General features: G+C 44.8%; 1 protein-coding gene and 1 long non-coding RNA gene across 2 annotated transcripts; one reads left to right on the forward strand and one right to left on the reverse strand.

The window, feature by feature from the left end:
- Window positions 1–13,754: 13,754 nt before the first annotated feature.
- Window positions 13,755–93,157, reverse strand: LOC121001904 (trans-1,2-dihydrobenzene-1,2-diol dehydrogenase-like). Its single transcript, XM_040433146.1, has 7 exons — window positions 93,020–93,157; window positions 49,587–49,698; window positions 48,383–48,546; window positions 47,943–48,195; window positions 18,450–18,574; window positions 15,592–15,742; window positions 13,755–14,074 (listed from the first exon to the last, which is right to left on the reverse strand). The coding sequence occupies exons 1-7, from the start codon at window positions 93,107–93,109 to the stop codon at window positions 13,986–13,988; spliced, it is 984 nt and encodes a 327-aa protein (XP_040289080.1). The 5' UTR covers window positions 93,110–93,157; the 3' UTR covers window positions 13,755–13,985.
- LOC121001913 lies at window positions 43,602–44,153 on the forward strand. The gene is made up of 3 exons (XR_005779182.1): window positions 43,602–43,629; window positions 43,708–43,924; window positions 44,015–44,153. It is a non-coding gene; the product is annotated as an uncharacterized LOC121001913 (long non-coding RNA).
- Window positions 93,158–122,318: the final 29,161 nt, after the last annotated feature.

The following is a 122,318-nucleotide window of genomic DNA, read 5'->3' on the forward strand; positions in this document are numbered from 1 at the left end:
CTTGGTCCTTATGGTGAAAACTAGCTTGGTCTTGAAAGGGGTTAAAACCCACATGGTAAATGCCTTTGTACTAGATCTTTAGTCAATCAATGTTGCAGTTTATTTCAATCTCCGTAGGTTTTTCAGCAGTTTAATTTTTGTAAAAGGGGCTGTCCAGCCTGCTGGATCCATAAACTGAGATGTGAACAATGCCAAAGATTTTAATATTGTTACCTGAAAGGAGTCTCTACAGTTGGATACATTCATGCAGCAGTGCTAAATCGCTGAGATGGTGGCTTCAGAACCATTTAGTCCATGGGGCTATTCACTTTTTCTGGGTCTGTATGTATTTCACAGTAGAAGCCATGTTTTTTCATAGCAGAAATTACTTTTATTTTCCAAATAACACATACACCATCATGTATAGAATTACCCCTTCATACATATATTTGCAAAAGACCTTTCTGTACAATTTAAATAAATCGCATGAAAAACGCAATGGTCAAGCTACACTGTGAAAATCCATATAGCAATTAATTTGGTATGATTACAATATGGACACATGGATACATATGTATTCATATACTAATCTTACAGGTTTATACTAATAATATTACTATATATTATTATATCACCATATATGTAATGTTGTTTAGTATCTGAAAAATAATATTTAACTATTTGGAAAAATCGGGAGGACTGTTAACCATTCCAAAAGATCTGTAGTATTAATCACCATTTGGAAAAGACGCATGAAAAACGCAAGGTGTTTCCGTTATATTAATACCAATGAAGATCGATGGAACACTGATTCCATGCCAGTTTTTCCATTAAACTGAAGACATCAATTGAATAAGACTATATAAGGTCTGTTATATTTGGGGGTCTCCTAACCACTGAGTAAGGAGACAGAGATCTCTGAAACGCGTATGGTGAGGACCCCCAGACGCTATTCATAATTTTGAGGTTTTCTGTTAGAGCGCTCTAACTTCTATCATTCAAGCGGTATCCAACACCACGAGCATTTGGACCCTGCAACTCTGGTAACTACTCCTAACCAGAAGGAGACGCCGGAAGACCAGGACATCGTCAGCGCTGTAGGCACGTGGGATGCCACGGCCACAGGCATAAACAGCACTAACTTACTGCTCCAAACTCCGGGACTACAAAAATATCACCTGCGGCAGACACGTAGTATATCGGCTGACCCTCCGCTGTACTGCGATACTGCCAGGCTGTGCTCCAGTCGAGTCATCAAACTGTGAGTAAGGACATTGCCTCTTAGCCCAATTACTTACAATTGCAGTAACCGCTGAAAGTTGCAACAACTATTAATGTATTCCAGGGTATGATACCTCATTTCAACACTGTGGTGATACCTTGTTACACAATTGGAATCATTTAAAGCCATTTACTGCAATAGCTATTGCTGTTTTTTCATAGTGGATGAACTCCCTTACTTTTTATTATATTTCAACCAGTGCAATTTCACTGTGGATGAAGGATCTTTACACAGTTTTCCATCATATAGAGGTGGAATCCTCCCTCTCTTTTTCCTTTTACCCTACAGGTGGAACTCTCCATATATAGGTGGAAATATCCTATATTTAAATGAATGTTTTATTTTTCTAGGTGGACTCACTTTATTTATTATCATTTTTAAAGGTGGACTCACGTTATAATTCTTTAAAGGTGGACTCACGATATGAATTGATTATAATATTTAGGTTCTCACGATTTACTATATTTTTCACGTTTGCATTCTAATTTTATTATTTTTATTTTGTGGTCCCATTGTGGATACTGTTCTCACTTGGCCGAATTGTGGATGAATTTCGATCACTATATTGATTAATTCTGATTAATGATCATACCCGTTTGAAGAGAATTGCCATATTTTACATTTTTATTTCACATATTTACATTATCAATTATAATACTCTCTCTGAACGGTTAGAGGTTTATAATGGGGGGACTATCTGAGACATCCATTGGCTTCCCTGACCCTGGTCCGCCCTTGAGTGTCTCTGAGACTCCTTATATATTCCCATATAACTATTGGATTAAAATTTTAATCAATATACTTTTCTATGCGTTAGTTGTATTCTTCCAAATGAGGTGTGCACAACTACTCTATACTCTACATCGCCAGGTATGAGATTGGTAATTAGAGTAAAGCAAGCTTTCCATTAGCCTGATTAGTGTCTCGGGGGGCCTTGATTTCAGCCATTGTTCTCCCAGCCACTATTCCCATTATGTGGATTGTGATAGGTAGACCCAGTGGTGCCGTCCCCACAAAGGCACTCGCATGTAGTCTAAGGTGAGGGGCTTGGCCTCAGGGAAATATAGCCACCAATGCAAAGTTAGCATTGGGTGGGGGTGTTCCCAAACAAGGCGCCTGCTCACACGTGCAGTGAGTGTCATGACTAGCAGGTTTCTGCTGTTAACAACAGCAGAGACCTGCAGCTAATTACCACAACCGTCAATAATTCCAATCTGGCTTCTTACCGGTATCCTCTGCAGCCAATGAGGATGCCGGTAATTGATTTAAATGCATTGGGTCTTGCTGAATAAACCAAGGGCATTTAAGCTGCAGTTCTTATTTTGGCCTGCAGGTGGCAGGCCAACATAAGAAATGAGCAGTTCTCACATTGAAATGGACGTAAATAAAGCCATGAATGTTCAGAATAAAAAAAAAAATGGATTGTGTAGGCTCAAATACGAGCTTCAAAATCATAACAAAAAGGTAAATACATTTTTTTAAAATAAATAAGTCTAAATCACCTGACTTTCCGTAGAATAAATAAAAAAAAAATTATTTATGGATATCACCACGACTGAAAACACCCATACTATTAAAATATTAAAATCGGGCTGACCCAGAGAATGAAGGGCACAGGTCAGTTTTGCAGCAAACGGAACGCTGTGGAAACAACACGTAAAACGGCGGTGTGAACGGGAAAATAAGTTATGGCTCAAGGAATATAGGATACCGGAGGTTTTAAAAGTCTTTTTGCATTTTCATTTTTCTTCCCTAAGAGTTAGAGGACCTTTCACCACTTGACATGTCTGTTTTAATAGCTACATGCATTCCCCATGTAATAACAATTCTGGAGCATCTATTCTTATGGCTTTATGCTGTACCATTCCCTTTATTTCTACTAGAAGTTATATATGAAATGCTATTCGCCTTCAGTAAGGGTAAAGAGGGGTGGTACCTGTCACAGACTCACTCTATCTTCAGATCTTTACAAGCATCAATCTCAAATCCTTAGACATCAGGTACAAAAAGTTAAAAATAGAAATGGTAAAATCCACAATCAACCTCCTTTCCAGAAATTGCTTTATGGTAACAGTACATCTGATTGACTCATATTATCATGATCCAACCCATATGGAATATTAAAAATTCATAAGAATTGCAATTAGTTTTTTAAAGGAAGAGCATGTAATTTCCAATTCCAGGTTCTTCAGTTCGGGCTCTGCCCCAAGGATCTTTATGATGGTAATGACAGAGGCGTCAGGGTTTCTTTATCAGTCCAGGTATTTTCCTATTCCCTAGTCGTCTCCATGACACCAAGTCCTGAGATGGTGTTTTTCCTGTCCAATCAAAAGAAAGTCAGAGAGGTTAAAAACCCCACCCCCTCCCTTCATCGCCAGTGTTTTTCCTGTCCCATCAGGATAGGAAGCCGGAGAGGTGCTTGGAGCTCTAGCGGGCTCTCCTGGATTTTTCCTTCAGGCCGAGGTTGGATCTGCAGGGCAGCTCTCCCTCCTCCTCTCGGTTAGGCCTGGGCTCGGGCGCATCACAGTATGCCCCCCTGCGAAGATCCCCTCTGCGGCGGCCCAGGGGGACTTAATGCTGAGGGGAAAAGGAGACATGGCGGATCGGCACTGAGATGTGTCCCTTCCGGCCGGCAGGCGGGTGACGTCAGACGCGGGGGCGGAGCTAAGCGGCCTGACGTCATCAACATGCGCCGCAGGTCCTGGAAGGGAAAAGGAAACTATAAAAACCCACAGGACCTGCAGAATGGCGCCCTGCACAGCGCGGCTTCTTCTTCCTAAAGCGGTCGGGAGTCAAGATGAGTACCCCCCTCACGCCGAGCTCTGGAACCGAGCCTGCATCAAACCCAGGGACTGTGAGTAGCCTGCTCTCAGGCACATGCTTATGTAATGCTGGTTTGGTCTGCTCATCCTTTCCTCCCTTACCTTTCAGGGAGAAAAGGATTCAGCTACTACCACAAAAAAAAAAAAGGAAATGTGGTATCTGCTGCAAACGCCAGTCTAATACAGGGTCTAAACCCCTTTGTAAAGAATGTACATCCAGTATCGTCAAATCCGAATCTTCCAGTTTGCTTCAAGACATTAGGAAAGTATACAAACGGAAAATACAAATGTGATAGCACACTACATCCAGCACTCTGCCCTCCATGCTGGATGAGGCATTGGTGTACATTTTGGCCAAAGCGTAATAAGCCACTCACCACGTCAAGGTCGCCTCTATGGAGTGGTCCCTAACACTAGTTCCTACCTGTTTATGGGCCATGACAGCCACACAAAGTCCAGGGAATGCAGGTCAGCGTGCACGCCAAGCACACTCTGCTTTTAACCCCGTCCGGTGCCATTACAGCTTTCATCGGATCCAGGGATGCAAGTACCAACATGCACGCTGAGCCCACCATATACTTTTCCTGGAGCCAAATGGCTACTGGTAGGTTCTATATAAGCAGACTCAGTTTTATACTGACTTTAAAACCAGCCTCCAGGACAGATTGACTGGTCAGGTGTGCATGACTCCAAGGAGATCGCCACGCCTCCAATATATACTACAAAGAATCTCCCAATCTCCCACATTAGGAAAGAAGTTAAAGAGGAGCTTCATCTGGCCTTAACATCTAAGGAACCAACACCCCCAAAAATTACTCCCCCTCAAGACATCCGCAGTAATCGGTCACTTATCTCTGACTCAGATTCTGAGGGGCTGGCAGTTTCGGACTCCGAGTCAGTACAAAAACAAGTTGCATCCTCAGACGAAGATAGTGAATACAAATTATTTCTGTTCAATTCAGAAGATTTTGACGAGCTTATCAGGGCCATTAGAGCTACCATTCAGATGGAAATGCCATAAACACCTAGATCAACCCAACAAGAATTTTTCGGGGACTAGGAGAAAGGAAAAAGGCGGTTTTCCCAGTTCCAGATAGTATCCAAAAATTGATACGTTCGGAGTGGGAGAAACCAGACAAAGGGTCCTTTATTCCAAGGGGAATTAAAAGGCTCTACCCGTTTAGCCCAGAGGACTGCACTGACTGGGAAACTATCCCTAAAGTAGACGCACCAGTAGCTAAGGGGGCGAAACATACAGCTCTACCATTTGAGGATTCAGCACAACTAAAAGATCCTCTAGATAGAAAAGCGGAGAGTCTCTTTAGAAAGACCTGGGAGACAACAGTAGCCTCAACTTGTGTAGCCAGAACAACTAGAGATACATCTAGTCAATAAGACACCACGTGACCAAATATTGGAGAGCTTGCCCCTGTTAAAGATGGCAACCTCTTTTCTAGCAGACGCAGCAGCAGAATCTGTTAAACTGTCCGCCCGAACAGCCGTTCTATCCAATACAGCAAGACGGGCGTTATGGCTTAAAGCTTGGTCAACCAAGGGCACCTCAACCACCATCTGGCAGGAATCCCTGGACAAACAGAGTGTGCCCCAAAGGAACTGGTGCTGTCCTTACCTTCACTGCAGGCCAGCCCAGGGAGCGATGCTAACCGCGAGTAAAACTACTACTACCCTCATCGGCCCACCATAACACTCACACTGCCCCTGCGGTCCAGTCGCTGCACCTGCATGGCTTCTCTGTGCACAGAGAGTGCATCTATCGCACTGTAAAGTAAAAAAGCTGTCAGGACAGTGCTCTTCTTGATGTGAGGGTGCCCTCTGCTGGCTGTAAAATAAACTGTGAGCCTGCAGTCTGTGAATCAACCCCTTGTTACTCTGGCTGTGGCAGGAGCGGGTTAATTCACTTTTCTCATTTAAAAAATAAATAAATAAAAAGTAAAATAAATTAATTAATTAAATCAATAAAAACAGATTTTTAACCCCACTTTTTAATTTATAAAAAAAATAAGAAAAAGTATATTTATTAGTTTTATCAACAATATAGCAGACTTTGTGTGCGTAAAACATACAAACGTACACATTTTTTTTCCTTTTTGCATTTTTTAAAAAATTGAAAAATTTGGAAATGTTTTGTCTTGAAATCTTTTGTAGCAGTTAGAAAAAAACATTTTAAGAAAATAAAAATTTAAATTTTCATAATTTTTACAGCTTTTCCTAAAATATCTATCTATCATCTAATGGCACAAAAGAAAGGTCTAAGGTGTCCTCAGATCAAATACATGTAGTTTGGCTCAGAAATGAATTAGCTTTTTGCAGTTAGGCTACTTTCACACCTGCGTTCGGTGCGAATCAGTCTTGTATCTGCACAGACGGATCCGCATCGATAATGCAAACAATTGTATCCGTTAAACGGATCAGTTTGCATTATTCATTAAAAAAAAAGTCTAAGTCAAAACGTTTTCAAGTGCACCATATTGTGTCAGTGAAAACGGATTCGTCCCCCATTGACTTACATTGTAAGTCAGGACGGATCCGTTTGGCTCTGCATCGTCAGGCGGACACCAAAACGCTGCAAGCTGAGTTTTAGTGTCCACCTCAAAAGCGGAACGGAGACCAAACGCAGCCAAACTGATGCATTCTGAACGGATCCTTATCCATTCAGAATGCATTGGGGCTGAACTGATCCGTTTTGGGCCGCTTGTGAGAGCCCTGAAACCGATCTCACAAGCGGACCCAGAAACGCCAGTGTGAAAGTAGCCATAAAAGAAGACTTGTATTTTCTATTCTGCGAGTGCCAAAGCTTACACTTTCAAGATTACAAGTGGCCAAGCCGACAACTTTCTTCAGAGCACCATTAATCAATATATCAGTGGAGTGCACACAGGGTGAGCTACACAATTTAGCCTCAATTTGTTTTGCGTTTTTGTATACTTCTTAGCACTAGTCCACACCACCGTTTGTTTTTCCTCTCTTCTGATCCATTAGAAGAACAGAAAAAGAAAAAAACAGACCCTGGGAAAATGCGGTTCCTGAGCATTAGTTATGCAAATTTGTCATCCTTTTAGCCATTTCCGTCTGAGATCTGTTATTTAAGATGGAAAAAATAAAAAAATCTAAAATAACGGATCTCAGATGTAAATGGCTAGAACTGAATGTGATCTCATCTCACCTTTGCCTGACTGCAGAAGACAGCAGGAGGTGACATGAGCTAGCAGCTAACAGCTCTGGGAGCCCAGTGAGATGTAAGGGTGGTTCTCACCACCAGGAGCCATGCTTAACGGCTGTCATTGGGGCTGCTGCCATTTGCCTCATTGTTAATCCGTAGAGGACGCCGCCGTACATGTACGGCACTAGGATCCTTGACTTAAGGACCAGCTCAGTACATGTACTGCAGGATAAATCGGGCGGGTATAGGAGCTGTGCCCGCCCGATCAGTGGCATGGACCTGGCAGCCACTGACAGCCAGGCCCCTGCTGCATACACCGGCTTCGATGAAAACAACGATGCCGACGTATTAACCCCTTGTATGCCGTGGTCAAAGCTGACCATAGCATGCAGGGGGTTTGCGGAGGGTACGGGTTCCCTCCGTGTCCCCATCTGGTCCCTGCACTGCAGTGGTGGAGACCCGATGGCATCGGGACTTGCCTTCTACAGAAGCCTGTGAGATCCAGCCTCTTAGGCTAGGTCTCACAGGCAGGCTGTCAGTGTAAAAGCTGACAGCAAATCCATTACAATACAGGATGTATTGTAATGCATTGCAGAGGCGATCAGACCAGGCATGGGATTCAGCCGCTTCCCTCCGGTTCTCGAGATCCAGTTGTTAAAATTACAGCTGGATCGGAGAACTGTGTTAGCAGCTGAATCCTGGTCTGGCGGCGGCAGCTGGGGATGAGAGCTTCCAGCGTGGAAGTGCTCATCTCGCTACATTCATCTGTATCACCGTCCTCAGGACAGCGATGCAGATGAATGCTGCAGCAGGGCAAGGGAGAGGAGTCTCCCTTCCCTGCTCCTTGATAGGCTGCAGGCACTAGGCCTGCAGCCTATCAGAGGCCGGCGCAGGCAGCGCGATGTCGCATCCGCCAGAGCTGGGCTTAGAACTGCGCTGGACACAGGCCGGAAGAGGCCTGCATCGCTGCCAGCATATTAGTGTTAGTATTAGTGTTTTTTTTTTTTTTCTGTGGTGCACCGGGGGCATTGCTGGCACATCATGGGGGACACTAGGAGAGGTATATACTGGGGGCATTGCTGGCACATCATAGGGGAACACTATGGGGCATCTACTGGGTCATTGCGTGCACATCCTGGGGGCATTACTGGCACATCATGGGGGGACACTATGCAGGGCCGTCTTTAATATTGATTGGACCCTGGGCAAGAATTTACTTGGGCCCCCTGGATCCCTCCTTCCCACACAATAAAAAAAAGCTAAAATCTTATACTCACCTGTGTCCTTTCACTGGCGCTCACTAGCTGCTGGTACGGCGAGGGATGGTGCAACGCAAACGCGCACACCTCACCCCATCCTGGCACAGGCGGGCGTGATGACATCATCACGCCTGCCTGCGCTGGGATTTCACTACCAAATAGACCTCAGGCCTGTAGCCTATGACAAGTCTTGTTTCCTTCTGCAAATTTAAAGGCGCATTGGCGACCATTTTGGTCGCCATCTGGAGCGCTGTATTGCATCAATGACATGACCACTCTCCACATATAGGCTATATATTACATCAGTGACATCACCACTCTCCACATATAAGTGATATATTACATCAGTGACATCACCGCTCTCCACATATAATGATATATTACATCAGTGACATCACCGCTCTCCACATATGTGGAGAGCAGTTATGTCACTGATATAATATATTACTTACCGGTATATGTGGACAGCAGTGATGCCACTGATGTAATATATTACTTATGTGGACAGCGGTGATGTCACTGATGTAATATATTACTTATAAGTGATATATTACATCACTGACATCACCGCTGTCCACATATAGGTGGTATATTACATCTGTGACATCACCGCTCTCCACATATAAGAGGCATATTACATCAGTGACGTCATCCCTCTATATGACGCTACAGATTACAGTTCGTTCTATTGTATGACACAGGAGATTATAAAGCTGCAGGGTGAGACATCAGACATGTGCCTGACACACACAAACTGTTTAGAGGGCGGAGCCCCGGGAAATGAGCGGGCGGCGGGGTTGGTCTCCATACAGTATATATATCTATATGTACACGGGATGAGGCACCTGCTCCGCCGCTGACGCCATCTTCCTTCTCTTCTAGCCGTTGCTCTGCACACCGGAAGCTCTGACAGTCACATGACTTTCGGTCTCGCTCCTGCAGTCATATTGAGGGAAAGCGCCGGATGTGGGGGGGTGCGCAGCGCACAGCTCCCATGCCCCGCCGCAATATTCAGCTACAGTGCGGCAGCTAAGGCTAAAAAGTCTTGTTGGTCACAGAGTGCTGCTTGGGCCCCCCAGGAGCAACTGGGCCCGGGGCAGCTGCCCCTTTTGCCCCGCGGTAAAGACGGCCCTGACACTATGGGGTGCATCTACTGGGGCCTTGCTGGGACATCATGGAGGGATCTACTGGGGGCATTACTGGCACATCATGGGGGGGATTTTACTGGGGATATTACTGGCACATCATGGGAAACACTGGGGGCATTACTGGCAAATCATGGGGCACACTATGGGGCATTTACTGGCACATCATTGGGGACTATGGGGGCATTTATAGTTGCATATCAGGCAATGTTGTGGAATGCCATTCTGCCTTTGCAGCTCAAGGAGGGCGTGTTTTGCAGTGTAAGTCCCCTTTCAGATAAATATAATACTGTCAGTGTTACACAATACATTCCAGAACTGTAAGTAATATTACTGAAATGTTAGTAAAAGTACTGTCCCAAAGGTAATCAATGTTAGATGTTAGCTGCCAGTTAATAGCACCTGCCGACCATGGCATCCCATGTACCGATCGCCACGTGGGACTCCACGGTCGGCAGGTGCTATTAACTGGCAGTTAACATCTAACATTGATTACCTTTGAGACAGTACTTTTACTAAGGGTACTTTCACACTAGCGTAATGGCTCTTTCACACTTGCGTTGTCCGGATCCGGCGTGTACTCCACTTGCCGGAATTACACTCCGGATCCGGAAAAACGCAAGTGTACTGAAAGCATTTGAAGACGGAACCGTCTTCCAAATGCTTTCAGTGTTACTATGGCACCCAGGACGCTATTAAAGTCCTGGTTGCCATAGTAGGAGCGGGGAGCGGTATACTTACAGTCCGTGCGGCTCCCGGGGCGCTCCAGAATGACGTCAGAGCGCCCCATGCGCATGGATGACGTGATCCATGCGATCCATGCGCTTGGGGCGCCCTGACGTCACTCTGGAGCGCCCCGGGAGCCGCACGGACGGTAAGTATGCCGCTCCCCCGCTCCCCGCTACACTTTACCATGGCTGCCAGGACTTTAGCGTCCCGGCAGCCATGGTAACCATACAGAAAAAGCTAAATGTCGGCTCCGGAAATGCGCCGAAACAACGTTTAGCTTAAGGCCGGATCCGGATCAATGCCTTCCAATGGGCATTAATTCCGGATCCGGCCTTGCGGCAAGTGTTCCGGATTTTTGGCCGGAGCAAAAAGCGCAGCATGCTGCGGTATTTTCTCCGGCCAAAAAACGTTCCGTTCCGGAACTGAAGACATCCTGATGCATTCTGAACGGATTTCTCTCCATTCAGAATGCATTAGGATAATCCTGATCAGGATTCTTCCGGCATAGAGCCCCGACGACGGAACTCTATGCCGGAAGACAAGAACGCAAGTGTGAAAGAGCCCTTAGTCTTTTCCGGCATAGAGTTCCGTCACAGGGGCTCTATACGGGAAAAGAACTGATCAGTTTTATCCCCATGTATTCTGAATGGAGAGCAATCCGTTCAGGATGTCTTCAGTTCAGTCATTTTGACTGATCAGGCAAAAGAGAAAACCGTAGCATGCTACGGTTTTATCTCCGGTGAAAAACACTGAAGACTTGCCTGAATGCCGGATCCGGCATTTTTCCCCATATGAATGTATTAGTTCAAAATACCGGAATGCCGGATCCGTCCTTCCGGCCTGCGCATGCGCAGACCGGTAAAAATGTGAAAAGAAGATACAAGACGTTCTTGCATCCGGATGCGTCTCACAAATGCTTTCAGTCACATGCAGATCGGCGGATCCGGCGGACAGTTCCGACGACGGAACTGCCTGCCGGATCACACTGCCGCAAGTGTGAAAGTAGCATAACATGGCTGAGTGATGTAAAATGGAGACATAGTTATATAATGGACACAATATAGAAACAAGAGACACTCAAATGTATCATCTGTGCATCTAACATTACGAATTAACCAACAGACTTACAAGTACTATTAATAGTGAATTATTCCTAAAGGAGATATTACCTCTAAAAGAGAAAGAAGTCCTATGGGTTCAATTTAATGCAAAATGTGTCATTACTTTTAACTGATATCAGCATATGCAAATGTGATATCATCTATAATCTATATATAATTGGGTATATATTGTGGCAATTTTCTGTAACTGTGTGGATGATAGTTACTAATGACTTCAACCAACCATAGATAGTTAATATATAATATTTTAAACGCTAATAGCAGATATTAACAGATAATCATCCCCCAGTATTATTGGAGGGTCTATCAGACATACAGCTTCTAGTGCAATATTGCCGCCATATGTGACACTTTTAATTTTACTTTTTGTTTATCATTTTTATAATTTTAATTATGTTCTAGAATGGGTTTTATCTATTGTGTATGTAGATTTGAATATTTTTCTATTGCGAATGTAATTATATAATATTAAATACCTATTTAAAGGATAACTGACATATTTTCACTCAAAATTCAAGTTTCATATATGTTGTTGCTGCTGTGGTGATAATCCATAATCACTAACTATTGTGTTCACATACCACTTGTTTAATAAGATTCAGTCTATAGCAACCGCTCCTCACAAGACTTTTTCTATCTTCTCAAGATGGTCGCCGATGCCCTTACCTTGAGGCTAAGACCTCCCTCCCTAACTACCCAGAATTCATTCGGCTCATCTCGGGAACTCTCAGCCTCACCCCAACCAATCGGCTTTCTCCAGACTTAAACACGCTCTCTTCCTCCTGAGTAGTTGATCGCGAAAATTCTAATCGCTAATTTTTATTGTGAATATCGGCACTATCCTGGTCCGACAGGAGCGCTCATGCAGCGTTCGGGACTGCCCACTACTACATCCTCCGTCTTCTGTGTGTAGAAGATAGAAGACGGCGGACACCTAGCAACGCTGTTTTTAGCCGCACCACTGAAATGCCTGGGGGAGGAAAGAACATGCTGCAATTGCTAGGTAATTCAATACCTATGCAAAAGTATTAACTAGGGAACTAAGGTAAACTTAGTCAGACCTATCCAATTACATAAAAAATATGACAGTTACCCTTTAAGGGAATACTCTCCCTGGATGGTTTCAGGTGTAGAGTGCCTGTCTTAAATACACTTCATTTTCAGGATGTCTTGCAGCTGGATGGAAGACTTCAGGAACCACTTTACAAGCGCATGGGTCAGCCCTCCTTGACACAGTGCCAACATGATGTTCTTCCCGTTGTCAGTTCCAATTTTCAGTTGACAAGGAGACAGTCAAGATTTAATTTCCTCTTGAAGGACGAGGAGCAGTTCCTCCCCAGTGTGACTCAGTTTGCCCAGGCAAACGAGGTGCAGAACAGCGTGACACCGCCTTGCTCTGCATAGGTGGTATGCTGGAGGAGGACAACACGACCACCACTGATGGATTGCACGGTGGTCTGTAACCATGGAATCGAGCAGAGTATAATGTGATGGAAAAATTAATCCAGCCAGCAAAGGAAGCAATATGGATAATAACAATATATTATTAAGTGCCTTGTATTGACATTCTGTACATGATAAATAACACTTACTGAAGTGAGACAACCCCTTTTACAGCCTTTCGGAGGTTAAGATAAAAAAAAACAATCACCACCACTTGCAAGCAAGGGAGCCCTTGCTCTTCATTGGAGCCACAGGACCTGATGGTCCCAGTGTTATAACGCAGAGTCAGGTCCTGCTGCCAACAGTGTGAAGCGAGTGTCCCCATGGCTGCCTGTGGAGAGTTTTTTTTTTTCCTTTGCTGGTACCATCATGGATATTGGGGTCTGAGTACTCTCCTCATTGATTCTCCCCCTGCTCTCTTCTTGTTGGTCCAGCATTGGTATTTTGGCTGCAACATTCACATGTCTTGTGATATGTCATCTCTAGACCAGAGAAATACGAAGCAGTGGGCATCTATGAGGCGAGTACTGAGGTTTTTCTTTTTTTTCATATTTTTTTTTACACAGTCCCCTCCACATTATAGAACTTTTTTTTGTCTCAAAGAGAATCCCTGTAAATTAAACATATCTATGTAGTTAAAGGGATGGTGGATAGTTCAGTCTCTGTCAGTAAGACCTTAGAGGAGGAAGACCATTTGAGTAACTCAAGAGGTATTATTATCATAGCAATGGATATCAGACTGTCCTAAATGCAGATGTATGGTGCAAATCATATAAGAGACTTCATTGAATGCACACAGTTATTACCCATAGGACTCAGAAGCATGGTTGACTTCATTGGTGACTGGAGGTAAACTTTATTAATGTTTTCCATGAATTAGTCTTTAGTTTTTTCAGCATCTTGTATGTTTGAGAAAGCTTTACCTATATTGATGGTCACATTTGTCAAAGTAGTGTTTGGTATCTTCTGAAAAGAACATGTATTGATGCAATTAAGACTGGCCAGTCTTTCATTCTTTCATCTTCTAGAGACCAAGCTGAATGTGGACCTCCTCTATGATGCTGGCCAACAGCTCACTCTCAGCTAAGCTCATTATTGGGCTTTCTTTCAAACCTGAAATAAACCATAGACCAGAAACACATTTATGTGGTTCTAACAAGCTTTCTAAGCAGCACAGTGGTTTGCCTTGCATCACTGGGTTCCTAAGTTCAAATCTGACCAATAACAACATCTGCATGGGCTTTGTATGTTCTCAGTGTTTGCTTGGGATTCTTCTGGGTGCTCTGGTTTCTTCCCAGACTCTAAAGACATACTGATAGGAAATTTGGGAGCTCCACTGGGGTACAGCAAGTGATGATGATGTTTGTATAGTGCTGTGGAATATGTCAGTGCTATATAAGTGAGTGTAATAAAAGGAACCACATTGATAATGCTAATAAACAAATGGGGTACTTCTGGTGGTGATTATGGACCGGAGGCCACGAGGTGACCCATAAAATACACCTTTTAGGTACAGTCATAACCATACTGGACATCTTCGTAGGCATTTCATTCGGGCAATGCTACGAAGTGCACATTTCATCAGTCTCCCTCCTGTTATAAACCTTTGGGGGTCTTGTATATAAGCATGTTAGGATTCTGTACAGCACAGCGCTCTCAGGCTCACTGCATGTGGCGGCATTAAGTACTATAGTGCCTCATGATACCAAGGATGATATAACATTACTTAAAATGATACTAGGGTAAAAACTGACTTTTTGGGTTAAAAGCCATTGTCACTAGACACATAGGGTTTTCCCTTTTATTAAGTGAACTCACTAAAAGAGTTCAAGAGGGGCCTGGATGTATTTCTGGAGTGTAATAATATTACAGGTTGCAGATACTAGAATTCTAGGGTCGTTGATGGTCATGTGGACGATCAACCCACAATCGCTCTGTGTGGTCGTACTTTTATTCTGACGGTGTCCCCTAAAATGAAGAACATTGGCTTCTACCTCATGAGGGTTTTTTGCCTCCCTCTGGATTAACTTTGCAGGATAACAGACTGAACTGGATGGACAGATGTCTTTTCAGGCTTACAAACTGTGGGGGAGATTTATCAAAACTGGTGTAAAGGAAAACTGACTTAGTTGCCCATAGCAACCAATCAGATTCCACCTTTCATTTTTCAGGGCTCCTTTGGAAAATAAAAGGCGGGGTCTGATTGGTTGCTATGGGCAACTAAACTAGTTTTCCATTACACCAGGTTTTATACATCTCCCCCATGTTACTATTACCTAATGTGGCCCATAATTTGCAAATGGTTCACATGGTTGGAGACTGCTGTACCAAACTCATATTTAGAGCCAAGATTGGGAATATGCATGGAGCTCTTATAACATTATAATAATCTTATAATACCTCTTATCTTATTCTTTTTTGTTTTTGTTGTTTCAATGTACATACCCTCAATCTATTTGCTAATCTGATGGGAATAATACTGTATAGGGATATTTCAGGCAGATTTCAATGGTGGGGCAAGACCTTGTAATACCTTAGTAACCCCTATGAGAGTTCTTAGTTGGTCCATTGTATGTTCATATTTAGGCTGGCCAATAAGTAATGGTCTACAAAAGTCCCCATTCCATTACCTTTCAGCAGACACTGCCGCACATGTTCCGCTTCATAGCTCAGTCCTGTGCTGTTAATGAAGTACATGTGTTTTGTAGTAGGGGGTGGAGGGTATTTAGTTTCCTTTCCATTAACTATTAGGGATGTAGGTGTCCACATAAAGGAAGGTATCTGGAGAAAAATAAACTATGGTTAGATCAGGTTTTTAAAAATCTAGCCAATCAATTGTGTATGAGAAACCGGATACACATGTGTCAATTACATGACTGTCCATTTTAGACAACACTTTGTTAAAATGGTCTTTAAACAATAAGTTGATCCTGGGGTTTCCTACTGCTGAGGATACCAGCAATTAACTGTAATCTGTGGATGAACCTTCCAGCAAGTGCTTAATTCCTCTGCAGCACTATTACAGGTCTGATTAGGTATTACACAATTCCTATGTGAAAAATGTGGCGCACAGGAATGACACACCAATCAGGGTAGAGGTGCTCTCAGTAAAGAGGAATCACCCTTCCTCTCAATGAATAGTGTAATTGGATAAGAAATACTGGGCACTCTTAATATATTGGGACCATACGAATTTATTAATAAGTAAAATATACACAGTGAGTGACAATATATAAAATAGCCTAAATGCCAAATAAAAGGTTCAAATAAAAAGTTGATAGCATAAAATATCAAATTGCATACAATATCCTAAATACCAAGTAAGATCCACCTAGGTTCAGATTAATAATACATGTACGAATATGTAAAGCTGGATGGTACAGTATTTGTGGCTCAACTATAAGTGTGCCTATATTATTGGTAAAGTCTGCAAAATTGAACCGCAATAGTCTTTAATAGTAAAACTTTGCCTCCATTTATGTCTTATGGAGGCTATCTGTTCAATTGCAGTATTTAAATATCCTCCAAGTGTGATTGTGGCACAATATCAATGTGTTAGATAGTGACACAATGTCAATGTGTTGGTTAATTAGTAATTGTTTAGCGGCGTCCCGCTATACTCACAGATCAGCGGCGTCCTGCTGAGCTGTTCCAGTTGTATTGGAATATTATCTGCTAAAGAAATTGATGCCAAACCAACCCTGAAAATCAAACCCAACGCGCGACGAATTGAAAAATCACTGCACTGCCATAAACCAGGCGAACACGTGCAAACAAACATCAGCGCGGGAGAAGGAAGGTCTGAGCTCGTAAGACACCGGCTCTTTGCTACACCGGAGCGGTTTCCAGAGCTACTGAGGGATACGGAGAAGGCATACAAGAATATTTCTAGCAGCATACTAACCAAAGTGTGAACTATTGGAAATAGAACAACTGGAACAGCTCAGCGGGACGCCGCTGATCTGTGAGTATAGCGGGATGCCGCTAAACAATTACTAATTATCCAACACATTGATATTGTGCCACGATCTCACTTGGAGGATATTTAAATACTGCAATTGAACAGAGAGCCTCCATAAGACACAAATGGAGGCAAAGTATTACTATTAAAGACTATTGCGGTTCAATTTTGCAGCCTTTACCAATAATATAGGCACACTTATAGTTGAGCCACAAATACTGTACCATCCAGCTTTACATATTCGTACATGTATTATTAATCGGAACCTAGGTGGATCTTACTTGGTATTTAGGATATTGTATGCAATTCGATATTTTATGCTATCAACTTTTTATTTGAACCTTTTATTTGGCATTTAGGCTATTTTATCTATTGTCACTCAGTGTATATTTTACTCATTAATAAATTCGTATGGTCCCAATATATTGAGATTACACAATTACTATTTAAAGGCTATGTATACCCTCAGAGGCAATTCTTTTTTATGATTGCATTTTACTAATTTTTGGCTAAAAATCTTTTTTTCAATTGACCTTTATTAAAAATATTGAGCTGTTCTGTCACAAAGGGTTAACTGTTTTCAAACTGTGTGATTAGTACTTTCATTTTCACTTTTGTGCCAGTCATCTAATAAACCTTATCGCTAAACTAATAAGAGGTCTGAGAACTGAGTTAGGAGTGTTTAAGAGGTCAGGGAGCAGAGATAAGGAGTCCATCAGCTCCTGGTCTGACAGAAAAGATAGCAAATCCAAAGGGTGCTACTAGATCATGTCAGCTCTGTACAGAAAAAAGAATGCCATATTTTTAAATAAAAAGATCGATTTAAAAAATGCTTTTTAGCTCAAAATGAGTACGATGCAATAAAAAAAAAAAAAAACTGCCCCCAAAAGGTGTACATAGCCTTTAAATCAGTGTGCCTTTTATGTAATGCTTGGACATGTTGGGTCCCCCAGAATTAGGGATGCTCTTTGTAGGCATTTGCTGCTTTGGCTAATATATTTGGACCCGGAACAGGAATCATCATCTAGTACATTTCAAAAGTAGAAAATAATTTTCATTTGAAATCAGACAGTTAGCGCTAGTTCACATGGTGACTTGTCTTTGGCAAAATCTGGCATATATTTCTTAGCAAAAAACCCTGTTTCTAACAATTTTCAATTTGAATGCGATGGACTCATTTGCAGTTTAGCTTCACTGAATGCGAATGGACACCGTGCCAGGAAAGGACATGTTATTTCTTGGCACAGTGGTGGAAGATAAATCACAGACACATCAGCACAGATCCGATTGAAAACAATGGAGGGGGTTAGTGTGGTCATGTGCTAGATTCCTCAGTCAAAGAACTCTGAGGTGTCCTCTAGTGTTGCTGGCTCCCCTTGACCACCAGTCCAAAACACAATGTAATGCAGGTTCACAAGAACAATCTACTCCCAAGCCATTTTGTTACAGAATGAGCCGATTTGAGTTTTTAGAAGAAGCAATAATTTACATTTACCCATTTTTCCCTTCCGTAATACCATTTCATACCTGAATGATTCCTTTGGTACCACAGATAGCGGCTTGATTTGGCAGTTCAGTCAGAATAATACAGGTGGCGATGGCCTGGCGTTTCCCAGAGTACTGCAGAATAACACTCACTGTCTCAACAACACCTAATTTATAAAAAAAAAAATGTGTTGGTTATATTTATATTTGTGGATGGAGTCGCCTTGTAAATGGATGCTCCAAATGAACTGTGTTATGCTTAGGGGCTAGTGCATTAGTATGTGCGATTTATCATCAGCCATTTTGTCTTAGAACACTGGGGGGGGGGGGTATCAAAATTGATGTAAAGGAAAACTGGTTTAGTTGCCCCTAGCAACCAGAGTGATCTTTCAATTTTCCAAAAGAGCTCTGATAAATGTAAGGTGGAATCTGATTTGTTGCTATGGGCAACAAAGCCAGTTTTCCTTAAAAGGGTTCTCCGGGAATTAAGAAAATGAAAATACTACTTTATCAAAAATATATTCTCAAATACCTTTCATTATTTATAATGGCTCGTTTTGTCTTGGGAGCAATCAGGAGAAACAAAATGGCCGCTATCTCATTAGTTCACACAAAACCTGTCCTGATCACACATGAGGACAAGTTACCTTACAACACTGAGGTAAAGGGCTGCAACCTCCTCCTCTACTTGTCAGGGATTATGATCCTGAATACAGATAAGAACTTTAGCTGAATCTCTGGGGAATTTAGTTCATGAGGAGACATGAAGTACAGAGGGGACAGGACAGGCTCTGGTAATGTGTTGTTGTGGTAATGTAGACTGCATACAAATGCTGCTGCTCATTAGCCACACCTCACCCTCCTCTCATGTCTACTCATCTCCATTCCCACAGAGATTCACTTGTATTCAGGATTCCTGACAAGCAGAGCAGAGAGGAGGATGAGGCAGCACTATGGCTGATTATGGTGAAGTAACTTGTCCTCCTGTGCGATTAGTACAGGTTTTGTGTGTACTAATAGGACGGCCACCATTTTATTTCTCCTAATGATTGCTTCCTAGACAAAACAAGCCATTCTAAGTAATGAAAGGTATTTGTGAATATATATATTATAAAATAATATTTAAGTCTTTTCATTTTTTTAATTCCTGGAGAACCCCTTAAGGACTTATGACGTACCGGTACGGCATGTTTCCCGAGTCCTTAAAGGGATTCTGTCACCAGGTTTCACCCCTGTCAGCTAAACATATGCTGATGTTCAGGGCCTCATCAGGATTCCTAATGTGGGCTTCTAAATGTGATCCGTAGCCTTATTTTGCTAACAGGTTTTACTAACCTGTCACTCAAAGAAATAAGGTGCCCAAGGGGATGTCAATGGATGCAAGGTGCCGGCCGCACCCACCGCCGTTCGTGCCCAGCGCCGCCTTTCCAGACTTCTGCACCGCCTCCTAATCCTCTGTGCCGCCTCTCGCTCTCCCTCCCCCCTCCTCCTGCTGTAAGATATTGTGCGTGCGAACAGGGCTCTGAGAGGCTGGCGCCAAAGTGCAGGTCATACCTGGGTTGAGCGAAGTGACGGCGCATGCGCACTTCGCTTTAAGAAGCCAAATCGAGAAGTCCGCACGGGCGCTTCAGGCAGAGCCCTGTGCGCATGCGCGAGATCTTACAGCAGGAGGAGGGAGGGAGAGCGAGAGGCGGCACAGAGGATTAGGAGGCGGTGCAGAAGTCTGGAAAAGCGGTGCTGGGCACGAACGGCGGTGGGTGCGGCCGGCACATTGCATCCCTTGACATCCCCTTGGGCACCTTATTTCTTTGAGTGACAGGTTAGTAAAACCTGTTTTTTAGCAAAATAAGGCTACAGATCACATTTAGAAGCCCACATTAGGAATCCTGATGAGGCCCTGAACATCAGCATATGTTTAGCTGACAGGGGTGAAACCTGGTGACAGAATCCCTTTAAGGACCCATGACGTACCGGTATGTCATAACTTTAAAACTAGATTGCGGCGCGTCGGGGGTTAATAGGAACAGGATGTCCGCTAAAATCATTCAGCGGGCATCCTGTCACAACGCCGGGCTGGTCAGACCTGCGGTTTGCTGCGGCGGCGATGCCATCGGGTCCCCATGCGGCTGTAGGGGGGACCCGATGGCATGGAGGGCAGCGCGATGCCTTCCTGAGGCATCACCGCTGCCTTCCTGTGACGTGCCTGTGAGATCCTGGATCTCACAAGCCGGAAGCTGTATGAGTAATACACACAGTATTACTCATACAGCCAATGCATTCCAATACAGAAGTATTGGAATTCATTGTAAAGGGGATTAGACCCCCAAAAGTTCAAGTCCCAAAGTGGGACAAAAAATAAAGTGAAAAAAAAAGTTGAAAAAATAAAGTTTTCCCCCCCAAAAATTAAGTTTTAAGTAAAAATAAACAAAAACTTTAAAAAATAGGGAAAAAAAAAAAAAGTATACATATTAGGCATCGCCGTGTCGACACCGACCGGCTCTATAAACATATCACATGACCTAACCCCTCAGATGAACACCGTAAAAAATAAAAACTGTGCTAAATAAACCATTTTTTTGTCACCTTACATCACAAAAAGTACAACAGCAAGCGATCAAAAAGGCGTTTGCCCACCAAAATAGTACCAATCTAACCGTCACCACATTCCGCAAAAAATGAGCCCCTACCTGAGACAATTGCCCAAAAAATAAAAAAAAATATGGCTCAGAATATGGAGACAGTAAAACATCATCATTTTTGTTTTAAAGGGATTCTGTCACCTCCTTTTACTATTTTAAGCTGGCACCATCGCTATGTTGACTAAAGTAGCTTATTTCCAGGACTCTTCTTTTTACTTTATTTCGTTTAGTAGTTTTGATGTAAAAGCGATTTTTATGTTATGCTAATTAGGGTCCAAGGTGCCCAGAGGGGCGTTTTTCTCACTCTCCGGTGCCCAGTGACGCCCCCCTGCAGTGCCCAAGAACGCCTCCTGATAATCAAAACACCTCCCACAGCCCGGCAAACGGTTCCGCCCCCTCCCCACATCATAATCTACCTTATAGATATGCCCCGTCCTCCTTCCTGTCTGCGGCCAGAAAACTCGCGCAGGCTCAGTACCGCCTGCGCGATCATCAACCTCCTGAGGGCAACAGCCTCAAAAGTCTCACTGGGCATGCGCCGAGCCCAGTGATGTGACCTGAGCGCTGTTGCCCTCAGGACGTTGATGATCCCGCAGGCGGTACTGCGCCTGCGCGAGTTTTCTGGCTGCAGACAGGAAGGAGGACGGGGCATATCTATAATGTAGATTATGACGTGCGGAGGGGGCGGAACCGTTTGCCGGGCTGTGGGAGGTGTTTTGACTATCAGGAGGCTGTCTTGGGCACTGCAGGGGGGCGTCACTGGGAACCGGAGAGTGAGAAAAATGCCCCTCTGGGCACCTTGGACCCTAATTAGCATAACATAAAAATGGCTTTTACATCAAAACTACTAAACGAAATAAAGTAAAAAGAAGAGTCCTGGAAATAATCTACTTTAGTCAACATAGCGATGGTGCCAGCTTAAAATCGTAAAAGGAGGTGACAGAATCCCTTTAAAAAAGCTGTTATTGTGTAAAACTTACATAAATAAAAAAAGTATACATATTAGGTATTGCCGGGTCCGTATCGACCGCCTCTATAAAAATATCACATGACCTAACCCCTGACATGAACACCGTAAAAAATGTAAAATAAAAACGGTGCTAAATAAACCATTTTTTGTCACCTTACATCACAAAAAGTGAAATAGCAAGCGATCAAAAAGTCACACGCACCCCAAAATAGTGCCAATAAAACTCATCTCATCCCGCAAAAATCATACCCTACCCAAGGTAATCGCCCAAAAACTGAAAAAATTATGGCTCTCAGACTATGGAGACACTAAAACATGTTTTGTTTTGCTTCAAAAATGAAATCATTGTGTAAAACTTACATAAATAAAAAGAAAGTATACATATTAGGTATCGCAGCGTCCTTGACAACCTGTTCTATAAAAATATCACATGATCTAACCTGTCAGATGAATGTTGTGAATAACAAAAAATAAAAACTGTGCCAAACAGCTATTTCTTGTTACCTTGCCTCACAAAAAGTGTAATATAGAGCAACCAAAAATGTACCCTAAACTAGTACCAACAATACTGCCACCCTATCCCGTAGTTTCTAAAATGGGGTCACTTTTTTGGAGTTTCTACTCTAGGGGTGCATCAGGGGGGCTTCAAATGGGACATGGTGTCAAAAAAAAACTGTCCAGCAAAACCTGCCTTCCAAAAACCGTATGGCATTCCTTTCCTTCTGCGCCCTGCCGTGTGCCCGTACAGCGGTTTACGACCACATATGGGGTGTTTCTGTAAACTACAGAATCAGAGCCATAAATATTGAGTTTGGTTTGGCTGTTAACCCTTGCTTTGTAACTGGAAAAAAATTATTAAAATGGAAAATCTGCCAAAAAAGAGAAATTTTGAAATTGTATCTCTATTCTCCATTAATTCTTGTGGAACACCTAAAGGGTTAACAACGTTTGTAAAAATCAGTTTTGAAATCCTTGAGGGGTGTAGTTTATATAATGGGGTCATTTTTGGGTGGTTTCTATTATGTAAGCCTTGCAAAGTGACTTCAGACCTGAACTGGTCCCTAAAAATTGGGTTTTTTAACATTTCTGAAAAATTTCAAGATTTGCTTCTAAACTTCTAAGCCTTGTAACATCCCCAAAAAATAAAATATCATTCCCAAAATGATCCAAACATGAAGTAGACATATGGGGAATGTAAAGTAATAACTATTTTTGGAGGTATTACTATGTATTATAGAAGTAGAGAAATTGAAACTTGGAAAATTGCAATTTTTTCCAAATTTTTTCCAAATTTTGTATTTTTTTTATAAATAAAAATGTATTTTTTTTATAAATAAAAATGTATTTTTTTTACTTCATTTTACCAGTGTCATGAAGTACAATATGTGATGAAAAAACAATCTCAGAATGGCCTGGATAAGTCAAAGCGTTTTAAAGTTATCAGCACTTAAAGTGACACTGGTCAGATTTGCAAAAAATGGCCAAGTCCTTAAGGTGAAATAGGGCTGAGTCCTTAAGGGGTTAACACCAGTTTTGATAAATCTCCCCCTAGATTTTCAAAAGAATGGACCTCATTTATCAAAATAGTTAAACGATTAGTTACCCATAGCAACTAAACAGAGCTCAGCTTTCATTTCCTAAAGAGCTATGAAAAAATAAAAGCTGAACTCTGATTGCTTTGGGCCACTAAAATAAATTTACAGTTAGGCTGTTTTGATAAATGAGACCCAATATGGTTGTTTTTTTTGTAAGCAATAATGTAAATGTGCTATACTGAGTGCTATACTCACCAAATATGTGAAGGTCTCTCTACTCTGGGCCACTGTGCATCTGAACCCGCTAATATATAGTTATATATTCCGCACTGCAGTCCATTCACAATGTTTCCCTTCAGAGCACCAATGTATGCGAAAAATGCAGAAGGGGACAGAGTGCTAAACCAGCACTGCAGCCCCTTCATTACCAGGGTTGGTGGAGATCTCAATGACCCTCTCCAGTCCTAATGCAGTGGGATATGCCATTACTTTATAAGATGGGAAAGGCACAATATGGCGTATTAGGTAGGTACTGCGTCTTTTTAAGTACAGTACTGTATATAGTGTATTTGATTATCAGAGCCCATATTATTTGGATCCAATTTGTCATTAACCCCCTTGGATACTAGAGTTTTTTTTTTTTATGTTTTAATTTTTTCCCCCAACTTTTCTATTTTCCATTTACCGCATTTTTCGCCCTATAAGACGCACCGGCCCATAAGACGCACCTAGGTTTTTGAGGAGGTAAATAAGAAAAATTATATTTTTAACCAAAAGGTGTGCTTTTGGTGGGTTTGAACTAATGGCCGTCTGTGCATGACACTATTATGGGGGATCTGTGGATGATGCTGTGTTATGGGGTGGGGGATTTGTGGATGGCACTGTTATGTGGGGGAGCTGTGGATGGCACTGTTATGGGGTAGTGGATCTGTGGATGACACTGCTATATGTGTCATCCACAGATCCCCTCCATAACAGTCCCATCCACAGATCCCCCCCCATCATAATGCCATCCACAGACCCCCCATCATAATGCCATCCACAGATTCCCCCCCACCATCATAATGCCATCCACAGATTCCCCCCCACCATCATAATGCCATCCAGATCCCCCCCCATCATAATGCCATCCACAGATTCCCCCCCACCATCATAATGCCATCCACAGATTCCCCCCCACCATCATAATGCCATCCACAGATTCCCCCCCACCATCATGCCATCCACAGATTCCCCCCACCATCATAATGCCATCCACAGATTCCCCCCACCATCATAATGCCATCCACAGATTCCCCCCCACCATCATAATGCCATCCAGATTCCCCCCCACCATCATAATGCCATCCACAGATCCCCCCCACCATCATAATGCCATCCACAGATCCCCCCCACCATCATAATGCCATCCACAGACCTCCCCCCATCATTATCCCATCCATAGATCCCTGAGGAGGGGCTGTAGTAGGCGGGGAGAGCGGCGGGCAGTGCAGGCACTGTACTCTGGCCCGCCGCTCAGTATGTACTGTATTATACCTAGTGTTAATCATAATATCTAAACTGTGCTCCCCTGCTCCGTACTTACCGGTACATGTCACACTCCGTCACCTGTAGTAAGCGCTAGCAGGCAGGCCGGGCTGCAGGCGGCCGTAACTCACTGAGGTCACGTGCCTGCTCCGCCTGCTTCATTCATAAAGTAGGCGGATCAGGCACGTGACCTCAGTGAGTTACGGCCGCCTGCAGCCCGGCCTGCCTGCTAGCGCTTACTACAGGAGACGGAGTGTGACATGTACCGGTAAGTACGGTACAGATGGGGAGCAGGGGGAGTGCAGTTTAGATATTATGATTAACACTAGGTATAATACAGTACATACTGAGCGGCGGGCCAGAGTACAGTGCCTGCACTGCCCGCCTCTCTCCCCGCCTACTACAGACCCTCCTCACTAATACATCGCAGTCTGCAACGCTGCAGCATCGCAGACTGCTATGTAAATTGCCAGCATTCGCCCCATAAGACACAGGGGCACTTTTCACCCACTTTTGGGGGGGAAAAATGCGTCTTATGGGGCGAAAAATACGATATATAGCTGTATGAGGGTTTTATGGGTTTTGTCCCTACAGCATTCCCTATGTGGCAAAACTGACTGACCCATGCCCTTCATTCTCTGGGTTAGTCCAATTAAAACAATACCACATACAGTTGTACGAAAAAGTATGTGAACCCTTTGGAATGATATGAATTTCTGCACAAATTGGTCATAAAATGTGATCTGATCTTCATGTAAGTCACAACAATAGACAATCACAGTCTGCTTAAACTAATAACACACAAAGAATTAAATGTTACCATGTTTTTATTGAACACACCATGTAAACATTCCCAGTGCAGGTGAAAGTAGTATGTGAACCCCTAGACTAATGACATGTCCAAGAGCTAATTGTAGTGAGGTGTCAGCCAACTGGAGTCTAATCAATGAGATGAGATTGGAGGTGTTGGTTACAGCTGCCCTGCCCTATAAAAAACACACCAGTTCTGGGTTTGCTGTTCACAAGAAGCATTGCCTGATGTGAATGATGCCTCGCACAAAAGAGCTCTCAGAAGACCTACAATTAAGAATTGCTGACTTGCATAAAGCTGGAAAGGGTTATAAAAGTATCCCCAAAAGCCTTGCTGTTCATCAGTCCACGGTAAGACAAATTGTCTATAAATGGAGAAAGTTCAGCACTGCTGCTACTCTCCCTAGGAGTGGTCATCCTGTAAAGATGACTGCAAGAGCACACCGCAGACTGCTCAATGAGGTGAAGAATAATCCTAGAGTGTCAGCTAAAGACTTACAAAAGTCTCTGGCATATGCTAACATCCCTGTTAGCGAATCTACGATACGTAAAACACTAAACAAGAATGAATTTCATGGGAGGATACCACAGGGCAAGCCACTGCTGTCCAAAAAAAACATTGCTGCACGTTTACAGTTTGCACAAGAGCACCTGGATGTTCCACAGCAGTACTGGCAAAATATTATGTGGACAGATGAAACACACAACACTATGGGCCAGATTTATCATTAGCTCAGGTCAGAATAATGGAGTGAAAAAGTCCCAAAAAAGTCCCAAACGCTAAAACTGCGCACAAATGTCCGACTTTTTTCTGCTCTGCACTATGCTCGCCAGTTTTCTGAAAGTGGGCGTGTTTTCTTATGTAAATGAATCTCTAGACAGATTTACTATTGGGACTATTTAAAAAGTCGCAAAAAAAGTCGCAATTTCACTCCAGTGAGGACCATGCTTATCTTATGAGACTTTTTAATAGAACATGCAACTTTTTCATAAAAACATGCGACTTTTTCGTAAAGATGTGCGACTTTTGTAAAGCTGCTTAGTGATGGATAAACTGCTACCGTCAAACCACATTTATTACAGTCTTAAAGGGCCGATCATAAATCTGACTTGGCTAAAACTGACTTTAGCCATATGTTAAAGTGGAGTGAGCTGTCAGAGTAATGATCAATCTGGCCCTATGTGTGGAGAAAAAGAGGCACAGAACACCAACATCAAAACCTCATCCCAACTGTGAAGTATGGTGGAGGGGGCATCATGGTTTGGGGCTGCTTTGCTGCTTCAGGGCCTGGACGGATTGCGATCATCGAAGGAAAAATGAATTCCCAAGTTTATCAAGACATTTTGCAGGAGAACTTAAGGTCATCTGTCCACAAGCTGAAGCTCAACAGAAGATGGGTGTTGCAACAGGACAACAAGCCAAAGCATAGAAGTAAATAAACAACAGAATGGCTTAAACAGAAGAAAATACGCCTTCTGGAGTTGCCCAGTCAGAGTCCTGACCTCAACCCGATTGAGATGCTGTGGCATGACCTCACACCAGACATCCCAAGAATATTGCTGAACTGAAACAGTTCTGTAAAGAGGAATGGTCAAGAATTACTCCTGACCGTTGTGCACGTCTGATCTGCAACTACAGGAAACGTTTGGTTGAAGTTATTGCTGCCAAAGGAGGTTCAACCAGTTATTAAATCCAAGGGTACACATACTTTTTCCACCTGCACTGTGAATGCTTACATGGTGTGTTCAATAAAAACATGGCAACATTTAATTCTGTGTGTTTTTAGTTTAAGCAGACTGTGATTGTCTATTGTTGTGACTTAGATGAAGATCAGATCACATTTTATGACCAATTTTTGCAGAAATCTATATCATTCCAAAGGGTTCACATACTTTTTCTTGCAACTGTATGCACATATGTGTAGATTTTGTGTTTTAATAGTGAAAAAATTATAATTTCGAAAAAAAATGTTTACGTCACCATATTCTGATCCCATAACTTTTTTATAGTTACGTCTACTGAGCTGTGTGTGGGCTCATTTTTTGCGGGATGACCTGTAGTTTTTATTGATACTATTTTGCAGTGTGTGTGACTTTTTAATCACATTTTATTTAATTTAATTTTGGTAAGTGAAGCAAAGAAAAAAGTAATAAAAAAATACACTGCCTGTCCAAAAAAAAAGTTGCCACTTGAATTTAACTAAGCAAATAGGTATGAGCCTCCTATTGGATAATTACTGCATGGGCGATTATCTTTCAGTAGGCAACAAACTACTTAACCCCAACTGGTGCAATGAGTTGCTTCTCATTTCTTAAACAACCATCTCGAAAGACACATCTCGTGGTCGTGGAAAAAATGTTAGTCTGAGAAGGGAAAAATCATTGGCTTGCATCAAGCGGAGAAAACATCTAAGGAGATTGCAGAAACTGTCCAACGCATTATTAAAAACTGGAAGGATAGTGGGGACCCTGAGGAAGAAATGTGGCAGGGAAAAAATCCTGAATGATCGTGATCGGCAATCACTTAAACGTTTGAAATCAAATTAAAGAAAAACAGTAAAACTCAGGGCTATGTATAATAGTAAAAGGAAGAGCATTTCCACACGCACAATGCGAAGGGAACTCAAGGGATTGGGACTGAACAGCTGTGTAGCCGTAAGAAAACCACTAATCAGTGAGGCAAAACAGAAAAAAAGGCTTCAATTTGCTAGGGAGCATAAAGATTGGACTCTGGAGCAATGGAAGAAGGTCATGTGGTCTGATGAGTCCAGATTTACCCTTTTCCAAAGTGATGGGCGCATCAGGGAAAGAAGAGAGGCAGATGAAGTGATGCACTCATCATGCCTAGTGCCTACTGTACAAGCCTGTGGGGGCAGTGCTCTGATCTGGGGTTGCTGCAGTTGGTCAGGTCTAGGTTCAGCAACAGTATGTGCTCCAAGAATGAGGTCAGCTGACTACCTGAACATACTGAATGACCAGGTTATTCCATCAATGGATTTTTTCTTTTCTGATGGCACGGGCATATTCCAAGATAACAATGCCAGGATTCATCGGGCTCAAATTGTGAAAGAGTGGTTCAGGGAGCATGAGACATCATTTTCACACATGGATTGGCCACCACAGAGTCCAGACCTTAACCCCATTGAGAATCTTTTTTTTTTGGACAGGCAGTGTATTTTTTTATTTTAATACTACAGGCCTTTTTCTGGACACGGCGATGCCCATGATGTTTATATTTTTTATTTTTTTATGTATTTCTATTTTTATTCTAGGTAAAGGGGGATGATTTAAATTATCAATTTTTTTTATTTATTTATTTTCAAAAAAAAATTCCCAACATAGTAACTGCAGCTCTAATACACTGGGTCTCTTCAGACCCGTTTTAACCGGTGCTTCTGGGTTTTTAGACATTTAGATGCCATGGTCGCACTTGACCACGGCATCTAAAGGGTTAAATGCCTGCGATCAGCATTATTACCGGTCACAGACATTAGTCGCAGACCTCTGCTGTTGGAAACAGCAGACCCGCCGCCTTTGGCACAATTATGTCAGTGTTAGGCCTCATGCACACGACTGTTGTGTGCATCCGTGGCCGTTGTGCCGTTTTCCGTTTTTTTACTTTCAATGGGTCCGTGGAAAAATCTGAAAATGCACCGTTTTGCAGCCGAGACAGTGATCCGTGTATCCTGTCCGTCAAAAAAATATGACCTGTCCTATTTTTTTGACGGACAGCGGTTCACGGACCCATTCAAGTCAATGGGTCCGTGAAAGAACACGGATGCACACAAGATTGGCATCCGTGTCCGTGATCCGTGGCCGTAGGTTACTTTGATACAGACGGATCCGAAGATCCGTCTGCATAAAAGCTATTTTAGAGCTGAGTTTTCACTTCGTGAAAAATCAGAACCGACAGTATATTCTAACACAGAGGCGTTCCCATGGTGATGGGGACGCTTTAGCTTAGAATATACTAAAAGAACTGTGTACATGACTGCCCCCTGCTGCCTGGCAGGTGCTGCCAGGCAGCAGGGGGCAGCCCCCCCTGTAGTTAACACATTTGTGGCCAGTGCGGCCGGCCCCCCCCCTCCCCTGTAGTTAACATGTTGGTGGCCAGTGGGCCTTCTCCCCTCCCTCCCCCTCCTAATTAAAATCTCCCCCCTATCATTGGTGGCAGCGGAGAGTACCGATCGGAGTCCCAGTTTAATCGCTGGGGCTCCGATCGGTAACCATGGCAACCAGGACGCTACTGCAGTCCTGGTTGCCATGGTTACTTAGCAATTTGTAGAAGCATTATACTTACCTGCGAGCTCCGATGTCTGCGTCCGGCCGGGAGCTCCTCCTACTGGTAAGTGACAGGTCTGTGCGGCGCATTGCTTAATGACGTGTCACTTACCAGTAGGAGGAGCTCCCGGCCGGACGCAGACATCTGAGCTCGCAGGTAAGTATAATGATTCTACAAATTGCTAAGTAACCATGGCAACCGGGACTGCAGTAGCTTCCTGGTTACCGATCGGAGCCCCAGCGATTAAACTGGGACTCCGATCGGTACTCTCCGCTGCCACCAATGATAGGGGGGGAGATTTTAATTAGGAGGGGGAGGGAGGGCAGAGGGCCCACTGGCCACCAACGAGTTAACTACAGGGGAGGGAGGGGGGGCCCACTGGCCACCAACGAGTTAACTACAGGGGAGGGGGGGGGGCGGCCGCACTGGCCACCAATGTGTTAACTACAGGGGGGGGGCTGCCCCCTGCTGCCTGGCAACACCTGCCAGGCAGCAGGGGGCAGTCATGTACACAGTTCTTTTAGTATATTCTAACCTGAAGCGTCCCCATCACCATAAGAACGCCTCTGTGTTAGAATATACTGTCGGATTTGAGTTTCACGATGTAACTCAAATCCGACGGTATATTCTAACATAGAGGCGTTCCCATGGTGATGGGGACGCTTCAAGTTAAAATATACCATCGGATTGGAGAAAACTCCGATCCTATGGTATATTAACTCCTGACTTTACATTGAAAGTCAATAGGGGACGGATCCGTTTGAAATTGCACCATATTGTGTCAACGTCAAACGGATCCGTCCCCATTGACTTGCATTGTAATTCAGGACAGATCCGTTTGGCTCCGCACGGCCAGGCGGACACCAAAACGACTTTTTTTTCATGTCCGTGGATCCTCCAAAAATCAAGGAAGACCCACGGACGAAAAAACGGTCACTGATCACGGAAAAACGGAACCCCGTTTTGCGGACCGCAAAAAAATACGGTCGTGTGCATGAGGCCTTATCCAATACATTCCAGACCTTTAAGGGTTACATAGCATCATAACTCAATATAATGCTATGCGACCCTCGTCAGTGCTGAGAGGTCAGGATGGGAGCTGCTGCATACTCACGCTGCGAGTCCAGAGTCATGTGCAAGAGCGTTATACTGTAGTATATAATCTTGGTTTTGGCATACAAATACTGATCGTGTTAAAGTGGCATAAGGCTTTGTAGTTCACAGAACATATCATATAAGGATATGTTCTCTTAAAAGAAATAGGTCATCAGAAAATGACTCATTGTTTAAATCATGTTTTTATGTTTAACATATTTTTAAATAATTTTGATGTTAATTTTAATTTTCCATGTCAATATCTATATTTAAGAAAAAAACCATAAAATCCTGCAGTTTTCACACTGGCAACTAAGGGCTCTTTCACACTTGCGTTGTTGTGTTCCGGTATAGAGTTCCGTCGTCGGGGCTCTATGCCGGAAGAATCCTGATCAGGATTATCCCTATGCATTCTGAATGGAGATAAATCCGTTCAGGATGTCTTCAGTTCCGGAACGGAACGTTTTTTGGCTGGAGAAAATACCGCAGCATGCTGCGCTTTTTGCTCGGGTCAAAAATCCTGAACACTTGCCGCAAGGCCGGATCCGGAATTAATGCTTATTGAAAGGCATTAATCCGGATCCGGCCTTAAGCTAAACAGCGTTTCGGCGCATTACCGGATCCGACGTTTAGCTTTTACTGAATGGTTACCATGGCTGCCAGGATGCTAAAGTCCTGGTTGCCATGGTAAAGTGTAGTGGGGAGCGGGGGAGCAGTATACTTACCGTCCGTACGGCTCCCGGGGCGCTTCAGAGTGACGTCAGGGCGCCACACTCGCATGGATGACGTGTCGCAAGGATCACGTCATCCATGCGCATGGGGCACTCTGACGTCATTCTGGAGCGCCCTGGGAGCCGCACGGACGGTAAGTATACTGCTCCCCCACTCCCCACTACTACTATGACAACCAGGACTTTAATAGCGTCCTGGGTGCCATAGTAACACTGAACGCATTTTGAAGACCGATCCGTCTTCAAATGCTTTCAGTTCACTTGCGGTGTTACGGATCCGGCGGGCACTTCCGGCAAATGGAGTGCGCGACGGATCCGGACAACGCAAGTGTGAAAGAGGCCTAAGCCTAATATGTGCCACTTCTTGGTCTGTCTGTACAGATCACTTTACTGCAGTTATCTGCTTACCTATACACAGAGGTGATATCAATACAGGCAGGATTAGAATGACAGATAAGACAGGATCCACCATTCACAATAGATGATTGTCAAAGCTTATCTATTCTTACACTGTACAACAACCTCTGGACAGGGCATAGAGCATGCCCAGAAAACTCTCCCCTCCTGACCATTGTGTCTATGGCCCATGGGGCTGCTGTAAAGCAATTTTCTTAATACTTTCTAAATGCTATTAAGAACAGCTCAGGCAAGCTGGCCGCCCGCACAATGATGTTCAGAAAACAGAATTTAAAAATCTCTGATCAGTAAATAAAGACAGATCAGAAATAAAGGATACCTGCTGCTATCTGGTTTTAACTGGCAGAAAACATTTTTGGTCACACATTTACGTTAAAAGCATGGCCTGTCACTGACATGTGATGATGCATATTAAAATGTTTTTTTTTTTTTATAAGCTTGAGCTCTGAGGCATACAGAGGGTTCAGGTAAGACCCCATAAACACCTATCCGTGTCAGCACCTGGCATACCTGAGCAAGTGCCGGGGCCCACTGCGCTGCTAGGAGCGCTTCCATCAATACAGATGGAAGCGCTCATTACTGGAGCGCAGGGAGCTTAGTCACATGAAAGCCTTTATCAGCAGCATGCAAAGTCCGGCTGCCACTGACACCCTTACAAACTCCTGTGCTGCAGAGCTTCAGACACGTCCCCCCCTTCACTCCAGCAGACCAGCACCTTACCTTACCAGATTCAGACATGCCCCCTCTACATAGGACGTGCTGCCTGAGGAGAAGAGAGACCCCAGGTGCAGACAGTCTGTGAGTGAGTCTGCACTGTGACTGTCTCTTCTCTGTGGGACAGGAGGGGGGGGGGGGCAGGGAACTCTTCAAGCTGCTGCATGCTGTAGTTGACCAGCAGCTTCATGCTATGTAGTTTTACTGCATCATTAAGCAGTTTGCCTCCATGACACCTGCCCCCCATATCCTGTCCTTTCTTATCCTCATGGAGCCCCTTCTATCTCCTTTCCTCCCCCATGTATCCAGAGCTCCTGTTCCACTCTCCTATCTCCTATTGCTGCCCAGCACAGAGCTCTTGCCACTACTTCGTGTATGAATCCCCCTCAGAGCCTCCTACTTGCTGTGTCCACCCCTCCTGTCCATACAGTGTCCCGGTCACCTGTCTCACTCCTCTGCCTCTCATGATGGTGGTGTCTAAACTGCATGCACCATAAGGACCTTCTAACGTCACAGGGTCATGTGACTGTGCCCCCCACCCCGTAATCTGCCCCCTTATACCCTGCACTGTGCATCAACCTGCATCTTACTAGAGATGAGCGAATTTCTGCTTATGAAATTCATTCATGCTTCATTTACTAGTAAAAGGTGAATTGCGTTATGGATTCTGTTACCACAGACTAACGCAATTCTATGATGGAATACATAACGGAATGCCTTTAGAGGTATTCCGTTATTCATTCCGTCATAATAGAAGTCTATGGGCTGCAAAACGGGTCCGTCCCATTTCTGTTATGCAAGGGAGTCCTGCATAACAGAAACGGGACAGATCCGTTATGCAGGCCATAGATTTTTATTATGACGGAATGAATAAAGGAATGCCTTTAAAGGCATTCCATTATGCAGTCCGTCATAGAATTGCGTTATGGTCCGTGGTAACGGAATCCATAATGCAATTCTGTTTTTACCAGTAAACTAAGCGTGAACGAATTTCAAAATATGAAATTCGCTCATCTCTACCACTTACTATACCCTGTACAGTGCCCATCGTCATTCTATGTACTGTGCCCTCTTATATCCTTTTATCCCGTCACTGTATGGTGGTGTTATCCAATAACTGTATGGCCACAACTGTATCCCCTTCCCTGCCCATGCCACCTTTTTTAGACCTGGCATGAGTGGGGAAAAGTTGCAGATTGCTGACCACCAGACCCAGGTTGTGCGCTCTGTCAGTACCTGGCGGCCTCCCCTCTCTGCTCCGCTGTGTACTATTGCTTATTCTAGCACTAAGGCTGGGTTCACATCACATTTTTTCCATCCGTTTAGGCCCCATTCACACGTCAGCAATTTCATTCCACTTTTTGCGGAATGGAATTACGGACCCATTAATTTCTATGGGGCAGCACGATGTGCGGCCCGGCTCCGGAAATGCGGACCCACACTTCCGGGTCCGCATTTCCGTTCCCGAAAAAACTAGAACATGTCCTATTCTTGTCCGCAATTGCGCACAAGAATAGGCATATTCTATTAGTTCCGGCGATGTGCGGTCCGCAAAACACTCTATGGACGTGTGAATGGGGCCTTAATGTATACCAAAAACGTATACATTAACAGATGCCTCAGACCATACAGTTCCATAGAAAAAAAACATGTTAACGTATGTATTTTTTTTACTGTACTTTTGCACATTTGTATACATGAAACCGATAGAAAAACGTGTTGTGAACGCACTGGGGGGGGGGGGGGGATTTCGTACAAAGATTTTCTGTGGGTCCCAGTCAGTTTTAGCTAGTGAGGCTTCTGTATCAAATATTAACACTGATTTTCTCAGGTGTTCAAATATTTTTGTTCAGCAGTGCAAGACAAATAAATTCTTTAAAAATCATACAATTTTAAAATTCTGTCTCTCATAGTGGGAATGCACCTACATTATTTCTAAGTGGGAGAACTTGCAAAATCGCAGGGTGTTCAAATACTTCTGTTTTTTACTATATACAGGTCCTTTAAAAAAAATTAGCATATTGTGATAAAGTTCATTATTTTCTGTAATGTACTGATAAACATTAGACTTACATATATTTTAGATTCATTACACACAACTGAAGTAGTTCAAGCCTTTTCTTGTTTTAAGATTGATGATTTTGGCATACAGCTCATGAAAACCCAAAATTCCTATCTAAAAAAATTAGCATATCATGAAAAGGTTCTCTAAACGAGCTATTAACCTAATCACCTGAATCAACTAATTAACTCTAAACACCTGCAAAAGATTCCTGAGGCTTTTAAAAACTCCCAGCCTGGTTCATTACTCAAAACCGCAATCATGGGTAAGACTGCCGACCTGACTGCTGTCCAGAAGGCCATCATTGACACCCTCAAGCAAGAGGGTAAGACACAGAAAGAAATTTCTGAACGAATAGGCTGTTCCCAGAGTGCTGTATCAAGGCACCTCAGTGGGAAGGAAAAAGTGTGGCAGAAAACGCTGCACAACGAGAAGAGGTGACCGGACCCTGAGGAAGATTGTGGAGAAGGAACGATTCCAGACCTTGGGGGACCTGCGGAAGCAGTGGACTGAGTCTGGAGTAGAAACATCCAGAGCCACCGTGTACAGGCGTGTGCAGGAAATGGGCTACAGGTGCCGCATTCCCCAGGTCAAGCCACTTTTGAACCAGAAACAGCGGCAGAAGCGCCTGACCTGGGCTACAGAGAAGCAGCACTGGACTGTTGCTCAGTGGTCCAAAGTACTTTTTTCGGATGAAAGCAAATTTTGCATGTCATTCGGAAATCAAGGTGCCAGAGTCTGGAGGAAGACTGGGGAGAGGGAAATGCCAAAATGCCTGAAGTCCAGTGTCAAGTACCCACAGTCAGTGATGGTCTGGGGTGCCATGTCAGCTGCTGGTGTTGGTCCACTGTGTTTTATCAAGGGCAGGGTCAATGCAGCTAGCTATCAGGAGATTTTGGAGCACTTCATGCTTCCATCTGCTGAAAAGCTTTATGGAGATGAAGATTTCATTTTTCAGCACGACCTGGCACCTGCTCACAGTGCCAAAACCACTGGTAAATGGTTTACTGACCATGGTATTACTGTGCTCAATTGGCCTGCCAACTCTCCTGACCTGAACTCCATAGAGAATCTGTGGGATATTGGGAAGAGAAAGTTGAGAGACGCAAGACCCAACCCTCTGGATGAGCTTAAGGCCGCTATCAAAGCATCCTGGGCCTCCATAACACCTCAGCAGTGCCACAGGCTGATTGCCTCCATGCCACGCCGCATTGAAGCAGTCATTTCTGCAAAAGGATTCCCGACCAAGTATTGAGTGCATAACTGAACTTAATTATTTGAAGGTTGACTTTTTTTGTATTAAAAACACTTTTCTTTTATTGGTCGGATGAAATATGCTAATTTTTTGAGATAGGAATTTTGGGTTTTCATGAGCTGTATGCCAAAATCATCAATATTAAAACAAGAAAAGGCTTGAACTACTTCAGTTGTGTGTAATGAATCTAAAATATATGAAAGTCTAATGTTTATCAGTACATTACAGAAAATAATGAACTTTATCACAATATGCTAATTTTTGGAAAAGGACCTGTATATACACTCACCTAAAGAATTATTAGGAACACCTGTTCTATTTCTCATTAATGCAATTATCTAGTCAACCAATCACATGGCAGTTGCTTCAATGCATTTAGGGGTGTGGTCCTGGTCAAGACAATCTCCTAAACTCCAAACTGAGTGTCAGAATGGGAAAGAAAGGTGATTTAAGCAATTTTGAGCGTGGCATGGTTGTTGGTGCCAGACGGGCCGGTCTGAGTATTTCACAATCTGCTCAGTTACTGGGATTTTCACGCACAACCATTTCTAGGGTTTACAAAGAATGGTGTGAAAAGGGAAAAACATCCAGTATGCGGCAGTCCTGTGGGCAAAAATGCCTTGTGGATGCTAGAGGTCAGAGGAGAATGGGCCGACTGATTCAAGCTGATAGAAGAGCAACGTTGACTGAAATAACCACACGTTACAACCGAGGTATGCAGCAAAGCATTTGTGAAGCCATAACACGCTTGAGGCGGATGGGCTTACAACAGCAGAAGACCCCACTGGGTACCACTCATCTCCACTACAAATAGGAAAAAGAGGCTACAATTTGCACGAGCTCACCAAAATTGGACTGTTGAAGACTGGAAAAATGTTGCCTGGTCTGATGAGTCTCGATTTCTGTTGAGACATTCAAATGGTAGAGTCCGAATTTGGCGTAAACAGAATGAGAACATGTATCCATCCTCTGATGGCTACTTCCAGCAGGATAATGCACCATGTCACAAAGCTCGAATCATTTCAAATTGGTTTCTTGAACATGACAATGAGTTCACTGTACTAAAATGGCCCCCCACAGTCACCAGATCTCAACCCAATAGAGCATCTTTGGGATGTGGTGGAACGGGAGCTTCGTGCCCTGGATGTGCATCCCTCAAATCTCCATCAACTGCAAGATGCTATCCTATCAATATGGGCCAACATTTCTAAAGAATGCCATCAGCACCTTGTTGAATCAATGCTACGTAGAATTAAGGCAGTTCTGAAGGCAAAAGGGGGTCCAACACCGTATTAGCATGGTGTTCCTAATAATTCTTTAGGTGAGTATATATATATATATATATATATATATATATATATATATATATATATATACATACACACATACACATACACACACACACAGTCGTGGCCAAAAGTTTTGAGAATTACATAAATATTGGAAAAGTTGCTGCTTAAGTTTTTATAATAGCAATTTGCATATACTCCAGAATGTTATGAAGAGTGAATAGATGAATTGCATAGTCCTTCTTTGCCATCAAAATTAACTTAATCCCAAAAAACTTTTCCACTGCATTTCATTGCTGTCATTAACCGCCTCACGTCCGCCCATAGACTATAAACGTCCTATGGGTGGACGTCTATTTCTGACAGCACGTTTTAAAACGTCCTGTCAGAAATAGCAGCTGCACGCTAATCGTGCAGCTGCTGATCGGGTTGCCCGCTGTCAGTGACAGCAGGGCAACCCTAAGACAAGGCAGGGACAGTTCCCAGGTGTCCCTGCCTTCACGATCGCTGCAGACACAGCGCTCACCGAGCGCTGTGTCTGCAGAGCAGGAAGCGCTGTGCGCTTCCTGTTCCGGCCCGGCGGTCATGTGACCGCCGTGACCGGAGAGTGCAGGGGCTGTGTGAGGTCTCTCAGAGACCTCGATCAGCCCTGCACTGAGGCTGTACAGCGCAGGATTGCTGCTGTACAGCCTCTATAGGGGTGCATTTGTCCTGTAACTGGGGCTACTATCTCAGCCCCAGTTACAGGAGAAATCAACTGTGGAAAAAAAAAAGAAAAAGTGAAGCAAATGTCCCCCAGAGGTCTTGTATGACCTTATGGGGGACGAAAAGTGTAAAAAAAAATAAAAAAAATAAAGGGTTGAAAAAATAAAATAAAGTTTCACATGTAAAAAAAAAAAAAAAGTTCCCAAGTTAGGAATAAAAAAAAAAAAATTAAAATAGAAAAAATAAAGTAAAATAGACATATTTAGTATTGCCGCGTCCGTAAAAACCAGCTCTATAAAAATATCACATGACCTAACCCCTCGGATGAACACCGTAAAAAATAAAAAAAACTGTGTCAAAACAAGCAATTTTTGTCACCTTGCATCACAAAAGGTGCAACAACACCAAGTGATCAAAAACGCGTATGTCCCACAAAATGGTACCAATAAAACCGTCACCTCATCCCACAAAAAATGAGCCCCTACATAAGAAAATCTCTCAAAAAATAAAAAAACTATAGCTCTTAGAACATGGAGACACTAAAACATAATTTTTTTGGTTTCAAAAATGCTATTATTGTGTTAAAGTGAAACAAATAAAAAAAAGTATACATATTAGGTATTGCCGCGTCCGTAAAAACCAGCTCTATAAAAATATCACATGACCTAACCCCTCGGATGAACACCGTAAAAAATAAAAAAAACTGTGTCAAAACAAGCAATTTTTGTCACCTTGCATCACAAAAGGTGCAACAACACCAAGTGATCAAAAACGCGTATGTCCCACAAAATGGTACCAATAAAACCGTCACCTCATCCCACAAAAAATGAGCCCCTACATAAGAAAATCTCTCAAAAAATAAAAAAACTATAGCTCTTAGAACATGGAGACACTAAAACATAATTTTTTTGGTTTCAAAAATGCTATTATTGTGTTAAAGTGAAACAAATAAAAAAAAGTATACATATTAGGTATTGCCGCGTCCGTAAAAACCAGCTCTATAAAAATATCACATGACCTAACCCCTCGGGTGAACACCGTAAAAAAAAAAAAAAACTGTGTCAAAACAAGCAATTTTTGTCACCTTGCATCACAAAAGGTGCAACACCAAGTGATCAAAAACGCGTATGTCCCACAAAATGGTACCAATAAAACCGTCACCTCATCCCGCAAAAAATGAGCCCCTACATAAGAAAATCTCTCAAAAAATAAAAAAAACTATAGCTCTCAGAACATGGACACATTAAAACATAATTTTTTGGTTTCAAAAATGCTATTATTGTGTAAAACTTTAATAAATGAGAAAAAGTATACATATTAGGTATCGCCACGTCCGTAACAATCTGCTCTATAAAAATGTCACTTGACTGAACCCCTAAGGTGAACGCTGTAAAAATAAATAAATAGAAACTGTGCTAAAACAACCAATTTTTTGGTCACCTTGCCCCATAAAGTGTTATATTGAATGATCAAAAAATCATATGTACCCAAAAATAGTACTAATAAAACTGGCACCTTATCCCCTAGTTTCCAAAATGGGGTCACTTCTTGGGAGTTTCTACTGTAAGGGTGCATCAGGGGGCTTCAAATGGGACATGGCATCTAAAAACCATGTGGAGTTCCTTTCCTTCTGCGCCCTGCCGTGTGCCCATACAGCAGTTTACGACCACATGTGGGGTGTTTCTGTAAACCGCAGAATCTGGGTAATAAATATTGAGTTTTGTTTGGCTGTTAACCATCGATGTGTTAGAGAAAAAAATTGATTAAAATGGAAAATCTGCCAAAAAAGTGAAATTTAAAAATTTGATCTCCATTTTCCTTTAATTCTTGTGGAACGCCTAAAGGGTTAACAAAGTTTGTAAAATCGGTTTTGAATACCTTGAGGGGTGTAGTTTCTACAATGGGGTCATTTATGGGGGTATCCACTATGTAGGCCCCACAAAGTGACTTCAGACCTGAACTGGTCCTTATAAAGTGGGTTTTGGCAATTTTCTTAAAAATTTGAAGAATTGCTTCTAAACTTCTAAGCCTTCTAACGTCCTAAAAAAATAAAATGACATTTCCAAAATGATGCCAACATAAAGTAGACATATGGGGAATGTTAAATAATAAATATTTTATGAGGTATCACTTTCTGTTTTAAAAGCAGAGAAATTGAAATTTAGAAAATTGCGATTTTTTTAAATTTTTGGGTAAATTTGGGATTTTTTCATAAATAAAGGTGAAATATTTTGACTCAAATTTATGACTATCATGAAGTACAATGTGTCACGAGAAAACAATCTCTGAATGACTTGGATAAATAAAGGCGTTCCAAAGTTATTACCACATAAAGTGAGATATGTCCGTTTTGCAAAATTTGGCCTGGTCAGGAAGGGTGCAAAGGGCCCAGATGGGAAGTGGTTAAAGGACCTGCTGAGATCATTTCAGTAATCGTCTTGTTAACTCAGGTGAGAATGTTGACGAGCACAAGGCTGGAGATCATTATGTCAGGCTGATTGGGTTATAATGGCAGACTTGACATGTTAAAAGGAGGGTGATGCTTGAAATCATTGTTCTTCCATTGTTAACCATGGTGACCTGCAAAGAAACGCGTGCAGCCATCATTGCGTTGCATAAAAATGGCTTCACAGGCAAGGATATTGTGGCTACTAAGATTGCACCTCAATCGACAATTTATAGGATCATCAAGAACTTCAAGGAAAGAGGTTCAATTCTTGTTAAGAAGGCTTCAGGGCGTCCAAGAAAGTCCAGCAAGCGCCAGGATAGTCTCCTAAAGAGGATTCAGCTGCGGGATCGGAGTGCCACCAGTGCAGAGCTTGCTCAGGAATGGCAGCAGGCAGGTGTGAGCGCATCTGTACACACAGTGAGGCGAAGACTTTTGGAAGATGGCCTGGTGTCAAGAAGGCCAGCAAAGAAGCCACTTCTCTCCAAAAAAAAACATCAGGGACAGATTGATCTTCTGCAGAAAGTATGGTGAATGGACTGCTGAGGACTGGGGCAAAGTCATATTCTCCGATGAAGCCTCTTTCCGATTGTTTGGGGCATCTGGAAAAAGGCTTGTCCGGAGAAGAAAAGGTGAGCGCTACCATCAGTCCTGTGTCATGCCAACAGTAAAGCATCCTGAGACCATTCATGTGTGAGGTTGCTTCTCATCCAAGGGAGTGGGCTCACTCACAATTTTGCCCAAAAACACAGCCATGAATAAAGAATGGTACCAAAACACCCTCCAACAGCAACTTCTTCCAACAATCCAACAACAGTTTGGTGAAGAACAATGCATTTTCCAGCACGATGGAGCACCGTGCCATAAGGCAAAAGTAATAACTAAGTGGCTCGGGGACCAAAACGTTGACATTTTGGGTCCATGGCCTGGAAACTCCCCAGATCTTAATCCCATTGAGAACTTGTGGTCAATCCTCAAGAGGTGGGTGGACAAACAAAAACCACTTAGGCTACTTTCACACTAGCGTTCGTGGCTCCGCTTGTGACTTCCGTTCAAAGGCTCTCACAAGCGGCCCCGAACGGATCCGTACTGCCCCAATGCATTCTGAGTGGATAAGGATCCCCTCAGAATGCATCAGTCTGGCAGCGTTCAGCCTCCGTTCCGCTCAGCAGGCGGACACCCGAACGCAGCTTGCAGCGTTTTGATGTCCGCCTGGCCGCGCGGAGGCGTGCGGATCCGTTCAGACTTACAATGGAAGTCAATGAAGACGGATCCGTCTGTCCTGGCTCCGCTTTGACACGGATCCGTTCGAAACCGTTCACGTCTCTGTGCATGCCCAGTAACTTCCTGTCCCTCCCCCTCATCGTCGGCCATTTTGGATTATCGACTTGGTGAGACTGGTAAGTATGAAGTTTTGTCTGTTTGTCTATCTTTCTTTTTTTACTATCTATCTATCTATCTATCTTTCTATTTCTAGGGTGGGGGGGCTGCTGGCACTTGGTAAGGGGTGTGTGTCTGGAACTGTGGGAGCCGCTGGCACTGGTGGTGTGGGCTGCCTTTATGGGGGGCTTTTGGCACAGGGGGGGGCCTGTGTGGCTGGAACTGGGGGGGGTCTGCTGGCAATGGTATGATGTTTGTGGCTGAAGCTGTGGTTGCTGCTGGCACTGCGGGGGTGTTTGTGGCTGGAACTGTGCGGTGCTTCTGACATTGCGGCGGTGTTTGTGGCTGGAACTGTGCAGTGCTTCTGACATTGCGGCGGTGTATGTGGCTGGAACTGTGCAGTGCTTCTGACATTGCGGCGGTGTTTGTGGCTGGAACTATGGGGTGCTTCTGACATTGCGGCGGTGTTTGTGGCTGGAACTGTGCGGTGCTTCTGACATTGCGGCGGTGTTTGTGGCTGGAACGATGCGGTGCTTCTGACATTGCGGCGGTGTTTGTGGCTGGAACTGTGAGGGCTGCTGGCATTGGGGGGGCTGAGGGCACTGTGGGAAGGTTGTTTGGAACTGGGGGCCTGATGTCATTGTGGGGGGCTGCTAGCACTATGCGGGGCTGCTGTCTCTGGGGGTGTTTATGGCAGTTGGGGGGGGGGGGATCATGGCTCCTGTCGGATTCATTTTTTTAATCATTTTATTATAAGGGTCGTTCCCAAAAAAAGAAAAAAAAACTGAAACTATCTGCGGTGGGCAAGCCCAGATCTATATTTTAAAAAGTAAGTATTGAAAAAAATAAATTGTTGATATATGAGGAAATAGTGCTCTACAAGTTCCTTTAACGTTATCTGCATTTTGTCTGGTATTCTGTTGCGTACAGATGTCATCAAAGAAGACAACCATAGACTGGAGTGACCCACCCAGAAGGCGCCGCCGCATTCAGTGGCCGGTAAGTATAAAATTAACATTTGGAGTTTTTACTGTTTGATTCGTTGCATTAATCATTATGTGCTCTTATTATAGATTTCTTCATCATCGTCTGTGGAGGGCTCTCCATCACCTGCCGAATCGCCAGCGTCCAGGGGAGGTGGACCAAGCCCGGACCGGGGCTGTCAAGAAGTAAGTGTGTATATATATATATATATATATATATATATATATATATATATATAGATCTTAATTATTATTTTTTATTTAAGTACAGTCTTCTAAAAAAAAAAAAATTTGTTTTTAGCAATCTGCACCTAGAGCCGCCAGCGAGGATCCCCCAGTCGCCTCCAGAGTCCGCGGGAATGAGCGTGGCGGTCGTAGACGTGTAAGTATTGAATTAAGTAGTTTTAATTAGCATTTTGTATTAGGATTTACATTAAATTTTGTATTTCCTTTTTTTCAGGGTTCCGTAGGCTCCACCAGGGAAGATGAGGAGTTCGGGATTCCGAGCATAGATAACCTGCTCCTCATCCGACTGGTGGAGGCGCGTCCAGCATTATGGGACCACTCCGACCGCCACCACGCCGATCATCGTCGTACCCAGCGGCTCTGGAGGGACATCTCTGCTTCAGTTTTTGAGACCTGGGGGGATCTAGATGCGGCGGCTCAGGAGAAATATGGTAAGTAAAACAATATGTATTTTAATACTTTAAAATATTGTTCTTTTCCTTCATCATGCTGATTTTAGTTTTTATTGTTTTTTTCGATAGTCAAACTGGTTACAACGCGTTGGCGATCTATCCGGGACCGCTTCAGGAGGGATTACAACAAGGAGGTTCAGGCCCCGAGTGGCTCCGGAGGAACCTCAGGGGCCACCTACATCCATACGGCGGCCCTGGGGTTCCTACGAAGGGCGATGGCACCGAAAAGGTAAATATTTATAACAACTGTTCAAAAAATAAATTGTAAAGGGGCTGTCTGAGACAGCGGAGCGTTTGGCTCCCCTGTTTTGGCCAGCCCCCCCCACAGTCAGATGGACAATTGTTCTCTCCGTCTGACTGTAAGGGGCTGTCTGAGACAGGGTAGCGTTTGGCTCCCCTGTTTTGGCCAGCCCCCCACAGTCAGATGGACAACTGTTCTCTCCGTCTGACTGTGAGGGGCTGTCTGAGACAGCGAGGCGTTAGGCTTCCCTGTTTTGGCCAGCCCCCCACAGTCAGATGGACAACTGTTCTCTCCGTCTGAATTTAAGGGGCTGTCTGAGACAGCAGAGCGTTTAGCTTCCCTGTTTTGGCCAGCCCCCTATGGTATACGGTAGACATAGCATCATAGAACATGGATGTTTTATTTAAAGAACAATTCCTAACTTTCATTTTTTTTTTCCTACAGAAGTGCCAGCAGCACTCGGGAGCCTGACCAACCTCCTGAGGCGGAACCGGAACGGATCGCCAGCGCCAGCCCTCCTGTCCCTCATGCATCGGCTCAGGATAATCCGAGTCCCCTACCGGGTCCCTCCGCTCAACAGAGGCTCTTAGGTTTTCGTCAAAATTTGAGAGCCCTGGTGAGCAGGCAGAGATCCGGTAGGCCAAATCGAGCTGATTATGCAAACCTTGTAGAGGTCGTTTCCGACGCTCTAGAAGGTTTTGCCCAACATCAGATGGAGTTTGGTGCTGACTTGATTCGCCGCTGGGAGGGGGCGGAGTCGGCGTTTCAACGCAGCCCAAACTACCATTATGGGCTAAGCATGATCAGTTTGATGGACTCAATGACGCCCGAGCAGTTGCATGAGTACAAGATCATGCTAGAGAACGGGTCATGGGAAATCATGCACCGCCCCCAACCCCCACCCCCACCCCCATCCCACACCTACCCCCCCTCCCACACCTACCCCCCATCCCACACGAGTGGCCAGTACCGCCAACCTTTCCCTTCCCACCCCCCCGAGCATGTGTTTCCTTCTGCTTCTTTTTCTTCTCCTGCCCCGTATTTTCCTCCTACTTCTTTTCAAACTCCCTCCACCTCTACACATGCTCGGGCCTCCTCCTCCTCAGACCCTTCCTTTCTCCACACCCCGCAATTACGCCCTGCATCCTTTCCTGTGGCCCGTAGTTTTACCTCAGTGGATCGCCAGGACAGGGGGGCTACCATTGCCAGCCCCAGACCATCAACCCCACGACAGTCCACCTCCCCTCACCGTTATGAACAATTGTAAATATAATTTTTGTTTATATTTATTTTATTTTCTGTATAAAAAATAAAAAAATGTTTATACTTTACTGCACTGTGTCTGTTTTATTGTCCTGTACAGGGAACCTTGGCACTATAGCTGTGTTGAAATTAAAACTACCCTAGTCTCACTACTGTGCGTTTATTATAACACCCTTGGTAGTTTTTATATCAAAACAGCATTAGTGCCAATGTCGTAAGATCCATTAAAACCTGACCATCAATAATGAGCTATCTTTTGGCTCTTTATTGATCGTAGACCCTATGATTGGCACATGAACAAGCAAATGCTTGTTCATTGTTCAATCTTGTGCCCTTTCATATGAGCCCTTGTGGGAGTCACGGTCCATGAGCATCAGGAATTCATTAATAAATTGTGATTTTAACGTTTAATGATTTCCTGATGACGCTAATATAACCAGTGTGATTACCACAAGGGACACGCAAGGGACATACAGTTTTTAAAGGGGTATTCACATAGACAATGGGGGGATTTCACTTGAATATGTCCCCATTGTCTGATAGGTGTGGGTAAACATTGGTAGGACCCGCACCTATATCGAGAACGGAGCGGGGAGCACTGTTGCTGTAGGACACATTTCCCATGGTATGTCCACCACCAAACGCTAATCCCCGCCTCTCACATAGAAGTGAATGGAGGGCGGCAGCACAGTGCGACCTCATCTACTTTCTTGGCTTCGTTCTCAATATATGTGAGGGTACCAGCCGTGGGACCCGCACCTATAAGACAATGTAGGTATATCTTAAAGTGGTATGCCCCCATTGTATGAGATGAGAAAACCCCTTTAAGGCCTCTTGCACACGACTGTATGCCCCAAGAGACATGCGGTCCGTGAGCGGGCCATATGTCCCGTAGTGGCATTGATCGTGCGCACGAGAGCACACAGCATCATAGTGTACAATCATCCTGTGCAAGTTGAGCTGCCCGCGGGGATATAGTCTTGCACTAATAGATCATATGAGTGCGGGACAATAGCCCAGTTTGCGGCACAACATGGTCAGCATCATGATGCTCTGTACTCCTGTACGCACGATCAATGACGATCAGGGACATATGGCCCTCTAACGAACACTATACATCTTTAAGTGCATGTAGTCATGTACAAGAGTCCAAAAGGTGTGGTCCATTATCAAAGCCGGACCAGCTTTGGAACTTCAACAAGATAGCCCTGGAGAAATGTAGGAGCATTAAAACCCTATAGATCTGAATACATGAAGATGGAACCTAAAGATACTTTTCCTTCCAAAACGGATCCGCTAAACGGATGACAAAACGGAAACCAACGTGACAAACGGATCCGTAAAGCAGACGGATCCGTACAAACGGATCCGTCTGAATGGCTTCCGTTTGGCTCCGTTTAGTCAGTTTATTGACGGATCCGTTTGAAATGCCCTTCAAACGGATCCGTCAAACGCTAGTGTGAAAGTAGCCTAATTCTGACAAACTCCAAGAAGTGATTATGAAAGAATGGGTTGCTATCAGTCAGGAATTGGCCCAGAAGTTGCATAAATGTCATGTAATTGTCGATAAAAGCCTTTGAAACGTATGAAGTGCGTGTAATTATATTTCACTACATCACAGAAACAACTGAAACAGATATAAAAGCAGTTTAGCAGCAAACTTTGTGAAAACTAATATTTGTGTCATTCTCAAAACTTTTGGCCACGACTGATTATATATATATATTATATATATATATATATATATATATATACACACACACACACACACACTGCAGGGGAGTTCTAACTGTAAGGGGGCATTAGAGCTACAGGGGGCACTGCAGGAGGGTCATTACAAATATTGGGTGCATTATGGCTATATTAATACTACTAGGGGTACTGTAGGGGCATTTTTATTGGACACAACATGTAGACATTGCTACTAATGGGAACACTCTTTGGAAGTATTATTACTATTGAGGGCGCTATTACTAATGAGGGCAGTCTGGGAGCACTATTACTATGGAGGACTATCTGTATGGCAGTGTTATTTCTGATAGTATATAGTTTGTGGACATGGGGGGAGCACAGCGGGTACGGTATTGGGAGGAGCAGCAGGATGACAGTGACCTGTATAAATTTGGTAGCTGATTTGAAGAATCTTCACCAGCCCCCCCCATCTACCATGTGCCGCATATTAATACTGGTGTCTTCTTATGTGGCAGAGACTTTTCGTGATGTTCTGGACTAAATGGAGAAGAAAAGTAAAGTAAACAACTGAAATCCGTGGAGATGTCACCTGTAAATTACTGGATCTGTCCCTGACTGCTTCTTTTAAATGTGTTTTAATCTCTTTATTAGGAAGTAGGGTCACTATAAATTGATTAGGGGGAACGAACGCAATTTGCCTGCTCCACCTAGGGCGCCGAACTACCTCATCCTGGCCTTGAATGTATGACTTAGAATTTACTAGTCTATAGTTCTGACAATTTACTTGCGAGAGAAGCTTACCAGTGTCGTTCAGAAATCCTTTGGCAGTTATAGACTCTGGTTTTTCTCCATTAAATACCATTGAGGTAAACTGTATACAGTAACAGCCAATGTCCAGAAGTGCTCCTCCACCAAGTTCCTTTTCCACTACCCGAGGAACATTAAGCAAATTTACTCCAAATTCTGCCCGCACAACTTTTACTTCTCCAATAGCTTTCTGATGGAGCAGGGTACGGATCTCTTCATGGACAGGCAAAAAGCGGCTCCAGAAAGCCTATATGAGAGAGGGGAAGTTATACAGAATTGTACCCTTGGGTGACAGTCACAGTGGCCCTTCTATCTGCATCACCCTCACAGATTCACCAACCGTGATTTACATGTGTGCATCAGAGAACTACAGTATGGTTCAATGTAGGAAATTAGTCATGGTCATACAGAAGATAGGGAATGGACAAACTTACCTCCATTAAAAAAACATTGTGTTTCCTTGCAGCTGAGGTGAGTTCCTTAACTTCTGTAAGATTCATGGCCATAGGTTTTTCACATAAGACATTTTTTCCATGGTTAAAAAATAGAAGAACCAAATCCCTATGGACAGGATGAATGGCCCCAACATAAACAACATCTAAGACAGAAATAACAAAGTTAAAATCAAAAGCAGATGAGAATATGTGTTTCATGGTGATGGTCTTAAGCTCTGCTTATATTAAAAAAGTTACATGCAATTACAAAAGTATTCATTTCCAGATACTGGTTTGAAAACTGCAGAATATTTTTTATGGGACAATCCTTTTAAAATTCGACTTTATCATCAGGATGCTCAGGACATATATGCCTGACATTGCCTTGTGACGGATGCTATAAAGTGGCATCGATCATCCATCACCATACAATGGCAATCATCATCCATTGGATCCCATTGGAAAAGAAAAATACTACACAGTATATGTGGCCTTCTATATTGGAAAGCACAGTCTGCTGCACTTTCCTATAAACTTGAAAAATATGGTATATCAGTTCTTATTGGCCAGAGGACACCATAAGGACACTCTTTTGGCCACTGAAAGGAAATCAAACCTTTGTTTCTAGGTTCTTCAAAAGATTAGAGCTGATTGATGGGGTCCTAGCAGAGGGATTTCCTAAGATCATTTTACCATTCTAATAAAAAAGGGTTTGTTCAAAACAGGCATCCTTTGTAACTGCCTCCTGACATTTGACAAACATGTATGTCATGATGGCAGAAAGGGTATGTAAAGCAGGGATGAAAAAAAGAAAGAAAAAGAAAAATTGCTGCAACATAAAGGGATTAAGGGCTGAAGTCCCTTGTACCCAACAGAGAAAATGATTCTGCGGGCCCACTCTGTGTATATAAGACCTTAAGGGCCCTGTTTTATTAAGGGTCCATTATTGTCAGAGCTTAGGCCAATGGAGGATCGTTTAGTACTCTGGTGGGACAGTGCAACCCTTTTAATGTTATCTTGGGCCTTTAGAAATGAGATGTAGGTGCTCTATAGCACCCATAATAACATGCTGTTAGATGCAAGACAAGTAGAAAAGTCTCTTATACATCTAAAGGTCACACTTCTCAGCTTGTGACCAGAATTGTTCCCACTTTTTCATACCATCAGATTTAACAGTAAACCATAAACTGATTTCACCACTCACCAATGTCTAGATCTTTGGCAAGTTCTTCATATGTACCATAGGCTTTTGGTATGTTATGGTTTTGGGCAAATTGCTTGGCACGGTTCAGATCTCTGGCAGCCACCGCTACCACCTGAAAAGATCAAACAATAAGAATATATCAGGGAAATCAGAACATTTCCATAATTAATTTAATGTTTTTTTTTATGATTGTTAAAGAGGTTATCTCCTTAAAGTGGTTGGCCACTTCATGACAGTATTTCCAAAATGACTATAGACCACATGCTGTGGCACAATAAACTAAGAGCATGCTTATATTTCACCTGATCTGCTGGTCAGAAAGTCCACAGCTTCCCATCCATGTCTAATATATATATATATTTATTTATTTATTTTTTTTTTTTTCAAAGAGGCAGCACTCCAAGGTACGGTGAAAAAACGACCCTCTTTATTTCCCCTGTGCAACGTTTCAACTGCTCATTGCAGTCTTTCTCAAGCATAACAGTGGTGTCACAGCATTTACATTTATACCCACAATGCTTAGTGGGTCAATTAACACAATAATTGATAACAATATAGTCAAAATCGAATATAAAAACGTGAATTGCAATAAGATATTATCATGATCGAAAATATAACATGTGTATCGGTCACAATCTTTACATACATCGTGCAGTTTCATGAAAATGACAATTCCATAGATCATACCAAGTACATAAAGTGCCTTGTGCTTTGTGCCCAAATATAGTGATCACCTGTGTATATTAATTACGCGGTACAAGGCCGCATGGTTAAAAACTTACATAGTGGAGTGTAACGATGGCAGGCATATCGGCGTCCCTGTAGCCTCACCGCGCATGCCCGGTATCCTGGATACCGATGTACACAATGGGAAGACGCAACCGGAAGTGTCGTCAAACCCAATGCGCACATCCGCATCCCGGCGCCAACCCCACAGCCGACGCAATGCAGGGCAGCACCTCCCTGTCCGGCCTCCCAATCACATGGCTTTGTCACGTGAATCGTTGCCTGGCAACCAGGCAGTGTTTACCCTCAACACTACGCCACCTCCGGGGTCGATCAGGGCCCGGCCGTGAAAGCTATATCAGGGACAAATTAGTTGGAGAATGATAAAGTCATGCACACTATTCTCATGGTTATAGTAAAAAACTGAAATGTAAGGATATATATAAAAAAGCAGGATATCAAATCGTGAATATCGGAGGATTTTTTGTACTCCTTAAAGGGGACACCACATATATTGTTTAATTTTGTTTTTATGGAGAAAGGGGGGTATGGTCCATAAGGATAAGCCACACAAGTGACCATCCCCATAAACCCGAAGGCCTGCGGGGCGCAAAATGTTGTCCACACCCCGCAACCCCACACGCTTTCTTCTACCCTCCATGCATCTCATATAGCCATGACTTCCTCCATTCACGACTTATCAATTTTTTCTTTCAATCTGATACCATGATTCAATTGTGTGCCCCATTCTCCCATTCCAAACTTATGCTGCCAAGGCGACCGCCATCATTCTCTTCCAACATGGAAATAACTTGAAGAGTAAATATATCACTTTAGGATCCAAATAGTCCTAAAAGGAGAATAAAAGGAATAATTAAATATAATTTTGACACCAAAGGTGGTCACATAATCAATTTGGCGGACTGAAACCCCACACAGTCGCAATAGGACCCAGTTTACATGATATTCCACTTAAAGTCCACATTCAGACCCTTAGGTTTGAGCGACTGTAGGCGATGTATCCACGCAGTTCCCGTTGTTTAAGGGTCACTGTACGGTCGCCACCTCGCCTACCCCTCTGTACCTGGTCTATAATAATACACTTAAGGTCTTTCTCAGTATGTCCAAACTCCACAAAGTGTTTAGGGACCGGTAGGTCCAATCTTTTGCGTCTTATCGAGAACCGGTGGTTATTTAACCGCGTTTTCATGTCACATGTGGTCTCCCCCACATAGAGGAGACCACACGGACACTGCAACACGTAAACAACAAACGTGCTATCACACGTCAGATAATGACGAATGTCATATTGTACTCCGGTTCCCGGATGTGTAAAGACATTACCCTTGATCATGTAGGTGCAATTCACACATGAAAGGCACGGGAAACATCCCGTCCTCCTTGCACCAAGAAATGTCTGCACCTTCTTTTTAATAGGGACATCGGCTCTCACCAATCTGTCTCTCAGGTTAGTGGGTCGTCTATAGGATAAGAGAGGGGGTCTCATTAATTTCTCAATCTTAGGAAAATTACTCTGTAGGATAGGCCAGTGTTTTTTTAAAACACCAGCTATATCCTTACTTTGTTCAGAGTAAGTTGTTACAAACGGGATCTGTTCAAATTTTGGTCTTCTCTTTTCCTCTTCCTGTGGATACTGAATTCTCTTCAGATGTCTCGCTCGATTTTTTTGCGGGTATCCCCTCTGTCTAAACTTCTTGACCATTTCTCCATACCTGACAGGTAGGTTTTTTGGGTCCTGTACGATTCTCCTCACCCGCAGTAATTGACTGCGTGGTAGGGAATCAATACATGCTCTAGGGTGGCAGCTTTCATACCGCAATAGCGGTAGAGATAAACTGTGGTAAATATGTCTTCAGTCTCACTGTCTGATGCACAGATAGCCTTATTGTCAAAGGGTTTGTCATTTTGCCCCTCTACAAGGGTCGATTGGTTTCAGCTTGAGGTGGATATGCAGCGTTTGTTCAGGAATATCAAATTACAAATTTGGTTCTCTGAACATCCACCTCCGGCTGACCATAGATCTATTACTGATGGGTCTGAGCTCACTCTGGGACGGGTTAATCTGACTCCCAAGAGTGATTTCATACCACAGATTAACCATCACACGGTTGAAACATTTATTAAGGCTGTGACATTGGATATTAGTGGACTGAAATCAAGGGTCCATGATACACCTCTGCAACATCCTAATATGACCTCAACTGACATCAGAATCTTGGACGAATTGTGCCATGACAACAGCCTCACCATAAAACCAGCCGACAAGGGTGGTGCGGTTGTTGTCATGGACACGTCCTGGTATATGGGTGAAATAAGAAGACAGCTGAATGACCAGAATGTCTATAGGGAACTGCCAGGGGACCCAAAATTTGAGTATATCAAAAAAATCAAAAATGTCTTGGATTTGGCACGTGATCATGGGATCATTGATGAGGGCGTGTATAACTTTTTGCTCATTGAGAATCCACGTACACCAATGATTTACGTATTGCCAAAAATACACAAGTCCTTGACGAATCCCCCTGGGAGACCCATTGTGTCGGGCATTGATTCGATCTGCTCTCATGTTTCAATCTTTTTGGACCGCTTACTCCGCACCTATGCAATTAATACCAAGTCCTATATAAGGGACACTGAGGATTTCTTGGAAAAGATTGCCTCAGTAAAAGTGCCTGACGGATGTTTGGTGGCATCTTTTGATGTCACCAGTCTTTATACCTCCATAGACCACGAGCGGGGAGTTAATGCAGTTAGAAGATGTTTGGAACATAGTGACTACTCAGGAGTGTGTTGTGACTTCATCATTCAACTGTTGAATCTGGTCCTGAGACATAATTATTTTATGTTTGGGGAGCAGTTTTTTCTGCAATTGCGTGGGACCGCAATGGGGTCCAATGTGGCCCCCACGTATGCAAATGTATTCATGGCGTCACTTGAGGAGGATCTTGTCTATGTGTCCCACCACTTCAGTCAAGTACTGGGGTGGTGGCGATACATAGACGACATCTTCCTCATTTGGCGAGGGGACATTGAATCCCTGGAACAGTTTCACTGCTATCTGAATGAGATGGACAGTGAGATTGCATTCACATTAACACACTCCGATAAACAGGTTCAGTTTCTCGACACAATGGTATCTATTGTTGGTGAGAGATTGTCTACGGACATCTTCACCAAATCTACTGACTACGCTATTGCGGTATGAAAGCTGCCACCCTAGAGCATGTATTGATTCCCTACCACGCAGTCAATTACTGCGGGTGAGGAGAATCGTACAGGACCCAAAAAACCTACCTGTCAGGTATGGAGAAATGGTCAAGAAGTTTAGACAGAGGGGATACCCGCAAAAAAATCTAGCGAGACATCTGAAGAGAATTCAGTATCCACAGGAAGAGGAAAAGAGAAGACCAAAATTTGAACAGATCCCGTTTGTAACAACTTACTCTGAACAAAGTAAGGATATAGCTGGTGTTTTAAAAAAACACTGGCCTATCCTACAGAGTAATTTCCCTAAGATTGAGAAATTAATGAGACCCCCTCTCTTATCCTATAGACGACCCACTAACCTGAGAGACAGATTGGTGAGAGCCGATGTCCCTATTAAAAAGAAGGTGCAGACATTTCTTGGTGCAAGGAGGACGGGATGTTTCCCGTGCCTTTCATGTGTGAATTGCACCTACATGATCAAGGGTAATGTCTTTACACATCCGGGAACCGGAGTGCAATATGACATTCGTCATTATCTGACGTGTGATAGCACGTTTGTTGTTTACGTGTTGCAGTGTCCGTGTGGTCTCCTCTATGTGGGGGAGACCACATGTGACATGAAAACGCGGTTAAATAACCACCGGTTCTCGATAAGACGCAAAAGATTGGACCTACCGGTCCCTAAACACTTTGTGGAGTTTGGACACACTGAGAAAGACCTTAAGTGTATTATTATAGACCAGGTACAGAGGGGTAGGCGAGGTGGCGACCGTACAGTGACCCTTAAACAACGGGAACTGCGGTGAATACATCGCCTACAGTCGCTCAAACCTAAGGGTCTGAATGTGGACTTTAAGTGGAATATCATGTAAACTGGGTCCTATTGCGCCTGTGTGGGGTTTCAGTCCGCCAAATTGATTATGTGACCACCTTTGGTGTCAAAATTATATTTAATTATTCCTTTTATTCTCCTTTTAGGACTATTTGGATCCTAAAGTGATATATTTACTCTTCAAGTTATTTCCATGGTGGAAGAGAATGATGGCGGTCGCCTTGGCAGCATAAGTTTGGAATGGGAGAATGGGGCACACAATTGAATCATGGTATCACATTGAAAGAAAAAATGGATAAGTCGTGAATGGAGGAAGTCATGGCTATATGAGATGCATGGAGGGTAGAAGAAAGCATGTGGGGTTGCGGGGTGTGGACAACATTTTGCGCCCCGCAGGCTTTCGGGTTTATGGGGATGGTCACTTGTGTGGCTTATCCTTATGGACCATACCCCCCTTTCTCCATAAAAACAAAATTAAACAATATATGTGGTGTCCCCTTTAAGGAGTACAAAAAATCCTCCGATATTCACGATTTGATATCCTGCTTTTTTATATATATCCTTACATTTCAGTTTTTTACTATAACCATGAGAATAGTGTGCATGACTTTATCATTCTCCAACTAATTTGTCCCTGATATAGCTTTCACGGCCGGGCCCTGATCGACCCCGGAGGTGGCGTAGTGTTGAGGGTAAACACTTCCTGGTTGCCAGGCAACGATTCACGTGCCAAAGTTATGTGATCGGGAGGCCGGACAGGGAGGTGCTGCCCTGCATTGCGTTGGCTGTGGGGTTGGCGCCGGGATGCGGATGTGCGCATTGGGTTTGACGACACTTCCGGTTGCGTCTTCCCATTGTGTACATCGGTATCCAGGATACCGGGCATGCGCGGTGAGGCTACAGGGACGCCGAGATGCCTGCCATCGTTACACTCCACTATGTAAGTTTTTAACCATGCGGCCTTGTACCGCGTAATTAATATACACAGGTGATCACTCTAATTGGGCACAAAGCACAAGGCACTTTATGTACTTGGTATGATCTATGGAATTGTGATTTTCATGAAACTGCACGATGTATGTAAAGATTGTGACCGATACACATGTTATATTTTCGATCATGATAATATCTTATTGCAATTCACGTTTTTATATTCGATTTTGACTATATTGTTATCAATTATTGTGTTAATTGACCCACTAAGCATTGTGGGTATAAATGTAAATGCTGTGACACCACTGTTATGCTTGAGAAAGACTGCAATGAGCAGTTGAAACGTTGCACAGGGGAAATAAAGAGGGTCGTTTTTTCACCGTACCTTGGAGTGCTGCCTCTTCTTTGAAAAATCTATTACAACTTGACCTGACAGCCTAAGGCCAGAGGATTTTGTGCACCCAGCTCCATCAGCTAAGTAGTGCTGCTGCTATTTCTTTGTGTTATATATATATATATATATATATATATATATATACACATACACTGCTCAAAAAAATAAAGGGAACACTTAAACAACACAATGTAACTCCAAGTCAATCACACTTCTGTGAAATCAAACTGTCCACTTAGGAAGCAACACTGAGTGACAATCAATTTCACATGCTGTTGTGCAAATGGGATAGACAACAGGTGGAAATTATAGGCAATTAGCAAGACACCCCCAATAAAGGAGTGGTTCTGCAGGTGGTGACCACAGACACTTCTCAGTTCCTATGCTTCCTGGCTGATGTTTTGGTCACTTTTGAATGCTGGCGGTGCTTTCACTCTAGTGGTAGCATTAGACGGAGTCTACAACCCACACAAGTGGCTCAGGTAGTGCAGCTTATCCAGGATGGCACATCAATGCGAGCTGTGGCAAGAAGGTTTGCTGTGTCTGTCAGTGTAATGTCCAGAGCATGGAGGCGCTATCAGGAGACAGGCCAGTACATCAGGAGACGTGGAGGAGGCCGTAGGAGGGCAACAACCCAGCAGCAGGACAGCTATCTCCGCCTTTGTGCAAGGAGGAACAGGAGGAGCACTGCCAGAGCCCTGCAAAATGACCTCCAGCAGGCCAGAAATATGCATGTGTCTGCTCAAACGGTCATAAACAGACTCCATGAGGGTGATATGAGGGCCCGACGTCCACAGGAGGGGGTTGTGCTTACAGCCCAACACCATGCAGGACGTTTGGCATTTGCCAGAGAACACCAAGATTGGCAAATTCGCCATTGGCGCCCTGTGCTCTTCACAGATGAAAGCAGGTTCACACTGAGCACATGTGACAGACGTGACAGTCTGGTGACGCCGTGGAGAATGTTCTGCTGCCTGCAACATCCTCCAGCATGACCGGTTTGGCATTTGGTCAGTAATGGTGTGGGGTGGCATTTCTTTGGAGGGCCGCACAGCCCTCCATGTGCTCGCCAGAGGTAGCCTGACTGCCATTAGGTACCGAGATGAGATCCTCAGACCCCTTGTGTGACCATATGCTGGTGCGGTTGGCCCTGGGTTCATCCTAATGCAAGACAATGCTAGACCTCATGTGGCTGGAGTGTGTCAGCAGTTCCTGCAAGACGAAGGCATTGATGCTATGGACTGGCCCGCCCGTTCCCCAGACTTGAATCCAATTGAGCACATCTGGGACATCATGTCTCGCTCTATCCACCAACGTCACGTTGCACCACAGACTGTCCAGGAGTTGTCAGTTGCTTTAGTCCAGGTCTGGGAGGAGATCCCTCAGGAGACCGTCTGCCACCTTATCAGGAGCATGCACAGGCGTTGTAGGGAGGTCATACAGGCACGTGGAGGCCACACACACTACTAAGCCTCATTTTGACTTGTTTTAAAGGACATTACATCAAAGTTGGATCAGCCTGTAGTGTGTTTTTCCACTTTAATTTTGAGTGTGACTCCAAATCCAGACCTCCATGGGTTGAAAAATTTGATTTCCATTTTTTTATTTTTGTGTGATTTTGTTGTCAGCACATTCAACTATGTAAAGAACAAAGTATTTCAGAAGAATATTTAATTAATTCAGATCTAGGATGTGTTATTTTTGTGTTCCCTTTATTTTTTTGAGCAGTAATTTATATATATATATATATATATATATATATATATATATATATATATATACACACACACACACACACACACACACCACAGACACCTCGCCCATGGGAAGCAAAAGGCAGTGGTCTTGTGTTTTACTCTGGTGACCACAGGCATTGGACAGTCGGTGAACTAGTCCCAGCACCTGCACAGAAGAGGATGAAGCCAGGGACAGCTAAGAAAGTGGTTATGTGAGTAAATCACATTGTAGCACAAGCCCCGCACACCAAGTGTATATATATGAGACTAAGAATTGGTGAATAAGGCTGAGGTGTTTATTAAAGGTAATGTAAATAATTTTATTAAAACACACCATAAATACACTGCGTGCAGAATTATTAGGCAAATGAGTATTTTGACCACATCATCCTCTTTATGCATGTTGTCTTACTCCAAGCTGTATAGGCTCGAAAGCCTACTACCAATTAAGCATATTAGGTGATGTGCATCTCTGTAATGAGAAGGGGTGTGGTCTAATGACATCAACACCCTATATCAGGTGTGCATAATTATTAGGCAACTTCCTTTCCTTTGGCAAAATGGGTCAAAAGAAGGACTTGACAGGCTCAGAAAAGTCAAAAATAGTGAGATATCTTGCAGAGGGATGCAGCACTCTTAAAATTGCAAAGCTTCTGAAGCGTGATCATCGAACAATCAAGCGTTTCATTCAAAATAGTCAACAGGGTCGCAAGAAGCGTGTGGAAAAACCAAGGCGCAAAATAACTGCCCATGAACTGAGAAAAGTCAAGCGTGCAGCTGCCAAGATGCCACTTGCCACCAGTTTGGCCATATTTCAGAGCTGCAACATCACTGGAGTGCCCAAAAGCACAAGGTGTGCAATACTCAGAGACATGGCCAAGGTAAGAAAGGCTGAAAGACGACCACCACTGAACAAGACACACAAGCTGAAACATCAAGACTGGGCCAAGAAATATCTCAAGACTGATTTTTCTAAGGTTTTATGGACTGATGAAATGAGAGTGAGTCTTGATGGGCCAGATGGATGGGCCCGTGGCTGGATTGGTAAAGGGCAGAGAGCTCCAGTCCGACTCAGACGCCAGCAAGGTGGAGGTGGAGTACTGGTTTGGGCTGGTATCATCAAAGATGAGCTTGTGGGGCCTTTTCGGGTTGAGGATGGAGTCAAGCTCAACTCCCAGTCCTACTGCCAGTTTCTGGAAGACACCTTCTTCAAGCAGTGGTACAGGAAGAAGTCTGCATCCTTCAAGAAAAACATGATTTTCATGCAGGACAATGCTCCATCACACGCGTCCAAGTACTCCACAGCGTGGCTGGCAAGAAAGGGTATAAAAGAAGAAAATCTAATGACATGGCCTCCTTGTTCACCTGATCTGAACCCCATTGAGAACCTGTGGTCCATCATCAAATGTGAGATTTACAAGGAGGGAAAACAGTACACCTCTCTGAACAGTGTCTGGAAGGCTGTGTTTGCTGCTGCACGCAATGTTGATGGTGAACAGATCAAAACACTGACAGAATCCATGGATGGCAGGCTTTTGAGTTTCCTTGCAAAGAAAGGTGGCTATATTGGTCACTGATTTGTTTTTGTTTTGCTTTTGAATGTCAGAAATGTATATTTGTGAATGTTGAGATGTTATATTGGTTTCACTGGTAAAAATAAATAATTGAAATGGGTATATATTTGTTTTTTGTTAAGTTGCCTAATAATTATGCACAGTAATAGTCACTTGCACACACAGATATCCCCCTAAAATAGCTAAAACTAAAAACAAACTAAAAACTACTTCCAAAAATATTCAGCTTTGATATTAATGAGTTTTTTGGGTTCATTGAGAACATGGTTGTTGTTCAATAATAAAATGAATCCGCAAAAATACAACTTGCCTAATAATTCTGCACTCCCTGTATATTCAAACCCAAAATAATTACCGTATTTTTCGCCCTATTAGAAACACCGGCCCATAAGACGCACCTAGGTTTTAGAGGAGGACAATAAGAAAAAAATATTTTTCATTACACCTCAGGTCAGACCACCAATCAGACCCCAGCTGACAGCGCCAATCAGACCCCCAATGTTAATGACCCCAATAAGACCTCAGTTCAGACCCCAATGTAAATGACCCCCAATGAGACCTCTGATAAGAGCCCCATGCCTCTCATCACCCCCCACATCGGCCCTTATGCCTCTCATTATGGCTCCAGTAGCCTCATGTTTTATAAAATAAAAAAACACTTACCTCTCCTGCTCCTGGACGCCGCCGCTCCTCACCACCCGCGATCCTCTTCCTCCTGCTGTCGGCTGTGCTGTGATCTGACGGGCACAGCGTGAGGTCACAGAGCGCCCTCACGCCGTGCGCAGCCTTCACAGCCAACAGCCGAGGACCAGGAAGCGGTGAGTACAAAGCCTTCACCACTTCCTGGTCCACTTGTACTAATGAGCGCTTCCATAATGTGGCATTTCCCCCCCAAAAAAATGCATCTTATGGGGGCGAAAAATACGGTAAATCATGAATAATCACAATATATATAAAATTCCAAAATGGATTTAATGTTAAACTAGTCCACCCAGCATAAACTGGTTGACCAACACCCTAATAATAAACCCCACGACAATAAAAAATAGATTGCCCAAATAAAAAGGAAGGGTAGGAGCAGATCAGCTTCTTCTTCAGTCTTCAAATTTCTGAGATCACTGGATTATATAGGCCACCACTGGCACCTGGAACACCAATTCTGGAAGAGAACACCATGTTCTGCCCCAGAAACAGGATGGTAACCATTGCTCCTAAACACAGCTAAACCAATCCAGGTACCGTAAGAACCACAGAAACACAAATGGAAGGGGGAATCAACAGGGGAGAAATATGAAGAAAAAGGAGGGGGGGGGGGGGGAAACCACATCTGGGGGGGCAGTGCCACCATGTGTCCCCAAGCGATATTGCTCACACATCCAAAGTCACAGAGGCACGTCCATACAGCTAACATACAAACAGTAAACAAAATATGGCAGCACACTGTTATACATGCAAACAAAAGAACTAGAGATTAGAGATTATTCTGGATTACAGTGGTACTATACATGAAAAATGGAAGATCTTTGTGCAATTTTTGATCACATGTGTTGGGCCCATCTACCAACGTCAAGGTGGCTTCTGGAGATGGGTACCTAACACTAACAGAACTGTCTCTCCTGGGCCTAACGTAAGTCTACAATGTTCAGGGCAGTGTAGGAACCAGCTACATTTATGCTCTGCTTAGAAGCCCTCATGTATAGCAGGTATAGTACCACTGTAATCTGTAATAATCTCTAATCCCTTGTTCTATTGTTTGCATGTATAACAGTGTGCCTCCATATTTTGTTTGCTATAATATATATATATATATATATATATATATATATATATATATATACACACACACACACAACTGACAAGTTATTAAAACACACTGCTTCCGGGTTTTCCTCGGCAATCGCTGTGCTGTGAGTGCGCACAGGGTGAGGACGTTGGCGCGCTGGTGACCTCACGCTGTGCACGTCGGGGCATAGAACAGCATGCGGCAGGCTGAACTAGAAGAGTGTAGCTGTGAGGAGCAGTGACAGTGGCCAGAGTAGGAGAGGTATGTTGATTGTTAATTGTTTTTTAATGTCTGGTCTGAGCCTGTGGGTCTGATCTGGGGTCTGCTTGAGAGAGGTAATTTACTTTGGGTTCTGATCTGAGGTCAGCTTGGGGGTCATAATCAAAATGGGGGTCTGCTTGGGGGTCATTCAAATTAGGGATCTGTATGGGGGTGTATTATTCACATTGGGCTGTGATCCAAGGTCTGATTGGGGGTCCTTTGAACATTGGGGATCTGAGCTGAGGTTTGATTGGGGGTATTTTTAACATTGGGGATCTGAGCTGACATCTGATTAATATTGGGGGACATAAAGGGCAATCCAACGACTGATTAATCCAAACTAAACTACCTTTACCAACCTGATAAGTCTTGGATTGCCTAATCAAAATCAACATGTGGTCCTGAAAGCAACAACTTAAAAGTCAATTCAGATGGTCTAGCCTTGCTCTTCGACACAAATTCATCAATTCTCAAGGCAGTGAATAAGGCTAGTAAAAAGGCTGTTCTAAACAAACCTCAAAACTATTGACACAAACATGAACTAATACAAAATTACCAAAAAAGAAAAGGGGACTGGGCTTCTCTTAAATAACGTTCCAATAACCTTTTAAGGTCGGTTTGACTACAAAATTAGATAATAAAAATTGCCCACCACAAAATTTTAGAAAAAAGGAAATACCTGCCAAATATTTAGCTATAGCCGAGCTAGATAACTTTCTTTCCGTTAGACCCCTCATAAATAGAAGAATTATTCCCTCAAATATGATAGGAGAAGAACGAACTGTATTACAAACATTCAGCATGCAGCTACATCACCAGCCTATGTTCTACTAGTCTCTGATTTTATAATGCACTCTGGAATCACTACCAAACCAAAGTCCATAGATGAGGTGGACACGGAATTCCCTTTGCTTCTGCCTCTGGGCACTAGCAGACTAAACCAATCCCACTGCCAATGAGTTCAAGAATCCACAATATCTGCCCTCAACATATCGCGCTTTCAGCCAGATATATTACGCTCTAAGCAACATAAAACTAAATGTCTCATCAATTTGGTAACCAAGGGGCATTTAGAGGACAATGTATTGATTGCAAAAACTATACCTTTATTTATATGTAAAAGTAACCTACTATCAGCAAACGAGAACCCCAAATGACTATAGCATCCACCACAGGGAATAGCTCTAACAGAAGTTGAAGCCCACGTCTCCGCAGACCACTCCCCTTTAAAAAATAAACTCCATAGCCGACTACCAACTGCATCCGTAAATAAATCAATGGACTCAGTTTTTGGTAAGCAGAATTTTTTGCCACTAAGACCATTGAATTTACTGATAAATGGACCAAGGTCCTTTTTAACAGAGGATGTCAGCCTAATATGCAAGAAAATGTGAACTAAGCCCCGTAGTGGCAAAATATAATTGCTTAGAAAAAAAACGACCCATACCTATAGGAATAATCCAGGGCTCAAAATTAAGTAATCCCAGCAAAGACCTCAATTTCCTCAAAGTAATCCTCTTAACGGACAATAACTCAATCAACAAACCTCTGATACAGACTAACTTATCTAACGGTAAACTAAACAGAATTCTAACAAAATCAATGTGGATACCTAAAAATCCAATTGGTAAACACTTATCATAGAAAAAGATTACTTCAAAAAACATACCCAAAGGGTTGAAGCAAACAGGATTGACCGGTAATAAACAGAAGGCAGACTTAACCCCTTAAGGACCCGCGACGTACATGTACGGCGGCTGATCGGGCGGATTCAGGTGCTGCGTCCGCCCAACCAGCGGCAGGGGTCTGGCAGTCACTGACAGCCGGACTCCTGCTGCATACGCCAGCATCAGTGAAAACACAGATGCCGGTGTATTAACCCCTTGTATGCCGCGGTCAAAGCTGAGAGCCCTCTTCTACCCCATTGGGTCCCTGCACTGCAGTGATGGGGACCTGATGGCAGCCCGATACCTTCCATAGGCATCGGGGCTTGCCTTCTACGGAAACCTGTGAGATCCAGCCCTTAGGCTGGGTCTCACAGGCAGGCTGTCAGCATACAAGCTGACTAGTGATGATCGAGCACCAAAGTATTTGGGTGTTCGGGCCGAACACATCGCTATATTCGTGTGCTCGGCCGAGCACCCGAGTATAATCGAAGTCAATGGGAGACAACCAAGCACCCCCTGCTCTGAAGAGGGGAGGGAGCCTGGTCAATTGGAAAAGGTCAGAAAGTGACAGAAACACCACCGAAATGGATCGGGAACAGCATGGGGACGATGTCTGGATGCATCTTGGACTCCCAGGTCACTGCTGGGAACCATGTTGTCTGAGTTGTATGCCACTTTTACAGACTGACAAAAATACGCACAAAACCCCCCCAAAAATAAATTTTACGTGAAAAATTGTTAGGAAACATTCTTTCCTGTATTTTCAATTGTATATAAAGTACAAGTGCTGCAAAAAATTACAAGCAAGAGGCACTCCAAAACAGCCTGTATATCACATAAAGGAGGACCTCATTCACATTGTTCAGGTAGTAGGACTCCTACACTCATAAAGCCTATGCACTAAGTGAAAGGGCTGCCAAAAATTACAAGGAATCGGCACTCCAAAACACCCTTTGTTACACATAAAGGAGGGCATCATACACACCCTTGAAAAATTATGATTGATGGCCTGCTGGTAACCCTCAAAAACATTTGGAGCAAGGGCCTGCTGATCTGACCATCTAAAACCTTAGGGGCGAGGGCCTGCTGCCGCATTGGTGACTCTAGATAACCTCTGGGCGATTGCACATCCCCGTGACAGCGACGATCCATTTGGATGTCTGCCCTATCAACTTTCGATGTTCTTTTCTGCGCCTATCATGGTGATCACGGGTAACAGGGAATCAGGTTTCGATGCCAGAGAGGGAGCTTGAGAAAGGGATACCACATCCATGGGAGGTCAATGGCTGAAATCTGATTGGCTGTTGTTGCCTTGCCACTTTTTTCTCCTAATTGTGAACCACCCAGAGAGGGTGGGTCAAGTTATTAAAGTTCAAGAATCCAAGGAAGGCAGCAGGCACGCCTCAATTACCCACTCCCGACTCGGGAGGTAGTGACGATAAATAACAATACAGCACTCCTAAGCAGCCTTGTTATTGGAATGAGTACACTTTCCGTTAACGAGGATCTATTGGAGGACAAGTCTGGTGCGGATGGTGTTGACCAGACTCTTGGCTACTGAAACTGGACTTGTAGGTGAGGGCCTGCTGCCGCTTTGTTGACTCTAGATAACTTCTAGGCGATCGCACGTCCCCGTGATGGCGATGATCCATTTGGATGTCTGCCCTATCAACTTTGGAGCAATTTTTAAACAAGGACCTTCTGGTATAGCACCATTTTGATTGTCATCTCCACCAGAGGAATAATAGATGAGAAGTTCTCTTTGTAGCAGGGGTCCAGAAGGGTGAATCCGTGTTGTCTAAAATGCATATAACGTGCGGGTCACGGGAAAGGCCGCCTAACATGGTCAGCCATGTGTGCCAGAGTACCAACAGGCAAGACTTCGCTGTCGTCATCAGAAGGTGAGCTGACCCTGTAAAAGATTTTAGGTGAGGGCCTGCAGGTGAGCTGACCCTGTTAAACATTATATGCGAGGACCTGCAGTTGAGCTGACCCTGTAAAACATTATATGCGAGGGCCTGCTGCTGAGCTGACCCTCTAAAACATTAGGGACGAGGGCCTGCAGGTGAGCAGACGCTGTAAAACATTATATGTGAGTGCCTGCAGGTGAGCTGACGCTATAAAAAAAATTAGAGTGGAGGGAATATATACAATCTGGATGAGGAGGAGGAGAAAACAACATTCAACTATATACTCTTTTTGTGGTGGAAAAGGTGCATGGGAATACACTACAGTAGATTGAGTATATTATAAATGATAGATTGAAATTGCCTTTATGTTTATCATCAGCTCAGCTCTCCTATGGTGGAGTTGAGAAGTCGGGGGCAATCCAGGCCTTGTTCATGATGATCTGGGTGGTTTCTATTATGTAAGCCTCACAAAGGGACTTCAGACCTGAACTGGTCCTTAACCACCTATCATCCGGATCATTTGCCCCCTTCCTGACCATGCCTAATTTTGCAGATCTGACATTTGTCACTTTATGTGGTTGTCACGAGGGTATCGAGAACCACGCCTGACTCCGTTATACCCGGGGTCAGGAAGTCGCAGCGGTTGGCTGCACGCTCTATTTAAGATAGGGCTGTTTTCCTTATGGTAGCTTTCTGGGTTTGCTTTGCAAACCCTTTTGGCTCACTCAGGGATCCGTAGCTCCTTCTCCTCAGCTGTTCCTTGTCCAGCACTCCCAGACCTCCTTATATTCCTCTCTCACACTTCTCTGGTTGCCAAAGATAGAGCTTCCTGCCTGGACATCTATTCTGACCTTCTGGAGCTGTGTTGCTGCGTTCGCTGGTAGTTGGTCCAGAACGCTACCCTCCGGATCCCTGTTGGACCTTTTTGGTCTATTGTGGTCGCCCACCTGGGTGTATGTGTTTGTCTGTTTTGTCTGTCCTCTCCCTGGTGTTTCCCTCTTAGTGATAGTGGTGCGGACTAGCGATCCCACCGGCCTGTTCACTATCTAGGGCTCATATTAGGGAAAGCCAGGGTTTAGGCACGTGATCGCCGCACGGGTGAGGAACCCGTCTAGGGACGTCAGGGCAGTCAGGTGCCAGCCGCAAGGTGAGTTAGGGGTCACCACCTTTCCCTCTCCCTTGGGCAGGGCTTTCCCTGTTTTCCTCCCTGTGCGTGTCGTCGGTCATTACAGTGGTAATCGCTTTGGAACGCTTTAACTTATCCAAGCCATTCAGAGATTGTTTTCTAGTGACACATTGTACTTTATGATAGTCATAAATTTGAGTCAATATACTTCACCTTTATTTATGAAAAAATCCCAAATTTACCAAAAATTTGGAAAAATTCTCAATTTTCAATTTCTCTGCTTTTAAAACAGAGAGTGATTCCTCATAAAGTATTTATTACTTAACATTCCCCATATGTCTCCTTTATGTTGACATCATTTTGTAAATGTCATTTTATTTTTATTTTTTCACGTTAGAAGGCCTAGAATTTTAGAAGCAATTCTGAAAATTTTTAAGAAAATTGCCAAAACCCACTTTTTAAAAGACCAGATCAGGTCTGAAGTCACTTTGTGGGGCTTACATAGTGGATACACCACATAAATGACCCCATTATAGAAATTACACCCCTCAAGTTACTTAAAACTGATTTTACAAACTTTGTTAACCCTTTAGGTGTTCAACAAGAATTAAAGGAAAATGGAGATCAAATATAAAAATTTCACTTTTTTGGCAGATTTTCTATTTTAATCCATTTTTTTCTTTAACACATTGAGGGTTAACAGCCAAACAAAACTCAATATTTATTACCCTGATTCTGCGGTTTATAGAAACAACCCACATGTGGTCATAAACTGATGTAAAGGTTCTCGGCAGGGCGCAGAAGAAAAGGAGCGCCGTATGGTTTTTGGAAGGTAGATTTTGCTGAACTAGTTTTTAGATGCCATGTCCCATTTGAAGCCCCCGTGACAGTGCCGTAGCTATAGGGGTTGCAGCGGTCGCAATTGCGACCGGGCCTCTAAGTCAGGTGGGCCCATAGGGCCCCCCAGGAGAGATGGAGAAAGGCGGGACGCAGTTTTTTTATTAAGTGCGGCGTGCCCTCCCAATATTTTGTGTGGCTGCGCTTCGCTTACTTGTCAGCGCGAGACCCGTGACCTCTGCGGCGGGTCTCGCGGATCACAGCAGCCAGGAATTACGAGCCCGCCGGCCGCCTCAGCCCTCAAGTGAGGAGAGCGGAACAAATAAGAGTAGGTAGTCTTTTTTTTTTATGTAAAAAATGGCACACACCTGCGTCCGGCTTCATACGGAGGGGGGACATGAATGATGATCAGTGGTGCCGTGAGGCAGTGTGTCTGAATTCAGAAGGGACCGGACCGGCCATAATAGGGCAGCAAATAATGAGGAGCCCGGGGGAAAATGAAAATGAAATACTTGGTGGGCAAAAATTGAAATGTATAGAGGGAGTGGGCGGGGCAAAATATAGTAAGAGTCTCACTATATTTCATTTTGCCCCCATTCCCTCTATATATTAGAATTTTTTTGCCCACAGAGTATTTCATTTTCATTTTGCCCCCTCATTATTTGCTGCCCCTTGCTGCCCTCATATGGCCGGCGTGGGCCCCCCGCTTTCTGAATTCAGACACACTGCCGCACGGCACCACTCATCATCATTCATCTTCCCCCCATCCCTCATATGAAGCCAGTGTGTGCCATACATTAAAAAATAAATAAAAAAATACTCTAGTGACTAGAGTATTATTTATTTTTTATGTATGGCTTCATACAGAGGGGGGAGGGTATGGGTAGGGGCAGAGGCTCACGAGGGGGGCCCCAATTCAAAGTTTGACCTGGGGCCCATAGAACTCTAGTTACGCCCCTGCCCCTGATGCACCCTTACAGTAGAAACTCCCAAAAAGTGACCCCTTATTGGAAACTAGGGGATAAGGTGCCAGTTTTATTGGTACTACTTTGGGGTACATATGATTTTTAATTGCTCTATATTACGTTTTTTGTGAAAATTTGCTGTGAGGCCCAGTCATTTCTAGTTACACCACTGGCGTGCACTGCTGATTTTTGTCTAAACATTTAATTGTAGGTCAACCAGGCCATACCGCCAACGTGACAGTAAGCCTCCAAAATGATGTCAACATGTTGACTGCATCTTTCTGCGAATTTCTCACCAAGCACTGAAGAAAAAATACAGAATTCCTGCAACCAATTGTTAAAAGACCACACAGACATACCTCCCAACTTTAGAAAATTGCAAAGATGGACAACATGTGCGGTGAGCGTAGGCTCCGTGCCCAATCTGTGGACCACAAATGGCACACAGCCAGTGTCTGTATATTGTGGACCTGACGTTTTCAGTCTGCAATACGGGCACAGAGCCCTTACGTTCGTGTGCATGAGCCCTTAGTTACATGTATAAATACGTGTGGTCAGTGCAAAGAACTGACATGTGATTAATTAATTCCAAGAACCAGGGAACGTTCATTGTGTGTGGAGGAAAGGCAATTCAGACAACAATACAGGAAAGGACTCGTAGTTGTCAGACTGTGGAATGCCCTATCCCAAGAGGTAGTAATGGCAGATACTATGTCAGCATTTAAAAAAGGGCTAGATGAATAATAGCAAATGATGTTGAGGGTTGCAATTAATTTAACCATATAATTGATATGTTTTTCAACCTGTGTAACCCTTTAACCTGCTCAGGACCGCAGTACGCAGGATTGCGTCTTTGCGACGGTCCTGTTACTCTGGGTGGACGCGCCGGTGCGTCCTCTCGCGAGACGCGAGATTTCGGGCATTGCCGGTCCGCGCATGCGCATCGCGGGCCGGCAAAAGTTAAAGAAGTATTTCGTCACCAGCCTGCCAGCCAATGATCGTGGCTGGCAGGCTGGCGATTTTCAAAAAATCTAATCAAAAGCCAGATAACACATCATATTAGTAAATATGATGTGTTAAATGGCTTGTCTGCTCCTCTGCTGGTCCTTTTCGTCGGTTGGTTCCAGCAGAGGAGCAGACAAAACTGTGAGTACCCACCAAACACTACCCTTAGCCCCAGATCACCCTCCATCACCTCCATCATCCAAATTAACCCCTTGATCGCCCCCTGTCAATCACTTAGTGAAAGACAAAAAGTGATCAGTGTAAACTGTCACTTTTTTTTTTCACTAGTATTGGCTGTTAGGTTTTAGGATAGTTTAGGCCCCTTGGTTAGGTAGTTAGCGATCGGTTAGCGCCCACCGCACCGCAGTCACTGATTCGCTGATTAGCGTATCGCTAATCAGCATTTGTACTTTTATAGTATCTGTAAGTGATCAAAACTGATCACAGTCAGATCTATATTAGTATTAGTGTCACCTTAGTTCGCCCTCCACCCAAAACTCAGTGTTTGCCCGATCAGGCCTGATTGGTCGCCCACACGTGCATTCACCCACACCCGCCCCGCCGCAGTGACAAAAAATTTTTTGTTTTTTGATCACTGCACAATCACTTTACAAGCTTTGCGGCGATAAAAAAATCAGTTTTGATATTTTTTATCAATCGCAGCGGCCTCCGGTACTTCGCTAGCCTCCCCTTTGTAAGACAGGCTTGCTTTTTTTCTTGGGTAGTCTCAGGGAATACCCCTAAATTTAGTAGTCCAAATGGCAAACAGGGGGTATTCTTCTAAAGAGGCCTACAGGATTCTGACCCAGTCGGATGAGGAATGGGAACCCTCATCTGACGAATCTAGCGGGTCAGAATATGAACCTGTAGAAAGCAGTGGCAGTCTGACCCAAAGTTCGGACGAGGAGGTGGAGGTCCCTGATAGAACCAGGCGTACCCGGCCCCGTGTCGCTAGACCACAGGTTGTGCAGGATCCGTTTCAAGGGCAGCAGCAGGGCCGTCTTTTCGAATGGGCACGCTGGGCAGTTGCCCGGGGGCCCCACTTGCCTGGGGGCCCGCCTGCCCAGTGAACCCACCAGCCAACTTCCCAACCGTCATTTAGCAGCGTTGCCGCCAGGGCCGTCTTTACCAAGGGGCAAAAGGGGCAGCTGCCCTGGGCCCAGTTGCTCCTGGGGGGGCCCAAGGCAGCTGCCTCTTGAGCCCTGCTAGCTACTGCCCCGGGTGTCAGGCTGTCGGCTACACAGGCATCATGATCGTACTGTGTTAATGATCTTAATTCTAGGACCTTAATGAGTTTTGATCTAGGACCTTAATGACATCATTACCATGTGACCAGTAACCTAGCAATTACTGGTCACATGGCTATGAAGTCATCACAGGTCCTATCAGGAGTGTTGCAGAAGTTAACTGTGGAGCTTTTCTGTGTAAAGATTACATCAGAAAAAGGTGACATGGGGTTGTTATTTTAATATACTGTAAACTACTGTATAGTGGGGTGCTGTGTACTGTGTGGGGGGCTGTATACTGTGTGGGGGCCTGTATACTGTGTGGTGGGCTGTATATTGTGTGGTGGGCTATATATTGTGTAATGGGCTGTATATTGTGTGGTGGGCTGTATACTGTGTGGAGGGGGGGTGGCCTGTATACTGTGTGGTGGGCTGTATAGTGTGGGGGGCCTGTATAGTGTGGGGGGCCTGTATAGTGTGGGGGGCCTGTATAGTGTGGGGGGCCTGTATAGTGTGGGGGGGGGGCTGTATAGTGGGGGGAGTGCTATACTGCTGTACTGTATAGTGTGGGGGGCTGTATACTGTGGGTGCGGTATAGTGTAGAGTGCTGTACTGTATAGTGTGGGGGGCTGTATCGTGTATAGTTTGGGGTGCTGTATACAGTGAGGTGCTGTATAGTGTGGGGGTCTATACTGCTCTACTATATACTGTGGGGTACTGTATAGTGTGGGGTGCTAAACTGCATACTGTGTGGTGCTGTATACTATAGGGTGCTATACTGCATACTGTGTGGTGCTGTATACTATAGGGTGCTATACTGCATACTGTGTGGTGCTGTATACTATAGTGTGCTATACTGCATACTGTGTGGTGCTGTATACTATAGGGTGCTATACTGCATACTGTGTGGTGCTGTATACTATAGGGTGCTATACTGCATACTGTGTGGTGCTGTATACTATAGGGTGCTATACTGTATACTGTGTGGTGCTGTATACTATAGGGTGCTATACTGCATACTGTGTGGTGCTGTATACTATAGGGTGCTATACTGCATACTGTGTGGTGCTGTATACTATAGGGTGCTATACTGCATACTGTGTGGTGCTGTATACTATAGGGTGCTATACTGCATACTGTGTGGTGCTGTATACTATAGGGTGCTATACTGCATACTTGGGGGTTTACATCCACTTTAATCATACAACTAAAAAAACGAAATAAATATAGATATATATATAAATGTACACACACTCTGGTGCTGGTGGGTAATGCTGGTGTGGGTACTGCTGGTGCTGGTGGGTATTAATGTTGGAGTGGCGTGATTTTGTTGAAAGTACCAATAAATATCGCCTTATTGATAATTTGCATTTTTATTCTAGTGCGTGATTGTGTAGACAGGGCCCCAGTGCACTGTATTGCCCGGGGGCCTATAATGCTCTTAAGATGGCACTGGGCAGCAGAGTGGGGCTGGCGCTGTCGGATTACGTGGTGAGGCATACACCAGCAGCGCAGCCCATCCTGGACCTAGTACCAGCACTGCCGTACAACCTGGTGAAGTGGCGAGCACCAGAAGGGCAGTTGAAGCTGGTACGGTGGCACGTGCAGTAGTTACCCCGTCGCAGCCACCGCGCAGACAGGCCCGTAGAGCCCCTAGAGTCCCTGAGGTGCTGGCAAACCCTGATTGGCAGTCACCAACTTCAGCCGAACCTGTAGTTCCCCCTTTCACCGCCCAGTCTGGAGTTCGGGTTGAGACAGCTCAGATCGGTTCGGCCCTGGGATTTTTTGAGCTGTTCTTGACTGCGGAGCTCTTGGACTTAGTCGTGGCAGAAACAAATCGGTATGCCACTCAATTTATATCCGCCAACCCGGGAAGCTCTTATGCCCAGTCTTTCCGGTGGAAACCAGTCCAAGTTTCCGAATTTAAAATTTTTCTGGGCCTTCTCCTGAACATGGGTCTAACTAAAAAGCATGAATTGCGGTCATATTGGTCCACGAACCCGATTCATCACATGCCCATGTTCTCTGCTGCTATGTCCAGGACACGTTTTGAGACCATCCTGCGTTTCCTGCATTTTAGCGACAACACCACCTCCCGTCCCAGATGCCACCCAGCTTTTGACCGGCTTCACAAAATTCGGCCCCTCATAGACCACTTCAACCAGAAATTTGCAGATTTGTATACCCCTGAGCAAAACATCTGCGTAGACGAGTCCCTAATACATTTTACCGGGCGCCTTGGCTTCAAACAATACATCCCAAGCAAATTTCGGATCTATGAGGGAAAAGATCAGACCCTGGAGCCGGTCGGTTGCCCTGACTACCTGGGGAGCAGTGGGAAGACAGTCTGGGACTTGGTGTCACCCTTATTTGGCAAGGGGTACCATCTTTATGTGGACAATTTTTACACAAGTGTGCCCCTCTTCAGGCATTTGTTCCTAGCCATAGCTCAGTGTTTAGACCTGCTGGGTGCTGGATTGTATTCCGGCATCAGTAAGTGTCTATGTAGTCTACTTACCTACGTTGGTGTGAGTTTATGAGTCGGCATAGTGCACGGCCGCTCGTATTACTCGCCGCTGCTGCTCAGTGACTTGGTGTTACTGGTCAGCTCAGTGTTTGTGCAATGTGCAGTTTCCTGTGACTTACTATGATTCCTGTGTTGTATCCACATACACATGGTAATCCTCACAGGGCTGGCACATAACGCATCTATCTCCGCATGCACTCTAACATATCAGGCTACAATTGCCTACGGAGTACCCTATCCGTTTATTAGTGCGGTGGTTTTTAGATTATTAGTCTGTCTATCCCCCCCCAAAATATCGCTAACAAGCTTTTCCAGTGGTTAATTACACCTTCCCTATACAAGGCTTGTTATACTGGGATAGATGGTTTTGGTCCGATTTGATTTATTAAGGTTTCACTCCTTCCCCTTGAGCACAATAAAATATTTGTTATTTTGCTTCCTTTTTAACGTCCCTTTCAATATATTTGTTAAATGTTTGATCCTGGGACGTGTACCTGAGATATACATATATATAATTTGTAGCATTTGTTCCTAGAACAGATTGGCTGCTGTGGCACCGCGCGACCTAGTCGCGTGGGCTTCCCCCAACGGCTCGTTACCACCCATCTTGCAAGGGGGGGGGGGGGAGGGCTGCCTTGTGTAACGAAGAACTGCTCGCGGTTAAATGGAGAGACAAGCGTGACGTTTACATGCTCTCCTCCATTCACGCAGATACGACAATCCAAATTGAAAGGGCAACCCGTGTCATTGAAAAGCCCCTCTCAGTCTACGACTATAATGCGCTCATGGGAGGGGTGGACTTCAATGACCAGATGTTGGCTCCCTATTTAGTTTCCCGACGCACCAGACGCTGGTATAAGAAGGTGTCTGTATATTTAATCCAATTGGCTGCATATAATAGTTTTGTTCTCTACAGTAAGGCTGGGAGAACAGGATCCTTCCTCAAATTTCAGGAAGAGATCATCGAGAACCTCCTGTATCCAGAAGGTTCCGTGGCCCCAACCACCAGTGTAGTGAGCCAGTGTCGTTCCTGGTACCTCAAACCGACCGCTTGTCTCCTGTTGTGTCTGTAGAAGGAGTGGAATAAGGCGTGACACCCGCTATTTCTGTCCTGACTGTCCTGACCACCCTGTCCTATGCTTTGGAGAGTGTTTCCGGAAGTACCACACCCAGGTACACTTAGCATAGGGATTGCATCTCACAGGACAGGCACACAGAGCTATTAGGGCCCTTTTACTCACAGCTGCTGCAAACCTCTCCTTTCACCTGGGATAAAGTGCATAATGTACTTCGCCACATCTTTGGGCGATTTGCGCTTTGCACATTGTCCCATGGGGAAGGAGAGGTTTGTTCTATAAAGGTAAAAAAAAAGAAACAAAAAAAAAAAATTACCGGTAAGTAAAAAAGTTAACGTTCAGTTCAAAAAGTTTCTATGTTCTGTTCAAAAGTTATTATAAAGTTAATAAATTTATTGCGTTGCGGCCTGGTTTTTTCTTTTTTGTTTTGTTTTTTTTTACCTTCCAGGTGGACCAACCGATCGACTAGCTGCAGCACTGATGTGCATTCTGACAGAAGCATTGCGCTGCTGTCAGATTACACACAAGTCGGTGTATGCGGCGCTGCAAGACGAGATTTCTCCTCTGCAGTAAAAGATACGTTTGCCGAGGCAATATGAGCTGAGGAGGTGGCGGTGTTCATATGCTTTGGCAAACACTTTGTATATATAAAAAAAATAATCCCGGCAATGATTTATTCATTCACATCGATTGATGTGAATGGAGAAATCTGGTTTGCCAGGGCATACGAGCTAAGTGGGTATGGATGTTGGGCGGAGTTCCTATGTCCTGGCAGATGCCTTTCCCCTCCTTTTTTTTTTTTGGCAGAGATTTTTTCATCCACATTGATCGATGCGAATGAAGAAATCTGTGCCGTTCATTTTTTCTTTCAGCCCAGAGGCTGAACGAAAAAAAAAAATATCTCATTACCCGTATGCTCAATATAAGGAGAATAGCAGAAACTCCTAATGCTGGCCATACATGTAATGATTGCGGAGACCCTCAAATGCCAGGGCAGTACAAACACCCCACAAATGACCCCATTTTGGAAAGAAGACACCCCAAGGTATTCACTGAGGGGCATATTGAGTCCATGAAAGATTGAAATTTTTGTCCCAAGTTAGCGGAAAGGGAGACTTTGTGAGAAAAAAAACAAAAACAAAAAAAAATCAATTTCCGCTAACTTGTGGCAAAAAAAAAAAATTCTATGAACTCACCATGCCCCTCATTGAATACCTTGGGGTGTCTTCTTTCCAAAATGGGGTCACATGTGGGGTATTTATACTGCCCTGGCTTTTTAGGGGCCCTAAAGCGTGAGAAGAAGTCTGGGATCCAAATGTCTAAAAATGCCCCCCTAAAAGGAATGTGGGCCCCTTTGCGCATCTAGGCTGCAAAAAAGTGTCACACATGTGGTATCGCCCTACTCAGGAGAAGTTGGGGAATGTGTTTTGGGGTGTCATTTTACATATACCCATGCTGGGTGAGAGAAATATCTTGGTCAAATGCCAACTTTGTATAAAAAAAATAGGAAAAGTTGTCTTTTGCCAAGATATTTCTCTCACTCAGCATAAGTATATGTAAAATGACACCCCAAAACACATTGCCCAACTTCTCCTGAGTACGGAGATACCACATGTGTGACACTTTTTTGCAGCCTAGGTGGGCAAAGGGGCCCACATTCCAAAGAGCACCTTTCGGATTTCACCGGCCATTTTTTACAGATTTTGATTTCAAACTACTTACCACACATTTGGGCCCCTAGAATGCCAGGGCAGTATAACTACCCCACAAGTGACCCCATTTTGGAAAGAAGACACCCCAAGGTATTCGCTGATGGGCATAGTGAGTTCATAGACAAAGACATGTAGAACAATAAATTTAGAGAAAAATTTATATATGGATGTCGTTTTTTTTGCAAAATTTTACAACTGAAAGTGAAAAATGACATTTTTTTGCAAAAAAAAATCGTTAAATTTCGATTAATAACAAAAAATGTAAAAATGTCAGCAGCAATGAAATACCACCAAATGAAAGCTCTATTAGTGAGAAGAAAAGGAGGTAAAATTCATTTGGGTGGTAAGTTGCATGACCGAGCAATAAACGGTGAAAGTAGTGTAGGTCAGAAGTATAAAAAGTGGCCTGGTCATTAAGGGTGTTTAAGCTATGGGGGCTGAAGTGGTTAAGACTGAGGCCAGCCCGGCAATTAGCTGTTTGCCTCTGGTTTATGTAGGATTATGGGAAATGTCGGATTACATGCTGGCCTTTCAAATATTTGATCCATCATGCAATGCAGGAACGTGGCGAGTCTACGAGAGCTGCTCTTTATACATATACTTCTGCTGATGAGGCTATTATATACGATTTATGGATGATGCTGTTATGTATAGATTACATCTTGTGTGTTCTCTGCTAATGCTGATGATTTTAGGATGACATCATCAGATACTGTATGCTCTACAGGCGTGACCTATAGATTTGGAAGGGAGTGGCTACAGTAGGTGTCCTTACACACATTAATTTGGCTGTGTTTTTTTTTTTACCTGTAAAAGATGGCAAAATAAGTGCAAGCTTTTTTTTTAAACTGCGAAAGGAAAAAAAAATAATAACTCGATAGACTTCCGGTTCCAGCGCCAACTTGGTGAGACGTGTCTGATCGCTTCTCTGTGAAAAGACACTCTGCATAACCTTAATCCCCTGCATACCGGAGAAATTTTCGGGACCACCGTTACCAGTGATCAAGCGGCTCTGTATGGAGCGATACATACGGAACATGGGGAGCAGGAACAAAACCAAAGGCCAAAATAAGCCGCAGAAGCAGGCAGCGCGGGAAACTGAAATGGCGGATGAAGATCCCGCCACAGTAGAGGACACTGACCTGGCTGAAAGCGCAACTGCTGACTATGAAGACTCGAAAGTGGAAGGCAGTAACATTGATTACGTAAAGCTAGCTATAGAAGTAGCTAAAAGGATCCTTCCAGATCTCCAAGAGTCGTTATCTAGCACGGTGGGGGTGAAGCTACAAGAACTCCAGCATACCGCCGCAGAACATGGCAGCAGACTAGATGTGGCAGAACATAAGCTGCAGGAGATGGATGACAAGTGCCACAAACTGCAAGTAAAGTTGGAGTCAGCTCTCAGGGATCATAGATTCCTAAAAGATAAAGTCGATGATCTGGAGAATCGCTCACGCAGAAGCAATTTAAGGATCGTGGGCTTACCTGAAAGCGTGCCATCTCAGGATCTTATCCGCATCTGCGAAGTAGTTATTCCAGAAGCGCTAGGAATACCTACAAAATGTAAAGCGGAAAGAGCACACAGATTGGGCCCAGATTTAAGGCCTGGTAAAGATGAAAATAATACCAAGCTCCAGGGTGTCTTGAACCGCCGCCCCAGGGCAGTGATTGTTAAGTATCTGGACTTCACAGATAAAGTGGCGATCTTAAGAGCATATAAGAGACGCAAGACAGCGTTAGAGATAGATGGCCAGAGGCTGTTAATTTTTGGAGACTATTCTATGGAGGTACAGAGAGAAAGGAGAGAGTTCTCAGCGATATGCACAGCATTATATGAAAATCATACGAGATTTGCATTACTATATCCAGCCATTTTGAGAGTGTTTCAGGAGGATGGCCAAACGCTCACATTTACAAAAGTACAAGACGCCAAAGACGCCTTGGATCTACATATTCCTCAGCAAGCTCCAAGAGGAACATTCAGACAAGGAAGGTCGCAGTCGTCCTGGGATCAAGAAGGGGACTGATCAACTGCCTGACTTCAGCGGGATAAAGTGGACTTTGTCTCTCCACGAAAATTCATACGCTAAGCAACTTTTATTTGTTTTTCTTTTCTCTTTTATCTATGCCTGCTATTGCGTTAGATATATGATAATGAATCACATGGTCTTATATGTAAAAGAAGTAATATATAGCAGAGTAGAAATGTGTGGTTGAAAATCACAAATTTTTCACCATGTTGGAAAAAATGGAAGTCGATGACAGTCAAGGGAAAGTAGGACTAATGGAGGTCATACTATCTTTCCTGGACTGGTTTCTAGAGAATCCAAACCAGTTAGAATTTATATGTCTAGTGAGACAGTTTGTTGGGGAAGTTCTTGGGAGGGAGGGGAGTTGGGGTGGGTTATGTTGGGTGTTACCACGCTTACATGCCAGATGCTATCTTGTTTCGTCCTTCACAGTATTAGAGGGCAATACACTATCTTGGAGCCAAAACAATAATGGAAATAGGATAGAAATATGCGAATAATAACCTGGAACGTGAAGGGGTTAAAGTCCCCTCAAAAGAGAATGAAAGTGTTACGTCACTTGAAACGGTTGAAAACTGATATAGCTTTATTACAGGAGACACACCTAAGCATAGCTGAAAGCATGAGATTGCGTAAACTATGGGTGGGAGAGGTATTCTGCTCTCCATCAGTACATACAAAAGCAGGAGTGATCACGCTACTTCGGAAAAACCTCCCTTATACATTCCGTGAGGGGTACAAAGATAATGAGGTAAGGCTGTTACAGATATATTTAGACTCACCCTCTGATTCACTCAGCATATTTAACGTATATGGGCCAAATGAAAATAATGTGGCGTTCTATAAAGATCTAGGGACGAGAATACAAGCGGATGACTATACAAATCAAATAATAGCGGGAGATATGAATGATGTATCTAACGTTCTTGAAGACAGGCGAAGGGTACGAGATAAAAAATCCTCATTAAAAGATAGATGTACTTCACTGAAACAACTATGTACCTCATACAAATTATGTGATATATGGCGAGCAAAAAATCCTGAGGGTAGGGAGTACACCCATTACTCTCATCCTCATGATTCTTGGTCAAGGCTGGACTACATACTAGTGTCCCCATCAATACAACTTAGAACGAAATCAATATCAATAGGGGAGTTGGTAGTCTCTGATCATTCGCCGGTACTTATCGCTGTGGCTGACACGATTCCCAGAGGATCAGATTATATATGGAGGTTCCCTTCTAATTTGATAGGAAATGAAGAATTTGAGGCTGCTTTGTCTAATTGGTGGGATGAATATATGAGCTTCAATGCTACAACAGATAGTACGCAAACACTATGGGAGGCAGGTAAAGCTGTTCTACGGGGAAAAATAATAGCATTTACGGCGTCCTTAAAGAAAAGGATGGTGGAAAAGCTGGACAAATGCAGTCACAAACTAAAAGAGGCGTATACGCTATTTCAAACCATCCCAACTGAATTACATAAAAAGGCTTGGACTCAGGCGAAATTAGAATATGAGGAATGGATAAGTAAAAAAGAAGCAATATACCAGACGAAATTTGAAGCCCAGTTATTTAAATATGGGAACAAGGCAGGGAAGCTGATGGCGCGGTTAGCAAAGGGCCCATATAAAAATAACCCAATATTAGCACTAAAAGACAACAAAGGGGTCACTCATACATTACCGTCGAAAATTAGCGAGGTTTTGAAGGATTATTATAAGGAATTATATTCAGACAGTCCGAGAAGCAGGGTATTAGCAGAGAAATGGATGCAAAAAGTGACATTGCCAAAGATTAAAGGGGAAGATCTAGAAATGCTGAATAAACCAATCACACAGGAAGAAGTCATAGAGACTATAAGCCACTTAGCAACGAATAAGGCACCTGGACCAGATGGCTACGTTGCTGAATTTTACAAAGCTTTGAAAGGAAAGCTAGCCCCAGTCTTAGTAAAATTAGCAAATGACTATATGTCAGGAAAAAAGATGTCGGACTTGGCCAAAACCGCGTACATTAAAGTGCTCCCTAAGCCAGGGAAGGATTTACTTTCCCCAGCTTCATACAGACCAATCTCATTGATAAGTATTAAGGCAGATTGCCTGGATTTGTGGGAGGGGCTGAGGTCCGCCTCCAGCCTATTTAGGGCACTCCCCTTACCTGGCTCCTGCATCATTGAGGTCTGAGCTTTTGAGAGAGGAGGTCGCTTGTGGAGTGTCTGGAGAGTTGCCTGCGAGTCGCTGAATTCCTGGGAGTTTTTCGTTGCCATCGGTTCTGGATTTGGAGCATTTCGGTTCTATTTTTCCGGCTTTACTCAGGTTCACTGTGGGTCACGTTTGCCCGTTAAACTGCGAGTCATCCATACGGTACAGCCGGGGCCTCACGGTTGCCCCCTGTACCGGTTCAATTCATTTCACCAAACGCTGCACCAATGTCACTGTTTTCTCATACAAGTCACCAGTATTTCATTTCTGTCACGCCTTGTTCATGCACAATTTGTCTACATGGTACCATTATTCCAGTCAGCACCCCTGCGGCAAGCATGCAGTCGTTTCCTGGGCAATCCCCCATTTCTGTTCATTTCATTTCACCGAATGCTGCACTAATGTCACAGCTTTCTCGCCCAGGTCACCAGCATTTCATTTCTGTCATGTCTCGTTCATGCATAAATTTATCTACACCGTATCACCACTCCGGTCAACACCCCTGCGGCATGCAGGCAGTGGTTTCTGAGTCATCCATACGGTACAGCCGGGGCCTCACTGTTGCCCCTGTACCGGTTCATTTCATTTCATCATACGCTGCACCAATGTCACGGTTTTCTCATACAAGTCACCAGTATTCATTTCTGTCACGCCTTGTTCATGCTCAATTTGTCCACACCGAACTACCATTCCGGTCAACACCTCTGCAGCATGGTTTCTGGCCTAATCCCCCATTTCAGTTTCATTTCATTTCATAGACGCTGCGCTAATGTCACGGCTTTCTCACAGTCACCAGTATCTCATTTTGTCATGTCTCGTTCAGCAATCTTCCCACAGGCACAACACTGCGGTCAGCACCCCTGGGGTCCAGGCTCGTTCCCCATTTCTTTTTCAGTCCATATCACCCCACAATCATCCACATTCATGCCCCCCCCCCCTCCTCATGTTCATGTGCACGGCTGCAGGAGCACAAATGCGTATGAGTTATTTCATACGGTACAGCAGGGCCTCACGGTTGCCCCTGTACCGGTTCATCTCACTTCATCAATGCGCACCAATGTCACGGTTTTCATGCAAGTCACCAGCATTCATTTCTGTCACACCTGTTTCATGCATATTCATTCACAAACCGCACCACCATTCCGGTCAACAGCTCTGGCAGCATGCGACCAATGGTTCGTGGATTAAATCCCCCCCCCCTTTTTTTCCATGGTTCTTTTCACACACACTGCATCCATGTCACGGCTGCTCGCAGCAATCACCGGCAGCTCATTGCTCATGCCTATTCTGGCGTCTCCCCACAGGACAGTCACTCCGGTCAGCCCCCTGATGGTTCCAGCCCCATTCCCCATTTCTGGGTTTCACCCCTCAAACATCCAACATTCATGCCCTGCCCTCCCCCCCCCCCCCTCCCCTCCCCTCCTCGTTTTCCAGGTACACAGCACAGGGGCCAGCTGCGGTACACCCGGCACACCCCCCATTCATTTCAAACTTCACTGGGCTTGCCGCGGCGCGGACATCCCCTCCCCACCGCCTCCCGCCTGTTTGCCACTCCTCCTGCGCATGCGCGGCCGGGGTTCTGCGCATGCGCGGCGATTTCATCGGCGCATGCGCGGTGTCCCGGCGGCCGTGGGGGGACTCCGGACGAATGGGTTCAAAAATAAATGGCTTTCATTTTTCCTATGCTCCAAAATGTCACTCCTTACAAACAGTCACATAATCCTCCAAGCATGTTCCACATGATTCATTTTCACTTCACCAACAACGTTCATGGCCCCCCCCGGTCATTTAGGTGCGCTGTCACGGGGGCAGCGGCGGTGCAACCTGCACCCCCCCCCCCATTCATTTCACCTCCACTGGGCTTACCGCTGCCCTGACATCCCCTCCCCACCACCTCCTGCCTGGTTACCGCTCCTCCTGCCGCGCGGCCGATGGCGCCCGGCCGCGTCCTGGTGCCTGGTCTGCGCATGCGCGGCCGGGGTTCTGCGCATGCGCGGCGATTCCGTCGGCGCGTGCGCGGTGTCCCGGCGGCAGTGCGCGCCGCCTCTTTTTGGGGGGGGGCGCCGTCGGACGGCAGGGGAGCCTTCCAGCACGCCCCTTACAGTCATATAACACCCCAGCAGCCCACACAAAGAAAATAAAAAAAAATAAAAAATAAAAAAACGCCATCAAACACCTTTTGGAATAAACATGAAGATTATAAGCCAGGCCCTCTTGTCCAAAATCAATGCATGATCTTATAAATGCTCTTCTGGCAGAAAGGGCATAACTTCCCATACACACACTCAGCTGCAAAGAGACTGTCTCAAAAGGGTTCTTCACCTTTTGCTAACAATGATCTACCCTTTGGATAGGTCATCAGCTTAAAAAAAAAAAAAAAAAATTAATAATGGAAGCACTGGGGGGAGGAGTCATCGTCTGGTCATCCGGAAAAAAATAAAAAAATAAATAAAATAAAATAAAAATAAATATATATTATAATTGTTTTATCATAATCAATAAATAGGTGGAAATTGCAGGGACACGGTCCAAATATTCCATTAAATTGCCGGCACGCGCTTTCCGCCTGGGCATGGCCACACGGCACGCACTGGTCTCTTTTCACACCAGGCGCAAGCTGTCGTTTCATGAACAACCGCCATGATCCTCCCGGTCGTGTATATGTACCATATGCATTTGCACATTTCATCACACTATTTTATGTCTACCCTCCCCCTTTCTTTTTTCAGGCGGTCAACCTATATTGTATTTTGCACTACCATGTATCCGGAGAATTTTTCTTACCACCAGGTACGTTCACCTGCTCATTAACAAAAGTCTTCCTTACATTTCGAATAATCCCGTTAGGGTCAGCGTGCTGGCTTTAGGGGCACCATCATCCCACTAGGTTACCCCCTTCTTGGCTTCGCCAGCAGTTAGTGGTCCCGCGAGGCCGACACCCCGCCTCAAACGTACAGAGGCACCCGCCCAACGCGCCACCTCGTTAGTAAGCCGCCTCGCGTGTTGCATAGAGAGGGCCTCACCTGTCACTCCCTTCCCCTAGTCCTGTCTTACAGTCACCGAGAGGCCAACGCTCCTGCCACTACCACAAGTGGCCTCATTAACCCCTCGCGCCAAATCATAGGTAGAGCCTCTCAAGCCGCTTGGCAATTAGCAGGGCCTCATCTGTCACCATGCAAGTACACTGCTCAAAAAAATAAAGGGAACACAAAAATAACACATCCTAGATCTGAATTAATTAAATATTCTTCTGAAATACTTTGTTCTTTACATAGTTGAATGTGCTGACAACAAAATCACACAAAAATTAAAAATGGAAATCAAATTTTTCAACCCATATAGGTCTGGATTTGGAGTCACACTCAAAATTAAAGTGGAAAAACACACTACAGGCTGATCCAACTTTGATGTAATGTCCATAAAACAAGTCAAAATGAGGCTCAGTAGTGTGTGTGGCCTCCATGTGCCTGTATGACCTCCCTACAACGCCTGTGCATGCTCCTGATGAGGTGGCGGACGGTCTCCTGAGGGATCTCCTCCCAGACCTGGACTAAAGCATCTGCCAACTCCTGGACAGTCTGTGGTGCAATGTGACGTTGGTGGATAGAGCGAGACATGATGTCCCAGATGTGCTCAATTGGATTCAGGTCTGGGGAACGGGCGGGCCAGTCCATAGCATCAATGCCTTCGTCTTGCAGGAACTGCTGACACACTCCAGCCACATGAGGTCTAGCATTGTCTTGCATTAGGAGGAACCCAGGGCCAACTGCACCAGCATATGGTCTCAAAAGGGGTCTGAGGATCTCATCTCGGTACCTAATGGCAGTCAGGCTACCTCTGGCGAACACGTGGAGGGCTGTGCGGCCCTCCAAAGAAATGCCACCCCACACCATTACTGACCCAATGCCAAACCGGTCATGCTGGAGGATGTTGCAGGCAGCAGAACGTTCTCCACGGCGTCTCCAGACTCTGTCACGTCTGTCACATGTGCTCAGTGTGAACCTGCTTTCATCTGTGAAGAGCACAGGGCGCCAGTGGCTAATTTGCCAATCTTGGTGTTCTCTGGCAAATGCCAAACGTCCTGCATGGTGTTGGGCTGTAAGCACAACCCCCACCTGTGGATGTCGGGCCCTCATATCACCCTCATGGAGTCTGTTTCTGACTGTTTGAGCAGACACATGCACATTTGTGGCCTGCTGGAGGTCATTTTGCAGGGCTCTGACAGTGCTCCTCCTGTTCCTCCTTGCACAAAGGCGGAGGTAGCTGTCCTGCTGCTGGGTTGTTGCCCTCCTATGGCCTCCTCCACGTCTCCTGATGTACTGGCCTGTCTCCTGGTAGCGCCTCCATGCTCTGGACACTACGCTGACAGACACAAGAAACCTTCTTGCTACAGCTCGCATTGATGTGCCATCCTGGATAAGCTGCACTACCTGAGCCACTTGGGTGGGTTGTAGACTCCGTCTCATGCTACCACTAGAGTGAAAGAACCGCCAGCATTCAAAAGTGACCAAAACATCAGCCAGGAAGCATAGGAACTGAGAAGTGGTCTGTGATCACCACCTGCAGAACCACTTCTTTATTGGGGGTGTCTTGCTAATTGCCTATAATTTCCACCTGTTGTCTATCCCATTTTCATAACAGCATGTGAAATTGATTGTCACTCAGTGTTGCTTCCTAAGTGGACAGTTTGATTTCACAGAAGTGTGATTGACTTGGAGTTACATTGTGTTGTTTAAGTGTTCCCTTTATTTTTTTGAGCAGTGTATAATTTTTTCGCCGTCCGGCCTAGCTAGCCAGCACGATCCTGTGTTTCCCCAAGCTAATCAACTGTTTTGTTTTACTATGTCTCTGGAAGGGAAAGAGAACTTCTCCCTACCTGGCACCCCTGCTAGATCCGTCACTGCTACCCAGGGAGACGGTCTAGCCAGTCCAGCACCCATCAGATCCTGGGCAATCCCGCGCATAACGACGGAGTCAAGGTGACGGCATGTTCCCTTCCCCGCCACGGCGAGGGAAGCAGAGCTTTTCCGGCTGCTGCGCACGCCAATCGATAACAGGGAGGCAGGGGAGGACCTAGCCAGTCCAGCACAGGGGATATACATACCATGCTGTCCTCCCTAAATATCATCCATGTCTAAAGTCAACGCCAGGTTGGAGAGGCTGGAATCGGTCACTGCGACCCTCTCCTTGGCGGGGCCACCACCGGCAGCGTCACCGGCCGGATTGCCAGTGATCACGTCGACCGTTAGCCTGGAGGACCAAGAAGTCAGCCCGACGCACATAATACCGGAGGAGGAACCGGGGGTACCCATCGCCACCAAGAAGACAGAAGGGCCAGACACGGTCATCACCTTTCCTGGGTACCCAGTTGGATTCAGCCAGTTTGCCATCCGGGAAGATCCAGGACATTCTCGCCCACATAGGCAACTACCTTCAACTCAGCACCGGCAACCGCAAAGAACTGCAGTCCCTGCTGGGCTCCCTGATCTTTGCCATGCGCATCCACCTCAGTGTCGCTCATTTATATCACGGCTCCTGCACCTCTCCCCTTTTCCTACACGACTCGCACAGGTTGTCCCTGGATGCCCACGCTGCATGCAGGTCTGGGCATGTGGGGGAGATTTCTGTCCACCTGGAATGGCGGGAGCTTGTTTCTCCCTCAGCCGTCGGACTCTTCCCCCTCTATCTGGTCAGATGCGCCATCTACCACAGGCTTCGCGGCCATTTTTGGGAACGATTGGCTGTGGGGCAGCTGGCCTCCTGCGGTCCGGGGTTGGAAGGATTCTCCACTGCCTCAGCGCTTTTCAAGATCTACCCCATCGTGGCGGCGGCCGTAGCGTGGGGTCATTCATGGGCAACATGTCGGTCCGGTGCTATTCAGACAACCATACGACCTGCCAGTTCATCAACAGGATTGTTCCAAATCTCTCACAATCGTGAGGTTTCTGCGGAGACTTCCTTGGTTGGCCACTTGCAATATTTTCTTCTTGCATTGTTTCTATGTCCCGGGGGTGGGCAATACGGCAGCTGACAGTCTGTCTCGCGTCAAATTTCAGGCATTTCATCAAGCTCTCCCATCAGCGTTACCCACGGCCTCCATCACTCCATCATTTCAAACAGCTCATTCTGGATTAGAAGGCATCATGCGGCATAGCCAGTCTTTGTCCCGCTTAGCACTATCAGACGATACACATACAGTCATGTGAAAAAATTAGGACACCCTTTGAAAGCATGTGGTTTTTTGTAACATTTTTAATAAATGGTTATTTCATCTCCGTTTCAACAATACAGAGAGATTAAAGTAATCCAACTAAACAAAGAAAACTGAAGAAAAGTCTTTTCAAGATCTTCTGTAAATGTCATTCTACAAAAATGCCTATTCTAACTGAGGAAAAAGATAGGACACCCTCACATGTATTCCCTCTTAAATTGGCTCAGATCTCACACAGGTATATCACACCAGGTGCACATAATTAGTAGATCGTTACTCTGCATGTTGAATGAGGCTTGCCCTATTTAAACCTCAGACATTTAGTTTGGTGTGCTCCTGACTGTTGAAGTGAGAGTGAGCACCATGGTGAGAGCAAAAGAGCTGTCAGAGGACTTCAGAAAAAAGATTGTAGCAGCCTATGAGTCTGGGAAGGGATTTAAAAAGATCTCAAAAGATTTTGAAATCAGCCATTCCACTGTCCGGAAGATAGTCTACAAGTGGAGGGCTTTCAAAACAACTGCCAACATGCCCAGGACTGGTCGCCCCAGCAAGTTCACCCCAAGAGCAGACCGCAAGATGCTAAAAGAGGTCTCCAAAAACCCTAAAGTGTCATCTCGAGAACTACAGCAGGCTCTGGCTACTGTTGATGTAGAAGTACATGCCTCTACAATCAGAAAGAGACTGTACAAGTTTAACTTGCATGGGAGGTGTGCAAGGAGGAAACCTTTGCTTTCCAAGAGAAACATCGAGGCCAGACTGACATTTGCCAGAGATAAAGTTGACAAAGACCAGGACTTCTGGAATAATGTTCTTTGGACAGATGAGTCCAAAATTGAATTATTTGGACACAACAGCAGAGGACATGTTTGGCGTAAACCAAACACAGCATTCCAAGAAAAGAACCTCATACCAACTGTGAAGCATGGAGGTGGAAGTGTCATGGTTTGGGGCTGCTTTGCTGCAGCAGGACCTGGTCAGCTCACCATCATAGAATCCACGATGAATTCTACTGTGTATCAGAAGGTGCTTGAAGAACATGTGAGACCATCAGTTAGAAAATTAAAGCTGAAGCGGAACTGGACCATGCAACATGACAATGACCCAAAACATACTAGTAAATCAACCAAAGATTGGCTGAAAAAGAAGAAATGGAGAGTCCTGGAATGGCCAAGTCAAAGTCCAGATTTGAATCCCATTGAGATGCTGTGGGGTGACTTGAAAAGGGCTGTACGTGCAAGAAACCCCTCAAACATCTCACAGCTGAAAAAGTTCTGCATTGAGGAGTGGGGTAAAATTTCCTCAGACCGATGTCGAAGACTGGTAGATGGCTACAAGAACCGTCTCACTGCAGTTATTTCAGCCAAAGGAGGTAACACTCGCTATTAGGGGCAAGGGTGTCCTATCTTTTTCCTCAGTTAGAATAGGCATTTTTGTAGAATGACATTTACAGAAGATCTTGAAAAGACTTTTCTTCAGTTTTCTTTGTTTAGTCGGATTACTTTAATCTCTCTGTATTGTTGAAACGGAGATGAAATAACCATTTATTAAAAATGTTACAAAAAACCACATGCTTTCAAAGGGTGTCCTAATTTTTTCACATGATTGTAGAACATACGACAGAGCGTTCACACTATTCAACAGGTCCTGTTGGAACACAACATCACGCACCCTTTTTGTCATGACGTCTCTTCCGGGGTTGGCTTCTTTTTGCCACCTCAAACTCATGTCATACAACACCATCAAACCATATCTCACTGGCATTTCAACATCATATGCTAATCATACACCCCAATAACATCAGCTTCATGTCCTCGCACCAGATCAAATCCATACTCAGAGGTATTCAGGAAACGGAACCCGCACGTCCAGCCCAGAGGCTACCCATAATCAATCATATCTTCAAAGCATTATCCGATTTACTGGACGCCACGCCTCTGGAAACAGATACCAACTCCATCATCAATACGGCATTTACTTGACCTTCTACGGATTCCTGAGTTCCGGGAAATTCACTACAGCCTCCTCGACCCGAACCTCACCTTGTCTTCTTGTCTCCCACTTGTCAAAACACATGGTTCACTACATCCTGTCCTTACCTCACTCCAAGAATAGTCAGCACTTACCCGTCAACATTTCATATTACCCCACGCACAACAGATGGTGTCCAGTCAGGGTCCTGGATGCTCACAATGAGCGTCACAAGTTCTACCCTCTCAACCGCTACTTCAACTACATGGTTCGGTACTCACCACCACCACCTTCATGACCCATGTCGGGTCATCCCTCACACAACTAGGCCTCAACGCAGCCAACTACTCAGGGCACTCCTTTCGCATTGGAGCCACGTCCACGGCCTCCAGTGCCAACATCCTCACTCATGGCATCAGGGGATTGGGACGCTGGGAGTCATCCGCTTACGCGCAATACATTCCCCAATCCAACACAAGAGTTTAAGAGTGGCTTTCCAAAACATGTCGGGTTAAGCTTTTGATACATCAATTGGCTACAATAAACTGGTTATTTCCATTTTTGCCCTCTTCTTTCTCAGGCCTACCTCATCCTCGGTTTTGGCACACCACAACTGACTACACTCATTCCCTGCTTTCCCAGGGCTCTTCACTGTACTACCGTAAGCCCCTTACACAAGTATTAAGGCAGATTGCCTGGATTTGTGGGAGGGGCTGAGGTCCGCCTCCAGCCTATTTAGGGCACTCCCCTTACCTGGCTCCTGCATCATTGAGGTCTGAGCTTTGACCCTCCCACCACTCCACTCATTTACAACTCATTTCTTCCATATCTTTTCCTTGGGTAGGCCCTCTTCTTTCTCAGGCCTACCTCATCCTCGGTTTCGGCACACCACAACCGACTACACTCATTCCCTGCTTTCCCAGGGCTCTTCACTGTACTACCGTAAGCCCCTTACACAAATGTGGATATAAAAATAATATCCAAAATTTTAGCTGCTAGGTTGGCAAGACTAATGCCGGATCTACTGTCCACTGCTCAGGCAGGATTCACACAAAATAGGGCAGCGGTAACTAACATCCGAAAAGTGTTAACGATACTGGACGAATTGAAGATGAGGCCCAGGTTAGGCCAGTCCCCGGCCATTGTGACAATAGATGCGGAAAAAGCGTTTGATAATGTGGCCTGGGACTGGCTAGACCGGGTTTTGGATTCAGTAAAACTAGTGGGCCCTTTTAGACGTTACCTTACTGCATTATATGAGTCACCATTCACGCAAATATATACACCGGGATATCTGTCATCTAGAATCGACTTACAAAAGGGAACACGACAGGGGTGCCCGCTGTCCCCTTTATTATTCAATCTAGCCATCGAACCATTATCCAGAGTTATAGCCGGTAATGAAGACATCAGAGGAATTAAAGTGGGAAATGAAACGGTTAAGCACGCACTGTTCGCAGATGACCTGCTAGTCTTTTTGGCTCACCCAAATAATGATTTGCCCAAACTGTTCGAACTATTAAATAGTTTCGGCACAGTGTCTGGCTTCAAAGTTAATGTGTCGAAATGTGAAATGCTATACCTTACAAACAGTAAGCACTTAGTAGTTAAAAAGGATGTTCCGGTAAAAATTGTGCCGACATCGATCAAATATCTGGGAATTCACATTGGAAAGACGCCAGAATCCTTGTATATGCTAAACTACCCTGATTTAATCAAGCGTATTAAAGCAGATTTAGAAAGATGGTCACACCTTCCATTATCACTGATGGGCAGATGTCACCTAATAAAAATGATAAGCTTCCCACAACTGTTATACCAACTGCAGACAATACCTGTGTTGTTAAAGCACTCTGATATTAATACCCTACAAAGTGCTTTTCGCAAATTCATATGGGCCGGGAAAAGATCGAGAATAGCACTGAAAACTCTTATGCTTACTAGGGAAGAGGGGGGCTTGGGATTTCCCGATATAAGGCATTATAACGTGACTAGTTTATTGAGATATGGAATAGACTGGATAAGACGATCCTCTTATTTTACTAATTTCTCCTTGGAATCTCAATTGGCAAAGCCATGGAGTCTTAATGCTTTTTTACACACTAGATACTCGGCTTTCCCGTCATTGATTAAGCATAGTGTACTAATTAAAGACACTGTAGCAGCTTGGAAGGTAGTCAGGAAACTGTATAAACTCCCTTTTCTGATGTCAAAATACCTGTCCCCATGGAAACATCCAGAATTCCAATTAGGGTCTTTGAACAAACAATTTATAGAGTGGGAAAGTAAAGGGATAAATAAGGTGTCAGATTTGTGGGATAAGCAGAAAGCGCAGTACTACTCATTTATGGACCTGCAAACAATATATGGTATATCCTCAAAACACTTTCTAGCATATCATCAGATCATGGGATTCTTGAAGGAGAGACTCAGAAATACTGTTTTTGAATCCTCAGAATGATTTTGATGATATGCTGTCTCCTGGATATGGTAAACCCTCTATAGCCTCCCTATATCAGAGGGTGAGGAAAACACTATCCTCAGGCATAGTGGATACTCTCTTTAAGAAATGGACAGGAGGAATGAATATAAAAGCAAAAACCGAAGATATATTGAGGGGGATGGGAAAATGTGCGTAAAGCAGTTTCTAGTGAAATATGGAGAGAGACCCACTTTAAATTGATGCATAGAGCAATATATGGCTTTGATATCAAAGGTAACAGTACTGTTGCCGTTAGTGATAGGCTAAACGCTTGCCCTAAATGCTCGCTTCCAGATGCAAACATGTATCATTGCATGTGGGAATGCAGGGACATTGGGGAATTGTGGCAAAAGATAACCAAAGAATTAAATATAAAGTTAAAAACAGACTTAGGCTACTTTCACACTAGCGTTCGGAGCGGATCCGTCTGATGTTTTATCAGACGGATCCGCTCCGATAATGCAGACGTTCGCATCCGTTCAGAACGGATCCGTCTGCATTAAAACTTAGAAAATTTTCTAAGTGTGAAAGTAGCCTGAGCGGATCCGTTCAGACTTTACATTGAAAGTCAATGGGGAACGGATCCGCTTGAAGATTGAGCCATATTGTGTCATCTTCAAGCGGATCCGTCCCCATTGACTTACATTGTAAGTGTGGACGGATCCGCTCGCCTCCGCACGGCCAGGCGGACACCCGAACGCTGCAAGCAGCGTTCAGCTGTCCGCCTGGCCGTGCGGAGGCTGAACGCCGCCAGACTGATGCAGTCTGAGCGGATCCGCATCCATTCAGACTGCATCAGGGCTGGACGGAAGCGTTCTGCTCCGCTCGTGAGCCCCTTCAAACGGAGCTCACGAGCGGACAGCAGAACGCTAGTGTGAAAGTAGCCTTAGGCTACTTTCACACTTGCGTTAGGAGCGGATCCGTCTGGTGTCTGCACAGACGGATCCGCTCCTATAATGCAAACGCTTGCATCCGTTCAGAACGGATCCGTTTGCATAACCATGAAAAAAAAAAAATGTTTTTTTTTTTTTTTTTTCATGATAATGCAAACGGATCCGTTTTGACTTTACATTGAAAGTCAATGGGAGACGGATCCGTTTGAAAATTGAGCCATACTGTGTCAACTTCAAACGGATCCGTCCCCATTGACTTACATTGTAAGTCTGGACGGATCCGTTTGCCTCCGCACGGCCAGGCGGACACCTGAACGCTGCAAGCTGCGTTCAGGGGTCCGCCTGCTGAGCGGAGGCTGAACGCCGCCAGACTGATGCATTCTGAGCGGATCTGCATCCATTCAGAATGCATTAGGGCTGGACGGATCCGTTCGGGGCCGCTTGTGAGCCCCTTCAAACGGAACTCACAAGCGGAGCCCCGAACGCTAGTGTGAAAGTAGCCTTATCTATGGATCCAAAAGACATCTTGTTCCAAGATACAGGCCCACGGGTTCCCTTAGCAGTACAGGTAGTTCTACTAGCCACAAAAAGGTGTATCCTAACACACTGGTTACAGCCAACGATCCCATCAATTGAAGAAATAATAAAACATACAAAGAAGTGCATACTGGCAGATAAATGGGCGGCAGACAGGGAAGGCCAGAAAGCCACAAAAAGATATCAAGCAAAATGGCTTGCGTTTATAATGGCATTCTTTTCCGAAAATGACACAAGGGATTTGATATAAACAAAGGCATGGGGCTAGGATAGCACAAGGGTTGTATTCACAGAGTAAATTAATTGAAGTGATAGTGATGGTATGAAACATGAGCTTAGTTTAGAAGGATAGTATTCTATTAACCCAATTAGGTTGTTAATTTGCACTGTGGGATTGTTCATTTAGGGAGGGGGGAGGGGAGGGATAGATGCTTGGAATACTGAAATGATCTGTATTGCACAATTGTCTTGATCACAAGTGTATATGTAAACTTATGCAAGTTGTGTACTACAGATAACTTTGTAATTTTGTGACAAAAAATTAATAAAAATATGTTTAAAAAAATAAATAAATAAAATAACTCTGTACTTTAACAAACTGTTTTCCCATGAAATTAAGGTGATCTGCGGTTTTCAGTGCCATAATTGCACCGAAAAATCCTGTTAACATACCCTTCAGGCTCATGCACACGAACGTGTACCGCACATGCCGTGCCTTGGCGACCGCAAATTGTGGTCCCCAATGCACATGCACCATTTTTTGTTGCCAGCACTGATGGATGCAGACCCATTTAGATTGAATGGGTCCACAATCCGTCCCCATCGCAAAAAAATAAAGCATTTTCTATTTTTTTTCGCGGTGTGGAGGCATCAACTGAAATTCCACGGAAGCACTTCATAGTGCTTTCGTAACCTTCTGCCCCCTTGCCTCTGCACTGTATTGTTGTAGAAATATTAATATTAGAAATCCGCCCTTCATCAGGCTTTGTGTAAGGAAAGGTAAAAATCCCTCAACCGCAGTCAGACAAAGGTGTTACCATCTTGAATTCTTGCTGAGCACTCCCCTCCTCCACAGTCTGCTCACCTTTTATTTAGTCACAGTAACAATAGAAAGGGGTTGGCCCATCACCTGGTCCCGATTCAACCCAAGTACCCTCTGCTAGAGCGTTCTTCGGTTAAATCCGACACAGGGAGACAGATGACAATCTATAAAACACACACACACACATCCCAAGATAAAATGTCTGCATAATAAAATTTCCACAACAGTATCTTCCGTATCTAATATATTGTGGACCCGCTGTTTGAGGGCCACAATATGGGCACGACCAGCACACTTTCGTGTGCATGAGCCCTTAGGGATTTGCTACACGTTCAGGTTTTCTGACGCAGTTTATGAAGCCAAAATCAGGAGAGGATTGTCTTCTTTTAATCCAGTCCTGGACATGTGGACTCAGCACCCTTGAGGTTAGAAGCATTTTTTTGTCCACCTTCATAAAGATTGCATTGCAAATCCAAAGTTTATTTGTCATGTTACTGTAGCTCAGGTGAGTACACGCTATATACTGCTCGAGAGATCTGTACCCACCTGGTGATCCTGAGCTGGTAGAGTCTGCAGAGCTACCACAAAATCATTACTTATTTTTCCTGCAGAACAGATGCCCCATCTTGTGGCCATGGTTGATTCACTGACTGCAGCAGATCCGGCTTCTTCCTGGAAGGGGAAACTCTGTGTCTGCATTTTATAGGACGGCCAAAAGGGAGTGTCACACAACCTGCTGATCACTGCTGGAACCAAGCCAACTTACTTCACGTTATGTAACATACTGCTGGTTCCCCAGAGTATTAGGAATCGCAGTGTGGTAATGCATTTTGGGTATTTAAAGTTTTTTTTTGGTTCCATGTAAATAAAGCTGAAACAGTCTATGATAAAAAAAAAAGGTTCTGCAACTTTATTATATACTTTGTGCATCACTTCCTCACAATATTCAATATCTAATCTAATTCTGTATCTAATTGCTGTCTAATCAATATGTAATTGCTCTCAGTGAATTTAAACATGCTTGTCCCAGTTCCAGACTGGTGTAGGGGTAGAGTAGGTCTGACCCGACTCCGGTGGAACTAGGGCTCAAAAATAATGCTTAACTCCATGTATTATAGCTCAGTCCCATCATCTCGTGGCTGCACAGACATTGGTCCAGCTGCGATATTGTGAAGGGGCAAGCAATGCAATGCACAACAGATATGGTCACACATAGTAGGTCAGTCCATGGCACATTTGCTTGTATTCTGCAAGAGGAAAATTCACACCAAATGGTGCGGGTTTGCCACAGAGTTCTCACAGCGAGCCCTTGAGGAGCCAGAGCGGAGGATGGCAGTAGTAGTGGCTCCTATTATATTATAGGCTATCACAGTGGCTGTTCTCTCACCGTTGCTCCCTAGCGCCAGTGCAGAGTAAGGAGGGGGCACTCTTTCTTCCATCAGGGCACCCTCTGGTTCTGGGGCTCCTGCCTGATGGCAGCTGGGGTGCCAGTGATGTTAGGTGTTTTGATGGGTGTAAGGCAGAGCGTGTAGAGTACAATGGTCGGCATATGTTGCAGGAGTCAGAAAAACAGGCCAGAGGTAAAAGAATAAACATCTTTCTTCACTGTAGTGCAGTATTGGAGTTATAGTACATCCAGCTATAGCAAACACAGTTCCAATTGTACACAGTGCATTCGCAGAGTTGTCCCTAGGCCACTTCTGTGTTGTCTTGGCTGGGTGCTTTGGGCCATTGTCTTGTTGGAAGGTAAACCTTCGGCCCAGTCTGAGGTCCAGAGCACTGTGGGTCAGGTTTTTATTAAGAATATTTCTGTACTTTGCTCCATTCAGCTTTCCCTCAACTCTGACCAGCCACTGAAAAGCATCCCCACAACCACCACCATGCTTCACCACCATTGTTCTTTCGGAATTTACTGTAGATAGACACTGAATATAGTAACATAACATAGTAACATAAAAACATAGGGGATCATTTATTAAGACCGGTGTTTTAGACACTGTTCTTAATAACCCCTGCACTGGATCCGCCGAAGTTATGAAGAGGCACCAGCCTCTATGTAACTTTGGCATATCCAGCGGCAGTTTGAATGTAAGCCAGCTTTCCCCGCCCATGCCATGCTCACCTTTTCAGAGCTGGTGTGAGCAGGGAATAGTTGCAGATTGCGGCACACCACTGTGCCGCAATCTGCGCCAGAAATACACCTAATATAGGTGTATTTCTGGATAATAAATCACCCCGATAGTTTGTAAGGCTAAAAAAAGACATCCGTTCATCCAGTTCAGCCTGTTATCCTGGAAAGTTGATCCAGAGGAAGGCAAAAAAAAAATTTAAAAAAAAAGGTTTTAGACCGGGTCTCAGCTCTCTAGCACGTACCGTTCCTGAGATATTCCCCAAAAATGCATTAGCCAATATAAACTTGTCCCTCATCAGCCAATAGAAGCTTGCAGGCCCTTAGTTTGCACTTAAGACAGTTTTACAACAGGTTTCCATAATAACCCAGCCATTTTTCTTCACTGCTGTAGGTCTTCTTTAAAGGGACAGGTCGCTGTGGATGACACTGTTAAGGGAGCGGAGTAGGGTGACCACTCAGACCACTCTCAAAAGAAGGACTTTTAAACCCCACCCCTGGCTCTGATTAAGCCACGCCCCTGACCACTCCACAGCCGGCAGAGATTTACAAAAATTAAGGTCAAATCAACCTCAGGTCAGGTGCAGAGGTTGGAGGAACTCACCCCCCGTCACGTGCCTGCCCGGCCTACTTTATGAATGAAGCAGACGGCGCAGGCACGTGACGTCAGTCAGTCACTCTGCCGCTCGTCTGGCCGGCCGGCCTGCATTACGATATAACAGTAGCCCTGTGAGTAGGATATATTGAATGTTATACTACAGAGGGGGCAGCATGAATCATTATTAATTGAATTACACATTTTATAACTGTACTGGAGCGGAGGGGTCGGAGCACAGTGAACGCACCGGCGCCCAGCTCCTCCTCCCAGTCCCTCCCCGCTGATACATCACAGCCTGCGATGCTGGAGCATGGCAGGCTGCGATGTCAAAAGGTATATATATACACAGTATATCTAATATATAAAGCTGAGTGTATGTATGTGTGTATGCCCGCTAAAAGAATGAGCACCGACGCATTTACAATCACGAAATTTGGCACACATGTACATCAGGTGTCTGGGAAGGTTTTAGACCTGGTCTCAGCTCTCTAGGACTTACTGTTCCTGAGATATTCCCAAAAAATGCATTAGCCAATAGAAGCCTTATCAGCCAATAGAAGCTTGCAGGCCCTTAGTCTCTACATACAGTTTTACACCATGTTTCCATAACAACACAGCCATTTTCTTCACTGCTGTAGGTCAGCTTTAAAGGGGCAGGGCGCTGTGGATGACACTGTTAAGGTAGTGGAGTGCTGTGGAGGTCACAGTTAAATGAGCAGGTAGGGTGGCCATTCAGGCCACCTTTAAGAGACGGACTTAAAAACCCCACCCCAAGGCCCTGCCCCCAACCCAGTTAGGCCTCAACCCCTCCCACTCCGCAGCCGAAGGGGATTGAAATAATTAAGGTAAAAATCAACTTCTGTAAGCTGTAGGGGTGGGAGGAAGGGTGACTTTCTCCCTGCAGCTCACGCTCACACAGTACAGTGCTGCTGTCTGAGAGTGAGCTGTTCAAAAAGACATCCCTGTGTCCGTCCAGACCCTGCACCGGACGGAGGACAGGGAGTATGAAAGCCGGACTGTCCTGACTAAAACCGGACCTCTGGCCACCCTGGGGGAAGGCTGCTGTGGAGGTCACAGTTAAGAGGACAGTCCACTATGGAGGTCAGTATTAAGGGGCAGTTTGCTGTAGAGGCCACTGTTAAGGGAACGGGGTGTTGTGGAAATCACTGTTAAGGAGATGGGGTACCGTGGAGGTCACTAATAAAGGGGGCGGCCGCTGTGCAAGTCACTGTTAAGGGGGCGGGATGCTGTGGAGGTCACTGTTAAAGGGATGGGTGCTGTGGGGGGTCTCTGTTAAGGGGGCAGGGAACAGTGGAGGTCACAGTTAAGGGGATGGTTCGCTATGGAGGTCAGTGTTAACCCCATAGGGACACAGCCTTATTTCACCTTAAGGACCAGGCCATTTTTTGCAAATCTGACCAGTGTCACTTTAAGTGCTGATAACTTTAAAACGCTTTGACTTATCCAGGCCGTTCTGAGATTGTTTTTTCGTCACATATTGTACTTCATGACACAAAAATGAAGTAAAAATTTATTTATTTTTGCATAAAAAAAATACCAAATTTGCCAAAAATTTGGAAAAATTAGCACATTTCAAAGTTTCAGTTTCTCTACTTCTGTAATACCTAGTAATACCCTAAAAAATTGTAATGACTTTACATTCCCCATATGTCTAATTCATGTTTGAATTATTTTGGGAATGATATTTTATTTTTTGGGGATGTTACAAGGCTTAGAAGTTTAGAAGCAAATCTTGAAATTTTTCAGAAATCCAATTTTTAGGGACCCTTACAGGTCTGAAGTCTCTTTGCAAGGCTTACATAATTGAAACCACCCAAAAATGACCCCATTCTATAAACTACACCCCTCAAGGTATTCAAAACTGATTTTACAAACTTCGTTAACCCTTTAGGTGTTGCACAAGAGTTATTGGCAAATGGGGATGAAATTTGAGAATTTCATTTTTTTGCCTAATTTTCCATTTTAACCCATTTTTAACACTAACAAAGCAAGGGTTAACAGCCAAACAAGACTGTATCTTTATTGCCCTGACTCTGCCGTTTACAGAAACACCCCATATGTGGCCGTAAACTACTGTACGGCCACACAGCGGGGCGTAGAGTGAAAGGTGCGCCGTTTGGTTTTTGGAAGACAGATTTTGCTGGACTGGTTTATTTACACCATGTCCCATTTGAAGCCCCCCTGATGCACCCCTAGAGTAGAAACTCCATATAGTGACCCCATCTAAGAAACTACACCCCTCAATGTATTCAAAACTGATTTTACAAACTTTGTTAACCCTTTAGGTGTTGCACAAGATTTAATGGAAAATAGAGATACAATTTCAAAATTTCACTTTTTTGGCAGATTTTCCATTTTAATATTTTTTTTTCCAGTTACAAAGCAAGGGTTAACAGCCAAACAAAACTCATTATTTATGGCCCTGATTCTGTAGTTTACAGAAACCCCCCATATGTGGTCGTAAACTGCTGTACGGGTACACGGCAGGGCGCAGAAGGAAAGGAATGCCATACGGTTTTTGGAAGGCAGATTTTGCTGGACTGGTTTTTTTGACACCATGTCCCATTTGAAGCCCCCCTGATGCACCCCTAGAGTAGAAACTCCAAAAAAGTGACCCCATTTTAGAAACTACGGGATAGGGTGGCAGTTTTGTTTGTACTAGTTTAGGGTACATATGATTTTTTGTTGCTCTATATTACACTTTTTGTGAGGCAAGGTAACAAAAAAAATTGCTTTTTTGGCACTTTTTTTTTTTGTTATTTACAACATTCATCTGACAGGTTAGATCATGTGGTAATTTTATAGAGCAGGTTGTCACGGACGCAGCGATACCTAATATGTATGCTTTTTTTTTTAATTTATGTAAGTTTTACACAATGATTTCATTTTGAAAACAAAGAAAATGTTTTAGTGTCTCCATAGTCTAAGAGCCATAGTTTTTTTCAGTTTTGGGCGATTATCTTAAGTAGGGTCTCATTTTTTGCGGGATGAGATGACGGTTTGATTGGCACTATTTTGGGGTGCATATGACTTTGATCGCTTGCTATTACACTTTTTGTGACGTAAGATGACAAAAAATGGCTTTTTTTACACCGTTTTTATTTTTAATTTTTTACGGTGGTCACCTGAGGGGTTACATCATGTGATATTTTTATAGAGCCGGTCGATACGGACGCGGCGATACCTAATATGTATACTTTTTTTAATTTATGTAAGTTTTACACAATGATTTCATTTTTGAAACAAAAAAAATCATGTTTTAGTGTTTCCATAGTCTAAGAGCCATAGTTTTTTCAGTTTTTGGGCGATTATCTTGGGTAGGGTATGATTTTTGTGGGATGAGATGACGGTTTTATTGTTACAATTTTGGCATACATGCGACTTTTTTGATCACTTTTATTACCTTTTTTTGGGAAGTAAGGTGGGCAAAATTTCGATTTCATCATAGTTTTTTATTTTTTATTTTTATGGCGTTCACCGTTCGAGTAAAGTAACATGACCGTTTTATAGATCAGGTCGTTACGGACGCGGCGATGTGTAGGGAATTTTATTTTTTTCATTTTTAATCAGTGATAAATGTGTTTTTTGATTTTTACTTTTTTTTCACTTTTTTTTTTTACCCAGACCCACTTGGTTCTTGAAGATCCAGTGGGTCTGATGTCTGTATAATACAGTACAGTACACCATATAGTGTTTTGTACTGTATTTTACTTACACTTTGTCTGAACAGATCTCTGCCTGAGACGGCGTCCTAGTGCCATGGGAACCTTCCCCGTCTGCTCAGTTGTGGCCACAACTGCGCAGACGGGGAAGGGTAAGGTCGGGGCTGTCGGGGGGCTGTCTGGGAGCTCTCTCCCTCTCCCATCGGGGGGCTGCAAAGGCACAGCAGCCCCCCGATCGGAGAGGGAGGGAGCTCCCTGAGCTGTTAACCTTTTTCATACAGCGGTCCGTACGGACCGCTGTATGGAAAGGGTTAAACGGCTGACATCGCATCACCGATGTCAGCCGTTTATACCAGGGTGCCAGCAATGTGCTGACACCCTGGTATACCCACTGTACACCAACGATCATTCAAGGGGAGGCGGGCGGTGGATCGCGATCCCGCCTGCCGCACCGCCCGCCTCCCGCACTGCCCGCAACCCTCCCCCTGCACCTCCCACCGGGCTAAAATCATTCAGGGGTGCAGGGGGGGGGGATACAGATATATTTTGGGCATTATAAAGTTTCTGATCCTCGCGGTCAGGGACCGCGGGGATCAGAAACTGCAAAAAGCGCATCAAACCACAGGTCTGAATTGACCTGCGGTTTGTTGCGATCGTCGACATGGGGGGGGTCACGGGACCCCCCTGCGCATTTAGCCTAGGTGCCTGCTCAATGATTTGAAGAGGCACCCTGTTCCGATCACTGCCGGCCGGGCGGCAGTGATCGGAACAACACATGACGTACCGGTACGTCATGTGTCCTTAAGTACCAGGACATCCTGACGTACCGGTACGTCATGTGTCCTTAAGAGGTTAATGGGCAGGGTGCTGTAGAGGTCAATGTTAAGGGGGCAGCGTGTTGTGAAGGTCACATTTTAAGGGAACGGAGCTCTGTGGAGGTCACTGTTAAGGGGGCAGGTTATTGTGGAAATCACTGTTAACGAGACGGGGTGCTGTGGAGGTCACTAATAAAGGGGAGGGCGCTGTGGATGTTACTGTTAAGGGGGTAGGCAACTGTGGAGATCACTGTTAAAGGGGCGGGGTAATGTAGATGTCACTGTTAGTGGATACTGTCGATATCTTTTAACGACACACACAAACATTAAAGGGGTTATCCCACTTCGCCTTTTCATACTTACCTGCTGCCACCGCGCCGTTCACTTCGTGGATTCTGGCTGGGGGCGGGCTTCATCTTGATTGAAGTCTTCTCCTGGCCGGGCCGTGCGCTGGACTGAACGCGCACGCTGCCGCGCATGCGCCATGTGACTTATTTCTGGCCAGTATAGTACAGAGCCGGCGTGCGCGTTCGCAGCTCTGTACTATTCTGGCCGGGAAGAAGTCACCGTCGCGCATGCGCGGCAGCGTGCGCGTTCAGGACAGCGAGCAGCCCTGCCGGGAGAAAAGGAGTCGTCTTCTGAGCAAGCGTGACTGGAGAAGAGCGGTGGCCGTAACCAGGGGAGACCGAGTCACAACAATAAGGTAAGTGGGAATGAATTTTATCCTAAACGGTGGGAATTTTTTAATCAAGTATATTTACAAAAATGATCACTGTCAAATCATTAACTGATTTAACAGTGATCATTATGATGGGATAACCCCTTTAAATGAAATAGAGGCTGCTGCTATTTTACCCATTGTTGAAGCAGCTCAGGTTTCACTGGTAGCTCTTCAGAGCAGTTTGTGCAGGCATCAGCATGCTCACTAGCAGAAGCCTTTCAGCACCATGCCTGAACTCCTCTTCTACAGTGCTCAGCCTCAGATGACCAGTTCTACAGATTGTGTGGAGGATGAGCAAGAATTTACTTCTCGCTGCAGCTGCAAGAGTCAGGCAGGGGCTATGAAAGGATCAGTGCTTCCTTAAACGTGGAAGAGAAGTCTGCTGACCTGCATTGGATAAGTCGTCATGCCCCTCACCCTTCAGTCAGTTCACGGTAAGTGCACTGCAGTGCATCGGTGGCAGCCAAAGGCCTCTTATGTCGCTGTCATGCAAGGTGCTAGCTGATGGGTGGTTTGGTTTCCCTGGTGGACTTGGGCCCCAGGTGGCCACCCAAACCACTCATATTGCAGTCCATTGATTCCTCCTCTGCTCTTCCAAACTCCTGGGGTACAACACAGTCTCAGGTCTTTGGTTCTGCCTGAATCTGCAACTGGAGATCAAGGGCAAAAACATCTTGCACTGCACCTCTTGATAAAATGAAACAGGTTTTAATGGTCAAGCTTACTTTTAAATAATCCCACAACATGCATTGAGCTGAACAAGTATAACAATTGATAAAACAAAAAATGGACCCTCCATTTCCTTCTGACTAGTTTCGCTGTTCTGGCTTCATCAAGGGACAGGACACGGAGCTATCTTTCACATTACAAAGCTTCATCAAAGGGTGGTGAGAACTTTTATGGCCCTTTAACTTTGTTATACAAAGAGCTCCAGGACATTGATTTTATTTTCTTTGCAGTCATTATTTTTTCCTAGACTACAGGGACCAGGTCCCCTGTGGTAGCTAATAGTAGATTCTAATACTGCCTCATTATGTATTATGAACCACATTTCAAGTAAAATGCCCACAGCATGTGGATGAGATTTGTTAAAATCTCATCCACTTTGATCCTACTGTATGCAGTGTGGATTTTCAGTGTGCAGATTCACAGCATACATGCCGCATGTGTGGCTGTACCTTTACACTTGTTGAACACAGAAATTCCAATCTGTATTCCTCCAGATAGGAGTCTATACAGACGCAGTGACATTATTTACCACCATTCAAACAACACAATTGCATGGGGCCCCTGGGAGGCAGGTCAGTGACAGTGTCACAACTTTTAACAGTTGTGGACAGGACAGTCATTCAGGATCACAATTCTTGGTGGTGGCCAGTTTAACTGTATGCTGCCAGCTTCCTCCTTTAACAGCACATTTCTCAATGTATTTACACTAGATATCTGGCTTAAATACATTGATAAATCTCCCCCATACAGCTCTAAATCTCATGCTTCCCTTCACATAATACATTACAAAACTGTCTTCCTGTAGCGACCACTAGAGGAACCTCAGTACAATTACAGTGACTGTAATAATCTGTTTGCACTGAGCTCACCCTAGAGGTGGTTGCATGAAATTGTAGTGTTTTCTTGTCCAGAAGAAATTAAGGCCCCATGGTAGTCATGTGGTCTTGCACCACTGAAGGTACGCCACTGCCAGTATGTCTTTGGAGTGTGGGAAGAAACTGGAATTCCTGGAGGAAGCCCACACAAAACTGGGATGAACATACAAAGTGCATGCAGATGTCCTGGTTGGATTCAAATCCAGGACCCAAGCTGTCCAAGACAACAGTGCTAAGCACTGAGCAGCAGTGCTAATTATAATGATGTTGTATGTGTGGATATTAGAGAGTAGCTGTTGCCGGAATCTCCATCGTCACTACTCACATTATCCGTGTCGCTAATTGGGTTCACAATCTAAACACTGATACACAGGAACATAACCACCACTAAAGCTGACCCATGGACTCAAGAAGATTTGGCTCTGGTCATTATCTACTGGATACCATTCTAGCTCTTTCTTTGCCTCTAGGTACTGCAGCACCAACAAGGTCCTGATGTTGGCTGGCATCAGGACCCTGGGTGAGGGGGCAGTGGCACCTAAATGTGAAGAGAACCTGGGAGCAAGGAGCATTAAGTAAATGAGTTTGATATGGACTCTGAATTGATTTTTTATTTTTTTGTCTGGTCTGGGATCTGGATTAATTTTGTAGCTTTTTCTGGTGTCTGGACTAATTTTAACATCTAATCTTAGGTCTGATTTTTGGTGTCTGGAATAGGGGATTGAATTCCTTTTAGGGTCTGGCCAGTGGTTTAAATTAATTTTAGTGACTAGTGTGGGGTACCGGGCATATAAGGCAATATATTAAATCTTTAGGGGTATATATGGTGGCTCAGTATACTTTATCTCCAGGGACATATGCATGGCACCCTATATATCTGGTACACAGTAGGTTGATAATTATCAGGCCATGCTGGAAGTACATTTACCACAACCCAGCTAAGGCTCTAAGGGTCCACTTGAAAGTTTGCTTTGGAGCCCAGCAATTTCTACTTAAAATATGGTTTCCATTAAAGACATTTATTGCAAGCATGCTCATCTGTTTACATAACTCCCATAGAAACTAATATAGAGGGAGTTGGACATATGTATAGCCACCTCTCCACTAATTCACTACCTAGATGTGGTGTCCAATACACATGATAAGTAGTAACATGACTGCGCACTTGATATTGCCAGTCACATTTTTAATTTATAGAAGAAACATCTGAGAGTTAATACCATCTCCAGCCATCAAGGTCCTTTAAAGAGCTGGCCATCTGGCATAATTGGGTTGAAGGGCTTTGTCTGTCAGAGCTCAAGAGTTCTGCTTAGGAGATGAGAGAATCTTCCTGAAGGACATTGCTGCAGAATTCCACCAATCAGGCCTTCATGGTAGAGTGGTCAATAGATGCCACTGCTCACGACATTCCACTTGGAGTTTGTCAAAAGACACTTAAAGGGCTCTCAGGCCATGGAAACAAGATTAGGCTATTTGGTCTTACATTTAAAAAGCTGTTGGCTAAATGAGCATTCAGCCACCAGCTCTCTATTGACTCTCTCAACTCCCTCATAACAACCAAGTTTAACACATCCAGGGGCGGACTGGCCATAGACCCTGCAGGGAAATTTCCTGGAGGGCCGATGCCCATGGGACTACCTAAGGCCTCTTCATGGCCGCCAGCCGGGTACTTAACAATCTGATGCTCTCAGCATTAATTAATACAGCATATCAGGTACTTATGGTACTCGCCAAGGGTTGCAGATGCCCTCCTCAGGACAGTGATATTGGTGAATACTATGGTGAGGAAGGCAATGTTTTGTACTGCACTGTAGTATTTGGTTCTGCTGGGGCAGTATTTTGTGCTGCACTACAGTGTTGCTGGCCCTGCCTACTTCTGCTGTCCCTGCCTACCTGTGTTGCTCCATCTTCTGTCAATCTGGATTCATGAACAACATGGGGCCCCTTTTATTTTTTTTTCCAGGGCCACTTTGACCTGTAGGATACCAGCGCCATATATGTACAGTGCTGGGAAGTGGGTCTGAAATCCTAGTGCAGTATAGCTACGGCGCGCTGATCGGGGAGGCGCAGGAGCTGCGCCCACCCGATCAGTTGCAGGGGTCCCACAGTCACTGATAGCTGGACCCCTGCTGTATGCACCGGCATCAGTGAAAACACTGATGCCGGCGCACTAACCCTCGCAATGCCTCGGTCAGCGCTGCCCATGGCATGTGCGGTATCCTGACGCGTCCCGGGTGTCCATCAGGTCCCCGCACTGCTGTGACGAAGACTTGATTGCTGGGACAGCAGCCCGATGCCTCACAAAAAGTGTAATACCAAGCAATCAAAAAGTCTTATGTACCTCAAAATGGTACCAATGAAAACGTTACCTCTTCCCGTAAAAAAAATTAACCCCCATTAAGACAATCACTCAAAAAATAAAAACCAATGGCACCCGTAAACCAATCCATTAAAATCTGCGCTGCAAAAGCCATATGGCGCTCCTTCCATTCTGAATTCTGCCCCCACAGCAGTTTACCACTACATATGGGGTGTTTCTGTATTCAGGAGAAAATGGGTAACAAATTATGGGGGGATTTTTCTCCTGTTACCCCTTGTGAAAATGAAAAATTTGGGGCTAAAGTAACGTTTTATTGGAAGAAACAAGACTTTTCATTTTCATAGACAAGTGTTTCCAAATTCCGTAAAACGCTTATGGGGTCAGTGCTGCCTTAGTATATTCTTTAAGGGGTGTAGTTTCCAAAATGGGGTCACTTTTTGAGGGTTTCCACTGTAGGGGTATGTCAGGGTCTCTTTAATGGTTCCTAAAAACCATTCTAGTAAAATTTGCCTCCAAAATCCATATGGCGCTCCTTTCCTTCTGACCACTGCCACGTGCCTATAGAGCAGTTTACCACTACATATGGGTTACTTCTGTAAACTGCAGAATATGAGTAATGTATATTGATGTTTATTTTGCTGTTAACCCTTGCTGTGTTGCAAAAGAAAAAAATTTGATTAACGTAAAAAAATACCAAAAAAATAAAAATTTTGAAATTTCACCTCCATTTTCCTTTAATTCTTGTGGAACACCTCTAGGATTAACAAAGTTTGTAACATCAGTTTTGAATAATTCGAGGGGTGTAGTTTCTAAAATGGGGTAATTTATTGGTGGTTTCCATTACGTTAGCCCCTTAAAATCACTTTAAATCTAAACTGGTGGTTAAAAAAATTGTGTTGGAAACTTTGTTGAAAATGTGAAAAATTGTCATAAAAAAATAAAAATGACATTTACAAAATTATGCCAATTTTAAGCAGACATATGGGGAATGTCGATTGATAACTATTTTATGAGGTACTATCTGTCTTAAAGGGCTTCTATCACCAGATTTGGTCCTATTTAGCTGACTGACACTAGCGATGTGCTAGTGTCAGCAGTCCATAACAGTGTTCTTACTTATCATCTGTCTGCTGCCATTCACCTTAAAAACGTACTTTTATAGATATGCTAATGAGCCTCTAGGTGCTATGTGGGCGTCATTAGCACCTAGAGGGCTCCGTCCACTAACCATTTCAGCCGCCCATCGTGTCCCTCCAGCCCGCCCCGCTCCTGTTGATTGACGTGAAACTTCTCAGTATCTCGTACCAATTCCCACGCCTGCGCCGTGCGCTTCTGTATTCTACCGGCGCCGGCTTCCTCACTGCGCCAACTATGTTACAGTGAGGAAGCCGGCACCAGGAGCGCGGCATTCACTCACTGCGCCTGCGCCGAATACAGAAGCGCACGGCGCAGGCGCGGGAATTGGTACGAGATACTGAGAAGTTTCACGTCAATCAACAGGAGCGGGGCGGGCTGGAGGGACGCGATGGGCAGCTGAAATGGTTAGTGGACGGAGCCCTCTAGGTGCTAAGGACGCCCACATAGCACCTAGAGGCTCATTAGCATATATCTATAAAAGTACGTTTTTAAGGTGAACGGCAGCAGACAGATGATAAGTAAGAACACTGTTATGGACTGCTGACACTAGCACATCGCTAGTGTCAGTCAGCTAAATAGGACCAAATCTGGTGGTAGAAGCCCTTTAAAAGTCGAGAAATTCAAATTTAGAAAATTGTGAAATTTTTAAAATTTGGGGTAAATTTTGGATTTTATAAATAAAGGTGAAATATATCAAGTCATATGTATCGCTGTCATGAAATACAATGTGTCACGAGAAAACAGTCTCAGAATGGCTTGGATAAGTATGTGTATGTGTATTTAGTGGGGAGAAAGCTTCTGTCAGACACTTCTGAGGATTGGGTGAAAATATTGATTTGGCCCTATCCTTCTCCCCCCAACATTATCTGTCAGGAAAGCTCCCCATACACAGTAAACTGTCAGTGGAGCCTGCTGCTCTCGCTGGGTCCAAGCAACATTACACTAATGTGTATGAGGGGTTTAAGGTGTCTTGTCTGAATGAAACAAGGTGCTGCTAATTTTCTGGCCATCCGTAGGCCTTTTTCATATGTCAACGAATCACAGATGTGTGCTGTCTGTGGTCTCCATGGACAGCACATGTACCCATTGACTTTAATGTGTGTATCAGTGGTGTTCCACGGACCGTGGATCTGTGGTTTCAGATCCCTCACACCCATTATAGTCAATGGGTCTGTGAAAGGATGCCATCCATGTTTTGTCCATGGTTTTCACAGATCGTTGGTAGGAGATGCTCTGGAAACCAATTTTCAGCCTAGCAGTGTCCGTGGAATATGGATGACGCACGGAGAGACATAAAAATAGCTGTTTCAATGCTCCCTATCCAACCTGACAGAGCTTGATATGATCTGCAGGGACGAATGAGAAAAGCATTTCCAAATGCAACTGTTTCAGGATTGAAACATCATAGTCGAGAAGCAGGCCAGTATTTACAGGCACCACTTATGCTGCCCTGGGCACTGATATAGAACTTGCCCTTTTACGCAGTTTAGGCTACTTTCACACTAGCGGCACGGACCTCCGGCAGGCTGTTCCGTCGGGTGAACAGCCTGTTGGATCCGTCCTGCTGCTAGTGAACGTGTGCCCCCGAACAGCCGCTCCGTCCCCATTGACTATAATGGGGGGGGGGGGGCGGGGCGGAGTTCCGGCGGAGGCACGGCAGCGAACAGCGAAATGCTGCCGGAATAAATGTCTGACATGTCATAGTTTTATTCCGCCAGCCTCTCGCCGTGCGCTGCCGTGCCTCCGCCGGAACTGCGCCCCGCCCCTATTATAGTCAATGGGGACAGAGTGGCAGTCCGGGGGCACGCGTTCACTAGCGGCAGGATGGATCGACAGGCTGTTCACCCGACGGAACAGCCTGCTGGAGGTCTGTGCCGCTAGTCTGAAAGTAGCCTTAGACACAGCATGTTTGTTGGCATATGCAACATATTTACACTACAGCACAAGTGAACGGAGTATTACAGACCGCATTCATGCCATGCAAAATGAAATGTGCAGATTTTTGGTCATGCTGCGGATATTTAAATCCGGAGCATGCGTGCCCTATATGATGCAGATTTATGTTGTAGATGTTGTCTTTAAAAGGGTTATGCCAGACTAAAATTTTTAATTACATGCAATTACAAAAATGCCCAGGTGCTGGTTAGAAAAAATGTAAAATATTTTTGGTGAGACAGCCACTTTAAAGGGAATCTGACTGACTGCGCCTGTTCTATACTACGGCTCCTGAGGGCAGGAGATTCCCTTTAAATGGGGTCAAATCCACAACAAAATCAAAATGTAATCCTTGTGAATTTTTCTACAGATTTGTGACAAAATCTGTTGTGTCTAAATGTATTCTTAAATTGTACCTACAATTACTACATTTGTTTTCTTCTAAAGTTTAACTGACTCTAAACAACCCCTTAGATGCTGCAGTGAAATACCTATGATCAGCGTTACCTCCACTGCAGCAGGGGGTCAGCTATCTGTTAGTAGCTGACGTCCGTCTGGGCTAATGTCATCATTGTGCTGTACATTTATGGCATGGAGCAGGAGAGAGGTACAGCAGGGACAGAGCATTCCTGTATTCTAAACATCTATACAATGCCAGAATGGCGTTCTGTCTGATTGAGGGGGGTGGCACACCCCTGAAACCCGTTACATGTGCTGTAAAGAATTTGGATGGTATCCTGTGCCTCTCAAGCCTACTTCTTCCTGGTTTTATCTGATACAATGCAGGAAGGTTCCCATAGTTTCCAGCTGGCACATTTTGTTAGGCAGTGCTGGCAGTACATACATTAGGTCAAAGTGCTACCTTTTTTTCATATATCTTATATACAAATAATACCCTATAATGAGCTTGTAAAAGTGCCATACAATGCTCTCAAGCAGACATCCACGACATGCACACACACAAAGTCATGCGAACTTCCATTACTACAACTACAGCAAAATGGGGCATATGTCCGGCTGTGTGTAGTGCAAGTGGCTGGCAAGAGCTGGTACTAGGATGATGAAAATGGCAGGGCATCAGGAATGAAAAGTTGTAAGGGCTTCCTCACTGAGCCCCACAGGCAGCCTGCTCAGAAACCAATTGTAACCTTCAACCCCCCACTAGTCACAATCCATTAATGTCCCTAGCCCCCCGCATTGAGAACAATGCTGTTACAGTGTACTACCACAGTGATACTGGTAAAAGGAGTGTACTATAGTCAAGGGGACAGAAAGGGAGCCGGCTTCCTTAGCAGTGCTGCTGTGTCACATGTGTGAGTACAGGCAGTGTGTTTGGTAGGTAGGCTTTGATTGGTGGAGCAGCAGACTGACTGCTTCTTCACCAATCAATGTCATGCAGCAGACATTTTGTCTGTCCCCCCCCCCCCCCTCTGCTGCACACAGGTAGACACCTGGCCGTTCACCTGCCTTTTACATTATCCCCCTCCATAGTGGACAACAGTTTTAAGCATATTTGTCAGGTTACGGCCGGATCTCCACCGGATCGGATAGAGACGATTTAGTTTCCGGCAATGCTGGAATGCAGAGAGATCCGGCAGCCTGTTCCTGGCCAGAATAGCCTGCCGGATATTAACCCATTCGCCACCAGCGCCGTACATATACGGCTCTGGAGCAATGGGCAAACATGCCACCCGCTTGCTTGTGCACCTGGCGCCATGGCCGGCAGGTCTCCGCTGTTCCAAACAGCAGAGACCCGCGGCTAATGACCGCGACAGTGAATAATGCCGATTGCAGTAATTAACCACCTCCGGACCGCCTAACGCAGATTCGCGTTCCGGAGGTGGCAGCGCTGGGCACAATCACGCATATACGCGTCATCTCGCGAGACGCGAGATTTCCTGTGAACGCGCGCACACAGGCGCGCGCGCTCACAGGAACGGAAGGTAAGAGAGTTGATCTCCAGCCTGCCAGCGGCAATCGTTCGCTGGCAGACTGTAGATGTGTTTTTCTTAACCCCTAACAAGTATATTAGACGCTGTTTTGATAACAGCGTCTAATATACCTGCTACCTGGTCCTCTGGTGGTCCCATTTGTTTGGATCGACCACCAGAGGACACAGGTAGCTCAGTAATATGTTGCACCAAGCACCACTACACTACACCCCCCCCCCTGTCACTTATTAACCCCTTGATCACCCCTGATCACCCCTGATCACCCCATATAGACGCCCTGATCACCCCCCTGTCATTGATCACCCCCCTGTCATTGATAACCCCCTGTAAGGCTGCATTCAGAGGTCCGTATGAATTTTACGGATCCACTGATAGATGGATCGGATCCGCAAAACACATACGGACGTCTGAATGCAGCCTTACAGGGGAGTGATCAATGACGGAGGTGATCACCCCATATAGACTCCCTGATCACCCCCCTGTCATTGATAACCCCCTGTAAAGCTCCATTCAGATGTCCGCATGATTTTTACGGATCCACTGATAGATGGATCGGATCCGCAAAACGCATACGGACGTCTGAATGGAGCCTTACAGGGGCGTGATCAATGACTGTGGTGATCACCCCATATAGACTCCCTGATCACCCCCTTGTCATTGATTACACCCCTGTCATTGATCAACCCCCTGTAAAGCTCCATTCAGATGTCCGCATGATTTTTACGGATCCACTGATAGATGGATCGGATCCGCAAAACGCATACGGACGTCTGAATGGAGCCTTACAGGGGCGTGATCAATGACTGTGGTGATCACCCCATATAGACTCCCTGATCACCCCCCTGTCATTGATTACCCCCCTGTCATTGATCAACCCCCTGTAAAGCTCCATTCAGATGTCCGCATGATTTTTACGGATCCACTGATAGATGGATCGGATCCGCAAAACGCATACGGACGTCTGAATGGAGCCTTACAGGGGCGTGATCAATGACTGTGGTGATCACCCCATATAGACTCCCTGATCACCCCCCTGTCATTGATTACCCCCCGTCATTGATCACACCCCTGTAAAGCTCCATTCAGATGTCGGCATGATTTTTACGGATCCACTGATAGATGGATCGGATCCGCAAAACGCATACGGACGTCTGAATGGAGCCTTACAGGGGCGTGATCAATGACTGTGGTGATCACCCCATATAGACTCCCTGATCACCCCCCTGTCATTGATTACCCCCCTGTCATTGATCAACCCCCTGTAAAGCTCCATTCAGATGTCCGCATGATTTTTACGGATCCACTGATAGATGGATCGGATCCGCAAAACGCATACGGACGTCTGAATGGAGCCTTACAGGGGCGTGATCAATGACTGTGGTGATCACCCCATATAGACTCCCTGATCACCCCCCTGTCATTGATTACCCCCCTGTCATTGATCAACCCCCTGTAAAGCTCAATTCAGATGTCCGCATGATTTTTACGGATCCACTGATAGATGGATCGGATCCGCAAAACGCATACGGACGTCTGAATGGAGCCTTACAGGGGCGTGATCAATGACTGTGGTGATCACCCCATATAGACTCCCTGATCACCCCCCTGTCATTGATTACCCCCCTGTCATTGATCAACCCCCTGTAAAGCTCCATTCAGATGTCCGCATGATTTTTACGGATCCACTGATAGATGGATCGGATCCGCAAAACACATACAGGCGTCTCCCTGGAGCCTTCCAGGGGGGGTGATCACCCCATATAGACTCCCTGATCACCCCCATGTCATTGATCACCCCCCTGTCAGGCTGCATTCAGATGTCCGTATGATTTTTACGGATCCACGGATACATGGATCGGATCCGCAAAACACATACGGACATCTGAATGGAGCCTTACAGGGGGGTGATCAATGACAGGGGGGTGATCACCCCATATAGACTCTCTGATCACCCCCCTGTCATTGATCACCCCCCCTGTCATTGATCACCCCCCCTGTCATTGATCACCCCTCTGTAAGGCTCCATTCAGAAATTTTTTTGGCCCAAGTTAGTGGAATTATTTTTTTTTTTTCTTACAAAGTCTCATATTCCACTAACTTGTGTCAAAAAATTAAATCTCACATGAACTCACCATACCCCTCACGGAATCCAAATGCGTAAAATTTTTTAGACATTTATATTCCAGACTTCTTCTCACGCTTTAGGGCCCCTAGAATGCCAGGGCAGTATAAATACCCCACATGTGACCCCATTTCGGAAAGAAGACACCCCCAGGTATTCCGTTAGGGGCATATTGAGTCCATGAAAGATTGAAATTTTTGTCCCAAGTTAGCGGAAAGGGAGACTTTGTGAGAAAAAAATAAAAAATATCAATTTCCGCTAACTTGTGCCAAAAAAAAAAATTTCTATGAACTCGCCATGCCCCTCATTGAATACCTTGGGGTGTCTTCTTTCCAAAATGGGGTCACATGTGGGGTATTTATACTGCCCTGGCATTCTAGGGGCCCCAAAGCGTGAGAAGAAGTCTGGTATCCAAATGTCTAAAAATGCCCTCCTAAAAGGAATTTGGGCACCTTTGCGCATCTAGGCTGCAAAAAAGTGTCACACATCTGGTATCGCCGTACTCAGGAGAAGTTGGGGAATGTGTTTTGGGGTGTCATTTTACATATACCCATGCTGGGTGAGAGAAATATCTTGGTCAAATGCCAACTTTGTATAAAAAAAATGGGAAAAGTTGTCTTTTGACAAGATATTTCTCTCACCCAGCATGGGTATATGTAAAATGACACCCCAAAACACATTCCCCAACTTCTCCTGAATACGGCGATACCACATGTGTGACACTTTTTTGCAGCCTAGGTGGGCAAAGGGGCCCACATTCCAAAGAGCACCTTTAGGATTTCACAGGTCATTTACCTACTTACCACACATTAGGGCCCCTGGAAAATGCCAGGGCAGTATAACTACCCCACAAGTGACCCCATTTTGGAAAGAAGACACCCCAAGGTATTCTGTGAGGGGCATGGCGAGTTCCTAGAATTTTTTATTTTTTGTCACAAGTTAGTGGAATATGAGACTTTGTAAGAAAAAAAAAAATAAAAAATCATCATTTTCCACTAACTTGTGACAAAAAATAAAAAATTCTAGGAACTCGCCATGCCCCTCACGGAATACCTTGGGGTGTCTTCTTTCCAAAATGGGGTCACTTGTGGGGTAGTTATACTGCCCTGGCATTCTAGGGGCCCAAATGTGTGGTAAGGAGTTTGAAATCAAATTCTGTAAAAAATGACCAGTGAAATCCGAAAGGTGCTCTTTGGAATATGGGCCCCTTTGCCCACCTAGGCTGCAAAAAAGTGTCACACATGTGGTATCTCCGTATTCAGGAGAAGTTGGGGAATGTGTTTTGGGGTGTCATTTTGCATATACCCATGCTGGGTGAGAGAAATATCTTGGTCAAATGCCAACTTTGTATAAAAAAATGGTAAAAGTTGTCTTTTGCCAAGATATTTCTCTCACCCAGCATGGGTATATGTAAAATGGCACCCCAAAACACATTCCCCAACTTCTCCTGAATACGGAGATACCAGATGTGTGACACTTTTTTGCAGCCTAGGTGGGCAAAGGGGCCCATATTCCAAAGAGCACCTTTCGGATTTCACTGGCCATTTTTTACAGAATTTGATTTCAAACTCCTTACCACACATTTGGGCCCCTAGAATGCCAGGGCAGTATAACTACCCTACAAGTGACCCCATTTTGGAAAGAAGACACCCCAAGGTATTCCGTGAGGGGCATGGCGAGTTCCTAGAATTTTTTTTTTTTTGTCACAAGTTAGTGGAATATGAGACTTTGTAAGAAAAAAAAAAAAATCATAATTTTCCGCTAACTTGTGACAAAAAATAAAAAGTTCTATGAACTCACTATGCCCATCAGCGAATACCTTAGGGTGTCTACTTTCCGAAATGAGGTCATTTGTGGGGTGTTTGTACTGTCTGGGCATTGTAGAACCTCAGGAAACATGACAGGTGCTCAGAAAGTCAGAGCTGCTGCAAAAAGCGGAAATTCACATTTTTGTACCATAGTTTGTAAACGCTATAACTTTTACCCAAACCATTTTTTTTTTTACCCAAACATTTTTTTTTTATCAAAGACATGTAGAACAATAAATTTAGAGCAAAATTTATATATGGATGTCGTTTTTTTTGCAAAATTTTACAACTGAAAGTGAAAAATTTCATTTTTTTGCAAAAAAATCTTTAAATTTCGATTAATAACAAAAAAAGTAAAAATGTCAGCAGCAATGAAATACCACCAAATGAAAGCTCTATTAGTGAGAAGAAAAGGAGGTAAAATTCATTTGGGTGGTAAGTTGCATGACCGAGCAATAAACGGTGAAAGTAGTGTAGGTCAGAAGTGTAAAAAGTGGCCTGGTCTTTCAGGGTGTTTAAGCACTGGGGGCTGAGGTGGTTAAAGCCTTTACATGCCGTGATCAAGATCACGGCATCTAAACGGTAAAAAATAACATCATTCTCTTACGGGCATCCTCTGCATCCAATGAGGATTCCGGTATTTTAATTCAATACGCTGGATCTCTCTGAAGAGACCCAGGATATTGAGGATGCAAGGAGGTGGCAGGTCTAACCCATGATTGTTCAGAATAAAAAAAAAAAAGGATTTTGTAGGCTCAAATACGAGCTTCAAAGCTATAAAAAGAGTAAAAAAAAGATTTAAAAAAATAAAAGTTTAAAGAGGACCTTTCACCGATTCTTACCCTATGAACTAACTATACAGATATGTAGAGCGGCGCCCGGGGATCTCCCTGCACTTACTATTATCCCCGGGCGCCGCTCCGTTCTCCTGCTATGCCCTCCGGTATCTCCGCTCACTAAGTTATAGTAGGCGGAGATACCAGTCCCTAAGTTATGGTAGGCGGAGTCTGCCCTAGCGCTGGCCAATCGCAGCGCAGAGCTCACAGCGTGGGAGGTTATTTTCTCCCAGGCTGTGAGCTCTGCAATGCGATTGGCCAGCGCTAGGGCAGACTCCGCCTACCATAACTTAGGGAACGGAGATACCGGAGGACATAGCAGGAGAACGGAGCGGCGCCCGGGGATAATAGTAAGTGCAGAGAGATCCCCGGGCGCCGCTCCACATGTATGTATACTTAGTTCATAGGGTAAGAATCGGTGAAAGGTCCTCTTTAAATCACCCCCCCTTTCAGTAGAATAAAAAAAATAAACACATAAATAACAAAAAATATAAACATTATGGGCATCACCGTGTCCAAAAACACTCGTACTATTAAAATATAAAAATATTTTTCCAATACGGCAAATGTCATAACAGAAAAAAGGGTCAAAATGGCTAATTTGCAATTTTTTCATAGCTTCTCTTTCCCAAAATGTAATAAAATGTGTGTCAGTATGGGGTCTGTGTCCCCACCACAGGGTGGCAGATCGCTGTCTGCACATCGCAGCCCTATGGGTCCCAGTACTGGCTCACCTTGTAGGAGACGTAGGCGCCCGCCAGCATACCACTGCATCCATCCTCACTGCCAGGTGTCATCTGATGCGCTATAGCACACGCGCGCCTCTCCCTTTCTTATAGGAGTAGGCAGCTGGTTCCTGACTACCGTCCCCACCCGGACTATTTGTATTTAAGGCAGCTTCACTCATCATGAAGTGCCCAAGTGTGGTTGTTGTACCTCTTGACGCCTGCTGAAGTGGCCTGCTGTGTCTGTTTATTGGATTTCCTGGATTCTGACCTCTGCTTTGTTTGACTATGCATCTGCCTGACATCTGTTTATTGGATCACCTGGATTATAGACCTCTGCACTGCCTGACTTCGCATCTGCCCATCTCCTCCTGTAAGTCTGCCTGGATCCAGACCCTGCGCTGCCTATGAGACCGCTTATATCTGCATGCTATATTGCTCTGAACTTTGTGTTGCCTGTATCTGTCAAGTGACTTTTGAATACTGTCTACCAGTAAAGACCATCTGTTCCTTTACTCTTGTTGGACTCTGTTCACACTACTGCAGGTAGCTGCATTCTGGGTAACTGGTGCAGACACCAGGGTCCTGACTCAGAGTCAGCAGTCAGCAATATTGGACTAATTCCCAGTCCTCTATCAGCTGACACAGAGGATCCACATCCTCTGGTTGTAACAATGTGATTAAAAAGTCACACACTCTAAAATTGTATCAATTAAAAACTACAAATTACCCCACAAAAAAATGAGTCCCCACACAGCTCAGTAGATATAACTATAAAAAGTTATGGGGTTCAGAATATGGTGATGTAAAAAAATTTGTAAAGTCGCTGCATTGTCACCTGCCTGGAATTCTTTTGGCAGACCAATTAGGTGAGAGTTATCATCTTGATAATGCCAAGCAAGGCCTGGAGATATGGTTGCAGAAAACAGACAGATCTATATCACACTTGGGAGCAGTGGGCAAGGATAGTCATTAAATGGGCACTAACCTTTCAAACAACATCTTCTCAAAGGTCACTGTAGGTGAAACTTAACAAAACTGTAAATTTCATATTATCCACCATAAAACACTTCTGAAATCCCTTTCTAGCAATTTTGCCGTCCACTCTGTTACTAGGTAAATCCATCCTTAGGCCTCCTGCACACGACAGTATTTTTTCACGGTCCGCAAAACGGGGTTCCGTTGGTTCGTGACCCGTGACCGTTTTTTCGTCCGTGGGTCTTCCTTGATTTTTGGAGGATCCACGGACATGAAAAAACTGTCGTTTTGGTGTCCGCCTGGCCGTGCGGAGCCAAACAGATCCGTCCTGAATTACAATGCAAGTCAATTGGGACGGATCCATTTGACGTTGACACAATATGGTGCAATTTCAAACGGATCCGTCCCCCATTGACTTTCAATGTAAAGTCAGGAGTTAATATACCATAGGATCTGAGTTTTCTCCAATCCGATGGTATATTTTAACTTGAAGCGTCCCCATCACCATGGGAACGCCTCTATGTTAGAATATACCATCGGATTTGAGTTACATCGTGAAACTCAGATCCGACAGTATATTCTAACACAGAGGCGTTCACATAGTGATGGGGACGCTTCTAGTTAGAATATACTACGAACTGTGTACATGACTGCCCCCTGCTGCCTGGCAGTCATGTACACAGTTCGTAGTATATTCTAACTAGAAGCGTCCCCATCACTATGTGAACGCCTCTGTGTTAGAATATACTGTCGGATTTGAGTTTTCACAAAGTGAAAACTCATCTCTGAAAAAGCTTTTATGCAGACGGATCAGCGGATCCGTCTGTGTGAAAGTAACCTACGGATCACGGACGCGGATGCCAATCTTGTGTGCATCCATGTTCTTTCATGGACCCATTGACTTGAATGGGTCCGTGAACCGTTGTCCGTCAAAAAAATAGGACAGGTATTTTTTTGACTGACAGGAAACACGGATCACGGATGCGGCTTCAAAACGGTGCATTTTCCAATTTTTCCACGGACCCATTGAAAGTCAATTTCTGATTTTCTAAAGTCCGCAGTCCTGTTCAGGTAGATTCTGAGATTCCTCGAAATGTCCAAGGAGTGAAGGGCATCCTCTTCAGGAGATGACGGAGTGGGACATAGGACCGGCAAGGAGATGGTCTGATTTCGGTTTCCGAATGATGGAACTTTGGGAGCAAAGATCGGTAAAAATCTCAACAGGACACAGTCATGGAGAAAGAGGGTACAAGGCTCAGCGGCCGCCAAGGCCTGTAACTCTCCAATCCTTTTGGCCGATGTTATGGCCAGTAGGAATGTGACCTTTAAAGATAGGAATCTAAGGTCTACATTCTCCAGGGGTTCAAAGGGGGGAGAGGATAGCCCCTTTAGAACAACGGATAAATCCCAACCAGGGATAGGTCTCAGGATTCTAGGTTTCATTTCTTTCGGCTCCCTTGAGGAACCTCCTGAGTAGGGGGTCTTGAGATAATGGTCTACCTAGAAAGGCAGAAAGAGCACTGGTATGGACTCAGAGTAGACGGGCTTAGACCCTTGTCCAGGCCGTCCTGCAGGAATTGTAAAATAGCTGAAAGAGGAGGATCTGAGGGTACTACCTCTTTAACAGCACACCACTGAAGAAAGATCTTGTGAATTCTTGAGTACGCCTTGTTTGTAGACTCCGCACGGGAGTGTGAAATAGTTCTCAAGACCTCAGCAGAAAGCCCTCTAGCTTCTTGTAGGGACCTGTCAATCTCCAGGCTGTCAGATTGAGTTTCCTCAGATCTAGGCAGGGACCTGTGTACTGATACACTAGGTCCTACATTAGGGGAAGTCTCCAATAAGTGCCCTGACTTATCTTCATGAGCTGGGTGAACCAAGACCTCTTCGGCCAGAATGGTATTATTGCAATGACCGGGGTCTGGTCTTGTTTGATTTTCGTCAATACCCTTGGTATCATGGAAAGTGGAGGGAATATGTATGCCAGCCTGAACCTCCATGGTATGGACAGCGCATCTATCACCACAGGGTTGTCCTCCTTGTAGAGGGAGCAGAACTTGTCCACCTTCGCGTTCAACCGGGTCGCCATCAAGTCGATCTCTGGAGTGCCCCAACGTAGAGTGATCTGGGTGAAGATGTCCCTGTTCAGTGACCATTCGCCTGGAACTGGCAGAACCCGACTGAGCCGATCCGCAACTATGTTGAGATCCCCCGTGATGTGAACCGCGGAAAGGTGGGATAGACTAAGCTCTGCCCAAGAGAGAATTAGACCAACTTCTTGGAGAAGAGGTCGAGACCTCGTACCTCCCTGTCTGTTGATATAAGCAACCACAGTCGTGCTGTCCGAACAGACTCTCACTGCCTTCCCGTGGATGAGAGGAGCAAAATTATAAAGAGCTAGACGTACGGCTCTTAGTTCTCTCATATTGGACGAGAGAAGCCTCTCCTGTGGAGTCCAGGTACCCTGTACTGGACTGTCTTCCAGATGGGCTCCCCAACCTAGAAGGGAGGCGTCTGTGGTCAACGTGATCCAACGAGGTTGAATCAAGGACCTCCCATCTGATAGGTTCCTCCACCATCTGAGTGAGGACCGGACTTTGACAACCCCCTGGGGTTGTGGTTCCAGACTGCTGACACTTCTTCTTGAAGTGGACGAAGGTGCCAAAAGGAACTGCTTCCGCAGATGCTGACATGTGGCCCAACATCTTCATAATTGTTCTGATGGACACTCGTCGAGGTGCCATGAAGAACTGTGCGGCTCTTATGAATCGATCTTTCCTTTCCGGAGAGAGAGAAAGCGTCATTCTTTGAGAATCCACTATAAATCCCAGGAATACCCTGGAGGTGGAAGGCAGGATCTGGGACTTCTCCCAATTTATCAGCCAGCCTAAGCGCTGGAGTGTCTGAAGAGCCAGCTGAAGATGGGTTTGAAGAACGTCTAGATATGGCACGATTTCTAGCCCTTGAAGCCTGAGCTTGGCAACAACCGGAGCCACAACCTTGGTAAAGGTGTGGGGAGCGGAAGAGATGCCAAAGGGTAGAACAGCAAACTGGTAATCCTTTACCACACCCTTTATGGAGACCGCAACTCTTAGGAACTTTCGGTGAGTTGGATGAATAGGGACATGAAGATAATCGTCCTTAAGATCTATGGTGACCATGAGGTCTCCGGGGTTAAGGATGTTGATCAAGGAGCGGATGGTCTCCATTCTGAAGCGCTTCTGCTTTATGAAGCGATTTAGGTAGCGCAGATCTATTATTATGCGCCAGTCTCCGGAAGGCTTTGGGACTAGAAAAATGGGGGAATACACCCCCCGCCCTCGTTCGTGGGAGGGAACCTCCTCTAGGGCACTCTTGTGAAGGTAAAGGAGGACCGCGTCCTCCAGGATCTTCTGTTTGGTTTGAGGTAGAGTCCGAGTTAACACAAACTTCTCCTGAGGGGGAGAAACTAAATCTATTGTGTAACCGGACAAAATTTTATATTTAGGACCTACTGGTCCAGAATTTCTTGCAGCCAGGCCTGCTGAAAAAAACTTAGACGACCTCCGACCGGAGGAGAACTTAAAAGTTGTATGTCGCACTGAGGGCCTGGACGGGAAGGGGGAAGGTAAGCGGGAGAGTCATAGGTCTGCTTTGTGATCTTTGCCCCGCCCTCGTCCACGTCTGGGAGACCCCTGGCATCTCTGGGACCTAGAGAGGCCCTGGGGTCTTGTGTTCCCGGACCTACTGCGGAGCCAAAAGGACTGTTGAGGGAGATTTTTCCCTTTTTTGTCTGCCAGGCTTTCCATGAGCCTGTCCGGCTCGGCTCGGAACCAAATAGCCTCCCGGGCTCATAGGGCAGGCCGCATAAATTGAACTTGGAGGCGTTGTCGGCAATCCAAGGGCGCAGCCAGAGGGGTCTATTGCTGGCAGAAGAAAGCGCCATACCTTTCGCAGCAAGCTTTAAATGCATAAAAAATCTGCTCCCAGCAGAAGGGTTTTGAATTGATCCAGAATTTCTGTCTGTTCTGGCCACCCCAGCCTCTAGGTCAGACTGAATCCTCAGGATGCGGGAGCGTACGAAGTCCGTGACCTCGGAGGAGGCAACAGCCACCGACGCGGAGGCTGCCGCCGCGGAGTAATTGCTCCTTAATTCAGCCCTCCGATCTAACGGGTCCTGGAGGTTACTACCGTCATCTGATGGGACTAGGGTCCTTTTAGACAATTTGGAAATCGCCATGTCGACCTTCGGAGGCGGTACCCAAAGGTCTGACTCCGACTCATGGAGGGGAAACATTAGTTTGAATCTCTTGTTGAGGACTGGACCCTTCTCCGGGTGCTTCCACTCGGTTAGCATCAATCTCTTAAGCATCAATCTCTTAAGGTCCTTAGCCCCCTAGAGGTGGACAGCGGAGCTTCCCCTTGCTCGACATCACGATCCCTTGACCGGATGGAGCGCAAAAGCCTTTGAGTTTTTTCGGCTGGAAGCAAGTACAACGAGTCTTCATCATCCGAGGAGGAGGAGGAGCGGTCGTCCACGGAGATAGTGTCTTCCGCCATAGGCACCGGACCCGGTGAAGATATTCTTGATCTCTTGGAAGAGAGGGCACTTTTGATCTCGGAAATGGAGTTACCCATGAAGTCTTTCATCCAGCCAAACATGTCGCTCATGGTGGGCTGAGGCTGAGGAGGACGACACAGCGGACACCTATTGTACTCATAGGAGTCCGGCATTGGCATCTCGCAAGAGGTGCAAGTTAGGTGTCTCTGCTTGTGGGAAGCCTTCCCGCGCTGATCGTCATTAGGAGACGCCACCTGGAAGAAAAAACTTGAGCAAGTTTTTAGAAATAGCCACAGAACCGCAGCAATAGCTCTCTGCAAGGAAAGAGGAAGACCTCCACTTGCTTGTGGGTTTATATAGGTGGAGAACTCCACCTTCCCCCTTAGGCTCTGCCCTGCCGGTAGTCCTGCCCCTATACCATATTTTCTTTATCCCTTTTGAAATTTTTAGTCTTATGAATATATTAAATAAATATATTAATAACAACACTCCTACTAGGGCACCGCTACCTAGTTCTATCTATAGTTTAAAAGAAATGCCCGGCGCGAGACCCGGAAGTCGCCACCTGACGTACTTCCTGCCGGGCCGCGCACCGAGAGAAGCCGGCAGCGCAATAGTGGGGCCGGCGATTGGAAACGCGAGGCGGCCGAACGCCGGACAGCCGAGCAAAAAGGTACAGTGCTGCCGCGTTAGGCTCCGCCCCTCCTCCCGGACCGCCGATGCAAAGAGGCGGACGACCGCAGCAAGATCAGTGAATATTAGGAGAAATGGCTGGAAGGGAGTAGGGAATCAGCAGGCAGACGGGAAATGTTAACCTGAAAAAAAATAAGGATTTAGCTGGTAGGGAAAAAAATTTATAAAAATAAATAATTTTTAAGGTAACAGGCCGCAGCCTGACCCGTCCTTCTGTCCACAGTGACAGAGAAAAAAAGCACTGTGAATGGGGGAGTCTCCCCTTTTTATAGGGGTGGGTTTTACTAATTATTTAATTAGTGCTTGGTAGGGAATTTAATGTCAACAAAAATTCCACCTGTCCTACCAGTTTCATAAGGGAGAACTCCACACTTGTGCTGCTGGTAGGACGTAAGGGAAAGCGGCACTATGAGACATTATTTGGGGGCACTATGGGGGAGTGGAGCACTATTGGGGCATCTGGTGGCACTAAGAAGGGGCATTTTTTACTAGCACATTATGGGGGAGAGGAGCACTATAGGAGCATCTTCTGGGGGCATTAGGAAGGGGCATTTTTTTACTGGCATATTATGGGGGACACTATGGGGAAGGGGGAGAGGACCACTATGAGGGCATTTACTGGGGCACTATATAGGGGTATTTTATACTGGCATACATTATGGGGACATTAGCTCAACTGCGGGCACTAAGCGGGGCTATTTCATGTACTGTTATATTATAGGGAGAATTAGTACTACTAGGGGGTATTATGGGGAGCTTTACTACTACTGGGGGGCTATGAGGAACATGATTACTAGTATAGGCACTATAGGGGCATTATTACTACTAAGTGTGCACTGGCAGAGAATTATTTCTATTGGTGGGATTTTGGAGAGCACTGTTACTTTGGGGGGCACCCTGGCATAGTATCAGCTTAGCACAATTATTTTTGGGGGACATTATCTTTATACTATAAGTGTCTGGGCGCAGTTATTTTTTAGAGCACTGTGTGCCAATAATTGTTGAAGGGGGCGCTAACTGTGTGGTAGTAGTATTTCCAGGGGGACTGTTTCTGCAGTATAGTATTGGGGGTGGCAGAAAAGGGTGTTCAGAAGATGTGAAGATGATGGAAATGTGGGAAACTAATGTCTGTTTGTCAATCTCTGCAGAGACTGGAGATGGCTGAAAAATCATCATGGCGGTCTGGTCTGAATGGAGAAGATGCAGAAAGAGAACCTCTTCACAATCGCCTCCTCCCTTGCAACCCCACT

Source organism: Bufo bufo, chromosome 1, assembly GCF_905171765.1.
Source record: "Bufo bufo chromosome 1, aBufBuf1.1, whole genome shotgun sequence".
In the NCBI taxonomy this organism is placed as follows: Eukaryota; Metazoa; Chordata; class Amphibia; order Anura; family Bufonidae; genus Bufo; species Bufo bufo.

Coding starts and splice junctions, on each gene's coding strand:
- LOC121001904 (XM_040433146.1), bottom strand. CDS start 93,109: ATGGCCACAAGATGGGGCATCTGTTCTGCAGGAAAAATAAGTAATGAT. Junction 48,196..48,382: donor ACAATGTTTTTTTAATGGAG/GTAAGTTTGTCC, acceptor TCTCTCATATAG/GCTTTCTGGAGCCGCTTTTT. Junction 14,075..15,591: donor GCGGCAGTGTCTGCTGAAAG/GTAATGGAATGG, acceptor GGTTTATTTCAG/GTTTGAAAGAAAGCCCAATA.